The sequence below is a fragment of the Apus apus genome, chromosome 3, assembly GCF_020740795.1.
Source record: "Apus apus isolate bApuApu2 chromosome 3, bApuApu2.pri.cur, whole genome shotgun sequence".
In the NCBI taxonomy this organism is placed as follows: domain Eukaryota; kingdom Metazoa; phylum Chordata; class Aves; order Apodiformes; family Apodidae; genus Apus; species Apus apus.
The window spans coordinates 51,861,023-52,005,201 of record NC_067284.1 but is presented as its reverse complement, the minus strand read 5'-3'; the positions used below and the strand labels follow the sequence as shown (position 1 = coordinate 52,005,201).

General features: G+C 41.7%; 2 protein-coding genes across 2 annotated transcripts; one reads left to right on the top strand and one right to left on the bottom strand.

The window, feature by feature from the left end:
* The first annotated feature begins 6,299 nt into the window (after nt 1-6,299).
* Nucleotides 6,300-25,208, top strand: BFSP1 (beaded filament structural protein 1). Its single transcript, XM_051613304.1, has 8 exons — nt 6,300-6,670; nt 13,542-13,602; nt 17,223-17,318; nt 18,133-18,225; nt 18,935-19,042; nt 21,412-21,632; nt 23,581-23,666; nt 24,298-25,208. Exons 1-8 carry the CDS (start codon nt 6,300-6,302, stop codon nt 25,206-25,208), a joined length of 1,947 nt encoding a protein of 648 aa, XP_051469264.1.
* Nucleotides 25,209-28,910: 3,702 nt separating this feature from the next.
* PCSK2 (proprotein convertase subtilisin/kexin type 2) lies at nt 28,911-140,212 on the bottom strand. The gene is made up of 12 exons (XM_051613303.1): nt 139,986-140,212; nt 118,099-118,203; nt 87,204-87,317; nt 85,483-85,591; nt 83,459-83,496; nt 61,677-61,753; nt 55,115-55,203; nt 52,325-52,500; nt 40,199-40,414; nt 38,830-38,930; nt 35,504-35,731; nt 28,911-31,197 (listed from the first exon to the last, which is right to left on the bottom strand). The coding sequence occupies exons 1-12, from the start codon at nt 140,163-140,165 to the stop codon at nt 30,711-30,713; spliced, it is 1,920 nt and encodes a 639-aa protein (XP_051469263.1). The 5' UTR covers nt 140,166-140,212; the 3' UTR covers nt 28,911-30,710.
* Nucleotides 140,213-144,179: the final 3,967 nt, after the last annotated feature.

Sequence of the window (144,179 nt, the reverse complement as noted above, 5' to 3'; positions counted from 1 at the left end):
GTAATCAGGAAAAGAGTAGAAAACACTACTCATGTGTCTGGTGGTGTTTTGGGGTTTTTTTAAACTTTTCGTGATTTGAGCAGTTTTGTTGCAAGTGGTGCATTGTCAATTTCCTGTCCCCAAGACACAAACGTCTGGGTTGTTTACTTCTCCCTCTGAGTTTCAGTCAGTAGCTAGACTGCCTTTGACAGCTCTGAGAGGGTGAGTGATTGTCCAGAAAGACAGTGCAGGTTTTAAAAACTGGTTTTTGAATGAGCTGCCTGGTTCACTTCTGTGACATTGCACTGAAGACAGGATCAAGTAGAAACAAACCCTGCTCAGTACTTTCATTATATATTTGCTACTGGAGAGAATTTGTGCATCTTACCTATTTTTTTTTTAACTTCCAGAAACTGAAAGCAGGATTTTAGCAGTTCTCTACTAAATATTCAAGGAGGAAAAAAGAAAAATGAATGGCATGTCTTTAAAATTCAGTCTTTTCTGTGCTTAGCATGTGTAATTCTTCATATTATTTTGTGACTATATAGTCACCTCCAGCATCATGATGAGATATTTCTGAAAAGATGCATCTGACAGCAGCTCCCTAAAGTGAGCAAACTCCCCCCTGTATGGATGTTGTTAGGAAGAACATAATCATTTTTCAATTGTTTGTGTTCAGATTGTGGGTTCCCAGGCAGGAAAAATCAAGAACAGCAGCTGCAATCAGGGGCAGGGTAGGGATGCTGTGTGCACTCTGGTGCTGCTGGGGAGGGAATGGACTAGTGTTTGGCAACCATCTCACTCCTTTTTTCAGTCCATGTGTGAGGGAAGGGCTCTTACTGCCCGTTTAACCTGGGTGGCAGGCGACTTTGGTAGCTGTAAGGAGAAGTGACAGCTTTTCAGGCTTACATGTGCTGGAATATGTGTGGCTTGTCATCCCCCTCCTCTTCCTCTGTGAAAGTGGCTGAAAGTAACACCAGTCCTTAACAAGATCCTCACCCTGAGCTGCTGCTGGGGCAGGAGAGGAGTGGGGATTCAGACCATCCTTCTCCCCTCTTCCCAGCTTGCTGGAGGCTCCTGGTCCCATTTGCCAAGCCAGACCTCCTACCACCATCACTGCTGCAAAGCAACCAGCTCCACATCTCTGTTAGCGGCACTCCCCGACTAGCCAGGTTGGCAAATGCAGATGGCTGTTGTAAACCAGCCCCCGATTAAAGTTTATCCTTTGACCACTTTTCAGACATCAGGAAGAAGTTCTTCACCATGAGGGTAGTAAGATGCTGGAATAGGTTGCCTAGGGAGGTTGTGGATGCCCCCTCCCTGGAGGCATTCCAGGCCAGGTTGGATGAGGATTTGTGCAGCCTGGTCTAGTGTGAGAAGTCCCTGCTCATAGCAGGGAGGTTGGAACCAGATGATCTTGAAGGTCCCTTTCAACCTTAACCATTCTATGATCGACTGTCACGATAACGATGAACTCCAGCTTGTTCTCATACTACAAAGCAAACTCTCTGTGGGAATCGGTGGTGTTACTCGCCAGGAATTGGTGCATAAGGTGCTGAATCGCCAGCCTACAGCGGGCTCCTGCTGGGGGACTGCCGCCCTCTGGTGGTATCTAACCACACATTTTCTGAAGCTGTGCATAAAACTCAGCCTTGGGGACCCTGATCTTTATGGTGTTGCCTGGAGGGACAGGAATATCTCTGGGAGGAAAGTCCCGGAAGCAGAGTGCAAGTCAGCATCCAGCTGTGATGAACTGCACTGGAAGTCACCCACCAGGGAATAATTTCTAAGTCAAATAGAAAGACTGTGTTCAAGGGCGCTTAAGAAGTGGAAGGGTATGGATCTCACAGTACTGGGAGAGACCTCAGGAATTATTGCCAGAGCCCTGGGGGCACTAGGAGGCCAGTAAGGAACCTCCCTCTGGTGTCCTGACAGTCAGCAGTAAACTCTTCTCCTTCCTAAGGTAGGATGAACAAAATATCCGTCAATCCTGGGTGATGTTTGTTTGACCTGATCTTTAAAGTGCTTCAGTGACTGAGGTTTTGCAATCTTTTATACCCTCCGTTTCATTAGAGGATCAGGTAGACTAATTTCCTCATAGCTCATTCATACTGTACACTGCACATTTCTAACTCATTACTTCTTATCCTATTCACTATGGACATGGAGAAGAAAAACAAAACAAAACACAACAGCAAACCAAACAGCTAAAACCCTTTTTTCAGTGTAATGGACCCGTCCATATTTGAACATGCGTTTCTTTGATTCTCCCTTAAAGCTAATCAGCTCAAATTGATTTCATTTTCCTCATCAATCATACTCACAAAGCAATTCTGCTTAGAACACCTTCACAGCATCTCTTTTCAGCCATGTAACATGACATACTTGGGCATCAGTTCTCAAGAATAACCTCAATTTCTGGCTAATGAGACCTTGCCATGAAATGCTTGTGGTGCATTGGTTAGTATGCCCTCCTCTGAAGTTTTATTCTGGACTACAGGGACAGGAAACTTCTGGGTGTAGCATCAGGCTCTGAATAAAGCAAAATAACTTCAAAAGACAGCACTACTGAACCGGGTGCCTCAGCTGGGCAGCGCTGGTGGAGCCCCATGGTTGTCTGTGGTCAGTTCATATGAACTGAATACAGACCAACAAGCTGTCATGTTAGCACTGAGGAAATACTGAGTTTGGAGGAATCATTTGAAAACCTTGAGCAGTCTGCCTGTGGGGTTCTTGTTTTGGCTGTTACCCTGCCTCGACCCGCAGATATCAAAGGAGTTTTCCCCATGAGGAAAGGAGCAGAAATCCCCCAGGTAAGGAGGGTTAAGGAGCCCCAGGGCTGCCCTGGAGCCCCAGGCAACATGAGGGCAGCAGCCAACCTGGCAGACCACAACTCAGGCTGGGCCTGTTCTTAGCAGAAAGATAAGGTTTCATTTGGATTGTTTGTGGGTTTTGGTGTTTTTTTAATTTGTTTTGATTTAGCATGAGGAACTTGTGTTGGCTTAGCTGAGCAGTAAGGAGTACAAGAAGACTGATGGCACTGCCAAAATACACTGATGTTATGCATAAGGGATACAGCCAAGTTAGTCTCTGAAAGAGTTTACAGCAATACAAACAATTAAATAAGGAACAACCCACACACTTGTACCCGGGATTTACTGAGCTGTGCAGTGGTAGGTAAACACCCATTGTGGGGTGACGGTGGTGTACCATGCTGTGTTTTTAAACTGCAAAAGGCCAGCCTTCAGATTTTGTTCTGGGAAGAACAAGTCACACGCCTCTTTTGGGGACAAAGAGAGCAAGATACAATTTTTTTCCTTATGTTTCTTTCTATTTATACTGCAGGCATTAAGTCAAAAAGATTGCATGTTTGGTATAGAAGTGCTTTTGTATGCACACTCACTGGATTAAATCTATTAAGCTTCCAAGGAGCAGTTTGTCAGACATTTCATTAGTGTGTGTACAGATAACCTTTGAGTCTTTGAGCCATTTCTAAATAGTAAATGGTGTACAGGATCCCTTTGTAAAAAATTCACCTTGGTGGTCCATTAGGTGAGCTTAATAATTCAGTGTATGACAGGAACAGATTGATTTTCCATTATGTTTTTGATGCTCTCTGATGAGAAGAAAAATTGTTAAAAAGGTGAATAAAAGTTGCAGTCTAGGCCCAACTGTTTTTGCTTTCAGGCTGTCTCATTCTGTTTTGCTGCACTTGAGTGTTCATGAGATGTCTGGAGGCCAGGGTGTCTTCTTAAACCATCTAACTAAATGTCAGAGCTACCGTCTCAAAAAGTCACTAACACGGAGCCTGAGTAAAAGTGTCTATAGCAAATCAGTAGGGGAAGCAGTCCAAGGTGAGATCTTACTGAATCAGGAATCCCACCTTAGAGAAATGCATGGAATAGCAAAACATGCTATAGCAAACCCAGATTTTCCTAGTAGAAAGCATGGGATAAATGTTAATAATAAAAATTGGCACTGCAGGTGTTCCCCTGCAGACAGACCATGGTGTTTAGGGACGTGGTGAGTTGCTAAGAGGCCTCTACAAAAATTTTCATTTTATTACCAAAGGAATTTTCCTTCTATGCTTGTTACTGGTGAGGCCACACCTTGAGTACTGTGTTCAGTTTTGAGTCCTTCACTACAAGGACACTAAGGTGCTGGAGTAGGTCCAGAAAAGAGCAATGAAGCTAGTGAGGGGTCTGGTGCACAAGTCTTATAAGGAGAGGCTAAAGGAACTGGGGGTGTTTAGCCTGGAGGAAAAGAAGCTAAGGAGAGACCTCATTGCTCCCTACAGCTACCTGAATGGAGGTTGTAGTGACGTGGGGTTTGGCCCTTTCTCCCTAGTATCAGGCAAAAGGACTAGAGGAAATGGTCTCAAGTTGTGCCAGGGGACATTTGGAACAATTTCTTCACAAGAAGGATTGTCAGGCACTGGAGCAGGCTGCCCAGGGAAGTGGTGGAGTCACCATCCCTGGAGGTATTTAAAAGTCACATAGATGTGGTGTTAAGGGACATGGTTTAGTGGTAGCTTTGGCAGTGCTGGGTTAACGGTTGGACCTGATGATCTTAAAGGGCTTTTCCAACCAAAATGATTCTGTGAGTCTATGAGTTAAGGGGCATGGTCAGCATGGAGTCAGGGATGCTTCCAGTCCCAGAGGGAAGGATGGGATAGTACTCCCATAGGCTATTGTTGTACTGAAAGGCTATCTAAAGCCTAAAAAATTCTTACCATGAAAATACACCGCCCACAATCCAGCAGAATCTACTTTCTGATCTCTTCTGGAAGACTAACTTTGTAAAAAGCTCTACTACATTGTTCAGCTGGGCAGGCTTGTCCAGCCAAAGAGCTGCAAATACCGACGTGTTTGTGCAGCGTAGAAAATGGTGGTTTCATGTCTGCTGCTATATGAAGATGCCAAACATTTCTAAAAAATCTACCCATTTTGCTGTTTATGTAGTTCAGAGGCTGCATGTGAAGCTGCACGATGCATGTGCAAAGCCTGCTTTGATTTTCTGAAAGATCATTTGGTCTTTCCCCATTGCTCTTCCAAATAATCTAAGGCAGAATAGGAAAATGCAGAAAAGTTCTAATGAATTTTTCCCCCCCTTTGATTCAGATTCCATACCACAGAACCCAAACTTCAGAGTCAGCGGAGCACCCAGCTTCTTTCTCTGTCTCTGCACTTGCTGTCAGTGAGGCCACTCTCTGTTACGGTTCCAATATGTGTGATTTAAATATTCATGTAAATTCTGTCCATTAAAAAATAGTGACTTTTACATAAATGAATTACTAGCAGAGGTTTCAGCACTGAACTTAATGCTGGGCATTTTGGCTGGATTGGTAAATGTGCTTCTGGAAGAACAGGCCCAAGAGACAAGATTTTGCAAAGGGAAAGACTTAAAAAAATTAAGTGCACAGGAAATACATCCATCACTTCCAGAGAAATGAAAGCCTCTCAGAATGGCAGAACATGAGACTCAGTTACAGTGGGAGTGAAGGGAAGGAAGGACAGTGGCTCCCCATGGGATAATATGGTACGTCCACCAAGTCACAAGAAGACACGGTACTTAGCTATCCCCAAGGAAACTGGCCTCCCAGCAGGACCCTGTTAAGCATGAGGCTTTTAGTACCACTGCTGCTTTGATGCTTCTCGTGCCAGATAGAAATAACTGGCAGAAGAGGCTGACATGGAGACACATGAATGAGAACCAAGTGGCCAAATCTTGTACTTGAAACAGGAGTCACATTGACCACTACCTCATCATCCTAAAGAATTGCACAACTGTCAAATAGCAAAAATGAAGCAGTGCCATCCTCTCACACCAAAATCCTGGCTCAGCAGAAGGCCTCTGCACACAGCGCTGGGGACACCACCATGGGACAAAGCTCTCCCCCACCACAGCTACGAAAGGCTTTGAGCTCAGCCTCTGAAACTGCAAAGCACTCGTTTTGTTGTCCGTGGATAATGCTTTAATCCGCCCGGTGAAAGCTGGATGTTGCTCTCTTTTATTCTGTATACAATTGCAATGCTGGAAAAGAAAAGCCCCTCACCCTCCCCTCCCACTCGCTGCTTCTCTGAACTGCTGACGCCCAGGTGGGCGGCCCCAAGGGGGGTCATTGGGATTTATTTAGTTCACTGCTGCGGGTGATGCCTTTAGTGCCACAAACCACCCTGGAAACATGTCCTAATAATCTGGGGGGGTGATTATGTTCAGTTCTTCCTCCCCAGACCCCCCAGACAAAATTCGGATCCAAACTGGAGAGACAGGTTGGCACTGAAGAAGGGACCCCGGCACCGTGCAGCCCCCCCGAAGCCATGTACAGGAGCAGCTTCCTCCGCGAGGTCCGCAAGGAGAAGTATGAGCGGTCAGATGCCTACGATGAGCTGCGAGGCTCTCCCGAATTTGACAGCCTGGCCCAGGCCCGGGGCCTGGAGAACCTGCAGGAGCTCAACGAGCGCTTCGCCAGCTACATCAACCGGGCACGGGCGCTGGAGCAGCGCAACACCATCCTGCGCAAGCAGCTGGAGACCTTCCAGCGCATGGACGAGCTGGTGGGCTTGGACGAAGCCTTTGCCGGGCAGATCGAGTTCAACCGGCAGCGAATGCGGGAGCTGGCGTCTGACCGGGCCAAGCTGGAGCGGGAGGAGAAGGACGCCCAGCGCATGCTCGATGAGTACCGCAACAAGTAAGGCTTGTGAGGGGAGGACAAGAGGTAGGGCGGTTCCGTAGTTTGTGTCTGTGGCAAGGACGGGTTTGGTGTCACCAGCTGCTTCTCGTGCACAGATGGTGCCTCTTCCACCTGTATCAGACTTGTAGCCAGGGATGCAATGTAAGCTCATGGTGAAAAGCAAGGTGCCAGGACTTAAGGAGCTCCAGCTTTGCGTTTCGTGGTCTCACTGCTACACTAGTCAGGCAATTGGCCTCTCCCTTCCACGGCAGCCGGCCCTTGCTGTGGCACATGTTGCTTGCTGTTGCTCACTAGCTTTAGGAGGGTTGTACTCTGGGCTGCAGAGAGGGAATAATCCAATTGAAAAAGCAAGTCTTGTGTTTGAGCAGCAGCGTTTCAAAACTCCAAACATCTGAAATGTGTAGGACATCTCTAGGACACTCTTATTTAAGAGGCTTTGTGAGGCCCCTGGGCCAGTCTGTGCCAGCCACTACAGATGTGTAATGAAGAGAAAGTAAATACATTTATTTATGGTATGTGAAATTTGCTTAATTAACCTCCTCTTCTTCCTTGCATCCTTCTATTTCCATTTTGTGCTACTATAGCAGTAGCTGTAAGAACAGGTTTCCCTAACATCACCTCTCTTTAACCTCAGTGACACCATAAATCAAAGAGCAGGAGCCTTGTGGGCTGGGGCATACAAGTGCCTTCAGTCCCTTCCCTCAGAAACAGGCAGTGCTGGCCGTGTTGCTTAATTAGTTACACAGTGTGACTTGGTGAGTGCTGCTCGCTAACGGACTGCTCCGAGGAGAGAAAGATCTTGGCTTCTTCTTACTCGTGGGTTGGGTTTTTTCCCTCTAAACATCTATCTGGCTAGTTCACCCAGAAAAATTTAATAGCCGCACGGAGGCTGAAGAGGAGTTTTTCATCCATTTCCTCATCTTTTTCTGTCTCAAATAATTTTTCAACTGGAAAGAACCAGAAAACAGATACGAGTTAATACATGTAGACGCCATCAGTGTCTTTAGGCCACAGTCTGATGACGTGTCACTGCCAGCAGCCACACAGTCCTAAAAGACCCTCACCAGCTCCTCATGGTGCTCATCAACCACCCCCTGCTCTGCCATGCTGCCACAGCTGGTCCCGGGCCACCCTGATGTTAGAATCAAGAAAATGAGCCTGCAAAAAAAAGAACAACAAAACTTTAAAAAATCTCCAGCCCAATTCGATGGACTGCCCCACAAAAACCCCTAGGGGCTGTGAGTTAGGGCACAGCTATAGGAATGCCAAGCCCTGTTCTCTCTTTTGGAGAATAACCCATCCAGGTGCACTGAATCTTAGTGCTGGAAATTATCAGATGTCCATGATGCCCTGACTCTGTGCCTGTCTCTGTGAGTAATTAGCAGCCGATTACGCAGTTGCATATTCCAGTATTTATGACCAGGAAATTCAGCTATGAGCCAATGCTATAATTTAACTGTTGATTCTGATACTTACTCCTATGTCTTTATTACACAGTGTCCATGAGATGTTGACAAAACTCAGTACTTAAACATCCAGCTGCATGTTAGTTAAAAAATATGTACAAACTATACAGAAACATTCAGTCCTATGACATAGCTGGGCAAAAATGTGTGATCTCTGCAGTATTTCAGGTAGGGAAAGAGCCATTGCAGTGAACCACACAACTCCCTCTTCGATTTCAATAGTTTGCAAGAAGAATTGGTAAGAAAAAATCAGAAAAACTGGTAAGAAAAATTGTTTGTGCTGGCAACGTTTAAATGGATTCCTGTGTCCACCTGAGCAATTTGTGGCTTAACTCTGTGTTTACCCAGCAGCAGGATTAGCTATCTGATAAAGTTGTTTTGCTTTTTATTAGGATTGCTTTACACAAGCTGTGAATAGCTGGGAAGGGATACAGGACATGGAAAATCCTGGGGGAGGGTAAACACCCAGGGAAGGAGCTGTCCTTGAAAGAGAGATTTAGGACCTCTTACAGTGGTAGTAAGTGACTTCTTAGAAAAAATGGATGATGCCTTGTTATACAATCCTGAGATCTCAGCATCTGTAGACAGAAGTGAAAAGGCAACTTTCTCTATATCTAAGACAACAACATTGCAATATGAAAATTGAAGATACAGAGGGCAATTACACTGGAAAGGCAGTGGCTATTTTTTAACTAAATTGCCTGCAGTTTGTATCAAGAAATGAGTTTTGCTTTTATTTTTTATCTCTCGGGAGCTGTTAAATTGGACCTAAAGACAGGCATGTAAGTTTCTCAGTGTCTTAAAAAAAAAAAAGGGGGTGGTTTTGAAGTTTCAGGTGTCAAAACAAGGCTAGTGCTCTGACACCATGCACTCTGCCTTCTCTCCCTGTTTCTTTCTCCAAGCCATCCTAATGGCTTATAATTTCAGCTACTTAAACTGTATATATGAAGGTCTCTAAATAAAATATGGGAGGAACAGCCCTTTGTGCAGTACCCTTGACATGCTACTGAAACCAGAAGCATTTCTGTGCAGAAGACCTGCTCTCCTACTTGGCTTTGTGCTCTGTCAGTGACAGGCAGAACAGGTTTCTCACTTCAGTTTGAAACATAAAGCATCTACTTCTGGCACAGTAGGATTAAGAGAATCTCTTAGAGTGGAGTATTGTGTACAAATTAATTTACAATGTCTGTGCCCTTTACTAAGCAAAGAATTTTAGTTCTTACAACCCGTTCTCTTACTCACACTGACAATTTGGGAAACAGATTTATGTCTGTAAGTAGACCCTTTAATGCTACATTTATATAAGTAGACCTTTTAAAGCTACACTTAAACACAGTAGGGGCTGGAACCACAGTGTCTGTACAATTAAAAGTGCATGAACAATTGAAAAGCAGATCTTACTTTAAAAATGATTTTTAAATCCTCTATAGCCACATTCACAGCTTTTCACATTAACATGAATAATTCAGACTTTGTACCAGTTGAGAATTCTTTCTCTTGAAGTTGCAAATAAAGCATCATTAGGAATTGTTTGGATGCATCTGGTAAAAAAACCGAATTATGCTAATTTTATTGAGCATCATTATTATAGCAATATTCCATCTGGCTGTGGGAAAGGACTGTATTTCTCTCTCTGTGATAGTAGGAAAGATGCTGAAACACAGATTTTAGCACCCTTGACTAAGCAGGATTAATTAACTTCAAAAATTCACAGTCTTCCTAATAAATTGTTTAATTTTAAATGCATTCACTGCTAATCTTGTGGGTTTTGCATGCAATATGTTTCCCTGGAAGTTGCTAGACACAGAAATTGGCATTGTGTTCTCAAGCTGTGCCATGCGGTGATGTTCAGATGACCTGACACCCTTTGGGGCCACAGTGGAAACCCAGCATCCATGAGGGAAAACAAAACCAAATAGGAAAACATGATAGCTGGGATATGGGGAGCAGTAGGGACCCCATAGCTGGTGGCAATCAGCAAAGCCATCCTTCTTCAATCTCTGGCCTCAGGGGTTGTCTCTGTGCTGCTGCTGCTGCTCTGGTGATAGGGAGAGCTTTATCCAGCTGCAGGTGAGGAGGTCCTGCCTGTCCTACAACCTCTTCTGAGACTGCCAAAATCTTGCCCTGTGGCAGTTAGCCACTTGATAGCCAGTTCTAGATAACACAGGTTGATAAATCAGCAGAGCGCAGCCCTCACCAGGCTCATCCTAGCTCTCAGGGTCTGGAATACAAGCATTATCCCATGCTGGACTAGCATTTTGCAGTTTGTGCTTCCTTTGGCACTTACATTACTGCTGCCTCTATTGAGACAAGGCTAGCAAAGCACCTCACAGAAGCTGCAAAGGAGAAAAGTAGTAAAAAAGTTTAGCCTCAGCTTGTGGAAAACCATGAGGTTTTATATATTGCTGAAAGAGTTCAGTAGGGTTGAACAGAGAGGCAGCATTTTTCTTGTTATTGAAAGCACAGACTTGACACCAAATTGAGGAGTATCTGGCCATGAGCTTCATGAGAACATATTGAGACTTTTCTCTTGAGAGGAGCCACCCCTTGCACTGCAGCACAAGCAGGGTGCAAATAAAAAGGCCTTTGCCCTGGCCCCGTCTTTTAAGGACAACCTCAGCCTGTCATCTGGTGATGGGGAACAAGGTTTGCAGCACTGCTGGAGCCATGTTTCTGGGTGGAGAGAACCTCTCTTGACCTACTAACCACACCTTTTCTAATGCACCCCAGGATGCCATTGGCCTTCTTAGCCACAAGGGCACATTGCTGGCTCATGGTCTTCCTCCTGTCCACCAAGACCCCCAGGTTCCTTTCTCCTACACTGCTCTCCAGCAGGTCAGCCCCCAACCTGTACTGGTACATGGGATTGTTCTTCCCCAGATGCAAGACTCTACACTTGCCCTTGTTGAATTTCATCAGGTTTTTCCCTGCCCAACTCTCCAGCCTGTCTAGGTCTCACTGAATGGCAGCACAGCTTTCTGGAGTATCAGCCACACCTCCCAGTTTAGTGTCACCAGCAAACTTGCTGAGGGCACATCCTGTTCCCTCATCCAGGTCATTGATGAAAATATTGAATAGTACCAGCCCCAGTACCGACCCCTGAGGGACTCCACTAGTCACAGACCTCCAACTAGATTCTGTCCCATTGAACCACAACTCTCTGACTTCTTCCTTTCAACCAGTTCATGATCCACCTCGCCACCTGACCATCAAGAGCACACTTCCTCAGTTTATCTATGAGGATGCTTAACCCTTTTGCACTGAGCTTCTAGAGGAGGTTGAGTGTCAGTTAAAAGCAATCCTACTTCAAAGGATAATCACACAATAATAGCACTCTCTAGGCTGCCAGGTGGATCTATGGCTGTGTGACACAGTAGGTATTTTGGTTGAGAGTGAAAGAAAACATAGCTGAATATTTCAGTCATTGAAAGAATTTTTGAGTGAGAACCTAGCAACTAGGCAGGTTTGAGCAGGTCTGAATGACATTAGGGCTGACCCTGACTCTGTTGGGTGGTTGCATATTACTAGGAGTGTAAATCCAGCCTTTTGTTGTAGCTGTATATTTTATTTTCACAAGCTGCCACAATCTGCTTGGTTCTTGCCCAGTTGCCAGAAAGTATCTAAGTTAATGAAGTGTTTATTGTCAGCTGCACACAGACGCTGTATAAGGCAGATAGAGATCTGCTTGGAGGTGAGCTAGTTAATAAACAGAAGAAACAAATGCAGTCCTACTTTTGAAGCTGAATATTCTTGGTTGTATCCTTGGAAGTGAACCAGGAATTAACACAATTTAGCAAAAAGACTTCATTATAGTTTTGTTTAAAAAATCACACTTCAGCTGAGGACACCCACCAATTTGTAGGAATGATAATGAAATAAAACCTCATAATTTTTGCTTGTTTTTTTTTACTCTTCATGGTAAGAATTGAAAATAGTCCGGTGACAAGCCTGCTAATATTATGGATTTTCCAAAGATGAGAAAGCTGGGAAACTGGAGCACCAAGCTGAGTCAATTTCTTTGTTCTGCTGAGTTCTTCCTATATGGTTCTGGTCAGTTCAGGAGTGCCCCCATCCCGTCAGCTTTCCAAGACATGTTGGAAAACATGAGAGTAACACCGGCTGTTCATCCTTCAGAAAATAAAAAGAAAGAAGCATGGTTGACATGACCTTTATAACTGGATCCTTGATCTGTTCAGTCTAGGAACTGGCAAGTTCCCTGTTGACTGGAATAAGTCCCCTAGGTGCCATCAGGTTATCTGGGCTGAATTGGTGATTTCAGAAGACAGACAAGGGCTTATGTTTAGTTCTGAGTTTCTGCCAAGGTTCATGTGTGAATTGATGCCCATGGTTTGTATCTGAGTTATTTTAGGGAAAGCAAAGGGATAAACAAGAATAGACTGTGTTTATGTACTTTGGGACTAGCAGCAGATGGAGTTTGATGAGCCACATGTTCAGTACTGATGACAAAGTCTCATTGCCTTATATTACAAGCTGCTTCTTGCTGGATTTTTGTTTGTTTTGTTTATTTAGTTTTGGTTTTTAATGGGGTCTCATTAAACTATATCTCCCGTTAAACATTTTATATATAGTTTATTTAGGGAAAGAAATAAACAACAGTGATCAGTAGAATTTCCTCGAGGATAGTTTCATCCAACAGACAAATACAGAGCCCTAATTCTTAAAGAATATGTGCTATTTCCTCAAATCAAAGATAAACACAATATACATCCGTTGTCCACTCAGTACAGAAACATGCACGTTATGCACTTGTGGATGTTTTATAAATGTGTAAGAATAGTTTGTTAAATGCAGTCCTTACTAAGACTCACATGAGATTTTGACCAAACTGAAATATAAATTGTTATTACAGAGGACACAAAGCTTGATCCTTCAAAGCATCGTAAAACAACATTATTCACACACGATCAATATGTTAAATTGCAACCTTTGTGTTTGATGTGCCTGTCATGAAAATGCTTATTGAACAACATCAGGTAGAACAGGAAACTGCGTGCAAGGTAGTTAAATGCTAATGTGCCAATGTAGCAAATACAAGTTACCCACTGATGAATGGCTGTCACTGTAGTCCAATGGCAGTTAAATAGGTTTTTATTGTAAATAATCTTGTTCTTGAGCTTTCTCTGAAAGAGTGATAGCAAATGTGTGTTATTCTGTTATCTTCAGCTATAGAAGTTGAGGACCAGAAATTAGTCAATTCTGGAATTACAGCATCTGGGACAAAAAAATAATGACATGCTAATGCACAAATATATCTTTTGAGCCATTTCAGAATTGATATTCTGCTTTAGTGTGAAGCATATGTTGTGCATGATAGTGCAGATGACAATGCAGTTTGCAAAAGGGTGAACCATTGCACTTCATCTCCTTTGTTCTATTTGCAGGTATAGAAATGAACGTGAGTATCAGCAGAAGCTAAAAGAAACCCTTGAACGCCTTAATAAGGTAAGCGTAGAAAAATGGAAAAGACCTTTATCATTTTTTCTCTTTGGTTTCATTCACTACAGTGAGCTGCTTTGAAAAAGCAGTGGGAAGATAAAATGTCAGAGCAAGGCATTTCTTGTCATTATGCCCTGTTGAAAGGTTCTCCTAACCCCTCCATGCCCCTCCCTAAGCCTGGTGCAAATGGCTGAGCCTCAGTGTGTGTGTGTATGGCACTGCATAGTGCCCTGCTCTGGACAGTCCTGCTGGTTTTGGTCTTGTAACATGTGCCATCTGCAGCCCACAGCCTCAGCTCTGCTCAGGACTTTGTTAATTTTTCAGTAAGACCGAGGACTAGGATGATCTACTGTGTAACACTCAGAGCATCAGCAAATGGCTCTGAATTCATTTGGGACCTGGAGTTAACATATGTGTCAGTTCTTCCACATCCAGTGTGAACTTTGCAAATTCACATTCTTCTTGCTGAAGATCTGGCATGTTTTGCTGCCTCTAATAACTGTTTTTTACTTCTTTAATGGTTTTTGGTGGTTTTTTTTTCATTCCTCTCAGAGAGAATTAGAATCTACATAGAGGGGGAGGAGGAGCCCATTTATTAGTCGTGCTGTGCAGCCAATACACATGCCTGGAATATGACCAGAGAGAAAGTATTAGTTGTTAACTATCTTCTTCCCCCTAGTTTTAAAAATACAGCTACTATATTAAAGTATATTTAGAACTGATATCACAGCATGAGAAAACACTGATTGTGTCTTAAAGTCTGGTGGGTTTCAGAGCTTCTTAGCCGCTTGCAGGATAAAGTCAGCCCATCCCAGGACGGACCTTCAACTTCCCAATAGGCTTTTAAAGAAAAGAGAAGCCACTGGTTTGTTCCTTTCATGGAGAAACATGAGGAATGTTTATATTGAGTTGCACTTTGCTGAACTAATATAATGGGAAGAGAAACAATAATGTTAACTTTGATAATGGTGATAGTGATGATGATTATAATAATCATAATAATGCTTGGAGAAAATATAAGTTTTCTAACATTTCTAACATATTTAGGAGGTTTCCAAACTAGGTTTATGAAAATAAGAATGTTTGATTCACCCTTTCTTGCTACTAGCTTTCAGCTAAGTGAACAAAGTTGTATTATATCATTCCCCAGTTCTGTTTTTCAGATTATCCTTCATCTTCTGTATTGGGAAACAATAAAGGGTGGATTAAATATAGATTTTCTTTATTTCCCCTCTAAAAATGGCAGGAGCTGTTGTGCTTTAGCACTGTCATATCAATGACATGCGTATTTTATATAAAAAAATATATGAATTTTGAATGTCTTCAATGAGCTCTAGATATCCTGTAACACTGCTGTTTTCCAGTGTGCTAGCAGGGCTCTTTGACATCCTGCAAGCTCTTAAAGAATATTTGTGGAGGCAAATATTTCGTAAGGGGTAGCTGGAGCTGGCAGGCCCATCTTCACAGTTCCTGTGAGCCAATCTGTGGCTAAGGAAAAGTGAATTTATTTGACAAACCCAGGCACAGCTAACAAAATCTTGAGCCTCAGGGTGTAGTTTTATTCCAGGCTGTTCAGACTGCTCCCTTTGCAGCAGTTCCTTGTATTGGGACATCAATGCTGGAGAGAATGCAGCTGATTTTCTGTTAGTGCCCAAGACATAGCCTGAAACCTGGTTGTGCAAATGTAAATTCATGCCTTTTCTGACAGACGGAGAATCAGTCTGGAAAATAGCAAACAGTGGTTCTGGTGGCATCTGAGAGACTTCTTTACCGTGGTAAATGAAAATGCTGCTTAATCACATGGATCAGCTTTTTGGAACCAGCACCTAAAGCAGAATGTGGGTTTTTTTTAAGTTGAATGAATAGCAAATACTGCAAAGTTCAGAAGAAAACATGGAGGCATGACTCTTTTCTGATATACATCATCAATGCAGCTGGTCTATTTGAAAGCAGGAGCTAAAATCAAAAGTGCTTTTCCCCTTTGAAGTAACATTTGGAAAGCCAAACACTGCTTTTGCTTGTTATATGCAGAAATATTTGCTTATCAGTATTATCCTAGGGTTTTTTTTGGCTCCCCTGCAAACCTCCCAACATGGCCATTGTCTTCCTGATCTTCTTCTCAATAGCAAGGCAGAGGAGTGCAGAACAGCAGCAGGCATTCCTGATGACTGGCTCCGAATGTGCTGGTCTGGACGGGTCTGAATCAGCTGCTGTCTCACAAAGCAGAGAGCACTGGAGAGGTCTCTGCCTGAGAGGCTCAGCAGCATAATGAGACAGCTGACATCTACACATTTTTGGAATAGTACATGCTGTGCATGTGCAAAAAGAAAAATCCCCTTCTATCAGTCAGGTGCTGCACCCAGAGATTTCAGTGGTTTATTTGCAACTTGCCTGTGATCCACTGACCGAGACATTTTTACAGCTGGTAATGACAGACAGGTGATTTTAAAGGGTCACCTTTAAATCCTTCCTTTTTTTCACACTTTGAGTTGAATGCTGGAATCAAGACTTTCTTGAGGCAAACTGCAAACTGGCAGAGGAGTTATAAGTTTTGTAGAGTTGCAATGAAGATGCAGTTCACAGCTTTCAAGATGCTTTCTTAGAAGCAATATTTTACAGTATTAGTTAACAATAACCCTAACCAAGAAAAATAAAGCTGGTTCCTGCCCATGCAGAGGTGTTGGAACTAGATGGCCTTTAAGGTCCCTTCGTACCTAAGCCATTCTATGATTCGCACAGGTGTTTGTAAAATATATTGCCAAGTCCCATGGAAATTATTCTATATTCAGTGGTTTGTATTAAATAACACAACATAGAAAAGATCTAAATTCAACTTTTGCACAGAAATGGAGATTTCACTGGATTTAAATACCAGTGCACTCATACTTTTGTACTTTAAGATCATGATTGCTAGTCATATGCCTTGACCTCTGAATTAATTGGGTGTTATGAACATCCATCCTCACAAATCACAATGTACTGGAAGCTTCTGCAGCAAGGTGATTTATATTATTATTTTTTTTCCTGGACTTGCTAATCTGTAGTTTTTATTTCCAGAAGTGGCTCCAAATGGACAAACATTTGTGATACTTGAGAACACACCAAAAGGACTGAAAATACTTTGGACCATCCTTTCTCTCTCTCTCTTTTTTTTTTTTTTTTTTAATAAGGGCTTCTCTACTGAGGACATTAAAAAGGCATCAGGATACCTCAGGTTCTGCCATAAACACTAGAGAAATCAATGCCTTAGTCTGTTGATGTCATCTGTTTAAGATTCATGCACCCCTGTAAGCTTTTAGTGTCACAGACTGGTGTTTCATAGTGTTTCATAGTGTCTATTACTTGGCTCCCAGCATTCATAAAGTATATAGTAAACATACTTTGACAGTCCCAGTGCCAAACTATGTCCTAAGTTCTATTTGTGCTGAAAAGCAATGTGTACAATGGGAGAAGAGGATGAATAAGGTGCCTGTTGGTTTCATAAGACTTTTGTTCCTCACAGAAGGCTTTAATTCCTGTGCAGGCTGCTGCTGCTGTGCAACTACTGAGCATATGGCAAAGTGGCTGCTGTGTTCCTGGCACTCCAGCCCTACCTACTGACCGTGCCCTGTGTCTCTGCATTGCAGGAAGCTGATGAAGCACTGCTGTGCAACCTGGAGCTGCAGATTGAGTCCCAGTTCCTGCAGGATGACATTAATGCCACAAAGGACAGATACAAGAAGGTAACAGGCTGAATTTGCCATCTTCTTCAGCTCGTCCTTTTAGAGACATGCCAAGCCTTGCTCTTCTCTATGATCTGTTCCAGTGGCAAGTTAAAGCAAATCCTCTGTTTGTTTTGGTAGGGATATATAGCACTATATATTTTCAGAGGGCACAATGCCACAGTGTGCAGGCCAAGCCCAATAGCTGGATGGCTGCAGGCATCTGATTTGGCTCCCTCAGGGTCCAATGCCTACATCTGTAGCAGTATCTTGAGTTTGTTGACCATGATTAAACCCAGTGTGCTGGTCAAGCTGTCTTGTATTTCATGCTAAGAAGTTATTTCTTTCATCAGGGGAGGATACAGTTTTCTGGGCCTTCTAGTTAATCAGCAGACAAAAACCTGTGGCTGTATGATTATGCTGCAGCCAACTTTAACATGAGCAGCCACCTCCTTCCTGGGAGAGCTGTGGGCCACTGTCCCATCTCTGCTGCTTTTGAAAGAGGAGGCTCATTTTTTTTGGACCACATGTAAAGGTGTTTGTGGTTCTCATTTTGAAAATCTCCTGTGAAATGGGAAATAAAGGAATCTTTAATTAAGATTATGAACTGTATTGTCATGTAGCCAAATGCCTGTAACGTACCCTCAGCATGCACTTAAGGACATGCACTCGAAATCAGGTTTATAACCACATTCCAAATCCAAGTCTGAACATTAAGTGGACTTTTATATGCTGAAAGAAGTAAATATCTAGGAAGAAGCCCCATAAGTGGAGCACATTAAAGGGACCATCTTGCTGTGGCATTTTCTGATGAAAATGTTTTTACTTCACCCAGAACCTTATGGAAATCCAGACCTACGTCAATGTTTTGCAACAGATCATCCAGACAACCCCTCGTGTGTCCCCTATAAGCACTGGCATCTGTGAGGTAAGTATTGCTGTTAGTAAATACATGCTGCTCCAAGTAAGAAAGAGACAATGTTTACTCCCAAAGCATCCTAGGTCCTCTAACTACCACTGCAAGGTTAGAAGAAAACTGCAACAGTAATGAGTAAGTAATGAACATTGAATATGAGAGAAAAACCTGTCTGTAGCTTTGGAAAAATGTATTGATCAGGAAGAGAGATTGCATTACAGGTACACTCTAGCATATGTATTAGCCCCGGAAAGGCCTAGTTCATAGGTAATTGAAGTAGTTGTGCTTCCTACCTGAGGAGGAGCTGGCAGGATATATGAGTATTTACAGAGAAACTAAATCTTGTCCTGAAGGGGTGAGATGTGGTGAAAATTCATAAATCAAATAAATAGCTACAGACTAGATGAAAACTTGGTGATTCTCACCAATATGAGTGACTATGCCAAGAACATTTATTAGTTGGAAGAAGATATGAAGAGCTGTATCTACAAGGTCTAATTTCAATATAAGCTGTACTTTTACAGTTCTGCCGCCTGACATCCTTTATTCTTAAAGGCACATCACAGAGGTTTGCTTGAGGCTCAATACTCGTCTTTTTATTTGTCTTTTGTCATTTTCTGTTTCTCTTTACAGTTTATTTCCAGTAGCAGAATTTCTTTTGGCTCTTTTTTAAAAGAGTGAAACATACTTTCCTGTACACAACTTGTTTTCTTTCAACCAGGAAAAACTGATAGCAGAGAGGAGGATCCCTGTTCTGCAGAGCCAGCTGGAGGAATACAAGAGCATCCTCTGCCAGCTACAGGCACAGAAATACAAACTGCAGACAGAGGTACAGCCCTCACTAGCCATAAACACAGCCGTGATGCTCATGCTCTTTTTATGGTCACGTGGTAAAACCTGAGTGGGCTTTAACAGGGTCTTGTGAACTCCACTGACTTGGGTGGGGGGGTTTCTACTTAGTTTTCCATGTATTTTTCTTCAGCTGATTTGTTTCCATTCTCTTAGTGCTCCAAGTGTCAGGTTTGGGCGGCTGGGGAGGGCTGTAGGTATGTATCGTGGCAACAATTAAGCTGGTTTTGCTTATCAGAGTAGCTGGTGGGAGAAGGGTTCCACTTTGCAACTGGATTCCCACACGACAGAGTCAGCATGGGGCTGTGGATCTAAAAATCATAGAGGTTGTTTTTGTTTTGTTGTCTGGTTTTGTTGTCTTTTGAAACTGACTCCATGAAGAATGGTGGGGAGCCTTCAGGGCTCTGCCCAGTCCATTCCACCAGGGCCACATCCAATGCTGAGCTTGCTGTGAGAAGTACTGGGCAGACTTGGTAACCTAGTGACCACCCTGTCACTACTAAGCACTAAGTCAATGCCTCTCCCGTACTTAGACACTACCAACACCAAAACCATCTGCTTTTTGCCAATTCCTGATTTGCAGAAAATGAGTAGCCAAGACTTTAACTCATTGGTTCTGACCATCTCCCAGCCAAACCTGTTGTAAATCAACCTTATGCCTTCATCCAGTGTCTCCAAGTGAGTGCAGTGCAGGGATGAGGGCAGCAGAAGGTGGAGGAACAGCTAAAGGCCACATTGAATAGAAAACAGACCTATATAACTGCCAATGGCAGGTCTAGGTCTACCTCCACACAGCTGAATGATTCTTAGAGGGTAGAAGTGGAGAATCATTACTGTACAGCCTCCAAATACAGCTTGCATTGTCCCTTGAATTGTCCATCCTGGGTGAGAGAAGTGATATACTGGCATAAAACACCTCCTGGTTGCATTTTGGACTCCTCTGGAGAGCCATAGCCATGGCTCTTAACTTGCTGAGCCTAACTTCTTTCACTAGGACACTCAGTGCTACCCCAGGTCATTTCCTTGGTCTCTTTCTCATGTTTGATGCTCTGGTGAAATGGACATGTGTGCTTTGGGAAGGGCAAGAATCAGGATAGTGATAAGTGACATAATGAATCAAAATAGAAATCAGCCTCCAGCTGCCAGAGAGGCACTTTTTGGGGCAATTAAGCAATCTGCTTTCAAAATCAAATATTTGTGTCCCATTTAGAAATAGTTTATTAATTTGTTCATTCTGATGCATTGAGATTAAAAGAGGAGGAAATAACTTTATAAGTGGAGGTTGGTGACATGGATGCTTGTGACAGTGAAGGCTGGATCTGATGGCTGAGGTGTCTTGAGGTCCTTTGCTTTCTTGTTTCTGGACCTGATAACCATGTAGCCAAGAGGTTATTGACCCTCCCCCCCCCCCTTGTGAACATTAAACACTGAAGGGGTCTGTGGAACCTATTGGTCTACTCAGACACTGCACTATAGCCAAACTAATACCAAGGGACTTAGATCCTAAATTTAAGCTCTTAAAAGGTTTTTTAAAATCTTGCCTGTAACACATAGAATTAAATCAATTATTAAATAATCCATTAGTTAGTTACTGCTCCATTAGCTTTTTGTGAGTTCATCTCTTTAAAAGCTGTGTGAAAAGGAAAAAACCCAACAAACCCATGTGATGTAGAAACTATAATAAACAGCTGAAAATAGAAGAAAGTGAGAGAGAATTACACCATCGAATATCCCACCTTTAACTCCGGCCCCTTGTTTTTGCAAGGCACTTGCTGCCACCGCCTGGCTGATGTGCTCTCCAGTGACTGGAGCTGAAGCCTTGCTGCACAGCAGTGATTTTTATCACTAGAGTGAAAATAGCTGATGAGCTTGATTTAAAAGGGAAGCTTTTTATTTAAAAAAAGACTTTACTTAACCTTCAGCGTGTGGTCTGTGAACCACAGAGAAGGAAGACATGTTTTGCCCAGGCACATCTTCCCAGTTAAGCTTTCCTCTTAAGACACTGCCTGCTCTGCAGAGAACATCCACAATGAGCTGCAGGTCATGCAGCCAGGATCAGCCAGCCTCATGTACGTGGGGCAGGAGACATCACAGAGTTGTACCCTTGGTTCACACCCAGCCCGTGAAGCTTATTGTGGAACAGAAGCCTTGGGACAGATAAAGGAGCAGTGGGGTGGGGAATTACTGGTTTTGAATAACTGAACAAATGCAGTGAAACTGCTGCAGTGTTTCACCAGTGCAGCCTCACAGATAGTAATAAAGCGTGTCGTGCCTTTAATTACTCTTTAAACATGGGGATGCTGAATGCTTCAGAACCGCGTCCTTCACCCACCAATTTTGTTTTACCAGACAACCATGCTGGAGCAAGCAATTAAAAACACCCAGGAGAGTTATGATGATGAAATTCAGCTTTACAATGAGCAGATTGAAAACCTTAGGAAAGGGATAGAGGAGGCGGAGAGGACCTTGGAGAAGTACACAACCGACTGCCGCCAGCTGGTGATCTACCAGCAGTCCCTGGAGAATGAGCTGGAACGGTACAAACGTATCATCGAGAACGAGGACAGCCGGTAAGGCTGGATTTATGAGCTCTCCCAAGGAGGCCAGTGATCTCTTTTATCTCCTTTGAAAAAATGTGTGTTTAAGGGTATTTGATCCACCTAAAGCTATGGCTGTTTCACATCTTTCAGTGGTAAAGATCCAGGGACAGGAATAGATGAAAAATCTAGTCATGCTTCTGCCAAGCAAGGGGTCTGAGCCATTTTGGGCTTCTCCTTTCTGTACAGTCTCCTTTCCAGAGACTGTTCTGGTATCACTGCACTGAGGTCAGGAGCACATGAAAGCAACTTCAACGCCCTGGATGTCAGTGAAGCTTGCTGGGGCATTACAGGCAGGTTGGTTTGGCAGGGCTCAGGCAGGGGAAATGTCCTGTAAAGCAAAACACTCTTCACAGCAAACCCATTCTTCAGGCAAAGGGGTGAAAAAAGTAGCATGTAAGAAAATTGCAGGGATTTGGGTTGTGTTTAAGCCTATGGAGGAGCACTGGCTCCCTGTAGTGTCAAACCATCAGCCTCACATGAGGAAAGGAGCTGGGCTTTCCCAGCAGCTCCTGGCGCTGCCAGCGCAGGCAGATGCAGCAAGGCCAGAGACCTGAGTGCCCAAACTGTAGCTCTGGCTTGTCCAGAAAGTGTCCTGGAATGCATTAGGAAGAATGTGGCCCTTCCCTTCTATTCTGCTCTAGTGAGGATACATCTAGAATATGGTGTCCAATTCTGGGCTCCTGAGTTCAAGAGACAGAGAACTACTAGAGAGTCCAGCAGGGGGCTACAAAGATGATTGGGGGATTGGAGCATCTCTTTTACAAGGAAAGGCTGAGAGAGCTGTGATGCTTTAGCCTGGAGAGGAGACCTTATTAAATATGCCTCTAAGTATCTAAAGGGTGGGTGCAAGGAGGATGGAGCCAGACTATTTTCAGTAGTTCCCAGTAACAGGACAAGGGGCAATGGGCACAAGCTGGAACATAGGAAGTTCTACTTAAATATAAGGAAAACTTTGATCTTTCGAGGTCCCTTCCAACCCCTATGATTCTATGATTCTATGAAACTTCTTTAGAGTGAGGGTGACAAGGCACTGGAACAGGCTGCCCAGGGAGGCTGTGGAGTCCCCTTCTCTGGAGATATTAAAAACCTGACTGGATGCAGTCCTGAGTAATGTGCTCCACAGGATCCTGCTTTAGCAGGGAGAGTTGGACCAGATGATCTCTAGAGGTCCCTTCCAACTCTGATAATTCTGTGATTCTGTGACATTCACTAATAGTCAATCTCATATGTAGGGAATAGGTATTTAATCAATTTTCAGCATCTCATTTTGGACACTGCAATTGAATTAGGAGTATATTCTCAGGGTAATTCTAAGAGCCCAAAAATCAAGATGTGCATCTCTTGCACATCTACATAGGGTGTATATCCTCCATACAGGCCAAAATATTCTCTAGAATTCTGGCAGACTAGACTAAAAGGGCCACAGATAGAGTAACTGGTTTGCATATAGGCCAGCTTCTCAGTTTTAGTCTTTAACCCTTAATACTACTGAATTCAGGAGTATTTTCCAAGGAAGACTGCTCAGTTTCCTTCTTGCCCTTCTGAAGTCAGGTACTTGCGGATAACATTGTAATGGCTACTGAATTTCGTACGTTACTGCCCAGCATATACAGCTCTTGCTGTAGGTGTGAATTGACTGTTTGCCCATTCACAATCTTCCCATCCTTTCAAAGTGCTGAGCTAAATTACAAGCCTGTTGCTATGGGTTTTAATTACTGGTGTACTTCACCTAACGGATCATCCCACATCTCCTGCTGGTGGAAACCAGCCTAAGTCCTGTGAAGGTGCTGTGGCTCTTCTAATCCTCACCACAGAGAAATACATTTCTTTAACCTCCATGCTTCATTTTGCACAATTTCATTTGCTGTTGATGGAAATGAGGGGGAGAGATCTGACTGATGCACGTCTTCTCCGGCAGGTTAAACTCTGCTATAGCAGGAACGCCAGTCACACTCTTCACGCAGATCTATAGACCTGTCCAGCCTCAAGCTTCCAGGGGAAGAGGTAAACCTGTGACATGTCTTCCTGTGTTTGTCAAGAGCAGCATCATTGTAATTTAAGCTGTTTTTTCCATTTGTCTTCCATGTAAACACCAGCTGTGACAGCCTGACTCCAGGCTTGCTAAGCAAATGCAATGATTTCAGCTTACCTCAGCTGGCTTTGGGACAAGGTGTCAAGGGCCAAAACTGCAAGGAAATTTCTGCAGTTTATTACTTAGGCCAATCAACAGAAGGCACCTGAAACTATGGAAGGAGCTGGGGGTTTTGTGCTGACTTGTTGCAGGCTGTTGGCCCACACTTTAGTCATGTGCAAAGAGCATTAATGGCATGTGGCAGTCAGAGGACACTGGTTTGGGCTTGTTTATGTCCCTTGACCTGGCTTCCTCTGCGTGGTGTTTCCTTTGTGTTGTATGATTGCTTGTTAGACTTGGAATGCTTGTAAATCTGGTGGCAAGGAGATGGCCAGTACTAGTTCTTGTCTAGTTACTGGGGTCAAATCTGATGGAAGCTGTGCTCACATTCGCTGCTGCGTTCAGCTCTCCACCTGCAGCAGCAAGGTTGAGAGGCAGCTCTAGCACTTGAAGTGACTGTGTTCAGCACTGTTTGTTGTTTGCTTTGTTTTGACTTTTCCCTAGATATCACCCAGGCCATGCAAGACATTGCCAGTGTAAAGCCCAGACAAAAAGCTCTGACAAAGAAAATTGCCAGGAAAAAGGAGCTCATGTCTAAGGACATAACAGATGGTCTCTCGCCTGAAAGAATGTATGAAAGAACTCTGGAAGGTTTTGACGAAGATCAGCAGGAGTTTAGGCATGAAGGCTCTGTCACATGTGAACCTGGGCAGGAAGAACTTGATGAAAAAGAAATGGGCCCAGAGGACGTACCTGATGGAGCCCAGATAAGTAAAGCCTTTGATAAATTGTGTAACATTGTGAGGGAGAAAATAAGAGTCCACAAAAGACCAGAGCCTAAACCTGAGGCCCAGCCCAAGGGGCGTTATGTGCTGGTAACAGGGGAAGAAACATATGAAGAACCTTGCATCTTGGCCCCCTGCATCCCAGCCGTGTCAGGGATCACCGTTTCCACCAGCAACGGGAAGGTGATGAATGGTGGTGAGGTGGAGCCCATACCGGAGCTGCCAGAACCTGCTGAGCCCTCAGAAAAAGAGAAAGGGCGTATCTGTGAAAGGAGGGAAGATGAGGAGAAAGACAGGCTTGAATGGGTCAAAAAACAAAGAGAAAAAATTGAGCAAATCACAAAGTATCCAGATATCTCTGAGCCTGAGACAGTTCCTTCCCCTGGTCTGATAAGCCCAACTGAGCCAGGAGCCCTCCGAGAGACAGAATATGACCGAGAAGACAAGCAGGGCCTTTTGTTCAGGGAAGCAGGCTTGCCTGGCTCCATGAGCTACGAGAAGGTGGAGGTGGTGGAGTCCATCGAGAAGTTTTCAGATGACAGAATTCAGACATATGAGGAGACAGCAATGATTGTGGAGACGATGATAGAGAAGACAAGCAAGAAGAAGCAAGGTGACAAAGGCTCTTAAGTGACCCTCCCCGCACACACCCCGATGACAGTCAATTTGTCTGGCATAGTTATTAAATGACTTTTTTTTTTTCCTGACCGAATGATAACAGTAGTGAGATTTTTTGCTGTTTGGTATGGAACAGATTGATACTTTGATGGCAATTCTGTCTGATGTAGGCTCACCTTTGGCACAATGATCCATAGAGTGCTCCAGGGCAACAAGTAATAGGCACATTCTATGCAACTGATTTTCATGATTAGGATAAGTTGAAAGTTGTTATTATTATTATTGTTGTTATTATTATTATTAAAGCAGCTGTCTGGCTTTTCCACAGTATCTGAGACAATTTTGCATATTCCTCTAATGCTCCTATACCTGACATAGAATTCCTCATCTCTCAGACAGCTGCAAATGTTAACTTGTGACATCTGGTTCATTTAATAAAAGTTTGGCCTTCTACCGAAGATGCCCACTCTGGGTTTGTGTTGCCTTTACTGTTGACTAATGTTCCCTACAAGTAAACATCAACTGACGGGGTGGGCAGGAGTTTTTCCAGAGGAAGGGCTGGGTACCTCTTAACCTATTCCACATCTCTCTCATTTACAGTTGTTAGAGATGAGCTTGGCAGACTTTTCTTTTTGGATCTAAAGACAAACTCTCTGTGTTTGATATAAACTCTTACTGCATATCTTCTCAGAATAAAACTTTAAATGCCACCAAAATGAGAGATAATCCTTATAAAAGATACTGAAGGCATTATTTTTCCTTCACCAACATAAGTATTTATAAATGCCAACAAGCTTTTGAGCAGACTGCAGCCAGCTCAAAAGACTGTTTTGAAACTGAGACAGGTGACCCACATAGTCAGAGTTTTATTCAGTATTTTTTGGTTGATGCTGTTTTATTGACATGCTGTGGGAGTTCCACACCAGGTATGGCTTTCTAGGGTGTGCTCTGCATCTCAGTTTAATTTATTAACAATGTAAATAACCACAGAGAAGGAATTGATCAATGCATATGCAGGCTGCACTCTGGTGAGCTGGCAGCAACTGCTCAGAATAACTGCTGGTGAAAGCAGGTTTTTGACTATGGGGAAAAAAAAAAGGCAAAACAAATCCTCAAAAAAAACCCCTTGCACAACTATCTGATTTCACTGCAATTAAAGAGCAGCTTAATGTTCAGAATATATAAAAAAAAAACACCTTAGTCAACAGGAAGGAGGAAGCAAGTCAGGAGAGCCTGGGATAGGTGTTTAATGTATCAATAGCCCTCACCACCTTCATCCGTTCTGTGCTTAGGTGTCAGCATGCTTTGCTGCTGACATAGAAATGTTTTGTCTGATGCTCATACACCTTGTTCAGCAGCTGTGCAGTGTAAAAACCATCCCGGAATCAGATTTGGTGGCATTTATTACTGAAGAAGTCATGCAATGCATTGCATAGGAAGTAACCTGAGGTGCAAGACTACAAGTCTTGTTGCAAGCACTAAGTTGGTGCTGAGCTGCACCACAGGTACCATCACCATCAGACATCAAGGCCCATGAGGAGCTAAGACCTAAATTCTGCTAAAATCTCTGACCTGCCATCTACAAAATGTGGTGATTGTACTGTAAGTTTGCAGGTGGCAGGCATCTTTCTGTAAATGTGTATGAAAATTATATGGAAATCCATTAATATTCTATTGTTCATCCCAACACAGTTGAAAGGTACAGTAATGCTCATGATTTATGGGCTAACCTCTGCTTTAAATGCAGTCTCACATACACGTGCTCAGTGAGGTGTGCAAATGCTGAAGTGTGATGGTGAAATACTAGCAAGCATCTATGCAGCAGAGGTCACTATGGGGACAGTCTTGCCTCCATGGTAAGCAGCAGGTTCCATCATCTTTCACTGCTGCAGCCACAGTAATAAATTATAAAATTACATGTACCCCATGCCATAGGAACATGAGTGCTAAAAACCAAACCAAAACAACAACAACAACAAACAACAACAAAAAAAACCCAAAACCAAAGTGTAGGTGGGAAGTAGGGAGGAATATGGGAACAAGGCTTTTTTTGTGAATGAGTGCTTGAAATGGGGGGAAAACAAAAACAAAAAAAACCCCAACAAACAAACAAACAAAATAATCTGCTGTAGCATTTCCCTGGGGACAGAACTGCTTCTGAAATGCAGTGCAAAAATGTCACTGTCTCACAGAGCATCCCCTTCCCTTGGAGCCAGTGGGTTTGACCCACAGAAGTAATATCCAAGGTTATTCCTAGCCTGTGTCCTTCACCTGCTATGGCCCACCACACCACAGAGTTCACATATATAAAACCTGTTTGTATCCTGACAGCCGGTAGCCCCCCGGTACCGGCTTGCGACATCTTCATCTGTTGCTATTGGTTGTTTTGGGATCACATTTATTTTCTCAGTATCCAGTGGGGGACAAATTTTCCTGTCAGTGTAAAAAGCAGAGGAGTAGGAAGTTGTCCCACATACAGCAGCGTGTTACCTCCCGTGGATCTTCAGATAGGCAATGATGATCGGACCTGCCAGTTTACTACAGCTCTTTATTTTAGTCACATTATAAAACATCATCACAGGGCTTTAGTTAATCAGCATTCACCTCTTTCAAATCATAAGCTTCATTTCCCCCTTTATTATAAATACTAACAAATTTATTTTCCATCAGCAATATCATAAAAACTTAGTCTAACTGGACATATTGTTCAGTGATCCCCTAATGCAAAAATCATGAAGAATTTGAAGTAGATCTCTATATTGTATATACACTTAGTTTTATATATACGTATATAAAAACTCACTATTTCTGTATATCACTCATTATTGTGATCTTTCACTTAATAAATTATGTCAGCATTATGAAAATATGAACAACCATCTAGTTATTTTGCTGCTTTATAAGATATTTAATGATTGAACAGAGAACTGCAAAATTACAGGAATGCAATGGGAAGTCATGTACATATTCATTTAAGATTTCCACATGGACTTTTCTCATTCCAAAACTTTTCCCACATTTTAGAAGTCCTTAAAAAAAATTCCAGTCACCTCTGTCTTTGAAAACACATGCACACAAAAAAAAGTTATGGTGTGCGTATATGTAATATACATTACATACCATATGTAATTCTATATATATTTATAAGCAAATATATGTGACATACTCTGAATATACATATTGTATGTAATATATATACAAAAGAGAGAGGTACCACAGGTGTGTGTCATATGCATTTAGACATACAGGTGCCTGCATAAATAAATAAGAAAGGAGATCCAAGGTCAACTCTTCCCTCTGGTATGTATATGCTGCTCTTTCTGCGATAAAGTGGGTGCCTTCCACAGAAACCTATTGTTGCCAGTGTGATCCATTCACTGCCAAGGACACAAGCAAACCTGTCCCTGACCCTTTTAACTTCAGCGAGTTTTGGCTCAGGCCTCATGAACTCTGGTTCATGCTTTGAAGCGGACCCATTTGTCCTTGGGTTAATGTTTAAATCACCAGATTAAGCAGTTGGCACTAGAGTGTATTTGTAGAAATAACCAAGAGCACTTAAAAAATAAAAATCACACTGGGCCTGATTCTTCTCCTGCTGATGCCTGGGTTATCCCAGTGGGATACAAATGTCTGGAGGGACATGCAACGAGGAACCTGTGAGTAGTGCGAGGCTCCTTGTCTCAGCTTTAGAGTGTAATTCACATAGACTTTGAGTAAGTTGAGCTGTTTATTTTGCATTTGGATTAGTAAAGGAAAGAACAGGCCTGTTACAGAAAGATAACAGATGGATATTCACTAGAAAAAACAGCACAGATCATACATTCTTATGGGAACTGTGTGCACTATATTTAACCTTTGGGTTACATTTTGAATTTGTTAAGATAAATAGATATTGAATGTGTTTCAACTACTATGCACCTGATTGACCAGGACAACTCTTAGGAAAATGTTTTAGATGAATACTCTGCATATTAAAAATACATTATAAAATTCTGAAACTCATCACAGCTAAAAAGATCTTAGATCCTGAAAAGATCCAAAGCACCTGCTTAAAATTATAATTTGAGTAGGTCCACTGAGGACCTTTACTGTGAGTGCGTGCCTAAATATTTGCAAAATTGGGACCCTTTATTATTAAATTTGGTATCTCACACCTGAGAACACATAGTGGTTACTACCACGAGTAATCCCTACTGATGAGAATGCTACATCTTGTGGCAATAGCTAGAGCAGACTCCACGGGCAAGAAAAACTGACTTTACTCACATATGAAAAGTAAAGGTGGGACTGATTCTTCAAACAGCAAAGAGCAATGATTACCAACAAATCTTCCCAAACACACTGCATTTTATTTCCCAAGAAGCCCAACTTTGCACTACACATTAATAACTTAGGCATATTTTTCTCCCTAAATATATTTGTATAACATAAAAATAACTAATCTCTATTTTTAAAAATGAAATTTGAATAAAAAATTGCTTTGGGACTGAACTGACAGACTTCAAATTTCTCCCACAGCAATTTCCTGACAGCAAGGTTGTAAACCCCAGAAAACAGGGGTCTGTGGTTAGAAATACTGACACAGCTTCATCTTAGGCTGCTGCAGCACATCACCGCATAGACACCAGCAAATGCACTTTTGCACACAGAAATCCTACATACGCATTCACTCTGCTGTGAGATGGTAAATTGATTTAAATAGGCAAAATTTTTAAAATAAATAAATAATAGTAAAAAAAAGCAACCCAAAACTTGTGCTTCTAGAATGCCCTGACCCTGTCTGCAAAGCATTTCCCCATGTCACCCGGCTTTGGCATTGCTTTGCCTTCCTTATTGCGTGCCTGTTGAACTCTTCTGTGGCTGAAGTGTTGGCCTGTATGTTGAAAGAAAACTCTCAAAATAAATGGATTTCTGCAAATTTGGATTGGTAATTTTCATCTCTGGATTATTTTTTTTTTGTAGGGTCTAGTGCTACTTTGGTTGAACCCAATGGGGAAAGTCCCACTGACATCAATAATGCAGAAGGAGCTGTTAGTCTGAACGTTAGAACTGACCACCTAGTTCAAAGATCTCTCCAGCCAACCTCTTTGTGATTCCCTCTCTCACAATAACTTTTAAAAATGTGCCCATTATCACCAACTGCCAATGTTAAAATTATTATTATTATTTTTTTAAATACAAACAACATTTACCACAAAAATATGAAGGGAAAAGCCATCAACTTTTTTTCAGGTTATTACCTATTTGTATGACACAAAAGAAAAATAATTTACAGTCACAAACTGTACATAGTATTTGGTGGGGGACAGTATATTTGTGATTTAGAGTAAAAAAAGGATTGCTTCAGTGGTAATTAAAATAATTATTGACGAGATATAAGACTTTAAAATCAAGAAAGTGTGATAATTTGGCTACAGAGACAATCATTGTAATATGCCTAACACAGAGGTTTGGATAGTAGAAAGGTGAGTAGAGGGATCTGGGGAAGGAAAGACACTGTCATGCAGAACAGTACTAGTTCTTGCTCAGTATACTCTTCAAGCTTCTCTCCACTGCTTCATCTAATTCTTCTTCCAGCTCTTCCTTCTTGGACATGGCTAGTTTGGACTGATAATCTTTTACTATTTGGTCTATATACGGTGCGCTCTGAGTCCCGTGCAGCATCAGTGTCCACTCCTTCAGCACGCCCCGCTGGGGCAGACTGCCGACAAACCCAATCTCCAGAGCCCAGGTGCCTCGGGGGTCTTCTCCCCAAGTGTGCGTGGTCATGAATGGCCATTTGTCAAAACCCACCTTGGAGTCGTCATCCCTGGGGCGCCGGCTCAGTAGAATGGACTTGGTTCCCATGGGCGAGGTCATGTTGATGTTGAGGTCTCCTCGCCTGGTGGAATTCACGGTTATGACTGCTTGGACGTGCTCAAGGTATCGAACAAAGTTTTCCTTCCCCTCACAAGCATCAGTGGTAAGTGTGAGGACCAGCTTGCCAGTTGGTGGTATCTTTCTGCAGGTCAAAAGATAATTAAGCAAATTAAAAGGATATACACAGCATGCTAATGGCCTCACAGAAAACCCCTAACTATCTTTCTTATTAATAGATGGAAAAGCAAGGAAATAGTAGTTGCAAACTTAGCCAGAAATTGAACACACTCTTTTTTAGAAAATTAGATCAAAACATTAATTTGAAAATACATTATGAAATGTATACCTACACAGAACAAGGAGTACAATTAAGAAGTACATACTGCTCTTTAAGAAATATTAACATATATTTAATAGTTGTTACCTTTACTTACCATTACTATATCGGGTAATTGCATAATAATGTGTACAGTCAGTAAAAGAACCGTGAGCAGTCAGTTATGTCAGTCACCTTAAAAGACAGCTGCTGTTAGGACTCAGAGGAGCCAGTTGCACTGAATTTCCATACAGTCACATTAAAGCCTAAATCCTTGTTCTGATTTGGAAACTGGCACAAACACAGGATCCTGCTGTCAGATCATTTGAAAAAGATTTTTCCATGCAAATAGCTGTCCTAGAACTGCTCCTGTACAAAAGCACACATGCAGAGAAGTGGCACTTGTTTACCGAGTTGCCAAAGTGCACCTTCAAGACATGAGTTTCTTGGTGGTGATAATTCGGTCCTTATGAAGGCAAACTCATACCTGTCCTTAGTACTACCAGACAGCTAGACCACAGAAGGAACACAGGCTCAGTCCTGCGCAAGGTGTATCCAGAGGAGGTCAGTAGGCGCTGTGCACTATCTTGTCCACCTTGGGATCCCAGTGCAGGGCCAAGGGTCCTGGCACCTGGCCCAGGACCAGCATCCTGCCAGCAGCCAAGACTGCCAGTGCCTGCTGAACCCCATGGGGTCAGGTTGCTAGAGACATTTACCAGATGCCTTCGAAACTGGCCAGCAAACTACACTAGAAGTGTAGACAAAAGTCTCTGTGTCTTCACCATCAACTAGCTGTGGTCAGTGTGACACTTTTCTCTGTTTAAAAGGAACGCTTGAAATACAAGAATTACTGCAGTCATTAAAAAAGGGAGTAAGTCACAAAAGACTCCAGTTGGTCTATCATTACCTTTTCCAGTGGCTTGTCTCTGACCCACGTTTTGCAGTAAAAGAAGAGAGAGTCCCTTTTAAAGGGCACAGACCACACTGCAGTATAATGAATGCCTTCTTTCCAAAATAAATTAGTACTTTGCTAATGAGTTTGTGCCTTCTTCAGAGATCGGTGAAAGCATTTCATTCAAGTCTCTCTTCTAGGAATTCTCCCTGAGATGAGCTCCAGGTATTACAGCTTAACAAAGCACTAACTGTTGAACACTGAGAGTTGTGATAAGTTCTTTCTGATTCCCCCAGTAAATGAGGGAGGACACCACAGTGAGAATCTTTTTTATCTATCAACACCAAAACTCCAAGAAATAAGAGCAGTGTTACCACTCCATCTGCTTTGCAAACAGCCTGACACCTGCAGGGAACTTTTCTCTCTACTTTTGTAAGTTCCGTGGTGCAAAAGTCACCTCAGCTCTCCAAAGCACAGGAGAAACGGCTTGCTCTGTTTTCTCCCTTTCCTATTAATTAGGATCCAATATTCTGCTTTGCTAGACTACCAGGTGAATTTCCCCAAAGAAACAGAAAGAAGCAGAGATGGTGGGAAAAGCCTGACACAAAAGGAGCAGAAGATGAGAGGGGTTTTCCACACCCTCACAGTGTGCTGCTGCCCAGTTTATATATATAGATATATATGAAAAAAAAAACAGATTAACTGTTGCAGGAAGTGTAGTACCCAGTTAGAGAAGAGTGTGTGGGGGGGTAACTGCTCTCTAGAAGCAAAATCCCATCCTAATGTTCCTTGCCTAATGGACTCTATGATTGCACTAAATCATCTTTATATCTCCCTGAACCAGCCAGATTCAGACTTGCCAATTTTTTTTTTCTTTTTGCTGACCTAACAAAAGTTCCTGTTGCTAATCAGCTACATGCAACAGAGAAATGATGCACTTTAAATACTGATTACTTTCAGCACGTTGTATATTCTGGGCTGTCAATTCTTTCCTGCCTTCTTTCTGCTAATTGACAATCCTGCTCTGGTAGACACCTCTGTATCAACTACTCACCTACCTGAATATGTATTTTATATCTAAAGATAACTATACTTATGTAAACATACATAGAATATATATAGAAAATGTCGACAAACTACACAAATAAACCAATTCTCCATGGCTTAGAAATGCAGTGTAGTTTTCATTTCCAAGGAATCTCTGGAGATGCTGGGACTTCACTAGTTTCATTTACAGTGTAATTCAAAAAATGTTGCAAGTCCTGATGCTTTTTATCTCCTGTCAGTCAGTGACATTTTCATTGGAGGAGGTAAATATTACAGCAGTCATATCAACATACAGATGTTTCAGGTAATTATAGGGTGGCACCCACACAGACCACACATTGAGACTATGTTCTGTTCCCAGAATACCTTACCACATTGTCTAACACACGGAGGCAAGCCTACAGGAAGACATTTTCTCTCTTCCTCTCAGATGAATCCCATCTCAAGATAAATGAGATTATTTGTCTGCATTTAGAATCACAGAATCATTTAGATTGGAAACAACCTTTATCATCAAGTCCAAAAATTAACCTAACTCTACCAAGTCCACTGCTAAACTATGTCCCTAAGCACCACATCTACATGACTTCTAAGCATGTCTAGGTATGGTGACTCCACCACTTCCCTAGGCAGCCTGTTCCAGTGTTTGACAACCCTTTCTGTGAAGAAATTTTTCCTAATATCCAGCCTAAATCTCACCTGGTTCAACTTCAGGCTATTTCTTCTTATCCCATCACTTTTTACTTGTGAGAAGAGACCCTCACTTGTCTCTCTACTACCTCCTTTCAGGTAGCTGTAGGGAGCAACAAGGCCTCCTTTTCTCCAGACTAAACAACCCCAACTCCCTCAGCTGCTCCTCATAAGACTTATCCTCAATTATTCCTTAATTAATATTCTTCATTTAAATTAAGAATAAAGCAGAGGTAGCTCAAAATTAGCTACAGGACTCTCTTGTTTATTTCCTACCTGTGAGCATGTGCAGCTCAGATAAATTTAAACTCAGATTTCAGCTGTAGAACCTTGGAACCTGAAAATACAAACCCATCTGGGAGGCTGGGAACAAACTTACTCTGCCTGGCTGAGCTATATGCCAGGGTGGTATATTGGCTTGCTTTCTTTTTCTAACAGAATAATGATGCCTTCAAAAATGGCACCGAAATGTCAGTTTATAGACATAAATTGGCCATTATTAGATTAGTATTTCAAATAATTGAATTGAACTATAGCTGTTGCAGTCAATTAGTATTAATTAATTCACTTGTTGACTCATGCACTTTAACACATGAAGGTAAATCAGAAAATAATTTGACTACCTAGTCTTCAATTAGAGATTTGAAGAACATAAATCAAGCACAATTAAATGCTGTAGTATTCATACTGAATCACTGGTACCTGTAGATGATTGTTTCAGTCTTCTGGAGATAAAACTGTCTGCTGGAATATGTCACAAGGAGATATGACCTGACTGACAGATATTTCATGTGGCAGCAGTTCATGTAATTTACAGTGCCAGCCACCCAGATTTTCAGTTGAGCACAGGCTCCTTATTCACAGAAACTTTGGCACAGACATACCTGTAAGTACTCAGGAGAAATGGATGTTGTTATTAACACTACTGGCACTAGCAATGCTGATATAGATGAGCTGCAGAATGCACTCCTACAGCAAACCAGGAACTAAGACATTGTGTAGTTTATTTTATCAACTTATTGAAATAGTTGGAATGCTGCTGATAATCTTAGGCTTCCTTAGGAAAAAAAAATAATAAAAAAATAATTATGTTTCTTTGACTATCTATGTCTTTGTCAGTGTATCTGGATGCTGTGGCCTCCTAAACGCCTGAAAGTGGAGGAGCACAGGAAAGCCAGGGAGGGACTTTCTACCAGGGTGTGTTGTGACAGGATGAGGGGTGATGGTTTTAGTTGAAAGAGGGTAGATTTAGGTTAGACATTAGGAGGAAATTCTTTCCTGTGAGGGTGGTGAGACACTGGAACAGGCTGCCCAGGGAGGTTGTGCATGTCACCTCCCTGGAAGTGTTCAAGGCCAGGTTGGATGGGGCTTTGAGCAACGTGGTCTACTGGAAGGTGCCCCTGCCCATGCAGGGGGTTTGGAACTAGATGATCTTAAAGGTTCCCTCCAACCCAAACCATTCTATGATTCTATGAAGAAGCCAAACATACAATATTCACTTACTCAGGTTCCTGTATTGACCCTCCAACACAATGGAATCTCTCAGGAACAGTCTTCCAGTCTTTTGCCATCTTAACCATTGCTCCTGCATCTAGGACACCGTAGCCAAACAAATGGTTGAATTCCAGCCCAACACCATTTCTACGCCATTGATGAACCTCATCATGAAGCTGGTTCCTCTTGGAGGTGAGCACTGTCAAGTGCTGCATGTCTCTCCAGGTCAGACCCAAGCTGTGGAAAAGCAACATGGAAAACAAACAGTACAGTATTTCCAAGTAGATATTAAAGAAAGACATTGCATTTGAGTAAGCCTTTTGGTAAAATTTGCTTCTAATGAATCACACAAAAAATTTATCTATACACGTATCAATAACAAAGCTTCTGTTGATTTCAGTGGGAACAAGAATAGTTTTAATTGTATAGTTCTTCCCCAAAATACATTCCCCAAAATTACAAAATAATTTCTGACTGTTTCCCTGTTCTTGAAAACAACTGCTTTTAACTACACAGTATAGATCCACCATGCAATTTTTAAGCTAATAAAATGAGTAGGATACTATACTAGATCCTGAAAAGAATACAAAAATAAAAGGATGATGACAGAATTTTGCCTAGCCTTCTTCTTACATTTTGCTCTCTTTTCCTTGCCTGTCCCTCCTGCGTTTCCCATGGACCTTCTAAGATTCACCGAGAAAAGGCCCAGTCTGATGAAGCTGATGAACTATAACAATCAAGGTGTTTATTCAGTGTTCTGTGTGGGTGGCTGAAGTTTTGAATTGTAAGGTATGGTAGAGTTTTTTACCCATGGATAGATGCAGTTAAGTAATGCATGTCTAGATTCGATGACCATTTTTCATCATCAGCTCTTGTCTTCCTAGATTTGCAGTGATTATGATGACAGGAAGGGCACTTGTAAGTTATTATTCTGGAAGCTTTAGAGCTGACATTCTAATTCTACATAACTAAAGCCATTCCAGTTGTTTTATGATGAACTCTTTCAACATTACAATATGTCTGATTCAAACCACCAACCAAAAATGATCTGCTTTTCAGAGTTCTGTGCCCTGAGTACTAACCATGTGTGCATGTTGAATGCACACCAGAATAGCCAATTACTGTCATTCTTCCGAGGTGACACAAGATAGCTGAAAACCAGATATCACTTGCATCGTTCTTACTGAAACCTTTTAAGAGCTGCTACATATCTTAAAAACATCCTTTCCATTTCATAGATTGGTTTGTTTCTAGAGACATGTCAGACATATATTGTATATGAGCTGAGAGACAACTGACAGGTAGCAGTTGTCTGCATGGAAAATGGTTGGCCATTCCCGTGAAGGCTTGGGTACTCATCCAGGGTAGTTCTGCACACTAAAATGGGAGTTTTAATAGAGCCAGCCAGGAAGGAGATAGAATATCCTGACAGTTCTTTCTATTTTCCCTCCCTCTGCCATGACTCTTCATCGCAAGACTACAAAGCCAACTGCAAACCAGTCTAATTTCTACTCATGATAGTCTGGCAAAAGTAATTCCAAACCTCATGGATAGCGCAAATGAAGATGGTCAGTAATTACTACTGGGAATCTAAAGTTGTACTGCAGGTTAAGCATGCAGTTCTCAGAAAATTCATTAAACCTTTGTATTTTTATGGCTACAGTTCTTCATTACATTGTGGCTGTCCTCCTGAATGTATGTGATAGTAGAAGGACTGATCACCCGAAGTTGAACACTTAGCGTGTGTTTCATATGTATAAAACCTGAAAAATGAGACTTGGCCCAAGTCATGCTCTGAGCACAGCAACCATTGCTCTGCTAACGACAGAAACTGTTTCCTCTGCTAAATCTTCATTCTTCTGAAGAAAACTATGCACATAATGCTCACATTTCCTGCCATGCTTACAGCAACCGAAGCTGTACACCTGAGCGAATGTCTTGCTTCATAAAATAATTCAACACGAAGTAAAAAGTTGGTATAGGTTATTGTAAGGAAAACTTTTCTTTATCATTAGAGAAGATGATATACAAGAAGCCTCCAATGTTATGAATAGCATGGAGATGGTAAATAGACAATGGATGTTTATTCTTTTGCATAACAGAGCAATTAGGTAGCACAGAAGCAAATTACCAGCAATGGGTTAAGAAAAAAACAAAGAAAACATTCACCACCACCATCACCAGAAACAATTATTACCCTGGAACTGATTGTCACTGGATGATAAAGGTGCCAAATACAGAGAAGTTGAAAAAGAGTTAGACAAATTCAAGGAAGATATATCTGCCTGTGGTTATTAAACAGAATGAAACAGGACAGGCTGACTGCTCTCTCTCCAAACCACTGACTGCCAAAGCTGTTGTTGAAAGATTCGTCTTTGTCCTGGTTTCTGCTGGGATAGAGCTAATTTTCTTCTTAGTAGCTGGAATAGCATTGTGTTTCAGATTTAGTATGGGATTTGGTATGAGAAGAATGTTGCTAATACACTGATGGTTTTAGTTGTTGCTAAGAAATCAAGGACTTTTCAACTTCCCATGCTTTGCAAGTGTGTAGGTGCACAAAAGCTGGGAGGGAGCATAGCCAGAGTGACGGATCCAAATTGCCCAATGGGATACTTCTTATCATGCAACATCATGCTCATTATATAGATAAGAATTGGCTGGAAAGCTCTCTCTCTCTTCCGGGAATGCAGTTTCAGAGCTTCTCTCCTCTGGGATCACTAACCAAGGACGGCTGGGCACTGTTCAGCACGTGGTGAGCAGTTGCCCTGTGCATCACTTGATTGTATAGTTAATAACAACAACAACGTTGTTCTCTCAACCCACAGGTCTCTTTACCTTTCCAAGTCCCTCCCCCAATCCCTGAGGGATGGAGGGAGAGTGAGGGCTGCATGGTATTTACCTGCCTTACGGCTCAAACCATGACACTCTTAATCCTCCCCTAAGCATCTGTCATTAAAGCAATCTGGCACAAGGTGAACTCCTGTCTTGTACTGTAGGTTTGTTCTTGCTTTTGTAGGCTAGGCATTGCCTCCTGGATATGGGGAGAAATGAAATAATCACTCTCCAGACAGTGTGGGAGAAGACAAAACCCTGGAAGCAGTGGATGGAGAGAGGACACAGAAAGCAAGTCTGCCAAAACCTGTCTCTTATATGTCTTCGGCAGGACTGTTGCTCCACCTGTTAGTCACCAAGCACATCCCCAATGTAGCAGGCAGCTTGTTAAGCCACTCATTCTAGCCTGTGCTACAGACAGTTGACTTGTACAATGAACAACATCCAACAAACCACAGGCCCTCTCCTCTCTAGAGCTCACAAGGAATTTCTCAACAGCATACTTAGCCTCCAGGGCCAAGGCGAACACTCCGGCTGCTTCAGGAGCAGCTGCAGAAGTTCCTGAGTGACGCAGGGTGCAGTTGCCATACAAATCTGTTGTAGCCTGCAATGAAATTTAACATAATTAATTAAACAAGCCAGTCCATTTTCCTTGCAGCTACAGAAAAATACAGAAAGTGAAGTGTGTGTTCTTGCTCTTTAGAGTACTTGTGTGTTTGTTTCATGGATTTGTTTTCTCCTTTAGAATAGTGTATCCCTTAAAAAACACGAGACATAGTTACAGAAGGTGTTAATGCAAGAATAAATTATGATGTAGCAAAACCATGTTCATTACCATTTAGAAATCATGAACTCATACAGATGTAACTTATTTCCAACAAACACAGTTCAACCTAAGGCCTTAAAGACCCCTGTGATTATCACAAGTATTTGAAACTAGAATTGTTAGCAGTGTTAAGCTTTTCTAACATTTGTGCAACTCCAGAGGCAACAGCAGCAGCAGGCTGCTATCTTCTATGCAGATTAGTCACTGGAAGAGAACAGAAGGAAGCCTTAGAAGTACATTTTATGGTGATAATTACAAAATTGCCATAGATCATCATGGCTGATATCAGCACAAAGCTGATACCACACAGAAACCTTTTTTTAAAATTTATTTTTCCATCAGCATTTAGGATGCTACACTATGTCTTTGGGTTTGAGACAGGGCCAAGGAAAATTTATAGAGGCTTTTGGCATGGACTGACCTTGAGTTATTACGCCTGAATTTTCCACTCTGTGAGTTAGATTATGTCCTGGCTAGTCTGAAGATGCTGAAGAGAGTGATCAGTACAGGGCAGGAGAATCCCAGTTGCCCTTGAACAGAAAATGCGTATTTTCCAGTTGTAGGTATGGCTCTGTAGGGGACTGGAGGACAATGCTCTGCATTGCTCAGTATGAGACTGAGGATGAGCTGAACTCCCACATTTCTTCTGTGGGTGACTGAATGCCTTTCTGCTCTGTGCAGCTTCTAGCACAGCAGAAGTCTGGTTTATGGCTGCTCTGTCAGTGCAAGTTAAGTATCATCTCAGATGTTGACACTTTATTTAGATTTTTACTTTTTATCACAATGTCCTTTGGAAAGAGTGCAATTTAACTTCTAAATCTGGTTTCTGATAAAAGAAAGCACCAACTATATGAAGCTCTAAGAGATGAAAGATCATTGCTGTTCTCTGTATTAATCCCACATCTCCTCAGCTGACAGTTTTGGCACGACTGCGTACTGCCGATGAGAAAATATCCATTTCAACAAAGGACCATCTGCTGCTTCAAAGCAGAGCTGTAATAGGTCATGGGGGACAGCAGCAACAAGACAATAATATCTGGACTCACCACGCCAGCCTCTGGATTTCTCTTCCTCCCATTACTAAAGGTGGAGGCTAAGGTTGAAGAGCAGCTTTCATCATACAGAGCTGTCCGTCCATCGTTTATGGCAGAATTGATAGAGATTGTCCACATGCTCGATGCATAACCGTCACAGTTACAGTCATCATAGCTGCCTCCATCTCCAGAGGCCCAGACATAGATGCTTCCTTTGCCACCTCGGCCCTGTAAAAGGAGAAAATCGACCCTCCTGGGTTAAACTGCCAACAGGAGATAGCAGCTACTTTAAATTGCACATGTAATTGTAAAGCTAAGCATCTATAAAAGAGAAAACCGGTCCAAACAAAATATACATCAAACTTAAACTCAAATAACATGGACTTCTGCAGGCTATCAAATCCAGTTAACTGGCAGCCACAGCCAGTTCTGCAACCCTATGTACACAGAGTACTTCCATTTATCTTCTGCTTTGCTTGACGCCTTGAAGGCTCCTGTGCCAGATGCTATGACATTTTATGGATTCATTAGCATTTATATCAAGGTCTAAGTGGTACGAGGAAAGTGTTCTTTTAAAAGGGACATAGGCCACCTCACACACTGAGTTTGCAAGATCCAGTTAGGTTCAGGCAATGGCTAAAAAACCCTGTAAAACTGGCACCTTTTTCTCTCAATAGACTTTTCTCCAAAGGTATTGCTGACTCAGAGCTGTTTTTCTGACAAAACAGCTTCTACCAGCAGAACAATGAAGTTATGTGACCATATGAATCATCTACAGAAAGATGGTCTACCAATTACACTGAAAAGTCGAGAGATTGAGGGGAGAGACTGACGCTGAAGGGCAGCTGTAAAGGCTTCCCATTAGTCAAAGGAAAGAAATCTGTACCCTCTCCTCATCTTCCAGACAGGCAAGGAGCTGGAAGGAATCAACTCAGCTCCTTCTTCTCATCCCTCTAAGAAAGAGGTAGGGGCTGCCTGGAAGAGAGTTAGACTGGAGAACCCTGACACTGAGGGAAAGATCAGTGCTGCTGAACCCAAAGCTCAGATCTCCCACTGATTCCAGCACACACACAGTTTCTCTCTGCATTTAGCTTAATGTAATTGAACCTTTACTTCCAACAGCACCAGAAGGGCACAAGGCCTCACTTTAACATACTGTTTATATGACTTGGGCAGAAGGTAAGAAAAATATCTCTTCTGGCCTCTTCATTATCCAGCATGAAATGAATGTTAAAGAATATACAAACGTAGCAACCTGCAATGGTATTTTAATAGGGAACCTTTTCTGCCAGGAATTTAAATCAAATCTGAGCTCCCAGCAGTAGCTTCTATTTTTTATCATATTCCACTGAACAGAGCAACCTCATTATTTCAAGCATGTTAGTGAGTTGCATTATAATCCTCTAAATTGCACAGCAGGTTTGCTGCCACTGGGGTACATAACATCTCGGGACATAGATTTTCATAATAAAGGTGATGACTATGATGAAAAACCTTCCTGAAATCAGCCTAAGAACTCCCACAAAGATCTGAGATAAATCGTTTGAGTTTTAAGGGAGGATACTGCTGCAGAAATACATAACCTAAGAACAGAATAATTCCGGCCAATTATTTAAGAAAAAAAAACAAACAAAACCCCAAAATAAAATAAAAAAAATCAGCACAACCAGAACAGTTCTTTTTTTTTGCTTAGACTCTTTCCTCTTCAAGGCCCAACCCTGGGCTGTGAACTCACTTCAGAGGCTACACGCCATGCTTGCCGTCATGCCCCCATGCAGTATCTCACCACTTTGCCACCATGTGCCTCATTCAGGCAGCACGATGGCAGCTGAGGCACATCTCTCTCTCTCCCAAAAAGGCAGGCTGCTGCCCAACACAGAGAGCAGGGAGCTGCTGATGTAGGATGTTTGGCATCTACTGATGTGTTCTTGAACAACCTTTTCCTTGCAGCCATTTTAAAGAGAGTGGAAACACTTTAATTTTCATGTGATAAATTCACAAAACTAGCTTAGTGCCTGAGAGTAACCCTCTGTAGCATTCAGCAAGGGGAAGCAGATTTAGCCCTGCTTGGCAAATTATGCTGCACTGCCAAAGCTGGGTATTGCTGTGAAGCATTTCAACCCACAGGTGGGATTTGAGGCAGAATGGCAGAAAGAAGGTTTAACACTGTTGGTGAGGAGCAGGGGAGATCCACGGAGGAAATGAAACTTGGGCTGGAGTTTGTGGTTGCAGTTAGCCTGCTGAGTGCTGCTGGGGACAGGCTTCTGCATGTAATAATTGTAACATGAGAATGGCCTCAGGATATCACTTCTACGAGAGCTGCATCCACAAGTGTGGCTAAGTATTAAAACCCATAGTTCACCTCTTGATACTCAAATTTCAAGTGCCTTTCTTTCTCAGCCAGGAGTGGAAAGAGAAGCAAACACTACTGGAATAAATGGAGAGCAGCCCAAGTGCATTATTTACAATGATGCTTAGGACTTGCTGCTTACATTTCCCACAGCCAGACCTGCAGTAGGTGGATAGACTGCACAGACAAACTGGTGGCTATGCTCAGGCATCATTTCATTTACCAGGCAGAAATACATGGCTTCAGGGGAAGTGAATTTTCAGTTCCCTAGATGGTAGTAGTCTAAACCAGAAAAATCCCAGTTGCGTCAACTAAGTGTCATATTTAAAGTGAACGGAAAGCTCCTATTTGCATTTCAACCTTATACAAGCAGAAAAATTTCAGTGGTGTCACTCAGCTTAGGCTGCTGTAAATTCAGGCCAAAAGCAGGACTGGAGAGGGTGGTAGTAATACACCCTACAAACACCAGAGGGAGCGTTAAGGAAGAGTCAGGAAGAAGGGGGAAGACTAGAACAATAATAAGATAAATTTCAAAGAGTAACTGTCTTCTAGAATCCTGTTGAAATCTGCTCTTTTTCCCCAGAAGCAATGCACAGCACAGCTCCCACACTTCTGAGCCATCCGAAGCTGTATCTCACAGCTGAAAATGGATGTTGGTGCATTTAGCACTAGCCCAAGAGAGGCCCACCTCAATTCAAGCTAAACCAAAATTAAATCTTGGGCAAGGCTATATGCTTAGAAAGGCACAGATAGCTACATGAGCAACTCTCTTTGCAGGAACAGCAGGTTTTCTATTTCCAGCATCCTTTGTGGGATGTTGTACTGCTGGCAAAATATATCCCTGAGAAATTTTCTTACCCCTTTTCTCATCTCCTATGGAGTGTAATACCAGAAAAACTCCCTAATTGAACTGCCTTGCAAAAGTGAGTTGGCAGGGGGCTGGAGCCTAATTCACTTTATGTAACTGCAGGCACCTCTTGAACTTTTTTTTCTTTGTTATTGTGCTCATTTATCATGCTGGCTGGGTTAGTGCCTAAGCCAGTGTTTCTCAAAGTTTTGATTGCTGGAACACAATGTCCAGATAAAAAATGGCTGTATTTGACAAATAAATCTCCTCCAGCTTCCCTGGCCTTTCCCATCAAGGCTGGCAAGTGGCCGTGTGAGTAACAGCGAGGCCTGGAACACTGCAGGGCCTCTGCCTTGGCTCTCATAGTTCACCCACTCCTGCCTCACCACTGAGGTTGCCAAAGATGGATGGAAGGAGCAAAACCATCTTTACAGCACGTTCCTGATGCCCTCTGGCTGTGGCCTAATCCTTCTGTCATAGACCAGGACTAAGAGTTTCCAACCACTGCAAGCTCAAAACAAAGAACAGACTCCTGCCCTGAAAAGCCAGTGACAGGGAATAATAGTATCAGGACACCAGCAGGCAGATGCATTCAGGAGAAGAATTAAAAAACAAGCAGCATCTGACTGTGAGAATGCATTTTTCAGAAGAAAAAAATAGCAAAAAAGCAGCATCTGACTGTAAAGAGGGTTTTGTTGTGTTTTTTTTTTTAATTTAGGTGCAGTGAAAAGGCATTTCAAAATAAGGACAACCAAATAATTTGCTGATGTTTATGTACTGTCCCATGTCTAAGGAAGAAAAATACAGAGAAAGAGTATGAAAAATTACAGATCTGGAAATTGCTACATTCACTACATTCTGTAGTGAATTCAAAGCACATTATTTTATAGGCACCTTTCTTTTTGTGTGACATATGATAGCTGTTTTGTAATTCTTCCCCTTAAGAAAATAGAAGTGTTTCAGAATCTTCTATATAACTTAATAGCATTTATGTGCCTGCTATAGTAGGAGATAGGCTGGTTTTCCAGGAAAAGCAAAAAATCTATAGCTTTTTCAAGTCTTTGCCATAGGTCCTACTGGCTTAGGAATAGAACTCAGGTAGTTTCCATCCTCTATTAATTTTGACTGTGTATTCCTCTGAAAAGAGCATTTCTTTCTCTTCAGGACTGAATTATTTGAAATTCCTTACATGCTTTGTATCAAAAACTGCATCCTTCAGTAATGATTGCTAATTACTTCAGAAAATTGTAATCTGAAGCCCAGGGGGACAACATGAAATGTCCATTGTAGGGCACACCAAGGCAAGGATGGGCTGTGGAAGAGCCTTGGGACCATCTGCTCACAGTCATGACTTGGTGGGAAGCATCAGGCTGACCTCTCCAGACAACCAGGAGCCTACGCAGAGACCTGGCTCTGCCTCAGCCTCCCAACCCACCCTCCTGTGCACCAGCAGCCTGGCTCTGTGGCGTCAGCCAGCTGGAGGCAGAGAGTCCTTGGCATCACTGAACTGCTGCTCATCCCTCTGCACTGCCAGGGTTTTCTGGAGCCTGCTTGCATGCTCCCACATCCCTGATACCGTGCCAGCTGCACAGCCCATTGAGCCCTCACTCTCTTGGCTCCTCCAGCTACCTCTGCAGCTGCCCAGAGCAATCTGGTAGCCTGTGACTTCTTGGATCCCTTTCCTCCTTTCCTATACCCATTTCTTGGGGAGTGCTAAAATCTAAAGCAAAATCTAGGCAGAAACACATGCCTGAGCCAGCCAAGTAATCTGAATTTAACCACACAGACACCAAACTTTTAAGCAGGAAACATAGCTGGATTTCCAAAGTTTGCTACTCTACATGTTCAGGGGTACAGCTGTCTTCTCCAAGCTGAATGCCTCAGCGCTACTCCCACGTCCAACCCCTTCCAAAAGCCTGGAGCTGCTGTACCATACTCCTGGAAAAGTCCAGGATGTCTAGCCTGTCCAGCACACCCACAAGTTGAGGAGTTAAATGCAAAAGAAGCAGCAGCTGTGTTATCCTACTCAAATTCACCATGCTGAGGGTTGTGTTCCTTTGCTCTTGGCCTGTCTAACCCTCAGGCACTCCATGGAGAAGGAAGAAAGGCTGTTTTGGCAGGAGCAAGAACTCAGCCTAACACTTGGCTACTGTGCTACAACTGCCACTTGGAACTATGCTTCAGTTGTGCTTCTGGTTTTGTCCCTTTCATATTTTGTTGCCTTCAACAACTGGCTGGTTCCTCCTAGAAGATTTTGGAAACTCTTTATATCAGTCACGCAAGTACAAGAGACTGCTGCATACAAGATTCTCAAAGAACTAAGCCCTATAGTTGTTAAACCCTAACAAAAGGCTTTATGTTCCAGACCTGGGTACATAGGAGTCCCATCCACCAAACCCCAATTAAGTGCGTAATTGTTAATACCTAATTTAGCTAAAAATAATGCTTCAGCCCTTTTCAATGTCTAAATTATTGTTTGAATTGGAGTGACTTCTTTTAGCCAAGATAAACAAATGGAAAATTACACTTTTGATAGAGGTAGCATTAGGTTTCAACTAGGGTTCAGCCCAGCAGGGGAATAGGGATGGAACTTTGAAAATACCAAGACAAAAACTTTCAATCATCCATTTCTTTTTTGTTGGATCCCAGGCTGTGCAGCACAAGTGATAATGCATGACTTCAGTCCAGTAATTCTGCAGGCCTAATTCTGGTATTGCAAATACCAAATATTTGCAAAACTCAATCCCATACTTGTAGGCTACACTACCACTGAGAAAAAGATTCTAAATACCCAATTCACTCTCTACCAGTGACAATGCTGGTTTCCCTGCCCAGAGCTCTCAATTGCTGTGATAAACCCCAGCCTCACAGCTTCACCTGTGGCTCTTGCAATAGTAAGCAAAAGGTTCCCAGCTTGTAGAACCAGCCTTGCTGGGGAGGAAAAGCACAGGGTGGCTGAACTGTGGCACAGAGATTAGGCTAAACCACTCGGAGGGGCAGAGTGTGACAGTAAAATCTACATTTTCAGACTACGTTATTGTCTTGTCTCCTTAGAAAACAGGGATTCTCATGGCAATAAAGAAAATGTTTACATGTGGAGCTTGCAAATATTGCCATGTTGGCCCAAGCTATTGCTACAGCAGCTTTCTGCTCTTTATGAGACAGGTGTCTGAGTCTCTGAGAAGGGCAATATTTCATTCTGTCACAGACCCATGCAAAGCACAAACCTACAACAGCCAAGGTCTTCAGTTGTCCAAGACATCCCTGAGGAAAGCAGTATCAACATAAATCAGTAGCACTTGAGTTTTGTCCCCATCCTGTCCTTAGAGACACATGCCCATTCCCCCACCTGAGGCAGGAAAGCAGACGGTCACAGACTCATCTCCAAAGCTGGGTCCTGTACTTGGTGCAAGGTCAACTATCCCATCACCAGTGCTGTTTTACAAAAGTCTTAAAATATCCCTTCAGGTGACTTCAGAATTCCAAGCAAATATAACATACTCGTGTGGGGTTCTAGTAAGGTTTGATTTTAGCTTATATAAATAAGACAAGGCATGGAATTATAATGCATATTTCAGACAAAACAGCAATACGGTAGAAAAGGGCTCTCAAGTTATAAAGCAGTCTGTAAGGCTTCCTTAGAAATGGAGTAATCAGATGGTTGCCAGATTATAAAGTAATTTCCCTATCCTCACTTGGCTGTTGAGCAAATAAAATGATGTTAGAAGTATCTAACTGCATATACTTTATTAATGTGCTATCTTCAGCATATTTCAAAAAGCACTAACACAATATTCGTGGCCCTACAGAGAGGCAAATGAGAAATATCTCCTTTCATTTTTAACATCATCATTTCTTCTTTCATTGGTAAGCCCAATTACAGAGCCATGATGAAACTATAAATTCTTAATACTGCACCCCCGACAATTTGTACTTGTGCCGCATTTTCTTAGGTAGAACCATATTATGGAAGCAATAACATTTTCACCAGCACAAGCACAAATGGATCATGTCTTATATACTCTGGCTGAGCCGGAGAAGTCTCAAGAAATTAATTCAGTCCATGAGCAGCTACTCAGAAACTACTAATATAAAAGCCTACACTATAAAAATGCGATAGATAGAGACCAGCTTAGCTTGATTACTTCTTTTTACTGCCTTAAATTTCAATAGCTAAAACTCAAAAGAACTGGACTTATAAAATAGCCAATAAGAAACATTTACTGGATATTGCATTAAAGACAGGATCTACAAGAAAGCGTGGATGGAATTAGTTCTTGAGCTAGTTACCTTTCCTTGTTTAAGTTGCCTGGTGATACAATCTGGATGCAAGGTACCAACAAACAAAAAGTATGTATTTAGGAGTAGTGCTGTCACAGGAACCCCATATACCATCCCTACCTCCTCCTCCAAGCTGTCAAGCCCCCAAAGTGGGTAAGCACGAGGCAGACAAGGGATATGTAAATCCCACAGCACTGTTTGTCCAGCCATGCTATATACAAAATGCTACTACAATCTCACTCCCCCTTCTCTGAAATGAAAGTACTGCTCAATCAGATGGTTATCTAGCTGTGCTCAACACTGTCAGGCTGCTTTCTCTAAGTCCATCATCCTGGTTTCTTCCTCTGCTCTGAATTTTAGCTTGTATTTCTGCACCTGCAGTAAAATCCCTTCCTAGTTCGTAAAAGAAATTTATCTGCAAATCACAGAATCACAGAATCCTAGAGGTTGGAAGGGACCTCGAAAGATCATCTAGTCCAACGCCCCTGCCAGAGCAGGATCACCTAGAGCACATCACACAGGAACGTGTCCAGGCGGGTTTTGAATGTCTCCAGTGAAGGAGACTCAACAGCCTCTCTGGGCAGCCTGTTCCAGTGTTCCTGGAACAATGTTTGGTGATTTACTGAGACTGTAAAGAAATATTTAAGTTTTCTCCCTAGACCCCATAACATGCTGCTGACCACAGATGCGCCTCAGATGGCATCTAGAGGCCAGATAATAAAATCTCATTAAGGATATCGTTTTTTTGCTCCTGGAAAGTGTGTGTAGAGAAATGCAGGAAGCAACAGAGCACATTTTCTGGATCTCTTTCAGTAGTCAGAAGGGCATTGGTCCCTTAGCCTTCTCTGGACTACCCTAATGGCTATCCGACTCGGGTGTGGTCTAGCACATTCTCATGTTACAGCTGGCAGCCAGCATCAGGTACCTCACAGCCAAGGTGAGTGCAAGACCTCCTCATTAGGCAGGTACTGGATACTCACAAGTTTCAACCTGGTCTTTAAAAACTAGAAGTTCTATTATGTCCTTTCCATTTACGTCCCAAATACATGTTTTCTAGCAGCTGCACTTTGCATTAGGTAAGATTTGCATTTGCCTGTGTTAAACCAGTGCTGGTAAATGCCAAATTGCTCATGGATGTTTGTGTGTATAAAACTCCTTCAAGGCTCATCCCCAGCACCTGCTAATCTGGCTGTGAGCTCATTTATCTTTACAGTGCAGCTACCACTATTCAGTCATGCTGGGTCTGCCCCTGACGAGAAGTCATGAGGTAAAATAATGAAGACCAGCATGCACTGAAAATGAGTGGGGTCATCTCTTAATAAAAAGCAGCTTGGGTCCCCTTCCCAATACCTTCTGAGTACATGTACCATGCTGAAACCAAGTTAATATGCACACCATCCCCTCTGTGTTCAGCCTTGGAAATGCAACTAGTAAAAGAGTAAAGGAGTTGCCAGTGTGAAGGACAGATTCTGCTGTCCTTAATTACTCTATTTTAGTGCTGCCTTTATTCACGCTTACCTTACAGCAAACAGCACACCAAACAGAAGGTATGATTAATACAGAAGGCAAGAATTGGCTTAACAAAGGCCCAGAATGGGAAATGGAAAAGGAAAGGTAAGAAAATATCTCAGCTTTAGCCCATCTGGTTATGGCAGCAGGGCTTCAAGCCATAAAAACAGACATATGAACAAGAAGCCTCACAGTTTCTTCAGTTTTCACCATCTTATTGCTATCAGGTTACACCCAGCATCCCAGCAGCTCTGGAAGGAGGACTTCAAAAGGACATGAGAGCAGAACAGAGCTTGCGGGAAGGATGACACTCTTGTCAGTGAGTTTCTCCTTGAGCTGGGTGGCAACAAGGTAAATGTTACCTGTGTTTGTCAACTCAGTTAACTGCATTTTCCTTGTAAGAATTTTGTATCACTTCCACTTATTAATTTTTAGTTTATTGCATTAGAAATAAATATAGTGATCTTGCTCTGTGCAAGAGATCTTACATTTCCTTCTAGGACACTGGAAAATATTGCATTTAGTTTAATACCACGTATTTATTCTCAGCATGTTGCTTCCTCCCTGCCAATATTTCAGCTTCATCACTAATTCATGAACCGTCACTGGTGAGAATCAGCCCTAGACTGAGAAAAAGAATTCCTACATTTATTTGTATCTCAGTTTATAAAAGATACCTTCCTCTTTAATAAGGGGGCTTTTTATTCTGAAAAATGGTCATGAATTAGATCTACATTTGTACAGTCAGTAGAGAATTTGATACATATATTATAGGCCTCAACTAGGTAAAAGGGTATTATATCAAAAGCTTGTTAATCTTCCTTTTCATGAAAGGAAGTCTGTAGTGGGTTTTTCAAAGCATGATAAAGAGTAGCCAGCATCCACTGACATCTTGAAATATCTTTAGAAAATATGGCTCTCCATGAAAACAAATCAGAATAAACTGTACCCAAAAAAACCTTCTATAACAGGTAATGTAATGAGCAAAATAGGGGTAGATAAAGCTATAATCACAATGCAAAGGGAGCTACCTGGGGTGGAGCTGTCTCTTCTTTCCTGCACATATTGCCAGGAGACAGCTGGGATACTGCCACTAGAAAATTAAGTGTAATTGTCCCTTGACAACAGTATCTTTCTTAGGCAGAATCCAGTATTACTCCTTCTGCACTCTAATTCTGTAATGGCTGTTTAACAGAACTGGTTTCTTAATGCAGGCTCTCCCGTTCATTTTATGCCTTCTGATAAGGAAGGAGAGCAATCCTTCCCAGAGCACAGCTCACTGTCACTGCTCCCTCTCCTTTGCAAGCGTTCAATCTGAGAGGTCTCAGGGTCCCTTCTGACCTTAACATTGCAAACTATTTCTTGAAGAGAATTACAAACACTTTTGAGGGGAAGGAATTAAAAAAAGTAATATCTGTAACACTTTCAAGTATGAGACGATGACCAGGCAAGAAAATGGAAGAGAAAATTCCTTCTGCTATAAAAGGGAAGGTTAACTCCAGTATAAAACCACAAACTAAAGCATATGGCAATACGATAGCAAGTTAATCAAATGATCTTTTAGATACCAAACTGCAAAAAAACTTGACTGCAAAATAAAATCTGCTTCTCTTGAGAGGGTAAAATATCTCTATTTAGTTTAGTCTGCATTCCCCTGCTAGGGCTATTAGTACTTTTTTGTTACTTTTAGATGAGTTCTGCATGAGAGGAGAATAACACAAAAATTATACGGGAATTCTATATTCAGAATTTATCTCTGCTCCCACCAACGTTGGTGGAAGGAAGATAGACTTTCCAGTAACTATAAGACATTGAGGTGTTGCTAGAAATGTATCAACTGTATCACATATATAAGAAAGATTCTCCCCAAGACACAAGTATTTAAAGGGATCCTTATGGAAACTCTAGATCAATGAAAGAAAGTCATGAGAAGAAACACAGCTCAGGCAAGATGGCTTCACAGCGACTTTGAGCTCATCAGAGGTTTGTGAAGATTATACTACAAAGTTCAGCAGACTCAGGAAAAATTTGTGACAAGTCTTCCTGCATTACTGCAGTACCCCCCTAATTCAAGGGGTGAGGGCATGAAGATGACTGTAAGTCATCTGATATAGGCAAAACATTTGAGGCTTAGGATCTGAGAAACCTTTAGATGCTTCACTAACTACTGCAGCAGCAGATTAAATTATCATGTCACAAAAAGAGGAAAACAATGTGCTGCTCACAGTGAGGTGGTGCTGAAGAGTGGGATAAACTGGCTCAAGTAAGAGGAAGGAATAATTTGGATGGAAAAGACAAGTAATTCTGGAGCTCCCACACAAAACCACCTTAGATCTGCTCAGGAATTTCAGATCTTTTCGTTATGGAAACCTTTCTAAGATCAACCAAGGGGATGAGGCTCATTCCCGACAGTACCAGGAGCAGCTGTGGCTGTCCTGGCTGTACAACATCAAAAAGATGGAGATAGACATATGCAAGGTTTGCGTGTTTGTTTTGGACTGGTTTGTGGTTGTTTTTTTTCTTTTTCAGTTGTGCTGCACATTTTACCCCACCTTATGATAGAGTACAGATTTAACAGATTTCAGGATGATACTGAGTGTCTTTAACAAAGACTACAAACTGCTCCTAGAAGGAGGTGGAAAGGTGGGAATAAACAAGGAGGCTCCTGTAACTGGGCAAGAATATTATTCCATGGACATCTAAACACTTGTGATTTCATCACAGCTATAACAATGATCACATATGAGTGACCTGAAGGACACTACAAATCCAAAGAGATAACTAAACTGTAGCACACCAAAACAGACAATGTGATGTCAGTAGTACAGCTGACATGTTTAAACCTGGGGAATATTTACTGGATCAGGCTCTTCCATTTTAACTGCGATGGCATAAGAAAAGCATATGTAAGCTAAGCAGAGACAAACGCAGTTCCTTGCAAGGCAGGACAGTATCCTGAGACTTCACAGTAAAAGCAGTGCCATAATATTGCAGAAAGAACATCAATGGAACCTTGGAATATTCTGAAAGTTGGACAGTTTACAGAATTGTGTTGTGTTCTGCAACATCTAAGGCAGGACGGTGTATTCCCAAGTCACTGGTATCAACGTGAGTCTGCCCCAGTACCCAGATTATTTAATGAGAACATTACCTTGTTCACACCATCTGCCATTGCTTGCAGTGTTAGCTCTCTAGGTCCATCCACAGTCTTTCCATTATCAGTTGGTCCCCAGCTGGCACTATAGATATCTATGACTTGAGGCATATGACTGATAGAGGAAGCCTCAATAATGTCTGTCATAAAAGGCTGGTCGAGCATTCGAATACCTGTAGATTGAATCACCATAAATGTGAATTATGCATTATCCAGCACAAGATGTAATCTCAGCACCTGGAGAAGTCCTCCAGTTACAGGTATTTTAAGTCACTGGCAGCTTCATCCCCTCAATAATACTGTGCTCGCCATTCACATCTCACCAGGGTGTGCTCACCCAGCAGGATGGCAGCACTTAAAACACTCAGCCACAGCAATGCAGCATGGCCCAGAAAGAGAAAGCACTTTTTTGTTAGCTCTCTAATTACATAGTATTTTCCATCTACCATTTGAAACACTTTTAAAACAGTAGTATTCAGCAATCTCAGCATTTCATAGTATTTAAATAATATTGATAGCGTTAAAAATAGTATTTTTCAACAACTAGGGAAAAAGGATTAAGCCCTCTCCATCTCTAATTTATACTCAGTGATGCATTGACACTTAATTAGTTTTTCAAGTAATTTTTCTGTTTATTTTGGTTCTTCTCCAGAATTTAATCAGAGAGGGGAAACGTACTACACAGCAATTTCCTGAAAAAATATCACTGTGTCAACATGCAGACGCAATAGCAAAATGCAGCCAGTATTTGGAGAAAAATGCAATCTAAAACCTGTTTCCTTTAACCCATGCAGTAGTAGAAATCAAGTTAAAGTTTAAACAATACAATCCTAGGACATGCCAACTTCATAAAACCTCAAAGTGTTGGCCCTAGACAAAGACAGCCGTGCAAGCCCTCACATCCATCATACACCACACATAGGAGAGTTTCACTGGTGGCCAACCTCTCAGTGACCTTTCATGAGACCGAATGACTAGGGACACATTCAAACTCTCATTTGTAGCCTTGAGTTGAAGTTCAGTTTTCCCAAAATATTTTAGGACACAGATGGGGCAGAAATCAATACCACAAAGCCAAACAGTGTGAATGAGGTCCCTGATTTAGAAGCCAGTGCTTTTACTAAATTCAATACAAAATCCATGTGCCAAATGTGAGGCTGGAAAAAGTGGTTTACATTTCAAATAGAAATCAGACAGAAGCTGGATATTCCTGATCTGCTAATTCAAGCTAGAAATTATGAAGTCAGACTCACTGAGTGAGAAACCCTTCACATATTTGTAAAATGCAGATCTGCACTGAAATCACAGAATTAATTGATGCCAGGGAGGTGGGTGAACATCAGGAGGAGCCAAGCCATCTGGTTTGACGTTGGGGGCAGGGGGATGCTCCATATCCTTGGCTCCCAACTTCCAATTCCACCTGCACACAAGGACCCTGAACCACAGCAGCAGCAGATTCTCCCCACTAATGAACCTCCACGTTCCCACTGACCACACGGTGGTGCTACAGGTGCACGCTGTCCTCGGGCTGTCGAGGCTGGCACTTCCAAAAACCTGTGGGGATTTTGCTATGAAGTGGACGAGTATGGAAGATTATTTCTAGGCCATCAAAAAAGTCCTTTGCCTCTTGATTTGTAAGCAACCAGCTTGACTTTGTAGAGTTACACTAATAATACAGATGAATTTCAGCCAAAATCCTGTGCCTCAATTGACGCACCTCCAAGACTAGTTACTGCCAGAATGTAAATATGAAATGTCCCATCTCTGGAGAGGACATTACTGTTACTGAAGAAAGTGGACATACACTAGACCTGCCTGGCCAGGCACTAACTCTCAGTGATATTGCTTGGGGTAGTGACTTAGCAAACATGGCTTGGTGTCCTTCTACAGTGGAGATTCGGCTTTTGATCATGCAGGTGAGGTTAAGTGTAGCCTTCTCCAGATTCTTCTGACTCCACGGTGAAACAGGGACTGGCCAAGCAGAGCAGAGCTGCCCATGCACACACACTGTGAGGCATTCCCAGGAAGCAATGGGTACATCCACACTGGAGTATTTCAATGTGGACTGAGGAACGAAAAGAAATTCACAATCATCTATCTCTGCTTGCTGTGCCTTGGTTCACATCATGGTACAGCCTTAGAGTGGGAAAACTGGATGTCTTTTGATTAAACACATGTTGTCTAAGAGCCTAGCTCACTCCAATCCCTGCACTCAGTCTATCAGTGCAGACAAGTGTTAGTAAGAACGAAAAACACCCAATACACCTGAGATACCAATGCTGGGTGCTAGGCACCACCCATTTCATCCTGTGTATCTGCTCCTCCTACCACTCTGCTTCCCTTGTTAAAACAGAGGAAACTAATGATTGCAGAAACTTACAGCCCTGCAGTGCCTGCCCTGGGAGAGCCTAAAGAATAAAAGCAGCACAGGCTTTGCCTTTTAAAGCACAGTTTCTAAGTGCAGCAGGAATTTATATTTTACCTCCTGCAAAATGAGATTTGTCAAAAATGATTCTGCAGCAGCACAGGAAAGCAGCATTGAAGGCAGTAAACAGGACTTGGCACAAGAAGGAGCTGAACTGTTCCTTTGCAATGTTATTAAAGAGGGTATATAAGGTCCTGAATTGAAAAGGCAAAGCCATGGAGACACTCCTCAGCTACTGTGAAAAGTAATAAACACATGGCCCAGTGCCAACCTGCAGTCCTGTCCTGGGCAACACTCCCTGACTCTGCAGAAGTTCTGCACAGTGGCCTTAGGATTATTTACACCTTGAATTGCTACCATACCTGCCACCTTGGAGTTGTAGGCAACTCCCACGCCGCAGATGTTGTTGTTGGCAGCAGCAGACACCTCTCCTGCACACCTTGTCCCGTGGCTGCAAAAAGGAAGACAGAGACACCACGTGAACCCCAGCTAATGCTTGTGCTGAATTGAGCTGGACCACTGTGATCTTGGCTTTGCCTCATAGTCAACTCCCAGCACTTCCAAGGAAAACTGTTCCATGGCAAACTGTTGAGTGCTGTACTATTTGGATACCTGGATGATCTTAATCCTTCCTGAAGCAGGAGATAATCAACTTCCCCTCTGCAGTAGGAGCAATGCCTGCTCTAAGGTTAACATGCCTGAGTAGGAGCAATGCTTGCTCTGAGGTGCCTACTTATGCTTCATTTAGTTATAAAGTTATTCAGACTTTTTTTTTTTAACTCTGTCAAACAGGTTCTGCCTTGTTATCAACCATGAGTCAGTAGAAGCAGTCCCCTGACAGACCAGTGCAACAATAAGATCAATATTAAATCCTTTATTTTTGTGACTTGACAGTGCAACAACCCATTATTTTGAACCCCACAGAACAAAGTCTGATTGCCTTTTTGCTATTCAGCCATGTGTCAGAAGTATATCCCTGCCCACAAAAGAAGTGCCATGGAAAGAGGTGGGTGCAATATCAAGCTGGAGTGGCAGAAAGGAGCCACAAGAGTCACTGCACCCCTCAGCAGAGCTGTGGACTGGCTGGCCAGGGCCAAAGCTAGCCAGACCCGAAGCTGGCCAGAACCAAGGCCTGTGCATCCCTCTCCTCCAGTGCCTAATTCTCAGGAGGGCTGACAAGGTGCCTCCAGCTGTCAGCTCACGAAGCTACTGTGTTGGGCTTAAGTGGGGAATGCCTCTGCCCTGACACAGAGGTCCAGGTTCAGGCTGACACATGGCATTTCAAGAACACTTGGTGTCTCTGAAGTGCTCTACAGCTCCTAACTGGCGGTGGCTCTGAGGCAGTCCTGCAGGAAGGCTGATTGCATTTTCCTTTCTCCTAATTCATCACAGAAATTAAACCACAGAGAAGATATATATGGACACTATAATCTAGTTTTTAAAAAATAGCACAGAAACAGAGAAACTAGTGAAAACTTGTGTGACTGTCACTTTAAGATAAAGATGTTGAATCAATAAAAATCCATCCTATTGCTCACATCAATCCACTCTGAGCATTAAAACTGGCATTGCTTCCACAGTAAGCCAAGGATTCAGGCAATTAGCAGTGCTGTGTTATAAAGCCTATACCGAGCACCAGATGAACCATCCCAGGAGACAGAACTGTTTTGTTTTATTTTTTTTTCCTCTCTCTTCCTTTAAGCACCTCTGGCAAAGGTGAGTATAACATTAATAAAGGAGTGAGAAGCAACACATTATTCTTCCTGCTGTACTTGGAAGAATATATTTTTAAATGCAGCTCCATGAAACGAAAAATGACTGGCTTCCAACATACACAGTGTCTTGATCACAAAACGGTGAAGGTCTCATGTGAGGTTTTTTTACAAAGGGAAGAGAGAGGAGAGCGATACAGATTTCTTACTCAGCTGTCAGAGAGATTTCTTTCAACAACCAAGCAGGTCTTCCCTCATGCCCTTGTTCAAGAAAGTGTGAAAAAATATACCGTTGCTAGGCATTCATTACCTACTCACCTGTGGGCTAGCTACAAGCCACAGAGCAGAATAAATGGCTTTGTTACAAAATTGTCTTGACTGACACTGGGGTGCAAAAAATCAGTGAAGCTCCCCAGTCAGCTCTGTCACAGAGGGAAAAACTGTATTAGGACCTTCCTGGTAAAGAGATTTTATCAGAAGGTCCTCTCTCCCACCTTGCCCCCCCTGCCCTAGTGTGCCAGCCCACATCATGGAGACTGCAGGCAGACCTGTTCCACCAGCTCAGGGTTTAGATCCTGTGCTGCTGACTGGAGAAAAATCACATGTGAGTTAGTGCAAATGCATTTGGTTGAATTATTAATGGCAAAAAGCAGACTTTTCCAATTTAGCCCTATTTGTTGTTCATGTATCATTAATAAATCCATTGTGGTTTCTAAGAAGTGAGTGGTGGGATGAGAGATGGGCACAAATCACAGATTTTCTCTCCAACATTCACCTCTTCACTATTATTTCAAGGTTTCAAGGGGACAGAAAACAATTTAGAATATATTCAGCTACGAATAAGTTACTTTAAAGGTAAAACATACAGTAGCATGCAGAGCAAGTTTTCTGTAAACACTGTATAAATACAAACATTTTAAATGAACATTTGTGAAAATCTAAGGTGGGAGAGGGTGATTCAATTGAAAGCCAACTTTGCTTCCAGCTGCTTTAAATAATATCTATACTAGCTCTGAAAATTTCACTTTGCTTTGTCTTCGGACTAAGTGTTTCTAAAACCACTGCCAATGCTTTTGTGCATGACCTTTTTATTGATGCATTTTTTAAAAGAGTCAGACATGGCACTGATTTTTGTCTTTTTCAGTTCCTTTTCATCTGCTTTGAAGTGCTCCTGCAGACAGGAAAGGACAGGATTCATCCTTCCTAAATTCAGCTGTCTGTGGGGGTTGGCTAATGCAGAGCTGCAGTCTCAATAGCTGGGACAACCTGCCTATTTAAATGTGAAAAGCTCAGAGGGACACTTTTGTGAGGCAAATGCCACCTCCTTTTTACTCATATGACATGGTCAGCTTCTGGGCATTTGAGTGTTTGCACGAGGGAAAGCACTCCCCTACATCGGGGAACGTGCCACTCGACCAGCATCCAAATACACCAAGAACCAGCAGCAGTGCTGTGGCTCCTCCTTAACTCTTGTCCTGTAACACTACAGGTAGAAAGGGCCGCTAGATCTGTTCCTACAGACTCTCAGTTATTATGTTGTTTCCATTGTATTGACTGAAAAACGAGGAGGAGGGGAGCAGGTGTTTTCCTCTGTTAATGAATGCTGTCTGGAAGCCAAGGGGAGTTCTTCCCTTGATTCGATGGTGTTTTGTTTGGATCCATAATAAGTGAAGGACATTTTTACCTCTGAAGAATACAGGTTTCCAAGATAGTGAATAATTTTTGTGCAGGCAGCTCTTACCTGAGTGAGAGAATATACAGAATAGAAAGGCTACAGGAATGGAAATAAGTACTGGTTATTTGTAGCATGGCAGAAATTCATAATCTCACTGCTCTGAGATGGGGAGCCCAAGGAATCAGAGTACAGAAAGGCCAAGCTCTCTCTGACTCCTGTGGGCACATCCAAACTGCACAAAATGGTTGGTACATGCCAAGGTCCCAAATGTGGTTCAGGAGGAGTGGGCATTAAAAATTACAGGCAGTTTCCAAAGTTGGTCCTAAAAACCACAAAGTGCCATCGAGCTGCTTATGCTTTTGGGAACAGGGCTTGGTACAGGTTCCTTCGCTGCTCCCACTGCTCTTCAGGCTCAAAGACAGCCCTGCCCCATGTTGCACCCAGTGTCCTGGCTTGGTCCCAAAGCTGTGGGTCTGAACACAGTCAAGCAGTCAATATGGTAAGCATGGGAATGCTTACCTTTGGCTGCCCAGTCATGTACGTGCCTCTCTGTATAAGAACAGCCAAACTGCCCAACTGCAATCCCTGCCTGAGGCACCATGCTGATCCCTTCCAAAACCCACCCTGATTGCTTTCATAGGCCAGTGGCTGTTGGATGGTAAGGCCAAAGTGCTTCCAGCAGCCTTAAACAGCACAAAGTGAATGTGAATCTGTGCTTACAAGCAGAACAGCTGTGATTAATGAAAATTCCATGCAAAAACCTCTCCCTTTTTTCTTTTTGTTTTAACATTTGATGACACTTTGCTCATGCAGCTGGCAGCTCATAAAAGCCCCTCAGTTCATCACTTTAAAAAACAGTCCTCTGCTTCTTGTTCCACAAATTACTTGAATTGCTCACATAGAAATGTGAAAAAGGGATATTTCACTATCCTGTTTTGAGTTTGATCCTCCTGCTTGCATAAAATTCAATGGCAGATACATCACTGACTGCAAACTGAGAAAAATGGACCCTTTATTGTAGGTTCCTCTAAATGGCTTTTCTGTGTAACTACTCCCTATTCAGATAGACACCTTTACAGCTACATATATGGATAGACAGACTGTCACAGGCAGACAATTGTAACTGACCATTGATAATAATTCAGGAGTCAGAAGTTATGATAATAGCTTATACATCAGCTTGATTAACAGTATAGCCAAGAAATACTCAGAGAAAAACATAGTAACAACTACTCCTGAACAGCTGGATATGGTGTGTTGGTTTGCATCTTAGCCTGGAGAAAACATGACATTTTGCATTTTAAAGCCTTCTTCAATTGTGCAGGCAGGAAAAGCACGAATGAATGCATGTGTTGCTTCTGAATTTACCTTGCAAGGCAGAAAATTTCCTGTCTCACCAAAGAAACTTCAAGGTACATGACAAAAGAATGCTATACTTTCTAGGTATCAATTTTTTTTTCTGCAAAGAATAATGAAGGAAATCAGCAGAGCAATTTCTGCATTGCTTTTCTCCTCCTGATTTGCTGATTTGAGCTCCTCATCCCCTCAAGAAAAGAAACAGAAAAAAGAATTGCAGTTTTCTGAAAAAATGAATCATGTTATTCTCAGTAAGTACAGATTGGGCCACAGATGATAATTCTGCTCACCCTTAATGCTTCACTTGGGTACCCAAAGTTTAGCCAGATGCACCTGGGGCCAGAGACCATAACCCTTTCCATATCCAGGATCCTTGAGGCCCATTTTAAGCCTGTAGGAGGTAACTTTCCCTCCAGGGCCACCTTGCAGAACACATGAGGACTGCAAACTGTGCCCCACTAAATAGCAGCACAATCAGTGTTAATGGGGCTTGGCAGAAGACACTTAGTTTTATGAAGTTCCACACTGAAAATGACAGAAGCCACCATTACCCACCAAAGCTAAATTTAATTTTCCTCAGCACTGCTCCGGAGCTAAGTGATATCTTTCTCCTACAAAGATCCTTTGCATAAATAAAGTAAGAAAGGCAACAGACCTTCACAAATTAGAGCCCTAGTCTTTCTCCTACTTTCCATTCACTAATTGGATTCATACTAGCTTAAAAGTGTCTGACGTCCTTTCCTGAAATGAAGGAGAAATTTCATTGTAAACTTGCTTTGGCTGAAAAATGACAGGACTACAGAGGAAGACATCACAGCTCTTAAATCTGTTTGATCCAAGCCAGGAAGCCTGCATCTGAGATGGAAGCGCAGCTGGTCCACATCTTTGTTGTGGCACTCCGACAGAACTAAAATTGATTTGTTTAGAAACAAAAACAAAAAACCTATACAAAGCTCAGAGGCCATCCACACACCCACACTAAGTTGGAGATGAAAAGCACATAAAATAGGCTGAAAATATTTTTGATAAGCACTAAGACTGAGCCCTGAAACCTGTACAGGTTTTCAAATCCTCAGTGCTGCTGCTATGTAAATGTTGGTAGAATCTATTATATTTGCCTCTAAAAGACTTCTGGAAATTTCACTGAAAATATCCTCAAGAATTTTTTACAAATTTACAGACCCTGGGGAGCATGCTACAGAACCAGAGATGCTGGATGCTGAGATCACTAGGTAATAAACACCCCTTATGGGTGTGCCTTGGACTCTGCCCCCCATGACTGCATTAAATCTCATGAGGAGCAGTTAATCTGACAGAGCAGGCTTCTTCATGGGACAGATGCAACATCCAGGGCACACAGGTTTTTTGAAAACTTTTAACACACACTGCTGTTCCATTCCAGCAAAAAAACAGTTTTAGGAAACAAAAAAAGGTCATACTTCCTAAAATCTGAAGCCTTTTATTTTGGGTCATTCTTATTTATACCATACGTCGAGGACCAGACCTTCTGCTGCCAACTGGCTAAGTTCAGCACATACTGAAGGAGGAGTGGGTCTTCGGCAGTCATGATGTGTTTAGGAGAAATAACACAAACAAAACAGCTGCACTGTTGATTCCAGATTACTATACACAACAGAACAGGTTCCCAGCCAGTGCCCGTGGACTTTGACTCCTCCAGCAGCTAGAAATATTTCAGAATCAGTCCTGTAGGGCTACCCATGTACACTGTCCTCAAATCATGGTGAAAAGACAGATGATTCAGAACTTAGGTATGATTTAATTGTTTTTAAACTGGTCATTCTACACCATGCTGCTTTTCTCCTCCCAAAGACTTTTCATGTTTCCAGCTTATTCCCTTTAAAATTTGCTAGCAGTGATACTGCCCCAGATACAGTTGAGGGGAAACCAGTCATAACTGAATGAAGCATAGACAGAGTTGGGCTATAATGTCCTAAGGTAGTTAGCAGAAAATGGCATGTGGCTATCACCCACTCAAACAATTTACACATACACTCTTCTGAAGCAGCAACTTAATTTATAAACCATAAAATGGTTGTTCAGCATTATTTAGAGGCTACCTAAAAAAACCCCTAAGTCTGAAGTCATGTCTCATTTTCAAGCTGCCGTGAGACTGCAACTTCTGTTCTGGAAACCATAGAATATAGCAGGCTTAGCATTTACCTGTTAAACCAGTCATCTGTGTAGCGTGGGTAAGGATAGGGATCATTACTGCTGAAGTCGTAGCTGGCTTTGGCATTCTGCAAAACACAAAAAGGTTCAGTAAATCAGCAGAAAAACAGATGTGTGTGGCAAATCAGAACTCAAACTAAGGGGGAGCTGAGAATCATTAGTAAACTTTTTCCTCTTTGTTCTGTGAGGTGAATCTGGATGCGAACAGGTCCCTGTTATGCTGTGCATTTCCCACACCAGTAAGCCTGGGGAAGGGTGCTTTCTGGGTTGCAAAGCCTTCTGTGGACCATTAGTATTTCCAAATAGCGTAGCTATTTGTGAGGTGATGCGAGAACTCAGGCTGCTACTGAGGGACTGTTCACCAACACTTATAAGCGCATTTAGGTGTTAAGCTACTTGGGTGGCAGGACAAAGGTTAAACCCTGCTTGCCAGGCAGTGGTGAAAGCGACCAGACACTTAAGTCTTCCATCATAGAGTTATTTTTTGAAACTCATTTATGGTACTACAACAAACAGTCACATTTCTAAAAGCATTTCAATACCTAAGAATGTAAGATTCTGAACATTTAATTTCACTGGTGGTCAGCACATATGCCTGAAAATCCCTTTGCATACTTTCTTGGTTCTTTAGTTGTTTGAACAAATGGGGCGTTCAGGGACTTCTGAAAAATGTCATCCCATTTCTCTGCTTTTCATATAAATCTACATAATTCCTGATTTTGCTCCATCATCAGACTTCAGGACACTCAGCAGCTTTTTGATGCTGTATCTGAGAAGCAAACAGAAAGTTTCAGAAAGTCAAGCGCCATCTTCTTCTCTCTTAACTAAAAATAAATAAAGGGTGACTGAAAATTAAGATTTTAAAAATATTTAGAAGCTTCCTCTCAAATGTATGTTCACAGAGTTTATATTTTAATAAACACCATAGTTAAGGAACTGAATTATGTTAATTCTTAATTAATGTGTACTTGTATTTTTTTTTCAGATTTGGCTGAGTATGCTATTGAAGATAATTTGAGACTCTTGTATGAATAGCTTTGCTCCTAAAAACATTCCACTTCAGCAGATTCTCAGTTCCTGGGGTACAGAAATAGACAGTCCATTGGTAGCACCAAAGTCTTTAGGTTTTTAATTCAAAATCTCTAACTCTCAGAAACTCTTGTGCCAGAACGAAACAAGGGCAACACTGTCCTTGATCCTTGGAGGGTATAACTAAGTATCTTTCAAGTTACTGTACAGTAATTTTGGGGGGTGATGATTTCAGAAAGCCTGGCTGCTTATATTCAGCATAGGACAAAAAATATTTTGCAGCATTCAAATGAAGCAGAGACTTGCACAACACCTATCCCACAGCTTGATGCTGTTCTCCAGCTCAGACATACTCGAATCCCTTTGTGAGTAGCCTTATTGATCTGTCTCTCTAAATTAAGGTCTTGATTTTCAGCCTGAAGATGCCTTCCAATAATGTCAGCTATAGCCACAAATTCTCAGTGCTTCTAAGTCTGCACCCAGGTGTATGTTTAATTTACCTCTTTTAATTACCACAACTGCTTATACAGCACTTTGAGCGGCATAGATTTGTATGAGCTAAGAGTAAACAGAACATGACTTTTCAGCCAGAGAAAAGAAAGAGAATGTGACAGTTGTCAATAAATCATGAATAGCACAGAGAAGGTAGACAAGGAGTTATTACTTACTACTTCTCATATAGTATAAGAACTAGTGGGAATCCATAGAAATTACCTGAGAGGAAGATTTAGAGGCAGCATAAACAAGAAGTACTTTTCCACAGAATGTGTAATGAGTTACAAAATTCATTGCCCCCCAGCAATAGAGAGGTTAAAAGCCTGAATAAAATCAAAATGTGGTTAGACAAATTAAAAAAAGATAGATCTGGAAGGGGTATTAGATGCCATGCTTCCTCCTTCTCCAACGGCCCATAAATGAGTGAGTGCTAGAAGCTAGGAGGCCATAATCAGATGGACACCATACTGCTCCCCAAGCGTCTGCTACTGGCTGCCTTTGGAGGCAAAACGTGGGAGAGGAAGTTAGCATTTTGCTGTGTCCAGGGGAGCAGTGTCAGGATTTGTGCAAGGGGGCAGGTTTCATCCAGAAGACATCTGTAAAAAGAAATAAGCTTTCCAATGGAAAATCCAGTCCTGTTCTTTATGAACAAGCGCAGTATTTACTCCTAGCAGGATAAGCTGGAAAACCATATCCTATGGTAAAGTCAAAATACAAACAATGACTCTGAAGTCATTTAATTAGCTGATAAAACCTACTCTGTTGCTGTCAATCTTTGGACAGAAATGCATTTCAATCACAAATTAAAGGACCTTTCTTACACTACTGCCTTGCACTAGATATAGCCTGGAAACCACGCAAACTGCAAATAACTAAGTTTAGTTGCAGTGACCTCAGATCGTTTCTTTAAGGTATGGTCTAACTCAGTACTAAATGTAATTAGTTCAATATATTGCCAGCTGCTTAGTCAGAACTTCTGTTTCCACTCTAAAAATATTGTCCAGATGAGAACTTAAACTCAGTCATGGGTCAGCTGTGGTTTGGTTTTTTTCCATCTGGAAGAAATTCAGTCCTACTTACATAGGACTCTCTCAAAGGGGGTCTGGTGAGGCCAATTTTTCAGGACATTGATGGACGTGCCAGCACCTTGTGTTAGCTATCATCTGCACCTGACTCTAGAATTTCCTTGTGCAAAGAATTACAGATGGAAAAGCCCTTCTAGCTGTACAAAGGTACCACTTGTGGCCAGAGCAGTGATAGACAAAGGGATGCTAGCATGAACAATTCAGGCACCGTACAGCAGACTGCAGCTCTGTTGTATGTCCCATGTAACCAAATGTCAGCTATGGAAAAGCTGCTTTAGGCAGGCTATAAACAAAGTTGTGCAGCACTCTTCCACATCCTGCAGCTCTTATTCACTTGATTTTGGATCACTGCACTCAAAGGAAAAAGATATGTAACACAGTAGGAACCATCCACAAAGTGCAAAATTAGGAAGAATTCTTGGAAAGAAAACAACTGCTGACTGCACGATTTGTCTTCATTAGGGTCTTTGAGACAAGACAGTGAGTTTCAGCTTCTTGAAGGAATATTCCACCCACACTATGGAAGCAGTAGAACAGATAATGAAACAGCAGTGACAAGTACAAATACACTACTTCAAGTTTCTACTTTAAAAATCAAATCCTCAAGTACCTAAGCCTCAATCTTTTTATTTTATTTTTTCTTAAAGCACAAATCAACGACAAATAATTTTCAACACTGGACCAGGAAGGGAACTGCTTTGGTGGATAGCCAAAATGTTTCATCTTCTACTTTGGGAATTGAATATTAAAACCTGTGGTCTGCTAGTCTCTTCCCCTAGCTGGACTCCATAGCAGGCAGCAAGAGGGGATTTATCAGTAGTGAGATGTAATCAGTGTAGGAACCTGGGAGGTGGCAATCAAAACCAGTGCAGATTAGGATCTGCAGCAGCACACTGAAATGAAAACAGTTTGCTTTTCAATTCAGGTCATTTGGTTTCCAGATTTAAAGACAAACTTGTCTACCAGAAATTATTTCTCTTAGACTTGAAGTGTTTAATATTTGGTTTTCAATAACTAAGACAGTTGCCTAGTCTTTTCCTACTGTCAGTGGAGACAATCAGCTCTATGGAGCAACTCAAGCCACCAGTCTTTGGCATTGATCATAAACTGGGGTGTAGACTTCAACTTACTAATTAGGCGAATAGTGTTAAAATGAGATTAATCCTATCCCTCATGTTCAATGAAGGCTGGTTCCCTGTGGCAAAGCAGCTTGAACATGATGTTTATCAGCAGCCACCATCTATACAGATTTACTGATCAATAATGTCTATTCTACAATAAAAATGGTTGTTTTGTTATCAGAGAAGAACTGTCTTGCTTTTTAAGGTATATCTCTCTTGCTTTCTAGCATCCTGCACCTCTACCCCAAATAAGATTCTAACAAAAAAGTACTGGATCAGATTATAAGATTCTTTCAATCATTTATTTATTATTAGCTTGCATACCATTATATGAATAGATTACTTTTGCCCATGTATAAAATTCTGCTTTCCTTAAAAATAAGCTTAGACTGGCATTTTCCAAAGAACTGCCCCTACTTTTAAAAATACATGCAGTAAAATCTTCTTTGTAAAACATTCATTCTGCAAAATATGACAATAACAGTAAATCAGTTGTCCCACGCATTCCTCAGACCTGTAATAAAATTATGTACCTTGAATAATGCAGCAAACCCATACATTTTTACATGACTTTACAAGCCTCTGAAGAATAATTCACATATACTTCTCTCTTCCTCCATAACTCAAGAAACGTCCAGGAGACAAACGATTAAAGACAAATCCCTCTGGTCTCAGTGTGATTTTACTCATGACGTTAAAGCACTGGTGAATTTAGCCCAGAGATTTGTATCATTTAAAAGCAGAGAAACATTTTTAACACAGGTGCCATCTGGTCTTATCATCTTCAGGCAACTGCAAATCCTTAGAGATCTGAGGCAGAAAGATACCTATTGCTTGTTTGATTTCTTTACTGATCCAAAGAGCGAGCAAACCCCTGGGCTCAAATTACAACATAAAACCTCTCAAAGAAAACTGCTAAAATAACACTGAACATCATGTGGTGGAAAAATGAAATTCAGTTTTGTACACACAAGCTTAAGAAAACGGAATACGCTCACCGGGAGACAAAAAAGGAGGCAACATGATATTTTGCCTAGGAGGGGTGCTGTAAGGCTTAAAGGTCATTAACGAAAAACAGAGGCACTGTTGCTAAGTCAGTAGTCATACAATAACCCCTCTCCTCCCTGCCATGGGAAGCACGCTGTTCTCTTCTGGTTTTGGTTTGTGGCAGTTTTTTTGATGGAAAAGAAAAAACCTGCAACTTCTTATATAGTTCTGCCACATGAATTAATTTACATGTCCTATATTACCATCCAGTAAATTCAGAGCTGCATTCAAGACATTGCCAACACTGAAATATATCCACGAAGCAATGGGTTATGTTCAAAATTTCTAACCTTACACAACAAAGTCTCTGCTGGTGAATATCATAATCTCCCTTCAGAAACATAAGCCTTTTACCCGGTTCTTAGAGGTACATCAAAAAAGTAAAAACACTAAGCTAGATGACACCAGCCAGATCTTGAATACTGAGTAAGACAGCAGCACTGTCTTATTTTCTGCCATCCTTCTCTTCAAAACTATCACAAAATAATACATGAAGCCATCCTTTGAAATGGATGAAGTAGAGAAGTGTGCTGGGTCCTCAATAACACTTCAGGTGCCCATAAGCTCTACTGGTAGTGCAGTTCCAGATAGTCATCAAAGGCTGTGCTTGGCTACAGAACAAGCAAGTACAGAGCACATTGCAGTAGTGATTTAGTTTTTTTAGTTATCACTGAAAAAACTCTTATTTCAATTTCCTTAACACTCATCAAGCATCCGGCACTACGTCAAAAGAAAACTACTGGAATTACAGCCAAAAGAGCATAAACTGACTACAAACAACAGGTAACTACTGCTTAATTTCCAACAGAGGAAATATCTGAGGTAACAAGTAATAACAATTCTAATAATCCATTTATAGGAAGACATGTTCACTATCTCACCTCTGATGCAGCTTATTTTGCAAGTGAAACTTTCACTGCTTAGGTTTAAAAACAAACAAATAAACAAACTAAATGCAACTGAAAAGGACATGGGGTCTTCTGTTAGGGTTTGTATTTATCTTCATTAAGGTAGCATTATTTTTCAAGTAATAGTTAGAAAGAAAAATTGCTTCACCGAGATAATCTAACATGTTTTTTTTCTGGATTAGACAGGGTTTTTTTTCCAAGTAACTGATGATCTTCTCTACATATCACTTGGCACTACAACATCATGCAATCCCTTATTTTACTTTTCCCCCACTAATTTCTTTCCTTTCTCCCTGCAGACAACACCAGAAAACCAACCGGAGTTATACTGCTGGCTGGTGCTGGCATGTTGGCATCCCCAAAAAGGAAGGCTGAAACAATTTCACATGGGGATAAGCACCTTGTCAGTACAGCACTGAGGCTTACCTCACAGGTAGATCTAAGCACAAACTTTTTCAAGCTTCAAAGAAGAGATTAAATTATCAATTCCATTCTCAGGTACCAAGACTGTTGAATGTTTTCCCAGTAGAGTGAATCAAATGAAAGTCCAAATGCATCCAGATACATGCCACCTAACTCTCTTCGGCTGCTTGCAATGCCTGGCTCAGAAGTATATAGTCAAACAGGACCCAAAAAAAAAAGATTCACAGAGACTGAAGATTGAGCAGAAGTTTTAAGAAGCAGAGAATTATTATTATTTTTCCTAACAAAGCTTTATAAATAGAACTAGCTTATTGAAATATCCTCCATTTCCTCTCCCCTGCATCTTCAGCTGACAGGAAAAAGCATAACAAATTAAGGCAGGGACGAGACTTAATTAAAAAGCAAGCAGCCAAAGGAAGTTAAGCTTACAATAAAGAGGCTGCTTTACAATTCACCTCTTGGCATTCTTAGCCTGCTCCACAATTTTCAGGTTGATGTGGAGGAAACCTGAAGCACATCACCACTTCCTAATTACTTAGAGACAGAGTTCTGAAGGCAAAAGCAAGTTAACCTACAAAAAAAAAAAAAGGAAATCTATTTCTGCTTAGCCAAACACTCCTTAATTTTCAGAGGACTGCACATGAATCTTTAAGCTAAACCAGCAACACACTGAAGGGGTACTGAATGTTCATAGGGGGGCACATTGCTAAGACAATTAAATGCATGACATAAAAATAAATTAAGCAACTAGTTACTGTGAAGTATTTTCAGGACAAATAACAATTTTAAAGCTTTAAAGCTTCAGACTGTGGAATGAACTCCTTGATTTAATTGAGGGGGGGAAAAAAAGAAAAAAAAATGGCATCTGAGTGGCTAGAGATGTATGAGCCACTGAATTATTTTATCATAATAGCAAATACAGAGAGTGCAATGACTTTTACTGAAAAATACTGTGAACAAACACTTAATATAGCTTTAGTGTTCCATTTTATTAAAAACCTGGCCCACATTCCCTTTGCAATAGACGGATTTCTTTCCCCGTTCAGATATTTTGGTTATATATTAGTGTGACCTACTGAAGTTGAGAGAGTAACAGAGGTATAAAGCTGGCAGTAGAGAAGTGAGGTTCAGGTTCATTATTCTTAGTTATATTCCTGTAAGAAATAACAAGTTTTTCAGTGTATGAAATATGTGTTGGGTTCTGAGCTGCAGTAAAGTTGTGTTTGCAGTGTTTTGATGGCAGCCAGCAATTACAGCCTCTTTCAGGGATCAGGTAGAAGAGAAGGGGAGCTAAGCTCTCTTGCTCCTCTCAGTGAGCCTGATCCAAAGCCTATCACAATCTGCCATGGGCTCCGCCACCCAACACAGCAGGCAGGATACAAATCACACAGCATAAAGATCTCTTAAGTGGCATTTGGTGGATAAGGGACAATTTCTTCCATCAGTGGAAGACAATATATAGCTCAGAGTTTGCAACCTCCCTGCCATGGGCAGGTTGCTCAAAGCTCCGTCCAGTCTGGCCATGACCACTTCCAGGGATGGGGCAGCCACAGCTTCCCTGGGCACCCTGCTCCAGTGTCTCACCACCCTCACATTAAAGAATTTCTTCCTAATGTCTAACCTGAATCTCCCCTCTTCAGGTTTAAAGCCATTACCCCAAGCCATTACCCCTTGTCCTGTTGTTACATGTCCTTCTAAAACGTCCCTCTCCAGATTTCCTGTAGGCACCCTACAGGTACTAGAAGGCTTCTATCATCATTTCAATCTGTTTGTTTAACACAACATGTGCTGGGCAATGAGAGGCCACATGCACCAGGGGAGCAACCAATTCCTTGGTGCTGTATGTGGCTAAAAAGGGCCGTCACCAACATCTCTGCGTGACTTCAAAGGCACCACAGTCAAAGTTGTTAAAACCTGATCAATTATCAGCAATGCTCCCAGCAAAGTGCAGAAATGCTGGACATGCAGTTGTTACAGCACTCATAAAACAAACTTGGCAGAACATTAAGGGTGACACCTTTGACAGGTTACACCAGTCATGCTGTTACAAAACAGGCAAACTGCAACTCTGCAGAAGAGGGAAATCAAAGTGACCTAGATATTCTGGGGAGCTAGCTGCAACAGACAGACTTGGTCCATGGTGCTTATGGAGAGGGGAGGACAGGTAGAGCTAATTCTGAAGATAAAGAGGAGTAGAAAGTAAAGAGATGAGACAGAAAAGTGGTTGAGTATCTTCCTTCGTCTTAAAAGTATCTCAGATAACAAGGGGAAATGGCTTCAAGTTTTTACAGTGAAAGTTTAGGTTGGAAATAAGGAAAAACTTCTTCCCTGAAAGGGTTGTTAGGCACTGGAACAGGCTGCCCACGGCAGTGGTAGAGTAACCATCCCTGGAGGTATTTACAAGACATGTAGATGTGGTCCTTAGGGGGATGCTGTTTAGTGGTGGAATTGGCAGTGTGCTAGGTTAATGGTTGGACTTGATGATCTTAAAGGTCTTTTCCAACCAAAATGATTCAATGATTCTAAGAGAAGAAAGCATTAACAACTGCTCAACTGATGTTTCACCTAATTTGCATGAATACAGAAGATGAAGAATGGACACTTAAAAATGACATTGTAGGTGAATCAGAAGCAGGTGAACATTTCAGAGAAGAGACTTTGCAAACTATTATCAATATTTCATGACTTACATGCCTTAGAGGTAGAAGGCCTTGACAATCCACTCTGTTTTATTCCATTTGCATGCCAACCTCATTAGCATAGCTTGAGAGCATCCCAAGGGAGTATTAATAATGTGACTAATATCTATCAAGACATGCTGGGTTCTCAGGGATTTTAATGGACCAATTTCTATGCTTTTGCATTAATTAAAAGGTTTGTATTGTTTATTCCACGTGGAATAAGCAAAGCCAATAGACAGCTAAATCCAAACTTTCAGAGAGAGAAGGTGGGACCTTCAGGACTTTGTCATGTAAATCAACACATAGTACATTTTGCAAGTGTTTAAGCTTCCAAACAGAAAAAAAATCCAAAATGTGTTTGCCGTTTTTCAATAGTATATGATCATTCCAGATTCTTCTCTTAAATATTAGTGTTTATTATCATGAGTAACATTTTCACAGTAATTTACTGGATGCTTAAATTTAAGAAATGTCCTAGACATCATTAGCTGACTGAAAGATTCACAATTACGTCAGTCAGGTGCAGTATTACTGTTAACTAATTCTGCAACAGAGTTCAGTGCCACTGAATTAAAGTGATTTAGTTTCTCACAAGAAGTAATTCTAAAAAACGTGCTGCATTGCAACTATGAAGTCCCTGAACAGAGCACAGGCTTTGTGCTCTCCTTTGAACATATTAAAAGAAATATTCACCTCCTTTAATAAAATCCAGACCACAACCTGCCTGCAGAACATTTCCAACATTCCCCAATCTACTTCAAAGCTGACGAGTAAGGAAAGCACTGGGAATGTGTAACTGAGGAATGCACTACTGTATCCATTTCACTTTCTCCAAACAACAGCTACACAGCACTGTAAGTGGCCATTAATTTCATCAAATACAAGGTCCTGTTCTATCATAAAACACATCATCCCGAGCACTCATCTTTCCACAGCTCTTGGTATTGTAATTTGCTTAATTTAAGCTAGGAAGCCTATACCTCTTACTGTGCTGATTTAAAAAGAAGGAATGCACAGTACAACAAACATTACAGACCTGCTACTTATATGATCTACCAAATTTCTGATTGCTCTGAACTTAATGAAGAAAATACAAGGGACTTCAATGATGCAAATATTTTATTAGACATTGTGCATTGCTATTCTGCTCCCTGTAAGAGATGTCTATTATGCATACTGCTTCTGTTGGGAATGCAACAGAAATGAACATTGTATTTAAATCAAAGCAATCTGAAATAGGGCAGACATTTAAAAATTCTTAACCACCTACATAGCTACTGAGAAGTAAAATATCAATATAGAGAACAAAAACGCATCCAACTAAAATCAAACAATGCATAGCAAACAACCATATCAAGATGAACTGCCAGGACAGAAAAAATAAAATTAATTTCAAATAAATAAAAATAATTTACAGGCACAGTGAAGGAAAGGAGTTTAAAGTACTGGAAATCATCTGTATCTTTATCTGCTGCATTCAGACTATTATGGTCTTGCAGAAGAAAGTGGACTCTTCGTGCCTCCCTGTTCTCTTTTGCAAGTTTGGCTTGGCCAAAACTCTCCTTTTAAAAGCAGTTCCATGCCCACTAGTTAAAAGTGGGTTTGAGACTCTGCTAAAAGCATCACTGGGCCTCAAAGTCTCTCCGTAACACCTGTCAAATTTTGATGAAGGTTTATAAGGGACTAGTGTTCCCCAGATGCACCATCTAATTCAGACTTCCCTGGTGATACCTTGGTAGCCAAAAAGTAACTACAGCATGGATTTTAATTAAGCTCCATTTCAATGCTGATGGATACTCAGGGATTTCAACACTGGCTCTTGTCTTGAACATTATGAGCTGTTAAAATAACTATCCTTTAAAAAACAGAAAATAAAAGCTTCCAAACAGAAAAATTTTCCAAAATGTGTTTGCCTTTTTCAACCCAACATGTGCTATTTTCACTTGGTGAAACCAAAGCTCTTTATTTAATTTTCTTGAACTTGGTTTTAAAATGACGTGGTGTGCACTGCCTCAAGGGGACCACATATCTGACCCCATTCTCCCAAGTGGACAATGCAATGGAGTGGGTTTTTGTTGCTGCTGTTAAAATTCCACATGTTCTAGAAGTCAAATATTTAACATTAGGTTGAACCAATGCAAAATATTTCACTTTTATTTTCTTGTGGACACTTCGATTTTATAAAACATCCATCTTTACTAGCAAAAAATGTTGTTCTAAAGGAAGACTTCTGGCCAGTTCCAAAAGCTAATTAGTCTGCAGAATGGGAGATAATCAAAAAGCAAAACAAAGCAATGACACGTCGCTCCATGGCAAAGAATAAGGATGAGCAATTTCCCTCTAGTTTTCTTGCCCAAATAAAATAAGAAAATATTTCAAAAAAACTTAACTTGGAGAAACCCTGGAGAGAGGCACAAGCCAATCTCAAAAGCATCAGCCAGAATTGATGCAGAAATACCCTTCTCTGTTCTCTTCCACCCCTGTGCATTTCTCATTTCAACAATCTTAATTTACTTTCCACGGATGATGCCTTAAGTGAAAATTAATACCACTGCTTAATGATTAAAGTGATTAGCCACCTTGCACTTTCTCAGTGTGCAGCTGATTAATTAAGTACATTGATTATAGAGAAAAATAAATGCTGCAGACAACATGTGGTCTTTAGCTTGCTAAGTGAGTGTCTTTGGTACCATCTCACACTGCTTGAACACCAGGCATGCATTTCACTTGAAGATTATCCCTTTCAGGTGGTTCTAATGTAGAATAAAGATGGAAAATTTTTGGAGCATTCATTGCTCTGAAAATAATCTCAAGCAAATGCAACCACAATATTTTAGTATCTTTCTGATTCCAAAGGAATTGTACTTTTATAAATCAGTGCATCCTCCTGAAGAGGCCAACTCCAGCTGTATAGATGGTGCTAAGAATCAAGTCCTCCAGATCTCTCATAATGGGCTTTAGCAAAGCAGCTAGCATAACATCTTTCAGTATGAGAAATCCAGTTTTCAGCTGCAAACACAGCTCTGTATGTGATACAAATAATCTCTCCTCAAGGCAATCACATCTCCTTCAGAAGTTGCAGTCTCCTGTGCAGAAAAAGCCTCTTTCTATGCCCTCTGGCCATATGACATGATCCAGAGGAGAAACTGTGTTCAAATTCTTTTTGCTGTTCCATCTTTTTAATTGAGTTGAAAGCTAGAAGGCTGTGGTAACATTTATGATTACAAAACATTTTTTTCTTTCATGAAGTAAGATGACGCTGACATCTCCTTTACATAGCACCATGGCTTCTCTATCCCCTTAGCAGGGCTCATATTAAGTAGCTGTAAGGCAGCGCAGAGGAACTATACAGTCATCTTATTTAGACTGCAGTACCCAAACACCCCTGTGACATGTACATGCAAAAACAGTTACTGTCGGGAGCAGGAGAGGACTGTTTGCTGGACCCCATTATGTTTTCCGAGACGTGAGGCATTTTCTGTATGTGACAAGCCCAGAACAGCCTTTCAAGTGCATAGAGAACCTTATTTATTAGAGAAGGCATCCATCTCCTTTTCACCCTATCATACTGCTCAGAGAAAAAACCCAGATTGCACAGAACAGAGAGATGAGCCCAGAAGCTGACCCTGCACAGAACAACAGAAAAAAAATAAATAGCCAAGTTTGAAACAGATAACTTCATTCTCCTCCCAGTAACTTCTAATTTATGCCAGTGAAACTTCATCGTCTTGCACGTCTTGAATGCTCATCTTCTAAATGCTAAAACCAGCCTCCTAGCTGCCAGAAGCCACCTGAGCTGCATAAAGAACCCAACAAAAGGCCATCAGTTTGGGTTGCTAAGTCATCAGTCAGCCTGGCATTTAAACACTTGATCCATCCTTCTACCCTGGCAAAAAAAAAAGGTTTCATTTTTGTCTCAACAATCTCTTGATGAAATTTCTTCTGCAACCTACTTTAACAGCCTCCACCAGCATGCTTACTAGATTTTCAATGTTAATAGGAGGATGCTTGCGAATTTATACCAGGTATTGGTTGATAATTTTTAACTGTTACACTAGTAACCTATTAGCAAAAACTCAACCCCAAAGGAACACCAAAATCCTGAATGACACCAAACAATCTAAAATCCAACTAGTGTTGAAACATCTGAAATGGTTTATTCTGTCCCTTATTTTGTGATAATATAAGTATGATTTCAGCACTGCAATTAAAAATAGATACTAGGATCAATGGCCAGCATGCAGAGCCTGCCCATAAAATACTTTTGATGTATTAGCAATAAAGCTTTATTGACATTAAGTGCCTAGTGCATGTGCTCAATAGCCCTTTGAATTGCAGTAGGAAATGGCAGTGTAACTGTCTCAGGCTCTTTTGGAAACCATGCTGTAGGAATCAGATCTTGTAAAGCTAACCGGAATTATTCACTGATGCCAGGCAAAGATGAACCCAACTATGCTATAGTTTGGCTTTATGCTCCCTGTAGATCCCCTGGGTGGATATTAATGACAGCGCAGAGACACTGTGAGCTTTTCAAGGTTGTCAGAGGGTTTAGAACAAATTTCTGTCTTGGAAGGGCAATGCTTTTTTCACCACCAAATATAGGTGAACTCCCTTTGACTTGGGCAATTACATCAGCAGGGTTTCTGTGGAACAGTTCATCAGGGTCAAAGCAGGTTCAATGAAGCTTTGTCAGCGTACAAAACCCCACAATCAGGCCTCACTGATTTTAGTGGAGATACTGATGATTTATAATTGTAAATCATTGAGATCAGGCACTCCTCCTCCACAACAATTTGCCAGTCCTTTTGGTAGCATGCAAGGAGGCCAAGGCATGCTCAGAAATTCATGCTAATGAAGAAAAAACAGACTTCCTAAAAGAAAGAAGATCCTTTATGCTGTTTGCAAGCTTTGCTGCACATATTGCAGTGTATAATTTATTGCCTGCATGATTTCTTCTTTCTTTGGTGGCTGTAGAGATTATCCAATGATGTTTTTGTTCCTCTAGCAAACAATGGGAATCACAGCTCATAACAGAAGTAAAATATCTCCCTGCTTCACTGCTTATGTGATAATTATTCCAAAACTATGCTGCTGTTCACCTCCCAGCAAGGCAAGGGGAAGCTGTTACTGTATTAGCTGGTGACAAGTTACAAAAAGAGAAACTACTTTCTATTTGGAGATGTCACCAAAGTGGAAAGAGAAGACAGCTAAGACCACCCGCTGTTCACACTTCAACAAGAAATAGTGGATGACAGAAAAATTCAATTAAGCCCAGGATAACTCCAGGAAGTCTTCCCTCATTCCTTACACATGGTCTTTTATGCTCAGTGAATCCTTTCCTTAGTACAGCTTGAGTGACAGCTGGTAAGGACCTTGGGAGACAGAACATAAGGTTGTACCATAAAGACACATGTTACAGAAAAGTTAGGGGGTGGACAGTGTTGAAGTGCTGCTGGGATGACTGCATGTTTGTTTGTGCACATTACATCCATATAATTCCACAGATTTAAAAATCTTTTTTCTTATCTGAATATATTTCTGACTATTACTAAGAATTGCTGCATGATTCTCATTTTACAAGTACCAGCACTCTATAAAAAAAGTTACCTATTCACATACTAACTTCCAGTTTTCCTGCTGTAAATATTTGTCTTGTTCTTTTTCCCTCTCCATTTTTTTAAACAAGCTTTCAGCTTCAGGCAGAGCTCAGACACTGAAACCAGCAGTTTTTCACTCCTGGCCCAAGCCCCTTAGTGGGATCCTAATTTTCCTCACTAGTGCTAATCAGGGACAAACCCACTTTGAGAGACCATCAGCCCTCTGCTGTAAATGGGATAATGCAGCTACACTGACCTTCACCAGCAGACATTGGCTGAGTAGGAAATGTACCACAATACAAAATGATATAGGAGAGAGACATCAGCTTCTGTTACTGTTCATAGCACAACAAATCTCCATTTGGTCCCTCAGGCTTTTCTTTAAAAAATACTGAAAATTGTAACATAGGCCCCCCAGAGCTGCGTTCTCCTCTTTTATTAGATGTATCTACTATGCAGCCCTTGGTACTTCTTTTTCTTGCTCAGAATCTGCATCTTGGAGAAGTCAGTCCTGAAAATTGCTGGCTTTGTATGTACAGTCTGAGTTGAAAGAAAACCATGGAGTATATTAGGCTTCAGCTTTTTAATTATCAGTTTATAATGAAGAGTTCTCTTTGTGGGGAAAAAAATTATTTCCTGAAGGCTGAACCTCTGCAGGGTTTCCAAGGCTTGGAAGAAAATATCGATCGTTTGACAATGAGTCTCTGCATTCGTGGTGCAGAATGGAAAATTCCAGCTTTGCCATAACCCTGATCCCAGAAAAACAAGTAGCTATACTGCAGCAAGCTGGGATGGGGTGCTGGGAGAGCAGTCCATCCAGACCCTGAGCAGGCACACTCATTTCCATTTATATAAAGTGCATTAAAAAGAGAAATGAATGATTCAAACAGTAAAGCCCAGAAATTACACAGAAAAATATGGATTGAAGTGCACTCTGTATGACAGGTCATAGTTCAGCAGTTTTTAGGAGAAAATATAGACTTCCTTTTCTTTAGAAAGATCTTTCTTGTCCCTCCATTTTGTCTAAGTGCTAACCCCATTAAACTATTCAAGCAGGAAAACCAGCAAGTCAAAATCAAAAAATCCAAATTAAACTGAGTAACCAATGCCAAGTTTTTATACTTGAAAATGCTCAAGCACCAAAAAAACCCCCACCTTTGAAAGACTTTCTAATTGCGTCCAATTTTCACAGAATCGTCACGAGAGAATCTGAAATCACCAAGTCTGACCATCAGCACAAAAAACCCAAACAAACCTAAACAAACACAACCAACCACACACACCCCACCAAAAAACACCCACAAAAAAACCCTGCAACCTTGGCCACCAGAACATGCCCTGGAGTGCCACATCTATACATTTCTTGAATACCTCCAAGGATGGTGACTCAACCACCTACTTGGGCAGGCTGTTCCAGTGCCTGACCACTCATTCAGTATAGAAATTCTTCCTAATGTCCTCCCCTGCCACAACTTCAGGCCATTTCCTCTGGTCATGCCATTATTCACTTGGGAGAACGGGCCAACACCCACCTCCCTACAACCTCCTTTCAAGTAGCTGTAGTGGGCAATGAGGTCTCATCTCCAAACTAAACATTCTCAGTTCCCTCAGCTGCTCCTGGTACGACTTGTTCTCTAGACCCTTCACCAGCTTGGTAGCTCTCCTCTGGACACACTCCAGAACCTCAATGTTCTTATTATAGTGAGGGTCCCAGAACTGCACGCAGTACTCAAGGTGTGGCCTCACCACTGCCAAGTACAGAGGCATGATCACTTCCCTACTCCTGCTGGCCATGTTATTCCTGATGCAGACCAGGATGCTGTTGGCCTTTTCTTGGCCACCTGGGCACACTGCTGGCTCCTGTTAAGTCAGCTGTCAACCAGCATGCCCAGGTTCTTTTCGGCTGGGCAGCTCTCCAGCTACTCATCCCCAAGCCTGTAGTGTTGCCTGGGATTGTTGTGACCGAAATGCAGGTCACAGGACGCAGCACTTGGCCTTATTGAACCTCATACAATTAGCCTTGGCCCACCAATCCAGCCTGCCCAGGTCCCTCTGCAGAGCCTTCCTACCCTCAAGCAGATCAACAGTCCCACCCAATTTCCTATCATCTGCAAACTTACTGAGGGTGCACTCAATCCCCTCATCCAGATCATTGATAAAGAACAAGACTGGCCCCAAAACTGAGCCCTGAGGGACACCACTGGTGACGAGCCACCAACTAGATTTGACCCATTTACCACAACTCTCTGGGCCCAGCTATCCAGCCAGTTTTTTACCCAATGAAGAGTACACTTGTCCATGCCATGATTCGCCAACGTCTCCAGGAGAATGTTGTGGGAGATGGTGTCAAAGACCTTACCAAAGTCCAGGTAGACAATGTCCACAGCCTTCTCATCATCCAAAAGATGGGTCACATGGTCACAGAAAGAGATTAGGCTGGTCAAGCAAAACTTCATAAACTCATGCTGGTTGGCCCTGATACCCTGGCTGCCCTGCATTTGCTGTGAGAGCTCACTCAAGATGAGCCTCTCCATGATCTTTCCCAGTACCAAGGCCAGGCTGACAGTCCTGTAGCTCTCCCCAAATCCTCCTTCCACCCCTTGGTGTAGATGGGCATCACATTAGCCAGCCTCCAGTTATCTGGGGCCTCCCCTGTTGACCAGGACTGTTGATAAATGATGGAAAGAAGCTTAGCAAGCTCCCCCACCAGCTCCCTCAGCAGTCCAGGGTGGATCCCACTAGGCTCCATAGACTTGTGCATATCCAGGTGCAGAAGCAGATAATCAACTACTTCCTCCTGGATTCCGAGGGGATCATTCTGCTCTCCATCCTTATCTCCCAGCTCAGGAGGCTGAACACCCTGGGGGGAGCTCTTCTGACTATTAAAGACAGAGGCAAAGAAGGCATTAAGTATCTCAGCCTCTTCCTCATTCTCCATTGCAATGTCCCCCTCGCATCCAGTAAGGGATGGAGATCCTCCCTGGCTCTCTTTTTATTGTTGATGAATTTATAAAAGCTTTCCAAGCAAGATGTACAGACATTGCAAGGGTATGCAGGCATTTAGACACCTAAGACGCATAAGCTATAGGCTTTTAACTTCCTCAAAATAGACAATATAACAAAAGAATGCTGCCCTGAAATGCACGTTGTGAAACTCCAAACGTGTGGTACAGAAACTGTACAAAGGTGACTGTGATTGCTATGCCAGCCCAAAGCAGTGAGTTAACAACTCACTCCTCATTTCATTGTGTTTTTATGTCTAAACTCATCTTTCCTTCAGCTGAATTTAAGCCCATGTCTTTAGTTCATGCCCAAATTACTACCTCCTGGGAAAAATGGCCCCCATGGTCTCCGAGACACAGCAGATGCTGTCAGAGCAGGATCTCTAAGGACTGAAGGAGGCCAGTGCAGCCTTGCAGCGAGAGGAGGAGAGGCAAAGTGCAGGTGAACTGAGCCCTGCAACCGCTGTGCTGCACTTGGGCAAGGGAGGAGATGGTCCATTTTAGCAGCAGGAGTCAGCCTTGCCCTCCAGCCAGCCACATCTGGGACACAGCAACCGTAGCTGTCTCTGTGTGAGGAGGTACCAGCACCTGTCACTGGTTACCAAGTTTACCTTCCTATTCTTTGCATATAATGTGCTAATTTATCAGTATGTTTCCTTGCTGTGTCCTCTGGTATATTCAGCACAGAATTAAAGTGAACCTTAGGAAAAAAAAAAAGAAAGAACTGTACAAACTCAAGCTTTTTTTTTTTTTCCTTTTCTTTCCCCAAGTGCTGTGACAGTCTAGAACTGCAGAGTTCAAGTGATAGCTCCTATTTTTGTATTTCTGTATTAAAAATATTGAAGTGGTATTTTCTTTAAGACTGTGATTTTCAGATGGGGTTTCTGCTGCTTAATTACTTAAATGACTGTCTTGCCAACCAGTCATTGCTCAGTCTTTCCTCCCTCTGTCTGGCTATTGATCTACTCTACACAAGCCAGGCCTAATTCTGCATTTTGCATTGGCCGGACAACCCTCTTTTGTCCCTCCACAACCTGATCTTTGCTCCACTAATGGAATGCTCTTTGCTTGGACAAAGTAATTCCTAGACAAATCTTTTCAGATTCTCATCTCAAGATCAGTCTCCTCACGAGTCATTCATAACCACAATGAAAGGTCTGTTGTCCCCATACCCAGGAAGCTTTTCTCCTCAAAATTTCATCCCAGTATTTCTTTTCTGAACTCTCAGATTTCTCTCCAGCTCCACTATTTTCTGATTTCTAGCATCATGTCTGTTGTTAGTCCTTCTCAGTTATTTTCCATTATTTTCAGAATACTAACTATTGTCACTCTAAAACAAACAAATTTCTGTTAAACCTGACAAATATTTATCCATCAATCAGAAAATATTTTTAGAATTAAAAGATAAAAACACTGTATTACCAAGAAATCTATGTTTGGTTTCTGAGCATGATCCTAGGTTCACTGTTAACAACAGAACTGTTCCTATTTTACATTATCTAAGATACAGTGACCAGACTTTGCTTATTTGAAACATGATTTTTAGAACCAGAAAATTCCCACATACTTTGTCCAAGTCTGCTGCTGAAAAGTGAGTAAAAAGTGCTTGTTTTGCCCAGATCATATGCCACAACATACACAAAGAGCATAATTCTTGCAAAGGAAAAGGCTGCTTTTTAAAAACTTCTTCATTTGTATCAATTTATGGGAACATCCTACTGAGATTCCTTTTGGAAGAGGATTTTGCAGTCAGGACTCAAATAGCTGCTATCAAATTATATGGAGTGAAACTGCCTATCCTGCACTTTACCTCTGTGGCCAGCTGTTTCCCAAATTCCTTGTCCAAAGTAAACACCATCTATAGCCGTTTACTCTTTACCAAATGTGCTTTGCTACTTGCAACAAGAAGTACATTTTTCTCCTGTGTGTTACTATTTTGCAAATATGTAAAATTAATTGTCTTACTCTCTCCTTTCAGAGCTGTTCTACTTAAATGGTTCATGGTTTTACCAAAATTTGCAGTTGTCTTTCTTCTTCTCTTCATAGAATAATTTTGGTTGGAAAAGACCTTTAAGATCATTGAGTTCAACAATAAACCTAACTGCTGAATCTAGTGCTAAACCATCACCCTAAGCAACACATCTACATGGCTTTTAAACACCTCCAGGGATGGCGATTCAATCACCTCCCTGCGCAGCCTGTTCCAGTGCTTGACAACCCTTTCAGTGAACAAGTTTCTTTTAATATCCAATCTAAACCTTCCCTGGTGCAACTTCACTCCATTTACTCTTGTTCTATCAGTTACCTGGGAGAAGAGACTGACCCCCATCTTGCTACAACCTCCCTTCAGGAAGTTGTAGAGAGAAGAAGGTCTCCTCTCAGCCTCCATTTCTCCAAGCTAAACACCCTCAGTTCCCCTAACTGCTCCTCATAAGACTTGTTCTCCAGACCTTTCACCACCTTTGGTGACCTTCTCTGGACATACTGAAGCACCTCAATGTCCTTCTTGTAGTGAGGGGTCCGCAGAATCACAGAATGTTAGGGGTTGGAAGGGACCTCTGGAGATCATCGAGTCCAACCCCCCTGCCAGAGCAGAACAACCACAAAATCTAGGGCAGGTCACTCAGAAATGCATTCAGACAGCTCTTGAAAGTCTCCAGAGAAGGAGACTCCACAGGCTCTGTGCAGCTCTGTAACCCTCACTGTAAAGAAGTTTTTCCTCATCTTGAGGTAGAACTTCCTGTGTTCTAGTTTGAACCATTGCCCCTTGTCCTATCACAGGGCATGACTGAAAAGAAATTGCCCCTTCCATCTTGACACCCACCCTTCAGGGGTTTCTAGACATTCATAAGATCCTCTCTCACTCTTCTTTCCTCTAGACTAAACTGCCCCAGGTCTCTCAGCCTTTCCTCACATGACCGGTGTTCCAGTCCCTTAATCATCCTTGTAGCCCTCTGTTGGATTCTCTCAAGTAAATCCCTGTCCCTCTTGAACTGGGGAGCCCAGAGCTGGACACAATATTCCAGATGTGGTCTTACTACAACAGAGTAGAGGGGGAGGAGAACCTTCCTTGACCCGCTGGACACACTCTTCTTAATGCACTCCAGGATACCATTGGCCTTCTTGGCCACAAGGGCACACTGCTGCCCCATGCAGAACTTGTCCACCAGGACTCCAAGGTCGTTCTCCGTGGAGCTGCTTTCGAGCAGGTCAGCTCCTAAGCTGTACTGGTGCATGCTGTTATTCCTTCCCAAGTGCAGGATTCTACACTTACTCTTGTTGAACCTTATTAGGTTCCCCTTTGCCCAGTTCTGCAGTCTGTCCAAATCTTGCTGAATGGCTGCACAGCCTTCAGGTGTATCAGCCAATCCTTCCAGCTTTGTGCCATCAGCAAACTTGCTGAGGATACACTCTGTCCCGTCATCCAGGTTGTTGATGAAGATGTTGAACAGGACTGGACCTAGCACTGATCCCTGGGGGACTCCACCAGCTACAAGTCTCCAGCTCTCCTGGCCCAATATGAACACTGAATTTGAGATGCAGTCTCACCAGTGCCAAGTACAGTAATTACAGTTGCAAACTAAACCACACTACTCAGATGATGAAGCCTGGGATTCCCTCAGGAAACCACTGACTGCAAGAGAAAGCAAAGACCTAAAGCAGAGACACTGCAACCACCTCCATGCAGCAAGGAGCCACAGCTTCTTGATGCCTGTTGCACAAAGGGCTGCCACAAGCAGAGTGTGGGAGCAGCATACCACAAAGGCAACCTACAGTCCAGGGGTGCTCAGAGCTCTTACAGACTCCTGGAGATAGGAGTCCTAGTGTCAGCACGAGGGTTGGGGAGAGCCTGGAAGAACTGAGAAAGATAAAAATCCTCTAGTCTGAAGCCTGAGATAGGTTTGAGGAACAATCAATTGACACAGCACGTGCTGCAAATACACCATCTGCCCTGCACATGCTTTGTAACACTGGATCAGATCACCTATTATAAAGGAATTAAGCTGGTCCAGGAAGTTTCAAAGGCTAATACATGCCTTGCCACAGCCCACGGCTCCACGGCCCTCCAAGTTACAGGTGCATTCTGCATCTTAACAGCAGGATTTACAGCCAATTCCCAGGTTACTCATTTCTGTCCTAAATCCAATATTGCAACCTGCCTCTTATTTTATGTGAGGCAGCACTGTCATTCCCACTCTAAGAGCCTTGTCACCTTTCCATTCCTTGCACAGGCACCCCCATTTTTAGTCTGCTGCTTTCAATGTGAAATGTATCTATAGATTGGCAGTCCAGCTGTACTGTTGTTCCACTCATTATTAAAAATTTCATAGCAGAGGAACTACAACACTAAGAAAATTTTACAGAAAAGGTCAGCATGTACTTACATAATTTGAAGCAAGATCAGGATGCAGATAATCAATTCCTGCAATAAGATAATGACAAAAGAGAAAACAAAGGTTAAGAATTAAAAAAAAAAAAATTTTCTAATGATCACGGAACAAAACAAGATTCCTTTGCAACCACAGGAAAATGATCATGGCAAATAATGCAAACTGACTGAAGTGAGATTCCAGTTTTTAAATGTGGACTTTTAAACTGGTGTGCCATTTCTCATGCAGTTCTAGCTAGCAGTTTTCAATTCCTTATGTCAAAATCCAGGTGCCAATTGAAAAGCTGAACTCATTGACAAAATTTACTGACATGTTTTGTACATTAGATCACATTTACTCATTAAGAATAGTTTAAACCACAATACATACAAGTTCTATCATCTCAATGTATACCTAAACTAACAGGATCAGTAGCACTGGATCAGTACAGGATAACAAAAGTATTTTTAACCACTGACAATTGTAAACTAAGTAGACAGACAATTACCTAAACTAGACATGGGTAGATCTAGGGCAAGCATTTTGGATTATGTGTATGAAAGAGAACTTTCAGCGTTGCATTAGACCATTTTAGCAAATAACTGAGTATGGGCTCCACACCTTGGTAAGTGTGCTAAAGATTGAAACAGGGCAGTGGTGCAGAATACACTCATTAAAATGGTAACTTTCTACATAAGCAAATGTACAAATCCCACCAGACAGTGTAACAGAAGCAGCAGATTTACACTCAGATGGGACAGGCTGACCTATTATATGTCCAATTAAAACATACACATGGCCACTACTCTCATGTTACATTTTGATCATTACTCTGCCCCATGTCTCCAACCACCACACTATTGCACACTCCATTTTACCTGCAAGGAGACTGTTGGTATTATCGTACTTATTCTTATGAAACAATTATGATGCAGGGTCCTTAGCACTAGATTTGCATGAAGAAATCCTTGTATCTATGGAGAGCATTAGCGATCCAAATGGTAGATGGGCAGCAAAAGTCTCAATGCTATTTAGCTGCTCTCTTCCAGGGTTACTGGAAGTGAATATAAGGCAAATTATCCCCTTCTCTACAAGCTGTCTGATGGACCCACAGCTTTATTTCGCCTGAAGCTTAATAGTTTATTTGTCATCCCCATCACAGTCATGCCAAACTATTCTGAAAGCTAAGTCCTGCCTCTGTGGGATAAGTGAAATCATGATTTGTCATTACATCACATGAGAGATCATCTCTCATGTGAGACTGATCTCTCATCAATATAGAGATGTCTGAGTCTACTTTCTTACTTCTACAAAAACCTTGTTTTAGGAGTAAGCAGCTGAGGGTCAGCAATATGTGAGAACAGATGTCAGTTGACTCCAGAAAACATATGTGGATCCATACATTCAATTTATTTATTAATTTTTAATATTACTCAGTCACCATGAAAAGAAAACATTGAAAATTTAGCCCAAATAAAAGTGCTGAGAGACTGCACAAAACTCCTGTACTTCAGCAAGGAACCCATGAGTAGAACAGCTGTGTCTTCAACTGCACCTTTGATCTTCATCTTCCCTGAACTTAGCCTCAAATTAGTTATATATTTAATATGCAGGTCTTTATTGACATTCAGCATTAAGTGCTTAAATATTTCAGCTGTCAAGTATGACTTTGAGAATAATGTAACCCAGAAAATGTTTTCTTAAGTACTTCTTGTACAGCAATTACATTCCCCAGTCAGTTCCTACAGAAGTCAAGGCGAGTCTTTCCTTTGGCTTAACGGCTGTTATAGTGTGCCCTGGAAGACACCTCAGTGATAATTGCCAACTCCTCTTAATGCCTGCATACCCATGCTTCAGTTATTAAGACTAGTGAAGTCTTAATAATGTGTTTTCCCTTAAGATCTCAGTGTCTTTATGGAGGCTGCAAGTCTCACCACTACAAGCAATCAATTTTTATTTTGTAATCTTTTTTTTTTTTACTTTGATTACATAGAAAAAGCTACTTAAAAATACTAAATTAGCATGCAGTCTTCACTTACCATCATCCATAATTCCTATGGTAACACCCTTCCCCGTATATCCCAGCTCCCATGCTTCAGCTACATTAAGGTCAAGTCCAGGAGTCCCATCTGCTTGACCAGTGTTAATCTAATATATCAGTGAAAAAGGAAGAACAGTTTTGTTTACTTGACAGATGTATTTCTGCAACCACTGAATTTTGCTTTATATCTTTGCATACATCTATGATATATACTCTCCATTTCCTTTGCAGTGCACATCTGTATGTAAACATATCTACTGCGATAGTAAAAAAAAATACAACAACAAAACAAACAAAAGCAACCTTGGGTAAATTAACTTTTTTGTGGTTTACAAGATTTGATTAAACACTGAATCCCTTAGACCCTTAGACCCCTTTCCTACTTAAGCATGTCAGGGCAATGGGTCAGTCCAGACAAAAGTTAGACCAATGGATTTTACAGAGGACATATTTTTATGAGCAAGAAAGGCTATTTTCTTGACAGTAGGGACCTACTGAAATTCACAACCACTAGGTTTAGGCCAGAAACAACTTATTTGACAACTAAGTTAGCCCTCCTTTCAGCAGGGAAGTTCACTAGATGAACTCCAGGGGTTCTTTCCAACCTTGGGAGGGGGTGGTTTATGGGCCTGCAGTACAGACATCCCTTCTAGCTTCAGGCATTACTCATGTTCACCAAACTCATTTGCAAATTTCTCAAGTTCCGTAGGAAAAATAATATGACTTTTGCTGTTGCAGAATTTTTTCAGTTTTGTGTCAGATACATCCCATTTCAGAAGACATTTTAGTGTACTTTATAATCTAAAAAATTTATAGCTTTGATTGAAGTACCAGAAAGAAGTGAATTAATCCACACTTTAGTTTAACATCTCATTGATGATAAGGTCTCATCCATGCTAATGTGCCCTCATTTATCTGAAAACTTATCTTTAGGAAAAAAAAAACAAAACAGTTGTATTGGATGGATTCATAAAATCTAAGAAATGGATTAAAAGGAAAGATAATTAGAAACACCACTCTTCAGCAAAAAGACCCTAACTAAGTTAACAAGGTTCTACCACAATTAATATTTCATCATAAATAGGCTGCAATATTAAAATTGATCAAAATGATTTTATCAACGTTTTAAATAAACAAATATCATTCTGGGCACTGCTATGTAAATTTAATTTTTCTTTTATGAATAAGACTTCTCCCTATAAAATATGACACATTAAAAATGAAACAATTTAGGAAATTATTAATTTGACACTGGTTTAAGCAAAATTAATCAATATCGGCTGCTCTGCTTTTGACAGAATAATTAATATTAAAATTTCCATAAGAAAACCCTCAGCTTTTTCTAGTCAATACACTAGAACTTTTCGTTATAATTCTGTAAGAACTTCTACCTGGCAACAGTTCAAGGACATGATTCACATGTAGTTCTAGGGGTCACATCAGCACACCAGGAATGTCCCAAAGACATCAACACAGTTCTCTTTTAAGCTTCTTAAGGATCTTTCCACTGACTGACATGACATTTAGTTCTTGAAATGTGCTGGGTCTTTCCAGCATAAAAGAGGTACAGTTAAAACAACAGGACTGAGCCTTGGATGCGTTCCCAAGTTGTTGCGACATATTGGGAAAGAATTCTTGCAAAATGTTAAAACAGCACAGAATGGCTGGATTGCCAATTATTTATTTATGATTACTGTGATTTTCTTTCAAAAAACTTACCAGGTACCACTGCTTTGTAAATAAAGGATCATTCATGTTGATGTCAATGTCATTGATGTCTCTATATCCTCGCTTCCTTCTGCTGAAGCCTTCCTGTTGCACAGCTTTCCTTACCTGGAAGGGTTAAATTTTACATCTTTAGCTCAACACTCTTAACCACATATACAAAGATTTTTTTAGCCTTGTTTTCATAAGAAATAAGGATTATGAAATCACACCGTATCATTAATTTGCAACTTCTAAACGAGTGACTGATTTCAGTAAAAATTTGCAGAGCTAGAAAGCTCCAGGACTACTACAATGGCTGTCTCAGAGAGAGAGACACCCAGAAATGTCTTAGCTGAAAGAAAGCTACAGCTTGAACATATTTTAGACACCCAACAATCTGCATAAGAAAGAGCCCCTATCCAGGCATCATTCTTATCATGGGTCTTCTTGCCATAGTTTACTTCTTCATTGCCACCAAAATCAAAAAGTTATTAGAAGCTAAAATTATTTAACTAATTCCCAATATGTCACTGTTCCAAGCTGCAGGTTTTGCAAAAACAAGGATGCAGGTCTCAACCACACTTTCATTTTTTCAGATTTTTCTTCAGGGCATCTTCAGAGTATTAGCCTTTCTTGCCAAAGGGATTTGCTGAGAGAAAAATCTGGTGTTGTGTGCTTTCATCATACTCCTGAGGTTCTCAGAAACATGTCTTGTATACCCATCTCCTTTCAGGGATTATCCTTGCAAAAAATAAGTGATAAATTAATACACTGGCAGGAAAAAGAAAAAGGCAGAAAAGCCACTGAACTGACCACACTGACTAAAATGTAAGCTATGAAAATATTGGTTATGAAACACAAGTAGCCGTAGTTTTTTAGAGATCCTTTTCTTTATGAACAGCAAATCCCCAAAAACATTAAAGCACTGTAGAAAACATTAAGTTAGACACACAAATATCTTAGAAGACAGAAATGACAAATGTCAGACCATAATAATCTTATTTGTACTCATGTGAAAGGGTACTCCTAAAGGAGACCACTGGATGGTTGTACTTGGAGTTACATGATGTGCTAACATATTCCCAGACCTTGCAGAAGTGCTATCAAGTTTGGCATACTCTTTTTGTACTCTTTAACCTAAGACCTGGAACCAAAACAGCACAAAGTCCCAGCATTTAACTAAAATATACATACATATATATAAAATATAAAATATAAAAATCTAGCCTTCTTGATCAAAGAGGAATGCCATAAACTCAGTCCACCTGGAGTTGCAGCTAAGACCTTGAACATTTCCTTTGGCATTTTCTTGAAAAAAATGCATGGTAATTAAACAAGTCTAATAACTTGCAGAACCACTTCTACATGAGTGGCACTGGCATTTCTGATTAAGGATATATATTCAGGAGTTACACCATTGTGTCACAGTAACTCATATTGTGTCAGTCAAAATCAACAGAGGAGAAATTAATCCAAAGGCTAAATCCGAGCTTAGGTCAGTTGAATTGCAGGTGTCCTTCCATCTCTGTTAAAGCAGGAGCCCCAAAAGACATTGCCCAGTGAGGCGCCTATGGCTCAGATGAAACTGGGATCTAACTGGTGAGGTCTAAAAGCTATTTTCCTCACAACTATATTGCTTCATTTTAATCCTGAAAACCTAATGTCAATTATTAGTGGAAGGATGGGACAGCATGCCCTGAAAAGGCAGTATCAAATGCTTCTAAAAATACACTTGTGTGAATTCTATCTCCTTAAGTAAAAGTACAAAATGACAGGATTTTAAATTGGTAGGTACTGTCATTTATATGAGTGTTTCCATTACTTGTGCAGGTTCATTAAAAGCAGAGCAGACTGAAAAGGAAGACAAAACCTAATACAAAATAAACTGGAAAGAGGACAGTGATTAAGTAGGACCCACACAAGGTATACTTAGTGGTGCCAGGTAGCCGTACAGAATAAAGAAAGGCATAAGCACACTGTTTGATACCTCTAAGATAAGGCTCAGTGATACCATGGAGACAACAGAGCAATCACCTGTCACTCTGCCTTCCTCTGTTACCACCCCTGCCTCTGCTTGCCACTGCAAAACCCCGAGATGTCACCAAAGAAAAATTACGAACAGAAGCCAATCCTCACTTTAGAAGGATGCCAGAGAAAAATATTTCATATGTTTGTGCTCCCACGCAAGCTTGCTGGCTGTCACCATTTGACACTGGCTCTGCAGGACCTGCTGCATTAAGGCACTGATTTAGGATTTAGTACAAAAGGATTTCTACTCAATAAACAGCGATGCCTGGGATCCCTGGCTTTTCTTTCAGACAACCTGGAGAAAGTGGGGGAGCAATTTGCTGGTTTCTCTCTTCAGGGTCATCTCTTTTGTCTGGTTTGTTCCATCTTCACAATAAAATGTATTTTTTTTTTTAAATTATATTATATTACATTATGTTATAAATTCCTGAGACAAGGAAATACACCCCTCAAGCAGGTATAACCTTCTCTGAACTAAAACCACTCCATTTCTGTTTTCTGGCTGTTTTCTGAATATTTCACATGAAGAAAAGGTGCACTGGTTGTTATCATGCACAGATATAACAGTCTCAGAAATTCTGAGGCCTCTTTTTCACTACAGAAACAAGAGTTTTCTCCTCTCATTTACTAATGATCACAACCCATACAATCACATCCAGAAAAGATTAGGCATTTCTGTCATTAAATGAGTTGAAAGGTTTGTGTAAGGCTTCGGTAGCTTCCTACTTACACAAACTACAAATTGCCTCATTTACAATTCCCTTCCATAAGGATCTTACCCTTTATGAGGTAAGAATTTGTCTTTCTCCCAGTGAAAACATTTCTAGAAAGCAATGATCCTGAGATCAGATAATCTCCATATATTTCAGAAGACAAAAAAATTCCCAATAGAACAAACATATCACTGGAAAATGATAAAATGCAAAGCCAGTGATCTGAGTGGAGAACTGCCCATTTGGGTCTGGAGATGTAGGAGAATCCTAGTCTTCTTTCCAGCTGGATATCTACATTAGAAAAATGGTGTTTTTCCAGAGCTGGAAACTTGTGCTTATGTATCTAGTCTAGATCAGGAGAGGGATCATATCTGATTCTACTTCTAGCTTATGGTTTTCCTCTTGAAGAAGAGCAGGCCTCCCTGACATCAGTAATATAAATGCATTAAATACCACGTCACAGGTAACATGTTTCAAGAACACATACAATAAAGAACATCTTTGCATGTGCAACGATACAAAATCATTGAAAAAACATTCTGATCCTACAACAGCCATAATCCCCTGTGCTTGTGTCAAGCTCAGACCTGGGATCCAGTCCTCAATCCAATGCATAATGCAACCTCATGCCATCTTTTAAACACTTGTTTCTTTAAATGAAGCAGGAAAACAAGTGTGCATAAGACCCAGGCTTCTGATAAAAGCATCTCTCAATTATTTGAGCCTGTGAAGCACAATACTTATTAGAAACTAGTGAAGGAATGAGATTTTTCTTACTAAAATAGCATGCATTTTACTGTCTCAACATTCGTCTTACTTATCAGCAGTAACAACCTTTTGTTTATTTCATTCCTAATTCATTTATTCCTTCTTCTTTAGGATACCAGATTAGAGAGCAAAATCTGAGCATCTATTTAGTAGCATGTGCCTAAATAATGTAAAATGTACTAGCTGTGTGGTAATCAGAATGAAGGCCATGTATCAAAGGTGGTAGCCCATGGATTATAAAATCCTTACAAGAAAAAAAAAAAAGGTTCAAGTAATGGTTTTTAATATACTTGTAGTTATGCATGGAGCATAAAGTTACTTGGATGATAATAAACCAGCAGGATACTGATGCAGAACAAATTAACAAAATAATCAATTGACTACAATGATGCTCCAGGAGGGCCAGAAACTGCAGCTCTCTAACTGTGCTCTATGCTCCTGTGATTGCCAAGATAATCAGCTCCTCATTTTGACAGAACAGGGTTAATTGTACTGGTGAGATCCTGCAGTTAAATGATTCTGCTATATTGAGCATAAATGACAGATTTGTTAAATTATATCAGCAGGTGTACAGAAGTGGAACAGTGCACCCAAGCCCAACCTCAAGAGTCAAGAACTTCAGAACACGAGAATTCAGGCCAAATTCCAGAGGGAAGACCGCCCCAGTGATGACATCTAGTAGGCACGGTTTGCACGGCTTTTATTAAAAAAACAGTGGTGAGATGATCAGCCAAAGTACCCGTTCTTTGTTCTGTAAAGCCTCAGTGTCAACACAGGTCTGCTCCTGAAGGTGAAGAAGTTTGAAACTGATAGTCTCCATATTTAAAGGAGGTAGGCTGATGGTTGGACTTAGGCCCTATGAATTGTACTGAAGAACAGTCTCCCATGAAGGTGGCTTGGAACAATGTGTCCAGATGCATGGGCAACAGAAGATAGAGGCACAAAAGTACAAGTGAGCCAGAAAAATCTGCACACCTAACTCTCTTTAAAAAGTACCAAGAATGGGATATTATGCACCTACAGCAGCTTTTTGAGGTCTCATCCACAAATGACAGCCCCTCTGCTCCCAAATCCCATACAGAGTTCATCAGTGTGTCTTTTTCACCTCTAAGTAAACACAAACATAAATTTTACTATGCACTCCATCCACATAACATAAAAGAGATATGTCTATTAGGGAAATATTGACCCCATTCACAGAGAACACACTCATCATCTGTATTGTCCAACAGCTGGTTGCTGGTAAGAAGCTCTGAAGAGGTCAGAGAGGAACACTCATTTCACATTCTTCTGCATTTTCAGTGCAGCCTCAAAGTAACCAAGTTTTGTGTGACTCTCCACTACAAAATAAAAGAAATAATGCTGACTCCCCTCACTAGCAGAAAGGTAGACTTACTTGAACGGTAACTAAAGTAACATGAACTTAAAAAAATGGAATCACTTTTAAATGGTAATGGTGACAATTCATTTCTGCTATTTAAGAGATACCTTGGGGTGGTGAGGCTGCTAGACTCCATCCAGCCACGGCCATGCAGAAAATGGATACCTTTGTCTTGACATAGCTGGATCCCTCTGCTTGGTTTCAGTCTTTCTGAGCTTGTTTCAAGGCCCAGAAACAATGAGCAGAGATGTCAGAGGGCTTGTGACTGTCATTGACCATCCAATATTTATTAATCAAATGACAACTGCTCCTCTCAAGTAAGATAATAACTTTCAAAGTTTCTCATGGATCTCTCCATACATAGAAATTAATCCCTGCTGTTAACTATACATTGTCTCTGCAGGATTATCCACAGCAGACTCTTCAAGTGCCTTTTCTACCTGTATCCATTAATCCCTGGGGAATTTTTTGCACAGGGTCTCTTTCTCCAGGCTACCTTGCCACTCCTGATACAGCAAAGATATGGTTGCTGTTGAAACACAAGGGCTTTGAAACAGATTCTCAACACAACCTTCCCTGTCATTTCTAAGCAAATGACACACAAAGCAGATTGTTTTCAGTTTGAAAGATTTCATGAAAGCAAAACCATGTTAGTTTCCATAAATACTTGTATCACTCTTGTATTATGCATTTTTAAACGGCTATTTACATAATGACAAGCATAGACAGCATGAGAATGGCTTTCATTTCCAGGAAAAGTCATGCCCACTGCAAAATATGTCCATTTTTCACTGTCCCTAGCCATCCTTCTACCTTGCTGTTTCTTTTTTGTTTTGTTACTAGCTGAAACAGTGTCATTGGATACGAAGGACCAGTTGTTTTTTTCACTTACTACACTTACATGTTCTGGGCCAATTCTAGTTTTCCACTTCCTCTAACCAGTTCCATTTGCTTCCACAAACACTATGAAGTTTGTAATGACCATCAACAGATACTAAAGCCTCAGGACACTTACATTGTCCGCAGTCATCCCTCTTGGGATGTCTTCTCAGTTTTCTTTAACTCCAGCTTGCGCTCTTCGAGCATCTTTCCCCTCTTCTCTGCTTATGATATTACAAAAATGCCCCATTTCCAACAGAATAAACCAGAGACAAAATACAGGCATCATTAAACTCTTATTGACTGCCCTGCACAGCAGAACCCAGCATAGCTGGGGCTGCTAACGTTTCTGAAAAAAAAAAAAAATCATTGACAACTGTAACACCAGAAATATGGTCACTGAGGAAACTAGCCCCGAAGTTCAGCATCACTCAGACAATAGCAAAATATGAAGGTGAACAGCCTGGATTCAAAGGTTTCACTCAGGCAATTAACCTTTCTTGATGGAAACACAATTTAAGGAACTTGAGTTTCAACCAAATTAATATTAAAAAAAAAAAAAAAAAACAACATGAAAGAACTTACTTGCTTCTCCTTTATTTTGTGACCTTTCATTTCCTGATACTAGTTTAGTGCCTGGTAAATAAGGAGCTTTCAAAAAATAAAAGAAGGGGAATAGAAATCAATATTTTTGTCCATTTAGCAGGACTCTCACAGTTCAGTGATATTCAGGAAGCAGTGAGTAAAGAGACAAGGAATCAATGTGTAAGAGGAGGCTGCAGATCATATTCAACCTGCTCAGCTAAGCAATCAATAGCGCTCCTCTAGCTTCTACTTTGAAATGCAAGGGGGTTGTTTAGCCTGCAATGTGAAATGAATGCTGAGTATGGATGGTCTGCAAAGGAAAATGCCAATTTGGTAAACCAGAAATTTTCATAGGATCATGCCCTCTGACAAAGTTTTTTTCTGCTCTAGGATAGAATGTATTAAGGGGAAAGACTGAGACAGACAAAAAGCGCTGGATATGTTGATATGCAGTGCACTCCCTCTGGAACAAGCAAACTGCTTCACACCTCTGCTCTCTCCTCAGTTTGGCATGAACGTCATATCAGGATCTATACTATCACAGGTTCTGGCTCTTCTATAAACTTCATTCTTATTCCCGTTTTTTTCACTGCTTAGACCTTCTGAAATCTTAAGAAGTTTCCAAAGGAGTGAAAAACTGCTTCCTGTTCTACACAGAGAAGCTGACATTACATTTTATGGTATATAATGACAGAAAAGTCAAAATAATTTATATTTCAAACAATATCTTATTGCAAGACAGCAGGACAATCACTTCAGCTGCAAAATCAAGAATCTCTGTAAGAAAGAAACTCCCTGGAGACGGACTATAACTGCATGCATTAGTCTCTCCAGTGCAAACCAAAGGGACAATTTTATCAGCGGCTTGTGGGTAAGTTTTGCACTTTGCTATCTCACCAGTTACATTAGGCCACAGGATCAGCCTCTCCAAATCAATCAGAATAATAATTTCTAAGGTGTAAAAAACAGCATGCCTGGTGACAGAAAATTGGGCCCTGTGCACAAAGGGCACTATCGACTGCAGATCCTCCTTTCTTAGCTGCAAAATTAGTTACTACAAGTCACTGTTTTCCCTTCTCTTACATCCCTTTGCCAAGTACTACTATGCTTTTCTTAAAACATCATGCTTGAAAAAATAAACCCCAACAAACCCTCCTTTTTCTCCTTTATCAAACGTACGTCTTTTTATAGAGTGATTTTCATCTACTTCAAAGGCCACTATCAACCTCTCAGGCCATAGTTAAAGTAGATCTAAGTTATACTTGCAGGCTCTCTGAGGTATAAAAGGGTTTACTTTAAATGGGAATCAGGCCCAGTTCATCTTTAAGACTGCAAACCTTTTGGCATTAAGACTTGTTTTTTGGATATATCTATGCAGTACAATGAAAAGAGGTGTTCATATGATGCTCAATCTTCTAATTTACTAATTCCCTCTTTGCTGTCATTTGTTCATTTATATAACTTTGGACTGTTTTTTACATTCCTGGGCAGTCTTCCAGCAAAGGACTTTCCTCCTGCTCCACAATAGCTCACTGGTCCTACAAGGAGTGATATACTACGGATTCCACCTTTATTTAACCTCCTTTTTAAAGACTGCATAAGTACAGTTGCTTCTTCTATGCAAGCAATGAATATCTCATACATCCCAAGAGAACAGGAGTGCTCATACGCTAAATATGCCTCTAACTTCTGTTTTTTTAATTTATTTCATGAAGCAAGTCTCCAGATAAGTGGGGATTGTGAGAAAATACCACTTGGAAAAAAAAATAAATCTGTTCAGTTTGGTTTGTATGGGAAGACTCAACTGACAGGCCAAATCGCTGTCTTTGTCAAAGTGTACCCTCGACCACCCCTGATGCAGATGGACTTCTTATAAATGTGTGAATATTTGTGCTATTGCCCAGACACATTTCCAGTCATAAAGTATCATTTGTAGCAGCTTTACCCGTAACTTCATGCATTTTCTTTCTGAATATACAAATTTGCTTTACAGACATTATGTTTAAGTGTACTGCATACACATAGACTGGAAGAGCCTTGCAATGTATGTAATCATTTGGGGAAACTAAGTCAACATAGGATAAGACCTTAAAGTAACTCCGCAGCAAGTGCTGAAAATAAATCCCTTAATCTCCAAAATTATTCTGCACTTAAAAGCTGGCTTTTGACCTGTGCTGTAACTTGTCATGCTTCAAATGCATCCTCCACAGCATCCTTCCCACTCAAACTTCACCTAATAGCTCATTATTTGCCTTGAAACATCTTCTAAGAAAAATACAATTCACATTCTCTCTCACAGAATTACTGGCACAGATTGTCCCCTTTCTGCATAAACAGTAAATACACCATAATGTCAGATTCATTGAAGAACTGCACATTGCCCCATCCTTCACATGATTTATTTTGCTTTCTGTGTGTACTTCTTTTCTAAACAGCTTCTAAGTTAAAAAAAAAAAAAAAAAAAAAAAAAAAAAAAAAAAAAGAAGGCAGCATTTTTACATAGCTGTGTTCAGTCATGGTAACAGCACTGGGAGCTGTTCAATGTTCCTCTCATGCTTTGGGGCTTAGAGTAAAGGTTTACTTCAGCTTTCTCTACCATTGATAGGTCTTCCAAGTAGATGGGCCCCACTGGATCCAGCAGAAGGGAAAAAAATTCAATCTTAAATTCTGCCAGAATCTCAGCTGAAAAGCAACCTCCCAGAATAAAAATGGTAACATGGCTCTAGGAGGGAAGGAAGGCAGAGTAATGTCAGTGTGTTTCCCTACACAGAGTGCATGAACCAAACTGAAAATCAATTTCATTAAAATTCATTTAAGCAGGTCTGAATTAACCAGTTACTTAAAACTAGCTGTGGGTCCTCAAAACCTGGACTAACAGTGTGGCAGTGAAGAAAAGGTTGGCACCATCGTGTAGAACCCTGGCTTCAGAAAGTGCACAAGTGCTTTTTCATGTCTTTTTCCTGGCTGTACCCTGAGAGATGGAATACCATCATTCTCTTTTGTAACTTATTTTCTGCACTGTCATTGTGCAAAACAATTTTTCCTTTCCCTATTTCTTCTGCTTTTTGAGCAAATGATACAGTTTCAATCTGGGGAGAATAACTCCTGAAGAGGCAGCTCTCTCAGTCAATGTGCACAAACAGAGAAGGCCATCAGAAATGGGCACGTGTTCTTCTTGTGGCATCTCCTGCAGTCTCTGTTCTGTGACTCAGGTCCCCACTGCACCATGCAGGCAGGTTGCTACCACTGATCACTGCCCACTGCTGTCAACACCTCCCTAGCCAGGTGGTAATGACATCTGCAGAAAGCCCATTTAGCTTTAATAAAAGAAAATAAAGCCTATTTTCACAAAGCTGCCTGTCTGGAGTGATATAGGAACAACTGCCAAAAAGTGTAAGCTTGTTCCAATATTTCAAACCTGCAGTACTTAAACTTCAAGGCTCACATGAGTGGTAGTGATATATTAGTGAGTCTCTCTTGTCCATTTTAACGCCTTCAGAGCTCTGCTGCTATCTCAGTGGAGATGAGATATAGAATTGCAAACCACTGATCTTCCTAAAGTGCTGCCTGGTGGGAATTATATGGGCTGTACAATGTCTTCTCTCAGGAAATTTCATAACCAGAAGCCAGACACAAAACAGAAGCCAATCTTATGACAGAGGGAAAACCACAATTATGCTGCTGCTCACATTCATGGATCTGCTCACGCACTCAACAGCAGAGTGGTTGTCTACATCTTTATCTACTACCATAAATACAGTGGACAAAAAAGGCAAGGAGCTTGATCTCAAGCAAGCCCTTTCCAGCCCAGTAAAGTGACTGATGATTTATATTGATCGGGCTGTACACCATAAAGGTTGCAATTCCACTTCTTCTCCTCCTAGATTCAGAGGTTTCTGGGTGCCTGTCTCAAAGCACATTAATAAAATCAGCATAGGTTTATGTTTCACTGCTGCACAGCATTGGGTGAGCAGCATATAGCTGCCAGGGACAGGCCATCTGCCACAGGAGGAAGCATCAAAACAGAACAGTTTCTACAGAACAATTTCTGTCACAAGAGGAAAGGTAGGAAAAGCAGGAAATACGGGACTGGTTTACAAAAAAAGGAAAAAGTTCATGCTGTATAATTCTGTTCTTTACCCAAATCAGTTTTGAATTCAATGCTTCTAAAGGACTGACCCTGATCCTTGTCACAACATGCTGTATGTCAGAATCCTTTCTTTTAATCTTCAAATGCTCTTCTTCAATTCCTGCTGCAGAGCCTGCAGAAAGCACAGCTGCAGAGCTCCCTGGTGCCTGGCACCAAGGGAGTGAGCACAGCCAAGGCAGAAAGATCTACATTAGGGCACCTTTCCAACCTCGTCCTAGAATCTGGCTACCACGAAGTAGCATAAAACCACTCTTCTGGCCCTGTACTCCTGCACTGCCCAACACCCGGTTTAAGCAGTGTATTGAACCTGTCCCCACGTTCCCTGAGAACTAAGTTTGCAATTCTTTTCTTGACAAGGAAGTTAAAATGACATGAGTAATTTGGAAAAAGAGATCACATCTAGCATGAGATTGTGGATAGGAGACCCAACAAAGAGCAGTGGTGAGGTCTGCGATCAGGGAAGAGATGCCATGCTGGGGCACTAAGCTGGCCCCAATGGGACAGAGTACACAGAGAATTAACAGGGAAGGAAAAACCTGTGAAACTGAGACAAGTGTTAATACACTCAGAGCTTATCCCAGCTAAAACTCTCCTTAGCTCATCACAGAGATGTACAAGGCACGGAAGTGTGGTCTGAGTATTCTTCATGGGTTTTCTCCACAAGCCCCTCAGTAGACAGGCTTTTTACATGAATATTCCACAGCAGCCTGTCCTGCTGGCTGCTGGCCAAGACTCTCTCCAAAGCACATCTGCACAATTAAAATTATTTTCAAATATCTTAGAAACAAAAGGGTTCTGCCTTGATTTCAAGGGACCAGGACATCTGACTGGTTCAGATTTGCCACAGGCCCCTCTATTTATCCACTGCTTAAAGCAATCAAAACTGGCCCCCAAAGACAACAAAACTCATTATTAATCAGAGTTGCATGTGCACTGGCAGGGATTTCTGTGCCAGAATTTTCCCTTGTCCCCACTGGTTCAGAGCACAGCCTGCTTTAAATGAAGTGATAAAACGATCATCCTGCTGCAAATTCTTTTAACTATTGCTGGGGTTTTTTTGGCCAGGAAGAGGGAGTATATTCAGTTCAGTTATTAGCATAAAATAATTAGACTTTTGAGTATCTTTTCCTCCCAGTGCACATACATAATTTGCACCAATATTAGTAGGGACTTCTCTATTCACATGCATTAAGAGGAGGCTGCACTATAAGAGACAAGACTGAACTCTAAATATGCTTTTGCTTATCACCAGAGATTTCCACACACTCCTGTAAACTGCTATCCTCATTATATACTTCTTGCTCTTCCTAGTTGATTTCCATTGAGACAAATGTTAAGCAAATCATGGAAGAAAATAATTTGCTCAGGCTTCACACAGCAGGCAATCAAAAACGATGCATGCAAATTCTATGGAAATCGCTCTTTGTGTCCAAACTTTGAGTCCCAATCCATCTTACTGTTTCCACAGAATGAAAATTTAACGGAAGAGCTTCCACGATGAAATTACATTTCTTTGGTATGGAAAGTGATGAATCCCTGGTTAATACTAGCAGTGCCTGCTGCATGCACATTTAGGGACTCTTCACAGTTCCAAACAGCCAACATTAACCTGTGTTTCAGCAAGAACTGAAGAAGTGCCTTGAAACTATCAGTACTCACAGATTAACCAAAGGGAAATTCGAGGAAATAAACTACTACAGCAGAAGGATTGACTTCATGTCAGTTTGAACAGATGCCTAGATCAGGTCCCACTACTGTCTGAAGAAGTCTAAAATACCTAATGCTAAATGACAGAATCACAGACTTGGCAAGCTATTGGCAACACAGTGACATGAGAGATGACGTCCTTTGTTCTGGGCCTTTCCTTTAAGAGCGAGGTGAGCTGTACCTATGAATAAGCATCACAAAAGGAAAATTATGAACAACAAAGTGCTGCCAAAGATAACTGCAGAATTATGTAAGGGATGAAACCGCCAAAGCTTTAGCTCAAAATGTCATTTTATGAGACCGAGGGTAACAACAATATTCTGCAAAATGAGGAAACATTAACAAAAAAAAAAAAAACAGAAAAAACCCCTGAGGTCCCTGAAAAGGACTGAAAATTACCATCTTCTCTACTGGATAGGGCCCCTCATTATTCCTCACTTCACTTTCAGGAAGGGCCAACCCAGTTTAAGTTATTCCCTCCTGTTTGATCTCACCATACACCATGTCCAACTAATTGCAAATGAGATTACAGCAATGTTCTAGCTTAGAAATAATTATTTTCTTTGCATGGCATTTTTAAAAATGCAGTCATATTCCCTACTCCAACAGCAGCTATCCTAGCAATAAGAAAAGTGGGAATGGTGTCAAAGGAACAAACCATGAAGACAGAGGAGGCAGAAATGCCTGAACTCAGGAATGCCACTGAAAAAAACAACAGGTGAAAGCAGCACAGTGAAACAAGAGTGCACATTTGGTATTGGCTTCTTGGCCGAGATTCAGTTCCCCAGAAGTCCAGAGACTGTGGTTGCACCTCCTGTTGCCCAAGGGTAAATATAAACTCACTCCATTCACTTCAGTGAAATTATTTCAGATTTTCACTGCTGCAAATTGGAGAAACAGCTATCTCTTGTGTTTAACAACATCCCTGTGAGGAGAAAAACTGTTAAAAGCCTCCCTCCGGATGAACTCAAGTTCAAACTTGCTGGGCTGAACTTGTGAGGACAAATTACCATTCTTTGCTTCAGAAAAGAATGTCTTTTCCCCAACAAATCAAATCACATCAGAATATGCAAGCCACTGGTGAGGAAAAGATGGTGAGATACTGAGGGGGAATAAGCAAGTCGGGGTGCCCTGAGGAGGCACACGCTATGAAGCCGGAGCAGCAGGCAGAGCCTTGTCAATCGGTACGTTCAGGCTTTGCAAGCAGCAATGACACATGGACATAGCCTGGAGACCACCTAGTGTAGGTGCACTGCTGGTGGACCTCATAAGCAGTGTGTCACTGGTGTCTCCTCCCCAGCATTTCTGTCTTGGAGCTTGTGGAAGAGTCAGCTTAAGTGCCTGTGTCTAGTTTCACAGAAACATCACAAAAAAATCCCAGTGTGATCCCCATGTGAGGCATGTGTTGTTCATTCATGCGGTCTTCCTCCCTCCCATTTAAGCCAGGTACCCTCTTCCTTGCCTACAAGTGATGAAAACTGTCCAGGGGAATTTCTTTTCCCTTTACCATAACCCTAAACACAGGCAACTTTTAGAGAGAAAGGAAGCAAATGGTCCTCATACTTTACACAAGTGTGAAACCAAGGTTATGATTTAGTCTGGGACAAAGAAAGCTGGTGGTTATTTTGTTTGTTGTTTTTCTTCCCTGAGATGGGCTATGAAAACAGAATCCTGGATGCTGTTGAGGAAAATGTATTCTGAGGTCTGTACAGAAAATACCTCTCAAAAAAAAAAAAAAAAAATCCTTTCCTGTTTTCAGCTTTCACAAGAAAAACATAAAGGCAGAACTGAGAAAAGTTCTCTCCTATTCCTCTCTTATAAGTCCTCTCTCAATTTAACTCAGGACTTGATTATAAAAAATCCCTCATAAATCTCAAGGAAATAATTCATCGTGTGTTTCATCAAAAACACTAGCTCCTCTAGCCAGGGTGGGTAAATGGCTGCAGTTTCAATCAAGCAAAATGTTGAAAGAGGTTTCAAGTCACCTCACAAAGGCTACAAACACTATTTATCATTTCATTCCACATCCCCATCTGAGGGAAATACGCTCAAAGAAGACATCACCTTGGCCTGGAGGCAATGCTGCAGTTTGGGATCAGTGCTAAGGAGATGCCTTGTCCTGGTGTTACACTCCTAGCAAGTAGGGCTGGAGAAATGAATGGAGCTAAATGTCAGCTTCCTCCCTGCAGAGATCCAAGAGAGTTCTGATTTCCCTGAGCAAATATTATAATAAGAACCGTGCAACACCCACACAACCCTAATTGCTAAGAAACCACTGATACACCTCTCTGACAAACCAATCCCTCGACTGATGAACACACATTTGGGATCAGCAATATAGCTAAAGAAAGCCTAAAATAGGTATAAAGTAGCACAAAGACACAAAATTCCCTGACTTTCTGCTTCTTTCTATCTGAAAGGATAGGGTGGGGGGTGTTGGATTTTACCTTCTGGGAAATGCTGCACCTCTTTGTTTTAAATATATAAACTGCAGCATGTTAATTCAAATAACTTGTCTATAGTCTATGCAGAAAAATTAGTTGCTTATTGGACAGCAAAGAATAAAATAGTAAATAAAAAAATGTTAGCTAGGTTACAGTCTCCTGAGCACAAAGACCTCTCACTCAAATATCTTTTTAACGCTAGAGAGGTAAATGTGTTTCTCCATCTGCTGCTGCTCTTACCCAGGATGAGGCAGCACCATCCTGGGAAAAGCTGGAATGAGCCATGGGGAAACAAGGACAGCAGCAAAGGCAGGACTGCTAGCACTGGATTACACCCAGGGACAAATGCCTCCATACCATTCTGTTATTATTTTACGCTTAGATAGCCTCTAGCACAGTAATTTCCCCTGAGCCTCCAGATCATGCATGTGGAAATACTAAATGACAACAGTAATTACAGTTTAAGGCTACTGTCCTTTGTTTAAGTCTTTTGAGTTTCAGAGGATCTGCATTAATCTCGTTTTTTATTTTTTCCCCACTGTTCCCATCTCAGTTTTCTTATTGCCCAGGTGCTGTAAATACCACAAATGGCTGCAATCCAACTGCTTTTTTTATCCTTTTTTTTTTCTTTTTCTTTTTTTTCTCTTTTTTTCCCCCCAGAATAGTAGATAGGGCATCCAGAATCTACTCCCACTTTTTCTCTGCTTTGCTGCATGACCTTTTGGAAAGGTTCCCCTTATTTCCAGCATTTGTGAAATGGGCATTATCCACATCTGAAGCATGCTTTGAAACCTGTAGTTAAAAATTATTTAATTACATACCATAAAAGACCACCAATTATTTTAGATGGAAAGACAGATTATTTCAATGAGAGATCTAAATCACCAAAGCAGTCCTTTTCTCACTGTCATCTATTCTGTATGCAGATAGAAAAGTATTTCGGAAGATTTATTTGACTTTCTGGCTTACACTGAATTATTCATTGTTTGCAAGTCAGGCAGGTAATTCACCTTGCACACACTTCTCAATGACAGTGCTAATAAGAAAGCCACAACAGGTGGATTTTTCTGACAAACAACATTCTCAGGTAAACAACTGTCTTTGCCGAAATACATCATATCTCTGTGCAAAAATGTTCAATATTCCACGGTGAATGGCAGGACACCAGTACATGTCAGTTTGAATCATACTCCTAAAAGCAAGGTCCTTTTTCATACCTTCCTATCTCAATCTGGAATTTGCATTTCTTTCATATACTCACACTTTCTTCCAAACCTCACTGTCACATGCAAGTGAAAACATTTCGTAACTAAACTCCAAATTCCACTGGGACTGCATATAGCAACTCGGAAATTAAACAAAAAGAATAATATTTTTCATTATGGCAAGTTGCTCACTGCAGAAAGTTTTCTTCATTAGACCTAACTAGCCAAACTAACAACCAAACCAAATAATTTATATTCCCTTTTCCAGCTTTTTATCTAACTAGCTTCCTCAAAGTAGAAGAAAAAAAAACCACATATATTTATAGTTCATCTTCTGTATGTAAACTGAGCTACCCACTCAGGCTAAAAAATGACTGTGACACAAAATCTTACAAAAGGTTCCAAACAGAGAAATTGAAACAAAATAAAACTTTTTTTTGCTAAATAAAATAGTTTGGTGCAATAAAATATTTTTAGCCTGATTCAATATTTCAAATACGAAAATGTAGATTTTGTTTCTGTTACTTTGCGACTGCACTATTAGAAATGAAATTAATTGAAGTCTTAAAAATAATGCTCTTCTTTAGGAAATTAACCTTTTCAGTTAGTTGATTGCCTGACAGAAAAAAAATTCATAAGCTCTTCTTACAACATGCCCTGCATTGCTTGGAAAAGGACCCTTGAGATTTATGAGTTATGAACATGGCTAGATCTGGAAACAAGGAACTAAAAGTTTAACATGGAGGTTTCCCCTCCCTCTTTTCAGAGAGTAAGAAGTCCAAACTTAAATCCTCTTCCTATAGCAATCAAGGGAATTATTCCAAGAAAAGCTTATGTCCCAAAATAAATAAAATTAATTCCCACTAATATATTCCCAGGAGAACATCATAGTTGAGAAAAAAAATAAATAAAGCAAGAACTGTTCAATTATATTAGTATATCCTGGCCTACAGAGAGTCAGCATTTTTGTCCAAACTCTGCTTATTGCACCACGGTATTAGATCCATAAAATGTGTGAGGCAGGTTATTAGAAGAGTTTGACTTGTTCTGAGTTGGAAAACACAGCAATTATAATGGTACCTATAAGGTTCATAAAAGGTATTGCACAATTTTAAGACATTCTGCAGACACTGACTAGAACAGAACCTCTCCAAAGAGCAGAGAGGCTGGGATAGCAGCTGCCAACTCCTAGTTTCCTTGGGAGAAAATACCTCCAGGCATAATAGTGCTGACTTTGACAGAATCACACCTAGGACAAAATGGAGGTTCCAGTACCTGAAGGGGCCAACAGGAAATCAGGAGAGGGACTTTTTAGAAAGGCTCATAGCGACAGGACAAGGAGTAAATGGCTTTAAACTGGAAGACAGCAGATTTAGATGAGACATTAGGAATAAATTCTTTCCTGTGAGGGTGGTGAGATACTGGAGCAGGGTGCATGGGGAAGCTGTGGATGCCCCATCTCTGAAAGAGTTCAAGGCTGGACTGGATGGAGCTTTCAGCAACCTGGTCTAGTGAAAGGTGGGGTAGATGACTTTTAAGGTCCCTTCCAACCCAAATCATTCTGTGATTCTCTACAAAAAGTAATTCAGTGATCCAGAAGCTCTTCAGTGGAAGGTTGGCTGAGCACCAGGGAATTCAGTGGCCTAGCACAGATGATAGGCTCAGGACTGGGTTTATCATATTTGTCAGATGACAAAGCCTAGTTAGATGGGAAAGAAATATAATGAATCACTCAGACTCCAAGACAAAACCCAGGGCATCTCCTCACCCCAGTGGCTTATTTTATTTTTCAAGTTCTTGGTGAGGATACAACCAATGCATCCAGACTTCCTTCAAAGAAAAGAAAGAGGAGAGCATGTGGAGGTGGTGAGGAAGAAAACAACCAGCTACTAATGTTGAGCATAGCACTGCAGTGTTACATAAACTAAAGCCCAGCAGTAATCAGCTTAGTGACACTGCTGCAGGACCAGGAGTATAAAAATAACTACATCTGGCAACTCTGGCTCTTCTGAGAAGACTTCACATTTGCAAGACTCATGGATCCCTTACCATGTATTCCTCTGTATGAAAGAATAATGCTTGGAATCAAAGATAAAATTAATGGCAACAGACTATTTAGATTTAGGAAATATTAAGTCTGTACACATAGTAACAGTGCATTTCTTTTTAGCACTCAGACAGTAGATGGTTATCAATATAAAACATAAAGCAGAATCTTCACATAAATGTGGCCATTCAGCTATCACTTCATACAAGCAAAGCTGTAATACTGACCAGAGACCATTTATGATAGTACAGAACTGATATTATGCTAAGAATAAGAAAAAATATGTAACATGGACAAGCTTTGGTATTTTGTAGTTTTTCCACAATATTTTATTGTACTCAGTTCTATTCTTCTCCACATGGAAGTTTGAAAGGCTGAGAAGTACCATTCAGCTTCACCAACCCATGACATACATATTAGCATTTTAATTACTATTGGCTATTCTCAGCTGTTAGATGCACCCATTTTCAGAAAAGCCATGTTCCAATGCAGCATCAAATAATTACTGCAGAAAACTACTCAGCAACAATTTAAATCTAAACCTTTAATTCATTTCCAGTGTATCTCCAAATATGCAATCAACTTTCTCTGACCTTTGTAAACCCCTTTTTGTATTCATGGAGTGCATCATGCACACAAGCAATGATTGCACAGATGTATTTATAACTCCTTGTTGGCTTCTGGGTTGTTGAGTTGGTGGCAAAAGAAAATCAATATAACACTTAAGATATTGCATATACACTTTGAAGATCAAGAAACACAGAATGCTTATAGCAACAGTATTTTGGAACAGACTGCAATAAACCAATAGACTGAAATGCTGTTCATCAAGAAAACACTCATCAAATTTTAAATGAAAGCAAAGCATGTTTAACACCATGAGTGGATGCACTACCTAATGTATTATATTATACAGTAACACATGCCATTACATTGATTCTTTTAGCTTCAGCCTCCTAGTAAAAAGAGGCTGTTGGGTTTTTTTCTTAATGCCACAGTCCTGCGATGCAAGCCCTGGCACAGCAGGCTCAGATACCCCAGAAAACTACACAAAAAATGTTCCAGTCCTCTCTTGCTATTGATTTAACTGCACATCCTTAGCTACACTGCTTTTTATTTCTTGCCCGTGTCATATACAGTAAACGTTCTGAACATCTAACTGGACATAAAAGAAACTCAGTCACTGTTTTAACAGTTGATTTTCTGAAGTCAAAAAAGATATAAATAAACTGCTATAAATCTCTTTTGTTTCATTCTAAACCTACCATGTTACAGGCTAAAATACATGGGAATCATATACTACCAGGTACAATATGTTAACTAATCCTATATTCTTCTAAAGTATATGTTTCCAATCTTCCAAAAGGGTTTAACTCAAAGGAAGTTTTCCGGTCTCCAACATACCAAATTTTCTGTTAGGCTTAGACGTTTGCCAAAAGAAAAGAGACTCTAAGATGTCTTGCATTGCTCCTGATGAAGCTTTTATGCATATTGAAGGCAAGGAAGTATAGCTGAATACACGTGCTTTCAAAACTGGAAGAGAAGTTAACTCTGAGGATGGGCTTACACATGGGTGGTCTGGATTCTGTCATAGCTCTAATGTTAGTGACCTGGGAGAAGAGAGCACTTCTGAGGTCACACACTTTGTGCCATCATCAAGCACAAGTGCTCCCAGGCCATGACTGACTCTTCCAAGTCAACGCCCACCATCCTGAACTGAGGCCCAGCAAGAGGAAAGGAAAGGGTCACCACATAGGGACAGTATATGTTGTTACAATGACAGTCCAGAGAAGGCAAAGATAGCATTCGGCAGCTGCTTTCCTTCTCACCAACACAGGCTGCAGATGGTTGGAGCTTCCTGAGGGAGATCAACCAATGCTACATCCATACTGACATGCATACGACCTTCAGCAACTGCTAGCTCAGCACATCAGAGCACTGCTTTTCTCGTCTGAAGCTGAACCAAACAAAACTTGTCCCAAACCAAAGCAAACTTATGCAGCACCCTAAACTCCATGTTAATCCAAAGTCCCCGGCTCACACTCTCCATTCTTCTCAACAACCTACTAACAAAAAAACATAAACCACATATTCTCACCACTGCCTCTGCTTTTGTTATAACATTAAACAGACCCCACTGAGGATTCAAGGCTGGAAATTGCACAGACAAATAACAAAGGCAAGGCCTGCTCCACAAAAAAACAGACTATTCATCAGGCAGGAAACAAGAGGGAGACAGGGAAAAGCAGAGGGAGACTGGGGAGCAATGCTGCAGTCAAGAGAACAGACATCAACAATAAAACAGAAACCTAACTAATGGCAGTCCAGCTATTTACAGGCAGCAGAGACTGAATGTGATCACCAAGTTTTTGTAAAAATACTGCATTTCCACCTGGTTACAAATATTTTTTGAGGGATTAAGTTCATTTTATTGCCATACCCCACCTTATCCCAAACATCGTGCTCAGCAATACAAAAATGATAGTGTGTGACTTGAAGCAAGAGGTCATATCAACCATCCAAGGGCCGCAGGGAGAAATGGGCCATGCTTGAGTCAGTTATGATCACTGCCTAAACTCATCTTAAAATCACTGACCACATGGACTCCATGGCCCCCAATGGCACCAGGACTGCAGTGAGTCAGTATTTTTATTTTTGGAAAATTCTACATGAATCTGCACAGCATCATCATCACTTATCAGTCTATTATCTTGCAGTACACATTAATTTACTTTTTTTTCTAATAGTTTTATCTTACCCTGTAATTTTAGTCACACACTAGCTCTATAAAAGACACATGTATGCTTGTTTGATTCCATTTTGATAGTCTGTTATTTTACTATGTGCAGATAATGGTGCTTTTTCATATAATATAGCTATAGGGAATTTCCAAAATTCTGTAATGCTCATGTTGATGGGATCGGTTTTTCTCCTCCCTGTAGCTGTCTTTCTAGTTACAAATAGAAATAATAGATCAATTCAGCTTAGCTTTTATGTCATGCTGGATATAACTGCATTTGCCCCACTAGCAAATTGTTCGAAATATTTAATATTCTGTACTCTAAAATGTTGTGATATTTCACATTAGAACTGTATTGCACATCACAACTACAATATACATATACAGTCGAAACATAAGCCAGCAATGCTGCACTTAACACCAGGAATTCAAATTGGAAACTGGGAAATTCTTCAGTGTGTATGCTTAGCATACCCATCCTGCAGTGAAGAGGAGTACTGTGTCAACCTAAGTGACAGCTTAAATATCTGAGTGGCTCCAGGCCTCATTATTTTTTATATCAGTGAGTTCTTTTTATTCTTATTGTAGAAACTGACTCCTATGCAAGAATTGTGATATCTCAATTAAAAAGCAGCTAAGTGCTTTACAGCTGAAGTCACTGCTGGTCAGCAAAGCAAAACCTAGCTGAACAGGGCTTTTCAGGAGTAGGTAATCTGCATCCAACCCTTGTTGTGCACATATAGAGCCTACAAAGGATTTGGACAACAAAAGAATCCGTCAGATTCAGTTCTTGAAAAGCAATCACAGGGAATTTAGCAATAATTATTTGCGGTGGCAACAGCCAGGCTACCATACTGCATATAGCAATGAACCAAACTTCCTACTTCACCGAATTTCTAGCATTTTTCTTTTGACATTAATCATAGACAAACTATTGCGTGCCCTAAGGACCAGTTTATCCTCTGCACTCCAGAGGCTCAACAACACCCCCTTACTTCTGCCAGCAGTACAAGAGAGGTAAAGTAATGTGAAAACTTTTCCTTGCATACCAGACACCTAAATCTCCACTTTACAGTCATGTTGATGTCTTGTCTGGAATGACAAAGATCATACAACACATGTAGCACATTTCCTACAATTACTTATCTTTGTCCTGCTCGCTATATGACCCTTTCTCTTTTCACATCTGAACTGCAGGTTGAATTCCACCTTCCCATGAACTGACTCTAACTGCATCTGACTGCATATGCATTTTTTATTTTTTTTAAAGTGTGCTGTAATGTCTGCTTCTTCTTCCTTTTCATCTTCTCAGATAGCCTGACTCATGAACCTGAACATTTAAATAACAATCCACCAACATCTGCAAAGGGTCCAAATATCATAAAAGCAAGACACTTCATTTAAGTGTTAAGATCTCAGAAATAAGACATACAGCAGATCAGTCATCAGATGTTCCAATACATAAAGTTCACTAGAGTTTCCTCAAGAAAATATATTTATGGTTTTTTTCTTATACTGCTTGCCAACTGGCTTCATTATGAATTAGAAATACAAAATCCTCGAAAAGGTCTCTGAGCTGGATGTAAAAGCAAAACAAACATAGTTCAAAATTATGTTGACTTGAAAAAGTTATTAATACAAGAACAGACCTCTCTGTGAACTGGAACAGACTCTTGGAACCCCTTCCTCAAATACTCTGGATAAAGTGTTACATCTTCTGCTAGAAACAGAAAAACCAAAGATGTGTTTGGGGAAGACACACTGCCAGTTTTCTGCACAATATGTTGAGCAAGTTGAACATGAGCCAAAAGTGTGCCCTGGCAGGCAGGAGGGCCAACCGAGTCCTGGGGTGCATCGAGCACAGCAGAGCTAACTGGTTGAGGAAGGTGATTGTCCCACTTTACTCTGCACTAGTGCGGCCCCATCTTAAGCACTGTCGCAAGCTGGTACCGGGGGGCTACCGGCTGTCAGGTGCTTTTGTGACTCCCCCTCCCGATGTGGAGGGGTTGTTGAATAAGACCGAGGGTCACATGTGGCACTCGCGTCTCATGGAGGAACGGCCACCGCGGGACCGTATTTCAGGGTGGTAGTTAGGAAGTACCCCCACCCCACCACGCTCAGAAATTGCCTCTAAAACCAAGGTTTGCTCCACAAACTAATCAGTTTATTAAGGGTTAACACAAACTAAGGGATGATATTTAGGGAAAATGCAAATGTGAATGGTTACCAGGGATATATATATATACACATACATACATACAGTGAGAAAGTGTCCTTTAGGGAGGTAATGCAAAAGGTCCTGTGCTTTTAAGGGAGAGGGTTAAGGACCAAAGGGAGGAGGGAAGGAACCCGACATCAGTCCTGCTTAAGAGGTCACGCTGTGTGTGCAAGTATGAGGAGAGGAGTGTGTGTGTGTGTGTGTGGTGATGTTACCCTCCGGCTTGTTCCCAAGGCTCCATTCCCAGCGGCAGCATTGGTCGGTGGCCCCGTCTCACCCGGCAGGACGGCAGGTCCATGGTGTTGGAGGGGCAGCCTCTCGGCAGCGGGTGCAGCGGCCGCGGGTTTCCCCTCCAGCGGCAGCAACACGGGGGGGGCTCCGGCCCCGACCCCAGGGCTCGGGACCCCGGCACGCTCGGTGCTGAGGCTCAGGCTGGACCCGGGGCAGGCAGGCAGGGTCCCAGCACCAGTGTCCGCAGCAGGGGAGTGTCCCACGCAGAAAGTGTCCTCAGGGAGGAGGGAAGGGCCCACCTGCTGCCCTCGCCACCTTTGATACCCCCTAACCCACCTGTCCAGTCAGTGTCACTGTCCAGAGCCAAGGAGCGTCCATAAGCCCCAGGTTAGGGTGGTGACTATCAGGGGCACAGGATGGCTTGTCGCCCATCCTTTCTGTCCCATACCACATCTGTTGTTTTGGGTTCAGTTGTCCTTGAGAAGCAAGTCTGTTTTAGTTTGTTAGCTGGGGATAATCAGGAGAGGCCTTCGCTGGCTTAAAAGGCATTTTGTTTAGACTTATGCGGGAAAGAAAAGAACAGTTTCCCACAAGCACTCTGTGCAGTTTCAGGTGCCGCCGTACAAAAAGGATATAAAGTTACTAGAGAGCGTCCAGAGGAGGGCCATGAGGTTGGTGAAGGGTTTAGGGGGGATGCCGTATGAGGAGCAGCTCAAGGCACTTAGTCTGTTGAGCCTGGAGAGGAGATTGAGGAGAGACCTCATCGCAGCTTATTGCTTCCTCATTAGGGAAGAAGGAGGAGGAGTAGACGACCTCATCTTTCTGGTGACCAATGATAGGACCCGAGAAATGGTAGAAAGATGTGCAAGGGAAGGTTTAGGTTGGACATTAGGAAGAGATTCTTCACCCAGACGGTGGTGGAGCACTGGAATACGCTCCACAGGGAAGCAGTAATAACACCAAACCTGACACTATTCAAGAAACACTTGGACAAAGCCCTCAGGGACATGGTGTGAACTTTAGGGTTGTCCTATTCTGGGGTGGGAGTTGGCTGTCCAAGGAAGTGATTGAGCCACCATCCCTGGAAACACCTAAAAAGACAGATGTGGTGCCAGGGAACAGGGTTTAGTGGCGGATGCAGCAGAGTTAGGGTAGTGGTTGGACTTGACCTTGAAGGTCTTTCCCAACCAGAATGATACTGTGATTTTGTCAGGATGACTGATGACAAAACCACCTTTGGTTCTTGTTTGGTGAACAAGCTGGCAATGCAGCTTCAACCAATAGTGTGTAGGTTTTTCAGCACTGGAAAAGAAATTTCCTCTAATGAGTTTTCCTTAGCTGTTCAATATTTATTACAGGTACTTAAGCAGAGCTTTTATTACTTAATGTTCCATTTCCTTCCAAAAGGATAACACCAATGCTCATGTAATGCTGCCCTATAGTCTCATAAAATTGATGGTGGCTCCAAACTTCTCCTGGACATAATCCTACTAGCCAGCCAGCCCCACGATAGCATCTATTAGTGCAAAACTCTAAATAGGCTTCACTGAGAAGTCTGCCACCACTACCATCTGCAGCTGAAAACATTTTCTCCTGTCTCTCTACCCTAAGGCACACATCCACACTTCCCTGCAAGGCAGAGAACTGTCTAGGTCCTGAAGCCTCGCCCCAAGATTTGAGACTGGGTAGCAAGTCTCAGGCACTACAATAACTTTATATAATGTTTACCCCCACAGAGGCTGAAAGTTTTGTGTAGATCCGGGGTCACTGCTATGGTGAATTGCACTACAAAGGGAGTTAACAGCACAATTACAAAGTGCACAGGGTCAAGTGCACTTATGGGTCAGAATTCCGTAAGGTATGGATGTCCATGAGAGCTGGCAATCTTCAAACAGTTCTTCCTCCAAGCCCAAGACCAGTGCATCCCTATAAGGAAGAAATTAAGCAGAGGAGGTAGGAGACCTGCACGCATGAATAAAGGTCTTCTGGAATAATTTAAACAGAAGAAGAAAATTTACAGAATGTGGAAAACTGGACTGATCACTTGGGAGGAATAAGGGAATGTAGTCAGAGAATGTGAGGATGCAACAAGGAAAGCTAAGGCCCAACTGCAATTAAATCTGGTGAGAGGTATCAAGGACAACAAGAGAGGTTTCTTTCAGTACATCAATATAAAGGGAAGACTAGGGGAAATGTAGGCCTGCTGATGAATGAGGTGAGTGCCCTAGTGGCAGAAGACTTAGAGAAGGCAGAGTTATTGAATGCCTTCTTTGTTTCAGTCTTCACTGCTAAAGCTGCCCAGGGAGGCTATGGAGTCCCCTTCTCTGGGGATATTCAAAACCTGCCTGGATGCAGTCCTGAGTAATGTGCTCTAGGGGATCCTGCTTTAGCAGGGGAGTTGGACTAGATGATCTCTAGAGGTCCCTTCCAACTCTGATAATTCTGTGTAATTCTATGTAAATGTTGGCCCTTTCCCATAGGATTTCGGTATTGTTGCCTGTTTGCTCTTGGAAACAAGCCAGCTTTTTCTCAGAGGGAAGAAGCATCTTGGAATACATTCCAAGTTTTTATCTGAAGCTTATCAGGAAATGAAAATCACTAACACTGACCAGGAAGAAGAGAAATGAAGATGTGAAGCGTGAAGCAGGAGTAAAGATGCCAAACACAGACATTTTATTAAAAATAACTAAATTGTTCTTACAGCTATGTCACAGGGACAGAAGTGCCTGCCCCCAGTATCAGAAGGCTGGAGAAGCAGAGATCTGACCAGATCTGCAAGAAATGTCACAGTGGCTCCTACCCTTTGCATCCCCAGGTCACTGTACTGTGCACTTGCTGGAGAACCGGGCAGCAATGAGGAAAACTGAGTTCTCCTGATCTTATCAGGAAGATTTCCATTTATGCAAAGGGAAAGATTTGTGTTGGCATCTAAGAGAGTGAGGCAAAAGGCTCCACCTTTAACACCTCTCAAGCCTATCATTAATGCTGTCCGAAAGGGCACTGAAAGTTGACTTAGATTACACTGCTGTTGCTAAAGGCTGCTGCTTATTACATGGCTGTGCTCTTCCCAAGCTGCCAGTCCTCTTCCTCCCTGTTGAAGGCGACTATGGATGAAACATCCATCTCTGGTGGCACTTGGCAACACCCCTGCCTGGTGTCACAGGGCACTTCTGCCTACACAGGTTGCAATGATCTGACCACAAGCCAGACACGTTAAGGGGGCACAGGAGGGATCTGAGGCAAGCAAGGATACAAAGATTCTGATGTATTAATTAAAAGCTCGGATCCCCTGCATTTAGCATCCTCTTTTTTCCCTTGTCCCATGACACAAGCAGTTTGGAAATACTCTTAACCCTGGGCACCTACGGCATAGGCCTTGAAGAACCTATATATCTGCCCTCCCCAGACTCCTGTACCAGCACAGGTAACAGACAAGTTTCCTTTTCTAATCCCTTTTGCAACATAACAATTGCCATCACCGCAATGCCTATTTCCAAAGAAGTCATCCCAGTAACAAACTCGCTCAGTGGAAGATTTTCATTTCACCTTCCCTCTCCACACATATATATTTCATCCCCCAACACCAACACTGATGCGCTCACATATAGGTACCAGTAATAGGACTCAGCTCTTCTCTGTATATTAAAGCCTCTCTCTTGAGTGGGATTAATCTTGGCAGCTGTCTGACAGGAGAGACTGTGTGGGAGGAAAATGGTTTTATCTGAAACTTGAAAGAAAGCAAAATAATCTTTGAGAGAACAAACTATGTTTCAACTCTTGCTCCTTCAGTGGAAGACTATTTACTAACAGAAAATACCCAAGAACAGCCAAAATACACAAGTATTGCGCTGAAAAGCAAGATAACAACAGTGCATTTTTTCTTTCCTATCACTTACATGGCCACTTTTCAAAACATTTATTAATAATACAACTGAGTCTCTCCATAAGAGGCCAGAATCTGAGTCAGTTTTGAAAATGAAAACGAAGCAAATCCCAAGCTGGAGCAGGAAACATCTCTGCCTCCCATTCTGCTTCTACTGTACTTTCAGAGACAGGAAACCTAACATGGCAGCATGAACTATCTCTGAATTTCTGATTTGCTTTTCCAGAGCAATCACACTGATGAAACATACCACTGTTCCTCATAATTAAAAACAAAGTCTGCTTTTACAGAAAGTATATTCCCCTCTGCTTGCGGGGGTGCTTCCCCCTGGCTCTAAGGTTGCATTATGACCTGCACCTGGGAGGCAGCATGCTTTGGTATGAACATGGACACCCTGTTTTGTCTCTCCAGTCTATCCCTGTGCTTCTCAATGTGCTCCTCAGCTCCAGGGCTGGCTCCACACATTAATCACTCAACCTTTTTTCATCACTCTGGGCTCTTGCTCCAGCCTGTTCCATTTACTCTCTCCTCAGCTTCATGCTGAGATTGGTCCCATCCTACTTAGACTCCTCACTGGTTTTATGTTGCTGGGGGTCCTTGGCCACTGCTGCCACCCTCCTGCTTCCTGTGCCCACGGGTCAGGGCAAGGACTGCCTCCCTGCTTGCAGCTCCAGGGCCAAGTACAGCAGCTACTTCAGTGAAGTTTCCCAAGGCAAACCAAACCTAATGGCTGACCTTTTGGTCTGAAAAATTTCAGCTTAATTAATAGATAAAGGCAGATGAAAATGCAATTTTGCATGGCGAATGCTGGATATCTTGCTGCTATGTCTTATCCACTTGAAATTCCAGGTTCAACATGTAAATATGTTAAAGAGACTTTTCTCCCCCCCAAAAAAATCTGTTTGGTCCCAAAGGCACATACAGTAAAATAACAAAATACAAGTGCACCTGGAAATAATGGAAATTCGGAACTGGCATAAAAGAGTTGTTTCTGAGCAAACCTCTCCTGGGAGTTTCTCTGTACCTCAGAGAATGCAATTTAAATAACTAATCAGTCTCCATTTGAAGCAGTTCAGTTCACTGTGGTGTTTGTCATCCTGACGATGCGGATCCCTGAGAGGTTGGTACTGACAGCAAAAGCCACAGTGCTTCATGTGCCTGCACTTCTTTCTTGAAGAGTTCACTGGCACAACACACTTTATGACACTATTACATATGCCTTCACCTGCTCCCAGTACTGCTTCAGGCTTCAGCAACACTAATGCATTAAATATTGTCAAAACAATCATACTTGAGGCTTCCTCAGAACAAAGATTCAGTTCTTGCAGGATCTCTAGGAATGCATCTTAGTAATGTTCCATTTCCACTCCCTTAATAGCAATGATGTTTATCTCACCATCGCTGCGTATGTTTAGCATACCTCCAAATTATTTTGGTAAAAACATCCAGTACATTTTACACAAAGCTTTTTCGAGCATTTTAAAAGACACGCAGAGCATGAAAACGATGCAGTAACCTGTTTGCATAGTGCTCTGCCATCTCTTCCCCTCAAACCTTGAAATTCTGTCACAGTTCCTCAAGGGACTTATTTGATTAAAGAACATTAATTAATTGAGTGAACATCTGTGCTGTTTTTCAACTAATAATTAAAATTAGCTAGGAATTGTAATCTCCTTAAAAGTGAAAAGCATACAGAATAACTGCAGCCCACTTTCTGACAACATTTGGGTAGGGCTAAGCAACTACAACATTTACCATAATGGTTCCTGAGAGATTTGTAAGGCCATGTGGTGGAAGTTTGCTTCCTGACTAGCCTGGCAACAGGAACATTTTATTCTTGGCTTTAACATATTAACTATGACAGTGCTGACATTTGTTGCTAAGTAAAATTGAATGTAAATAGTCTAGAAGGCTGCCATTAAATTTGGAAATTATTTTTGGAGTCTGAAATTAAGTACTGTCAACACAACTCATGTTTCCACTTATAAGCAAACATGACAGGAATTTTAATGACTTTTCCAAACTCCACCTATGTAAGAAAGGAAATAAGAGTGATTCTTTTTTATTGCTCTCAAACTGTGTTACAAAAAGCAACTGACCTATATGGTACCATAAGGGCTCAAGGACTATCCAACAGTCAAGAGCAAGTAGGAGGCCTAGATGAGAAAATGTTGTGTTACACGTGGAAATAAAATGTTGCTTTCATCCCTCAGGCTAACCTGTGAGGTCAGGATACACCCGGGATCATCCTTCTCCTCACAGGGGAGATATCCCTGGTTATTTAAACAGAGTGCTTTACTCCCAGAGATCTAAGTAACGAGACAAGGAGAGCTGAGCCATTGGTATGCAGCACCAGGAAGAAGTGGAGATTAACAGCAAAAATGAGATTTCATTGCACATTACAGAAGCCAACTAAGAGTCTAGAGAGCACAAATATCAGATGACTGCAAAGAGAACATCTCTGAACAAGGAGGTAGATTCATTTAAGCTGTTTTTAATAGCACTGCAGACACTTCGTCTAGAGGTAGTGCAAAAGCCAGTCCAGAATTAGTACAGGAGTGCTCAGCCATGCAATACTGAGGCTGCAATGAGAACTGATGAATTCATACAAATAGCATTCACCAACTGTAGACAGTTTCTGAACAGTTTACTTTCCGATTCCTGCTTGGTAAACAAAACAAGGGAAGCCTGAGAGTTTCTATTCAAGGCAGGTTGAATGGGTCTCTTCCTTATAGCCCCTCAGCTGTAGCTGGCACCAGCTTCAGAGAAGGGGTCCAGGAAGAAGTACCTCAGAGCACTGGAAGACCAGCAGCAGCCCCAGGAACCTGTCAGCCCTTAGGATCTCAGGATGAAGTGACATGGGCAGGCAGCAACTGGAACCTGTGCGGTTCACTCACATGGCTCCCAGCCACAGAAGCGACCAGCTGTGTGCATCCCAGTTGGACCTCAGCCCAGAAACACTTGAAATTTCTGCAGAAGTAGGAAAACTGGACTGGGAATACATCAGACTTTGCTTGCCCTCATGTCACAGCAACAATTAGGATCTTAGTTAACCTATTTTTCTTTTCATCCTGCTCAATTTTTCATTTTCATAGGTGTTCCAATACCATATAGTATTTGACAATAAAATTCCACCCGAAATAAATTGTTCCCCCTTCTTTTTTGCTCACAATGCAGGGAGTTTAAAGCCTACTGAAGGATTAAAAAATAATCCATTTGTTATCATGGTATCATTCCTCAGGTTTATCCACTTTCTTTGGGCAGTAAATTGAGTTTTTTGTGCTACTTGGCCTCACTCCAGCCCAGTATTATACTTGTGTAAAAACTCTGAAGAAACAAGAATTTTCTAGTGTTAGTTCATAGTCTTCTGTAAAATGTACCTCCCCTTCCTGTTTGAGAGGTTTATGCTGAAAACTGAGCACATCATTTGCAGACTGAGCAAAAACCTCTAAAAGTAGTACTGAAGTTTGACAGCATATAATCTTAGCATCTTGGGTGTACGTCATTCCCTGAAAATAAGTGTCAATGTGACTCCAGACAAAATGCCACCATTCACACCACAGGGTGTTCCTGGCTGGATAACCCACAGACTAGCAGGATGCATGGGGGGACAGGACTGTGGGGTGTACTGTGGATGGCCCCACAGTCCAAAGACAGAGTGCACTGATGTGTCCTGCAGTCTATGGCATCACTGAGTCTTACCGGAGAAAGGACAGATCTCAGAGAACATAAGAACATTTGTAGTAGTGAAATAGCAGCTGTTGGAGAGGCATGCCCATGTGGCAGTTACCAAGCTTGAAACAAGCATGAGGGGGGAAATGAAAACAAACATAGTCATAACCAGATTTGATTGTCAACCTGATCTCTTAAAAAATAGTCTGTGTCACAAAGAAAACACAACAGGTGCACAGCATGATGAAACACTTACCCTGGAATCCTTTTCCAGATGAAGCTTGTGTTGAAGACTACGTCTTCTCCTGGCCTTGGCAATGCCATTGTGATAAAAGAAGTATCCACTGTCTAAAAAAGGGAGCTGAGGAAGAGAGAGAAAACACCATTATGGAGCTATTTGATACTAATAAGGATGACAAAGAAAATTTCTACCTGTGAAGTTACTCAGGAATCTACAACATGACATGTGAAGAGTTGTGCCAAAGGACTCGAATCACTCTTGAAAATGTCACTTTTAAGTTACTTTTTAAAAGTGTGCCCAGCAGCATTGAAATGATTTGATACAGGTTTACAAAGTGTAACTTCACTTGTATACACTTGGCATTATTTTCACCTTATGTTTAAGGTCCACTAAGCCAATTTTTCTGAAGTGCATCCCAAGTCACAGGATTATTTCCTATATCCTAAAAAAGCCAAAAAAAAAGAACAAATTATTCGAAATTACCCCAAACTATCCTTCAGAAGTAAGGCATTATGCAAGTGCTTTTTTGAGCCATCATAACACACCTAAGCAGTAAGGCAGAAAGCAGAGTGATTTCCACTCTCTGAGATATATGGTATTCAGAATATGTTCTAAATGTCAGGAAATGGAATGCAAGAATAGCATTCAGAAAACAGACAGCTCACAGTGTGGGAACAGTCTTGTGCAGCTTTACTGTCTTAAGACATTTAGGCATCAAGCAAACACCTCCCGAGGGCTTTCCAGCCTCACCTAAGGCAGATGCATGTCTGTTTTTAAATACATCCCTCTCCACAGGACTGGCAGCAAGCAACTGGAAAGCTAGTAGGAATTTAGCTCTAAGAAGGCTAAAAGGCCTGGTGTTAGGAGAACAGCATCCCACCTCCAGCAGTCAATTAGAAAGCTCCATCTGGATCTCTAAATTTTACAGCTTTTTCCCCCATGCCAACTTCATATGGAGATTCTGTTTGAATGTTTAAATCTAAGCAAGAAATGGTGTATTTTTTTCAAAGAGAAGTTTAGTTTAAAAGTTGGGGGAAAAAAATAAAATAAAAAATGGGCTCATGTTGCGAAGTTATATACCAATGCTGTGAACATTTCAACTTCAAAGGTTAGACTACCCTACATGTAAAATAACTACTTAAAAGAGATATTCCAGAACCACCGTGACAGCCTTGTTCCTCTCCTTTTTATTATCTATACTTCATGATAATACAAACCTTTTAGCTACTGTTCAAACTTCTTCACTGAAAAACTGAGACGGACATCTAGATAGAATATTTATTGTGAAAGCCTGGGTTGAATAAGTCTAGCATCTTTCTGCCATAAACCTAATTCTGTTCCTGTATACTGGCATATACAGTTCACAAATACAATTTTCCTTGTATTAAATTATCTCCCATTTTGTTAAATCTATCACTATATCTGCTGCAGTTCTGGAAATATATTTTGGTATACATGTGGAATGGCGTGGGAATGGATGATTCACAGTGAATTTTGAAAGTTTAAAGTTTGGTTGCATTCCAAAAATGAGTATGTGATTCCCCACACACACACAAAGGCCTTTTTTGTGTTAATTGAAACATTTAATACTAAAGAAATAAAAACATTTCATTTTTGCTTTTAAAATTCCATTGCAAAGTAACTTAAAAAAACCCAAAAAATATTATGCTCTGATAAGGAGACCTCTTTTTAAATGTATAGAAAAGGTTACAGAGATTTTATTAAAATCATTATGGTCTCTTGGAGCTGATTTCTGGGCTGGAGAGATTTTCTGGGCAAATTATCAGAATATTTTCCATTGGCTCCATATACTTGTGAAGAATGAAACAGCTCAGGCAGAAGGAGAAATAAGGCTATGAAAGCTCATGGCAGTTGCCACAGAAATCTCAGATCTCACATCCATCTTCAGAATTGCAGCTCTTAAACCTCAAATTCTGAGTGTAGGTCAAACAAAGCAGACTTGTTTACAAAGTCTAAATCTGACATATTTACCAAGTGGGCAATAAGGTATTTCCATAATCTAGAGTCTGGTTAGTCTGTTTCTTGACTGTCCAGCAAACAGCACACCCCCCTGATGGACACATTACTCTATGCCTCAAAAATATGCAGGGGGAAAAAGTATCTAAATAGCCAGATCAGTTACAGGTTGAAATACATCTCACCATGCTAACCATTACCATCCATTGCAAGCTCTGGCTCAATTACCCCTCTAATTTGCTCGGAGAAATCAGGCTATTTTCCTTCTTTTAATCCCAGTATCAACCATTCAAATCGATTCCAGACAAATATTGATCTTGATGTACTTCCATTAAGGAAGACTCTCAGCAATTTTGAGGATATCTGGAAACATGTAACATGTATTCACTGTTCATTTTCTGTGAAGGTTAATTTCTACTGCCACTACAAATTAAGCAATATATTATATAGTAAACTTTTATAGCCAGTGTGTTCCACTCTGACCATAAGCAAAAGTAATTACAGTCAGTACAAAAATGACCAGATTCACGGACAAAATCATGAATAAGTTTGACTGAGATTATTCCCCAGTTTCCCCAGATATCCCAGTAATCTTTGAGGAACTCACATATTTTACAGTTCACATGGTTTTCACATGCATTCAATGGGATTTGGAAGGACAGACAGGAAGGCAGTGAAGTAAGGCAATATGTGAAATATGTCATGATTGAACACCACACATTGTGAATAATTAACAGCAGAAACCAAGAAGATTGCAGGAAGAATCTAAACTCTTCAGTAACTCCTTGAATGAATGTACACGCAAGAGAATTGAGATGCCAGCAAAAGGCCCAAGACGTCACACGGTGAATAGCACCAGCAACCACCAAAGTGCTCCAGTTTTGGTGAATTCCTGCTACTGAGTCAGTAACTCCTCTGCAGTGACCACATAGCGGGATGCAGGTAGCTCCCAGCAGGGTTCAAATTCCCACTATTAGCTTCTCCAGGAGGTCTACTCTGATTTGGAGCAAATAGCAAAATGAACAGTGCATGTAATCAAGTGAGGCTCCTGTACATAAAAAAACCTCTAAAGTGTCACCAGCAATAGCTACTCTGTAATATTCTCATTGTAAAACTGGAATCGTATTTGAGGAAAATTCCTACTTCAGCAGCAACAGGCTCTGCATGTAACACATTCAGCCTGGTGGCTCAGGTTCTTTCTGCAAGACAGAAGCAAAGCTTCCTGCCACCAGGGAAAAAAAATGGCAATTTTGTAAGATAACTAATTACTGGAAAGCACTTATATTCAAGTGGGGATGATTATTTAGTTAGAAAAGCATCTTCTATTGCCTTGATGTATAAATATGGTCCAATATAAAGTAGGGCTCTGTGAATCTCAGGAGTTACAGACCCTTAGTTACTTGCAGCATTTGTATAAAATTACTGGTGAAAAATACATACAAGCAAAACAAAATTACAAATACGACACAGCAAATAGAGCAAACCCATATATATCCACCTGTCTCCTCCTTCAGATCTGCAGTCTCCTTGTGGCTATTAACAATGCTATCTAAAGTAAAGATGAACTCCCGTTTAACCTCCTTCCTGAAAAGGACACAGAACAGAAAATAACTTTCACAAATTTGGTGTTGAACTAAAAGGAGGAAATAAAAGAGGAGAACAAAATGGCTAGGATGACTGTTCAGTCTAGAAGAAAGCAGGAAATGTTTCGTATTGTGCATGGTTTTAGCACCAGTATCTCTGACTGAGGTATCTTGGCTGTCCTCAGACTACTGCTGCATCAGAGAAGTCCAGGTGTATTTGTTATTGAAATAAAAATAAGCAAGTTCAATTTGCAGTTCCCAACCTTTCTGCACTCTCCTCCTTACATCTGACAATCTTTCATCAGCAAGAAAAGAGAGCAGGAAGTTTACTTTGTGCTGCCCTAGATGCCTTCCCTGGGAAGAAGGGCTGTAAATAGGCAGCTACAACTCTCCCTGCCGGGCATTGCTTCTGGGTGGTCACTCCCTGGTACTGAAAGGGAAAAGGTGTGGGGGCAGGACATCAATATCAGCTGCGAAGTAGTGCAGGGGTTTAAAGAAAAGAAGACACAAAAGGGCTAAATTCAGATACTGTTCCTCATTCTACAACAGCAGGGCTACCTCGGGCAGAGCTAACACTGAAAACAACTGTAAAAGCATCAATGTCACCCGATCTGAAAAGCCTCTCTGTAGCAAAGGTATTACAAAGTAATACCTGAAGTAAATGCTAAAAAAAAAGATAAAATAAAATGAAAAAATATTTTTAAGAAGTTTCATAAAGAGCTGCCAGCAGCATCAGAATTTTACGTGACTCTCAGTAAGAGGTCCAGCATTCACAGCCTGTCACTGGTTTTAAGGGGTGACAAATAAGAACAAAAATAAAGAGGAACCTCAGTCCCTAGGCTTATCTTTAACATTAAATTCTACTGCCTTGCTTCAGGGCTCTATCTGTTCTACATACATCTCACAAGCAAATTAAGGTGCACGCACAAAGCTTAAGAACAGATTGGATGGCCCTCTCTTGTTTTAGTGATCTCTGCCCAGACTTCCCATGCAGCCTTTCATGCTGTATCACATAATGCAGCATCCCTACAGTACACTGCTAGCTTTTGTGCATAATTTCCAATTATTTCTCCCTGATACTCTAATATTCTAAAACTGGCTTACTTCAACCTACTGTTAAGGTTCCTCTCCCAAGAAACCTTTGCTCCTAATGGGAAGCAAAAATCATTTGAGCAAAATCATTTAAAAATACAAGGAAATGGTGATTTGTAACAAGTTAGCTCAGGGTCATCTTCTTTCATCATCAGCAACATCAGCATAAATGGATCTGTCAATGAATGAGATTCATAGAAAGTCCTCAGCCAGCCAGGCTGACAAAGACCCTCTTCAGGGCTCCTTGTCTGCCTTAGCATGAATATGTGGTCAGGCACACAAGGATTCAAAAGAAACCCTTCAGCTCTCAGGAAAAAAAAATAATGCCTAACTCCCAAATAATAATAAAATTTAAAAAATGTTTGTTTTTTTTAAAGAATGTACAATGCAAAACATCTCTCCACCACAGATCCCAAGCACAGCTCTTGGCTTTAAAAGGGACTATAAATCTACACAGGTAAGCTCTTTCATCCCATTACTGCTCAGTAATTACAGCAATAGAAAATAAAACCTAAACCTGGCACGAGTAAGTGTGTTTGGAGCCTTCACAGGCCCCACCAGCCTTATTCCTTCACTTGCCATTATAGCTGAAGCACAGCAAAGTGCCTCCCAGCAGAAATTACAAACCTTTTAGAAACCTTTTCATCCCAGTTTCACCAAATGCACTGAGGATGCTTATAAATATGCAATATGAATTTTTAAACTCTTTCATTTTCCCTCACCCCAATTAGCATTAAAATCGTTTTACTTTTAAATACACAGATGGGAGCCAAGTCTGAAGTCAACAGCACTCACTCACTATAGCGACGAGGGCCATGTAAGAGCAGAGCCAGCTAGAAAGAGGCAGCCCCAAGCATCAAAATAACACAGAACAAAGCATAAGCAAGAAAGGATTAACTGAAATGTTAGGGGAGAATTGTGAAATAGCACAGAGGACTAAAGCTGGGCCAGAGCTTACCCAACATGAAAGCCAGTCCATTATAGCCTTACAGCCCCAGGCAAGGATTTCACCCTTTCTCATTAGTGAGCTATAATTACCCTGAGGGCTCAGCATAAGGATCTCAGGTGGAGCTGGACATCTGCATGAGTTCCAAACAGCCCTGCAAACTGACACAGCCAGGTCCCGGTCTGAGTGTTATGACTCAGTCTTCCTGGCTCGTTTCTCATCGCACCTGAGTCTCATTTAGCTTCCTCCAGCACAGCCCAATCTGCTTGTCTTGGCAAATCTGGCAGGTGGAGGTGTTAGCCATAGCTTTAACACTCCCAAAATATAACTCTCATATTAAAACATCATCATCATCAGATGATCCTTGTAAAATCAACTGAATAAACACACAGTACATTTCTCCTACAAAATAATTCATAAATGCCCGACCTTCAGATGTTTTGAGCTCTGTTCCATGCGGATATCCAGCCACCTCTAGAGGAAATCAGCAACAGGTGGTGGTAATATGAAAGGACCGGAACTACTTAGTTGAGAGATCATTGATCTGTTTGTTCTTCCTATTTTCCAGAAGCCAGTGGAAATACTGCAATATGGATGGTAACAAGGCTACCTCATCCTGTTATTTAGCATATTGGTTATCCTGTAAGAACATGGCAACTTTGCTTAAAAAGTTCTACTAAGTCTTTCTCAAGCCAGCAGAAGTAGTTTCCAACAGCTTCTGACAGGTTCCCTTACCCCCACCATGAAATGTCTTTTCCTCTAGAAACAGTGTAAAGTCAAATGTGATATCCAATGACTTTGCAGAATATATCACTTTGGATCTTATCTTATGCAAAAGGATAAAAATAAAGACTTTTGTCTAGTCCCTCGTGCATGCAGCAACCACAAGGTTAAACAGTTTTCTGAAGAGCTGGACATGAGGAGTTTAGTAAATACAAGGAAGTAAATAGAATAAACGGAACCCGTTGTGGACTGCTGTTACATTTACATGTCCAGTCTGTCCATGTGGAACTCATCTGAGATCCCCAAACCATTCAGAGCAAAACAAAAGAGGCGCTTTCAGAGCATGATTCATCTGACCTGTTTTAGATGGCCATGCTAAAGTGAGAAGAGCAGAGCCCCAGGATAAGCTCTTCAGCTGTCCACATTAAGGTAGATTAGTTCTGATAGTAAATGTGTGGTTCTCATTTTCTCAGCAGTTTTGCTCTTAATTATTACACATACTGCTTCCAAGCACTTAAAAAACACTGCTCCATGGGTTTGGTTTTGAGTTTGCAATATTTTTAATTTAATTTGTAATGGAATGAATCACAGAGCTTTAGCATTTTACTGTATTTATGTCACTATTAAGTTTGTCACTGAAGATCTTCATCCTGCAAACACGTAACAGTCACGTAAGTCAACAGGAGCAAGATTGTGGATTTGCTGATAGTCTTTATCAGGGAATTGGAGAAGCCATTTGAGGCTTTTAGGAGAGTTTTTCTAGTTTATCTGAATGGATCTGTGCTTTTAGAGAGTTTTATCTGTTATTCCAAAGTAACCATAAAACCTATTATTGATTCTTCCACGTGCGGTGTTGAAAGTAGGATACTTTCCAGATTTGGAGAAGAGTAGAATGTTCTTGATACGTGCTAGCACTCACACTAGACGGTCTGGATTAATCCAGATTGTCAGTACCTGAAGTAGGTGATTGTTGCTGTTTGGCTGACAGCCTCAAGTGAAGGCTTAGCAATCATCATTATGTCCTCTTACACAGATGTGGAGGATCCTGCAAGAAGAGCACTTCAGCCAAGTCCTGGGCAACAAGAATTCTGGAGCTCAGCAGCCAGAAAAGCCACCATGAGCATCTTAACAGTTGTGCTGTCATTTCTAGCAGCAACAAATGGCCACTGGCAAATGAGACAGCCCCCTCCAATCATTCAGCTACATGACTCCATGACAACCATACACACAACAGATAAACATACACATAATTTAGAATAATAAAATAATTATGATTCCATTAGAAGTTGGATCAATGGAATTTTAGGAGATAGATATCACTAGCAAAAAATGGATTTTCCACAATTTGGGAGAATTTTACTTACCCTGTTAAAAAAAAATAAAAAAGAAAAAAAGAAACCAAACAAACAAACCATGCCCCCAAAAAACCCCCCAAAAATCCCACAAAAAGACAAACAGAAATCAGACTCCAGACATTCTTTAGAAGCACCTGCCCCTAGCCTTAACTTTCCTAACTTGCTCATGCTAGTAGTGACTTCAAGGCTACATAGTACCTTATAAAGCATATAACATGCTGAATATGTAAAAGTATTTTCAGTGACGGTGTAATAAAATGTGTCACGTGACACTTCTCTTTTGCTCAATTCTCTTTCTTGTTCTATCAGTATTAGCCACTATAAACATTTTCTGCACAAGCTCAGTTAAACTTAATTTTCCTTCTGCTTCCAGGATGGTGAAACCAACCTAACAATAAGGAAGTGGAAGTGTTCAAGGCCAAGATGGATGGGACTCTGAGCAACCTCGTCTAGTGGGAGGTGTCCCTGCCCATGCAGAGGGGATGGAACTAGATGACCTTTAAGGTCCCTTCCAACCCAAACCATGCTATGATTCTATTAATTGCTCCTCCTCAAGTGTGCAGCACAAATGACATCATAGCCAGAAAGCTGGTCTGTATTTGACCCAGTTCTATAGTTCATTTTAGCCTGTGACAGTTAATGCTTTAAGACTACAGAGAAAAAAAGGATGGTACCCCAAACTGATTTCTCCTGTTGTACATTTTATTTCCAAAGGCAAACAAAACTTTTGCTATAAGTGCCTGTCTCCGGCTTGGAGCAACAGGGCTCCAAGGGCTCTGCCACTCTTTCAAGGCTCTTGTGTGTTTTCAAAGCATCTCTTGAGGTCATAATATTCTGTGAAAGTTTTCACACCTCAAATAGCCTTCTCAACAAGATTATTCTATCCAGGACCATTTCATTTGTTTTTCCCTCATCTTTGCTGCTGCTTCACATGGTAGCACTCTGCTGTAGGACAGAATCAAGACTAAAATTCACAAGACAGCAGTTTCAGCATCTTCAGAGATGCTGGTTATCCCCAGTACCTACTAATATTATAAGAATCTCAGGTAATTAAAGCTGTTAGATTGTTTCAGTTGCCTTGCATGTAAAATGGCATAGCCTAGTAAGTACTTGTTTACTTATTTTACTTATTGCTAGGATTCATTTAATTAATGTTTGCACAGCACTATAGACTGTCTATAAAACTGTAACTACAAAATACCAAGTGCCATCGTAAACATATATTAATGGGTACATCTATACATATAATATATATGTATGCAATCAGGTGGCTCTTTAGCAACAGATATTTGGTAAACATTTTAATATGTTTAAATAATACATAATGGAAATCTCTTCTTCATAACAGTGCATCCACCTTAGGGAAAACTCATATTGTAAGACACAGCTTGATTTAGTTATAGTTTGCAAATGGAGGTGACCACAGTACCTTTCTAAATAAGCTGTATTCATCCTGCTGACAGCAACCAGCACTGCTAACGAAAGCTGCTTTGCCTCATCCCTTATCTACCACCCAGCTTTCTTTTAAACACATAACCAAACAGGTTTACTACTATTGTCACTCTGGAACCTGGTGTCATATCGGCTGTAAAAACATTGAGACAAAAGCCATGAGATTAATTTGGCTATTTTTAAACAGCATTAAGACATAGTGTACTCCAGCCAAAAAAGAGGAAGGGGCAAGACGTAGCTACTCAGCGACATCTCAGCAGAGCACTTCAGCACTACTTTTATATTTACATCCATGTAGAAAAGTGTGTAGGACATAAACATACGTGCAAGTGCTCAGCTAACATAGCACCTAAAAGCAACGTCATGAATTCAAGAACTAATGAAGTAGTACTATAAAAGCAGCTCAGATCAAAATGAGCTGGTTACTGACAAGAGCTACTCAAGAAAACACAGAAAAGGTGAATTGAAGATGCTAGCTCTTACCAATACTAAAAGAAGATTCGTAGCTCTTTTTCTATTAAAGACCTTTATTTTTGTCTTTTTTCACTATGTCTATTTAATGTTGGGCTGCCAAGCAATAGCTGACTGACAGAAAGTGCTTCACAGGGAGGTCTCTGTTGTTAGACCACACTGAAGAAGTCGTCCAGTTTCCAGAGAAGCAGTCAATTCCTGGAGAAAAATATATACTTTACAGTACAGAAGCTGAAGGGTAACAATTACGTTACAGAGGGGTACAGGACAACACATGCTTCCTTATTTTTTAAATTAAAGATAGTAGGCTTGCAGGGCAAGGAAGCTTTAAAAAAAACATTTTCAGTGGAGCCAAAGAAAAGAGAAATTTTGTGACACTGCAGTTTTCTTTACTTTTGTAAAGTTGCTTGACTTCTGTTACGAGAAAGTCACGGACATTCATCTCCACTATTATAAGACCAGATCAGATGCAAACTCTTCCATTACTTCAGCCATCATGAACCAGAGAGAGCTCCTCTGGGCTCCAGTACACAACAGTACAGTCATCACTTCACAACAGAGACTAACTGTTCTGAGTGAGTTCAAGAGCTCCGTATTAGATGGCAGAAAAAGATGACCCAAATCTGCCTCAATGGTAGCAATAAGGATGAGAAAGGAAAGAAATTAGCATCACTACCTCTTCCTCTCAGGGCCTACCTCATTGACCTTTCAGGCAGCTGAGAATAAGTCTTTTTACTGTTTGTTACTACCAATTAATAAATGACAGAGTTTACTTCAGGGCAGAAATCATGGTCAATCCAGCGTATGCGTAAGTCAAGCAAAGCTAATGTAGGTCCTTAATTAATCACTCAGCACATGTACAGAGTTTGTATGGCCAGGGTTTTTTTCAGGGGGGGACAGGAGAGGGACAGGGGGGAGGGTGTGCTACAGGCATGACTTCTGTCAGAAGCTGCTATAAGCTTCCCCCATGTCCAATAAGCCACATTCAGCCAGCTCAAAGTCAGACTCACCACTGACCAAGGCCAAGTCCATCAGCAACTGTGCTAGCATCTCTGCAATAACATAGTTAAGAAGGAGGAAAAAGGTGATGTACAACAGCAATTGCAGCAGGATAGAGAGCAATGAGAATATATGACAGCAACAACTCTGCAGACATCAAGGTCAGTGAAGAAAGAGGGGCAGGAGGATGCTCCAGGTACCAGAGCAGAGGTTCCCCTGCAGCCCATGGTAAAGAGGCAGGCTGTTCTCCTGTAGCCCATGCAAGTTAACAGTGAAGCAGATATCCACCCGCACCCCATAGAGGAACCCCCATGCCAGAGCAGGTGGATGCCCAAAGGAGGCTGTGACTCAATTGAAGCCTGCACTGGAGCAGGCTCCTGTCAGGAACTATGGACCTGCAGAGAGGAGCCCGTGCTGGAGCAGGTTTGCTGGCAGGACTTGTGAACCCATGAGGGACCCATGCTGGACCAGTCTGTTCCTGAAGGACTGCACACTGCGGAAGGGTACGTGAAGCAGTTCATGAAGAACGGTAGCCCACGGGAAGGACTGACGATGGAGGAGTTTGTGGAGGACTGTCTCCCATGGGAGGGACCCCATGCTGGAGCAGGGGAAGAGTGCAAGGAGTCCTCCCCATAAGCAGGAAGGAGTGCTGGAGCCAACGTATGATTAACTGACCATAAACTCCATTGCTCTTTCCCATTCACCACAGGGGGAGAGGAGGTAGAGAAATCGGGAGTTATTAAGCCCAGGAAGGAGGGGGGAGGGGCAGGGGAAAGTCTTCTAAGACTTGTTTTTATTTTCTCATTACCTAATCTGATTTTGATTGGTAATAAATTACAGTAATTTCCTCAAGTCGAGTCTGTTTTGCCCATGACAGTAACTCCTGAACCATCTCTCCCTGTCCTTACTTGAACCCACAAACCTTTCATTATATTTTCTCTCCCCTGTGCAGCTGAAGAGGGCAGTGATAGCTTTGGTGGGCATCTGGTGTCCAGCCACAGTCAACCCACCACAGCATTTTTCAGCTTTAGGAACACTGGTTTCCCTACCAAGGTACAGTATATTTTACATTAATAAGATATGTTCAAAGGAAAAAAAGGGCATGGGGATTTTACTGAGCAAAATATTTTAATACTCAACAGAAGAAATAGGGAAAAAATCCACTTGCTGCTCTGTCAGGGTTTTACTCTGAACTACATCTGATTTGTAGGAGAAATTGAATGGTTTTACAGTTAAGAGGAGAAAAGTACATTTGCTGGTAAAGTTTTGGGATTTAAATGGTAATGTAAAAATTAATAGACGGAAATGCTGGAAAGACCAAAATCAGTTCATGTCATGATCCACAACTGTCATTCCACCAATACTAACAACCCATTTTTCCAAACCTGCAAATGTGTTCAGGTTCTGATTTCTCACCCAAATTCACAAGTGACAATTCTGCTTTACAATTGGTTCAGAGTAACTTCTAAATTACTAAATTTAGTTGACACACATTTTGAAAATTAATTGATACTGGGAAACATAAGGTCCCTGTGGGACTGATAGGAATCCATCAGATATAGCTAATTCACCTTATCTTGGCTATAGCTACAAGCCTTGAACAGAAGCTTCTGCTGCACTGAGTGTTACCCAGTATGTAGCAAAGACAGTTCTCACACAGAAAGAGGATTTCAGAATCAAACTCTTTAATTTCACTGTTGTTTTATCAAGAGTGAACAGGCAGACAGGAGGATCCTGTCATTAGGAGAGGGGAGGCTATATACCACCTCTTTTACTACCTATATAAGGAAGAGATTCAGCAGTTTGGTCTAGCTTGATAACCAACACCCCTCTAATAACACTACCAGTTTCTCTACTTAATAATAATAAATATACATATATATTTGTTGGATTTAATTTTTTTTACATTTTGGTTCTATAAATCTAGGACAAAGCAGCTCTGACAGATTACCCTTTTACTGATCAGGTAAGCAAATAATCTAGTTCAGCCATGAGTATCTGGACACACTTGCCAACTGGTTTGATGTAAACACTGAGGTCACTCTTTCCATTTGCTTTCTGCGGACAAGGAATGTGAGAATGTAACATTTACACAGAAGTTTTGTTTGAGAAGGTAGGTAATACATGACAAAGAACATTACGGCCCAGTTCAGTACTTCAGTGAATAAACTAGAGCTATCACTACCTAATTTATTTGTTTATAATCCCAGTGTATAAACGGTAAGACTGAGCCAACTTGTAATTTCCTTTTTTAGGTCCAAGCTCCTGCTACTTGCTGAACACAGCCAGCCTTCAGCTGAGTTAAGACTTTTTAGCTACGGTCGTAAATCCATAACCAAACTGGATTTCACACCAGCTGACAAATGGCATGTGGTGGCCATGCAGAATTTAACACAACTTGACACCAAACTCAACTCTCTAGGTAAGCGTTCAGTCCCAAAACACAGCCTGGGACCACTGAGCTGAAATTTAATCTCCATTTCAATAGCACAGGGTTAGCTTTTTCAGAGAACTTCAGAGAGTTAAATGTAGAGCTTGCTTTGATTTGCAACAAGAGCCACGCACTAGACTGCTTCAGGTTACTTAGAGAAATGCTGTCTTTGACAAATAGTCGAGCAGTTCGGCTTCCTCCCACCAGAGGCCAGTGATGGATGGAAGCTCTGGGCTGCTCACTGCAATATTTATAGCCACTATGCAGCCAGCATCCTGTAGAGACCTGACCCATTTAATTATTTGAAAAAGTTGAAAAAAAAAAGACAGAAAAAGAGCAGGGTTTCTGATGACTTAGGAGAGCATTACAGGACAAAGGTAAATTTTAGATCCATTAACTACAGCACTGAGTCTTACGACAGCTCTCACAGAAAGTAACCACCCATGCTACAGACTGGAACTGCACAGGAGGATTTCCCAGATATAATATTTTAGTAAGAGCTAGCAGAATTTATAATTAATTTTAGCATTTTGGCTTGATTTCCAGCTCACAGAATTTTTCATGAGCACGGACATTTCTCAGGACATCGTAATTGAAACTATCTACCAAATAAATTCTACATATGTTTCAGCTACTACATTGTAAGTACTTTATTACAAGCATTTGAAACTTGAATTGCATAGATCAATTTTAATTGGAATAATTCCATACACTGATGAGGAAAGGGTCACATGCAAACTTCTATTTAACTATGCTATAGGTATCAACGGTACAACTATTCCAGGAAGTCTGATCCTATTTTTTTTTTTTACCCTTTTTGTTGTTGGTTTTGTTTTGTTTGTTTGTTTTCTTAAATCAACATAGGTTTCCTGGTAAAAGCTCTAGTTTAAATGAAATCACTGCTAGTATTTTTCTGATGTGCAACGAGTTAAAGATGTTAGCACTCCTACACTGATAGTAACAGCACTGCAATTGGGTTTGTTTGCCATTTTGACTATATCAGTACAGTTAGATCAGTAAAAGTTTTCAAAGAGTGGGTAGAGTGTTACCTGTCGTAAGGTGAGAAGGACAGAAGACTATCTTACACCTTCACACAAAGGTTGGTTCTTCTAAAAGGTAACTTAAATTCCCACAACACACCTCAGTGCTTTTCTGAAGGAGCCAGGCCCAGCAGCACAGTCAGTCTCTGAGACCATTTGCTTTCCAATAAACAAATACCAAGGATGCCAGAGGTTCTCAGATGGAAGCACTCTGAGCTGGGAGTGAACTGACAATTTATTTTGGTCTAAAGTGTTCAAATCCAGATTTTAACACCCAAGCTAAAACCAAAATGCTCTACCTCGTTTGCAGCTACCTAAACCACCTGGGTCTGGTTGGAAGCACAGCAACAGGATCTGTTAACCTGACCTGATGCCAAAAAACCAGGGTACTGTTAACAGCTTTTCTTTTGCTGCACAGCTCTGCTACCTCAGGTCTGGGGACAAAATCAACTTCAGTGTATGTAAGAGCTACAGATATCCACACTGGCTTTTAGAAATAGCTGTCAGACTTCTCTCAATGCATGAAGAACCTACCCAAAGGAATGAGAGCTTCAAACAGGACCCCAGACACAGCATACGGGATCCTAAAGTTCAAACAGGCATACAGGCAATGCATATATCCATATGTTGCACAGTCCAGAAATAGCCTGAAAGTCATCTGCAAGAAAGTTATCTGGGCAGAAGGAAGGAGATGCTATGCTGATAGCAGGACAGTGATACCATACTAATGATCTTTGTTTATCTAGTGCTGATATTAAAACAACTCCTTTGACTATAAATTCCACAGCACAGGTCCGAAATAGCTAAGGAACTGGCAGACTTGAAGTGTAGGAAACAGAAATTTGTTTCCTATATATTAAATTTGTGTCTCCTGGTGCAAATCCTGAACCTCAGTTGCATGGCACAGAAATCTCTACACACCATCATGATTCTTTTAGACAGAGGTGTATAAAGGAGAGAAACAACCTGGGGAGCTGAAGTCACTGCAGACAATACCTTGAAGGGATTTCACAAAACTAGGAAAAGGAGCATTACCAGCGTTAGGAGACACTGTATAGGACAACAAGCTGTTTCCTGTCATAAGATCATAGAATGCCAGGTTGGAAGGGACATAAAGGATCATCTGGTCCACCCTTTCTTGGCAAAAGCACAGTCTAGACAACATGGCCCAGCATCCTGTCCAGCTGAATCTTAAAAATGTCTAATGTTGAGGAATCCACAACTTTTATGGGAAGATCATTCCAATAGCTGATTGTTGTCATTGCAAAAAATTTTCCTTGTGTCCAACTGGAACCTCCCCAGGAGTAACTTGTAACCATTATTCCTCATCTTTCCCATGCAACTCCTTATAAAAAGGCAGTCTCCATCATCACCTGAAAAGTCAACAAAAAACTTGTGGCTGCTCTGCCAGTGGTTCTCCCACCTGAAAGTACTCTCCAGAGCAGGGGCTCCAGAAAACAAGTCAGGGAGGTGCTGGCAGCATCTGGTTTCCATGGTGTCATGCCATCCCAAAACCACTGACCTGTGCAGGCAGCCTCTGGCAGACAGGAGCTTGCATGAGCTGTTCCTCCTCCACCAGCTTTGGCAAGGTAGGGAAAGGAGCAAGTGGCATGCCCCAGCTTCCAAGCTTTCAGTACTGGTGCTCCTCAGCTGCTTGGCCCCTCAGACCTGTAGCTACCTCTTGTCCCTGATGCCTTCACACCACACCAGGACAAGCTTTCATCAGGCAGGCACTTGGGGCTGGACTGCAGCAGACATACTAGCACAGAGTATTCAGTTCTGGTGTGCTCTGATCTCAGCATCCTGGAAAGCTGTTCCCTTCTTTTTATGTTGTCTATCCTTCTCCTTGACACTGGCAAAACTAAATATAATTTAAATGAAAACAAATAACTGCACATCCTCAGTTGGGCTGCATCATCAAAAAAACAAGTGAAAGAAGAATTACTTGCAGCACATTTCCTGGGTCTTCACCACATGTTCAATTTTGCCAATGAGATCAATCAATATGGAATAAACAAAATTATGAATGCAGGCAGCATTATAAATAGCCAGGATTTCATATCTCTGTGTTTACTGAGCTGTAGCTCAGTAAACAACACAAAACTTATCTGTAAAGGTAAGGCTTAATGTGAGTGTTTTGCCATACTACACCATGTATTCAAAACAGTAATACAGCAATTACAGCAGGGATCTCTAGTAGGGAGTCTGACCTTCTTGTTTTACACTCATATAATAAATGCTATGAAAATCTGACACGGTAATTATTTTATACCTCAAACAGAACACTCACCACCACCAAGCAGTTGGTTTGAGTATCTGCTACAGAGGGAGCTCTACAGAAACTGGGTTAGGGAGGTACTTCATCCCATGGCTTACATTCTTCTTGTTGATAGTTTACAGCTTTCAGATGCATAAGCAAGCACATTTAAATAAAGGGGGATTTTTTTTGTTGTTGTTCTCAGCCAATTACAGTGTTTGCTCCTGGGGCTGTTTCTGCATCCAAGGCAGAATGCAAAATAAAATTATAAAAGCCCAAATCAAAAAAAGCATAATTTTGAAATAAATTCAGTATTTCCACATGTGAGGCAAATTCAACTATCCCAGGAAAACTCCGATTTAATTCCATTACCATTTCTCTCAAGAGTAAACAGGAGTAAATGGGACTTCCCAGACTGTGCTCAGTGATACGTCTGTACTCTACCCACCAGGAGCTGACGAGGATCCCTTCAAATACAGATAGCTGCTCTCTCTGCATCTCCCCAGTTACATTCTTCCAGGGCTTTTCTGGAAAAGGGAGCTCTTCATCACCACCCAGCAGTGTGCCTTCCCATGGCAGGATCAAACTTTTCCTGCTAGTAATTGCTTCTTCCCTCTCATTTAAACTCATCAGCTCAGACTCTCATTTGGAAACTGAAGCATTTGCTGCTAGGGTGAGGTGACCTATTAAAATCTCCGTAGTTACACAATTAGCATTTGCATGGAATTTACTTTTTCTTATCTTACTAATACCGAATTGCAACAGCAAAATCTAGGAAATTAAAGCTCTTGGTTTTCTTAAAAAAATGTACATTCAATTTCTAAGCAGTTTTTCTGTTTCCATAATAAAGGACTGCCTTTGCAGACAAACATCCTTTCCTTTAGGCCGCATAAAACACAAAGCTAATCAATAATTAAACAACATATTAGAAACACTGCACTCTGAGGCCTGATCTTAAGTCCTTGGACTCCAGCCGGCCTTTGTGGAAGCCTGGGCTCTGCCTCCTCTTTGCATGGATGGGATGCTCCATTGCTTCAGCGTCTGTTTCCACACCAGAGCACGTCTGCACCCTCTGTGCTGCCTTTGCCTAGCCAGAACTCCCACGTTCACAAGCACTTGGGGTGAGCAGCACATGTGAATGCAACACAGGCATGTTTATCTGTACAGTATAGGCCACCATATATGTGCACAAATTGACTGGTTAATAGATATGCACATGGGGTCGGCCAGGATCCTGGCTAAGAATTCACCCTTCTTAGCCATTCTTTGCTCCATCCACAGGTATTAGGGGAAAAGGAACAAGAAACATGTATGTATATAAACACATGTATTTATAAAAACACATACAGGCACACATTCACAGCCAGCATTTTTTACATGCACAGAATCCCATCCAACCATCACAGGGGGTTCTGGGCATGCAGAAGCATAGTGTGGCACCTTAAATATCATGCTAGGCAAACACCCCTCCTCCAGATTTGGGGGCTGATCTACACAGGAAGGACTTTTCAGGGCTTTAGCATGTGGACCCCAGGATAAAATTTCAAGATCCTTGAAGGAGTTCCCTATAAAGAGCTCCCGAGGCTGCAAACTCATTATTTTGCCTCCAGGTCTGCCTTTCAACCCACATCAACTCCCACCTCACAGGCTGCCAGCCTAGATGCAGAGAAACACGCTGCTGCAGCAAGAAATACAGCTTCTTTATGTGCTAAGTTTTGCTTTTGGTTAAGTCTGTATTTATGCCATGTAAAAAAACCCCAAAGCTCCCAACGTTTCATCCAGAAAATCCTGGCCAGCTCCAGAAAGCTTGGTCCTCTACCAGCAGCCTCCTAAGCAAAAATGGGAAGCAGCAAATCACAGCTGTGAGAGGTCCCTTGGGTTTTGCAAGATTTAGAGGGAGATCAGGTTGACACATCAAGGAAAAAACACATCAGCTTTGCGGTACGTAAGATCCTCCATGCTTTGAAATCCTTGTTTGGTTCTTAGATTAAAATCTGAGGTCACTGAGCACCAACTGTTTAAAACCTTTCACCCTAATGCTACCAGAAATATTTAGCTATGGTGGTATTTTGTAGCTTATCTCAGTGTTGTTGATGCAATGGAAAGAGATGTCTAAACTCCGATCTCAAATTAAGAGACCTTTCCAAATGCTTCTTCCAACTCCCCTTGTTAGAAACTAATTAAGAACTGCAAGGCAAGGTCAGAAGGCAGCTTTTCTGAGTCTGCACCAAGAAATATATTCTGGCGGCAACCATGCCAGGAGGTAAATAAAACAAAAAAAAGGGGGGAAGGGGGGGAAATCACTCCTTTTGTAATTAGCATAATTTAACATGTAGCTATTAGGGGGGTATCCTCATGACTCCTGAATGCCTGAAGATGGTAAGGCTAACCAAGTTAAGAAAAGAATATGCTTTATCACAGTATCTGTTACACCACTGATAGAATCAATTTTGGCAGGTACAAATGGACTGGAAAATGGCAAACATTTTAAAAGGATCAAAGAGTGCAATGAGAGTTGCAAAGAGGTCTGTGTTCAGGATTAATTCAGGGAAGGTTAAAGAAAAACTGACCAGTGTTTTCGAGATTCTGTCTCATCTTAGGATCCTAGATCTAATCATAAGCACCTGTTCATGTAAGTACCAAGCCCTTCTAAATTCAGTGCTTGATGAATTGATTAAAAGTACACATTTTAGCCCACATGAAGACTTGTAGTGGTTTCAGAACAATGGTAGGAAGTACGGCCAAAGAATCAATTGCAAAGTGCATCACAGAGTTCACAGCATTAATCTTCAAGGCAATGCTTTCTCTTGTATTTCTGCAGAAATCTGCTGTTAAGCAAATGTAATATACACTTGCTCAGAGATTGTTTGTTATAAGGAAAAAAGCCATGTGCACTAAAAATATGTAATTTAAAAATCAGCTCCCATAAAGTCATGTTTCAAGACGTCTGTGATACACACCATGCATAAAAGAAATCTCTCTCATATAAGTCTTAAATTCACATACAGAAAAAGCTGAATCTGCCCTTGCACTCCTACTGAATAAGTACCTGCCCTGAAATAAAGGCGACTATTTTCAGACAACAGCTCTTCTCCAATATGGGTAAAGGTAACTGGATTCTGTCTAAGTAAAGAACTCATTATATCGTCCAAACAGTATGTGTGGTTGAAGTATGCAAAGATCAGTTCTCCTTGTGGCACAATTTGGGGTTTTTTTATGGTATGTTTTGAATACTTCATCAGATAGCGTATCTACACACCATACTTTCCCCTGAGAGCTTACCGCTAACAGCTCTGTTTCCATACACACACATGGCCACGTTCAACTTTCTGCACTCTCGTTATCACCATGAAAGCTGAGGCTGCAGACTGCAAGCGGAGACGCGAGACAAGCCTGCTGATAGCAAAACAGATTAGAAGACTCTATAGTTCAGCAATACTAAAGACACTGGAGTAGACAGCACAAGCTTTTATTAATGCCCAATTATTGCCACCCAAGTCCCATTACAGATTTCTGCTATAGAATGGAGATTGCTATCAGCCTCTCACGGATTATCCTCCAACACAGACAGCTAAATGCCAAGCCCTATGAACTTCTCCTATTCCCTAAAACTACTGCTTTGCAGATAGCAGGGTGCTATTTTCTCTTGCATTTGAAGAGGAGAGGTGGGAGGCTTTCTAGCTTTTCAGGGACTAGGATGATGTAACCTAGAAACCTCGTGGGACAGCATGTGCTGGGTAGAGGAGCCACCGACACCATCTGCCCCCCACCCCCACCCTGCCAGCACACGCACATCACACCCCAGCTCTGCTGGGCTTCATTCCTAGAGACATCCAGTCCACGGGCACAGCTCCCCCCCACACACTTCGCAGCATGTACTGGAAAGCAGGTACTCTCACACACCCGAGGGATTTCCCTCCAGCTCTCCACCGAGATGAGTTACAAGATTGATTTCCCTGAAGAATCTGTATGTCTCCTAATGTGCCCAAGGCAGTCAGGGGAGAGGCATGGTGGAAGGGAAAGGATTGTAACAGCCCTGACGCTGTATTTCCTCATCCTACAAGATCCCCTCTCTCTTCCCTACTTGGGTCACAGGACCATTTGAAAGCATCCAGCAAAAGTAATGAGGAATTCAGCTCTGCACAGTGATACCTATTCCTCCCCCTAAGGCCTTATCAGTCAGATATCCTCAGGATAGGAAGGAGGGGAGTGCAAACGGGAGGGGAATATTAAAGCGAGAACTGTTGACCCGAAAGCCATACCTTAGAAGTTTCATTTAACAAGACCTAATCCCCACAACGGATCCGTTTCCAAGGTCATCAGCAACTCAGCTCTGTCATTATCAGGACAAGGCTGTGAGCCCAAAACAAGAGCATCTGAGCAGCAGCACGAGATGGCTGTGGTCAAAGTAACAACGATCTTGTCCTCATTTCTCTAATGAGCCCCCACTGGAGTTGAGACAAGGCAGCCCAAGGGAGAGAATCTCACTTCATATACTTTTTAAATTATTTTTTATTTTTAATCAAGGTCTTAAGCCATTTCACTCATCCAAGTTCAGGGTACCATGCTCATTCATTTCCTTGGAAGTAGATTCAGGCTCTCACTGCATAACTACCGGGGAAAGAAAAAAAAATCCCAGACAAGCAACAGTAGCAATGTTGCTGCTTTCCCTCCACACTCCTCCAGTGCAAGTGCTGTCCTAGGACAGTCTGTCGGGAATTGCATTGACCAGGACACTCTATTAGACTCTCCCTGTCTTCACCCCAGAACTTACTGTAACCTAAAATATTTAGAGGTCTACTTATTATAAAATGGGAGACATTTCTGGTGGAGCTGGGCTCCCCGGGAGCCAGGATGAGATTCCCTGCCACTGCAGCTACCTTCGGATTTCCTAGGACCTCAGGAGAGAAAAAAACCCTCCAATGGCACTTGAAGTTTCTAAACTTACATTTATTAGTGATAAGCACTGACTGCTTATCCTGCTTAATATTAAGCAACTTCTTTAGCTGGAAGGCATCCTGTTTCTCCGTGAGAACAACAGGGACATTAAGAAGCCACCAGCCTCGCCAACTTGAGTGCCAAAACCCCTCCGAAATCTTCCATTTAAATTGCATGCAAGCTTCTCCATGGAGATGCGGCTTTAATTATTTTTTTCAGTGGATGGAGCAGTTTCAACTGCAGCCGTGCAGCGGAAGCCCTGAGCTGCCCCAGCCCCAAACTCCGCAGCCCCGCAGGACGGGAGCTCAATTGAAGGATGTTTACATAAAGTCAAAAAGGCACCGAGCTACCATGTGGGAAACTCCTCTGCTTTCCAGTCCAAGAAAATCACCCCGCAGGGCGGCTGCTGAGGAACACTTGCAATGGCTCTTGGCACCGCTACTCCGAACATTCCCCTGGAAAGGGGTGGATGAACGCGGCGCCAGCCGGGACGCCCTCCCTCCTCTGAACCTTCTCCCCAGGTCAGCGGCGGGCACAGCCCCGGGCCGGGACCACCGGGATGCTGACGGCAGGTCGCCGCACGCCCTCAGCCCAACGTGAAGGGCACCGCACCTCCCCGAGCCTGCGCGGGGGCTTACCTTCCGCACCCCGCCGAAGCCGTGCTCCGCCGCCACCCGCTCGGCCTCCGCCTGGCCCCCGCCGTGCAGCTCCACCAAGAAATGGTTGGTGTAGACGGCTCCCCGGGCCGGGGCGCCGCGGAAGAGCAGAAGGATGAGGACGGGGAGGGCGCCCGGCAGCAGCGGCGGCCCCGCCGGCATGGCCCCGCGCTGCGCGCCCGCGGAGTCAGCCCGCCGCGCCGGCGGGCCAGGCGGGGAGCGCCCGAAAGATAGGCGGGGGGCGGGGGGATGAAATCAAATTTACAAAAAAAAAAAAAAAAAAAAAAAAAAAAGAATAATAAATGAAAGCCTAGGAGGCAGGAGCGGAGCTGGGCGGCGGGGGGCTGTTCCGGGGTGCCGGGTGTGTGTGCCAGGGAGCGGGTGTGTGTGTGTGTGTGTGCGTGTGCCGCCGGCCCCGCGTCCCGCCCCTCCGCGTCTCCCGTTCGGCGGCTGCCGGGGCGGGGGGGAAGCACCCGCCGGGGGGGATCGCGGCGCTGCCAATCATGGGCGAGGAGGATCGCCCCTGCCCCCCGGCAGGCAGCTCACGCTCCCCGGCCCTCGCGTGACACCGCCCCTACACCCCTCGCACCCCCTACCCCACCCACACACCCTTCACGATTCCCCCCTCCAGAGCCTCCCTCCCCCCCAGTTATCACAGAGTCACAGAATTGTTTGGGTTGAAAGGGACCTTAAAGATCATCTAGTTCCAACCCCCCTGCATAAGCAGGGACACCCCCCTCTGTGTCCACCAGACCAGGTTGCTCCATGTCCCGTCCTGTCTGGCCTTGAACACTTCCAGGGATGGGGCTTCCACAACTCCTTTGAGCCACCAGGGAAATTACACCCCTACACCAGCCCCGGTTCAGCACCCACAGCAGCACCCCATACCCCAGCCCTGGAACTGCCCCAATCCCTCCAGCGCTTTCTCCCATGGGTTGGGGACGGGGGTGGGGGGGGTGGCAAGTGGAGCCAGATCACTCATAGCAGGATGTAACAGGCACGTGGCTCTAGGGTCAGGAAGGTTGAAGACTTTGGCAAGAGCCACACAGGCAGCTCCCAGCTTCTCTTTTGAGCACAGGGAACAACACAATGTGTCTGGCAGTGCCCCTTGCACACCCTGCTCTAGCTCACCCCCCACACCAGCCGCCGATGGGGCTATCGGCAATGTGTGGCCATCCCCCTTGTTGTAGAAGCCAAGGCCCAGGGAGTTGGTCAGGCAGTCCTGGGGCAAAACCAGGGGAAAGCCTCAGGCCCAGGGGTCCCCAGTCTGCCCTGACTACTACTCCGCACTGCCAAGCTGGGGTCCAGGCTCCCTGAGCAATCCCCATGGGAGTTTGCAAGGAAATCATGGGCAGGAAAGCACTTGGGCATTCCCTGTGATGAGACAGCCGAGGGTGGGGAGCTGGTAGAATTTTTTCTAGAGGTGGCAGCACCTAAGGGGGTAGGAACTCAGTGCTGTAAAAAATAACATGCCATTTGGAAAACTCCAAGTGGAAACAAATGGTACAGAATATGTAAGCTTATGTCGAGGTATAGTTTAGGTTGTTCCTACATACATGTTTGTTAATTTGCTGCAAAAAAAGGTTAATCCTTTGGTGAATCCCTGAATGGTATCTGGAGAAAGACTCCAGCACAGAAAGCACAGACACTTACTACTGTCTTTAAAACAAACAAATATAGATTTACTGTAATCTGCTCTACAACTGGTCAAATGGTGTATAGAACTTAAATCAATCTGGGAAAACAAAGGAAAACAGCAAAGATCACAAGTGAGACTCTTCTTCCATTACTCTAAAATGCTTTAGAAAATTACAGAAGAGCTCACCACGTGATTGTGAATCCAAATGAGTATTGGTTTGTCATGACATATTATTGATTTCCTTCCTCTGGATAAAAGAAAATCCCTATTCAAACAGAAGGGAAATGGTAACTTGGAGCCTGATCCAAAGCCCATTTAAATCAACAGAAGTGCTGTAAATGAATGATTGAAGTTGAAAAAAATCAAACACAGGGGAAAGGGAAAACATTAGAAATGGTGAAGTAGAGAAGGAAAACATCTCTGCAGCCTCATTAAGAGACTCTGTCAATAGAATTCAGCTTTTAGATGCCTGTTCTAAGCATAGACAGTTATTAAAAACAACATTGTATGTTATTTCTTTAAGCCAAGTTGTTTGTTTTCATCAATATTCAGCAACAGTTTTCCTTACATCATCTTTCCTGCTATTAAAGTAGATCCTCCTGCATGATGTGTTCCCAGGTTACTTGGGGCCTGTGAGACTCTTGGTTCAATACTTGCTGGTAACTGATCAACAGCTGATGGAGGCCCTACAGGTTTCCACCCATAGCTGTTCCTCCGGATTAGGAACTAAAGGAAAATAAAAAAGCAGCAGGGGAAGGGGATTTCCTTTATTTTAAATTCCTGTCTGTATAGTGTATGAGCCCTTCTTCCCCCAGAGGTCTTCCCTTGGTTCACATGCTTCTTTCCATTTTTTTGCCAGTCTACAGAAAGAGGAACATCAGTAACAAAGGCAGTCATGGAGTCACAGAGCCATGGAATAGCTAGGGTTGGAAGGGACCTGAAACATCACCTAGTTCCAAACCCCCTGCATAGGCAGGGACACCTCCCACTGGACCAGGTTGCTTAAAGCTCCATCCATCCCGCTTTTGAACACTTCCAGGGATGGGGCATCCACAACTTCCCAGGGCAACCTGTTACAATGTTTTACCACCCTCACAGTGAAGAATTTTCTCCTAAAGTCTAACCTAAATCTCCCCTCTTACAGTTTTGATCCATTACCACTTGTCCTCTCACTACAAGCACTTGTAAAAAGAGCCCTTGTTTCTCCCAAGCTTTCCTATAGGCACCCTTCAGGTACTGGAAGGTGGCCATGAGTTCATTCTGGAGCCTTCTCTTCTCCAGGCTGAACAGCCCTAACTCTCTTAGCCTGTCTTCATGGGAGAGGTGCTCCAGCCCTCAGATCGTGTTCATGGCCCTCTGGACTTTCTGTAGGTGCTCCATGTCCTTCTTATGTTGGGGCTTCAGAACTGGACACAGTACTCTAGGCGGGTTCTCACAAGAGCCGAGTAATAAGGGAGAATCACCTCCTTTGACCTGCTTGCCATGCTTCTTTTGATACAGCCCGGTACTTATAGGTACTTATATGTATTGATTACAAAAAATATCTCATACAATGGAGCATCCTTCCTGGCTCTCTCAAATCAGCAAGAAAAGTTCTGTCTGCATTCAGAAATCAGGACCCTACCACAGGTATGAGTGAGGAGTCTAACTAAATCATTTGCTGCGCCTCTTCTGCCACCCCCAACTGCTGGCTGACAGTACTGCATTCCAAGTTGTTGCCACTGAAAACTATATGGCAAGGACACTGCAATGCTGAGGACATAGCAACAACTGGCTCTAGCTTGTAAACCACACAATATAGAACTTTGACGGATTTGTCTATGTGATGATATTTAAATCAAACAAACAAACAAAACTAAAAAGGGATATTAGGTTAGGAAAGACTAAGTTAAAAAGTCAGATCTGAATAACACCAAGAACATAAAACTCAGTTCAAAGAGGACATTTAAAGAAAAATTATCATTATGAGTTGATGACTATAGAAGTTTAAGACCAGACCACTGGGATTGCTAACCTGGTGTTCTATCTAAGCCTTAGGGCTTATCTGTATTAATTCTTCCCTCTGGCCCATAGTAATTTTTTTTCTTAATCTAGCAACCTTGAATTACAAATCAAGGCTGATCTCTTACAATTATTGTGGAATGTTACAAGGATTGCTTACAGCCATTTGCAAAAAAAAATTAACTCTGCCTGTCTTTAAAATACTGGTTGGTCCTGCACTGACTTCTAGGTGTTGTTTTTATTATTCATCTGTCTGTGGAACTACTGAACTTTTATTAAACTTTTTCTCCCCAGATGGTAGCTTTAAGGTTGTGATGATAAAGTCATCTAGATAGCACTCCCTGAGTCTCTTTATGCAAGGCAGATTTTCCGTCCCTTCAAACATTCCCATTAAATCTTTTTACTGCTTGAATTGTGAACCATGCTGCATCAGATATTTTTTCAGCAGAGGTCAGGCCAATGCTAAATGGATGTTACATGACATTTCTCCTCTTACTGGGTACCAGTGTTTCACCAGCCAAGGATTTCATTCAGTC

Bases quoted from the DNA above. Each gene is read 5' to 3' on its own strand.
- BFSP1 (XM_051613304.1), top strand. From the start codon at position 6,300: ATGTACAGGAGCAGCTTCCTCCGCGAGGTCCGCAAGGAGAAGTATGAG. The intron at 6,671-13,541 runs GTAAGGCTTGTG...TTCTATTTGCAG, and splicing joins CTCGATGAGTACCGCAACAA to GTATAGAAATGAACGTGAGT. The intron at 21,633-23,580 runs GTAAGGCTGGAT...CTTCTCCGGCAG, and splicing joins ATCGAGAACGAGGACAGCCG to GTTAAACTCTGCTATAGCAG.
- PCSK2 (XM_051613303.1), bottom strand. From the start codon at position 140,165: ATGCCGGCGGGGCCGCCGCTGCTGCCGGGCGCCCTCCCCGTCCTCATC. The intron at 85,592-87,203 runs GTAAGTTTTTTG...CTGATATATTAG, and splicing joins TTACAAAGCAGTGGTACCTG to ATTAACACTGGTCAAGCAGA. The intron at 40,415-52,324 runs GTAATGTTCTCA...CTCCTTTTACAG, and splicing joins TGGCAGATGGTGTGAACAAG to GGCCGAGGTGGCAAAGGAAG.